The sequence below is a fragment of the Cheilinus undulatus genome, linkage group 8, assembly GCF_018320785.1.
Source record: "Cheilinus undulatus linkage group 8, ASM1832078v1, whole genome shotgun sequence".
NCBI classification, from domain to species: Eukaryota; Metazoa; Chordata; class Actinopteri; order Labriformes; family Labridae; genus Cheilinus; species Cheilinus undulatus.
The window spans coordinates 37,118,625-37,262,803 of NC_054872.1; the positions used below are offsets into that span (position 1 = coordinate 37,118,625).

Consider the following 144,179-nt stretch of genomic DNA (forward strand, 5'->3'; position numbering starts at 1 on the left):
TCCCTTGGACCTAAAACTTATAAATAATATGTGCAACTGTAGTCACAGGAACATCAAGCTGCTTGGAGATGGTCTTACAGCCTTAACGTTTAACATGCTTGTCTATAAGTTTCTTTCTAATCTCCTGGCACAACTGTCTCCTTAGCTCTCCATGGTCCATGGTCAGTGTGGTGCACACCGTGATACCAAACAGCACAGTGACTACTTTTCACTCTTTAAACAGGCAGACTGACTGATTGCAAGTTTACACACACGTGGTGTTGATTACGTACACACCTTAGTTTAACTTGTTTCTGTGGTAAAATTATTTTACATCTTTTCTAGGGGAACCATCATTTTTCTCCCAGGCCAGTTTTACTAGTTCAATTTTTAAAATTATTCTGTTGAACCGCTATTCAAAAGCAATGTCTGATTTTCATTTGTTAATTTCCAGTAAATTTTTATACATTATTACTTCTGTCAGTTTCAAGTTATTTAATTGGGTTTTTCTTTCTTTAAAGGAAGGGTATCAACAATTTCGTCCACATGTAACCTATGTTTTGTGTAAAAGCAACAGATTTAAATTTTGTGCCAGTTAATTTGAGTTAACTGACATCACTAATAGAACAAGTGAAATATTTTTTGAAATTGGTTAAATATAAATAAGAATGTATAATTAGATAAATTTAATAAGGAAAACAATATTTAAATGTGTAATATCTGCAATGGGCCTGAATCAGTCTTTGAGTAACTAAAATGAAAATTTCCCTGGCTTTAAAAATAGTTGGAAATATTTGAGCTCATGTAAATAGTCAACAAAAATTCTGTAGCATGAAAAGAGCCATTTTTTAATGAATGCAGACATTTCTAAAGATTCCTCCTAATGCATTTATCTTTCTGTTTACCAAAGCTGTCTTTTTGGCCTTTGTCACCATACGTCTACCAGCCATTAGGGAATCAAATCTTCCTCCTCCTAAATTTGTAAGGCCATGCCTCACACATTCTTTTGACCTTTGACCTTAAGCTTTATCCAGAGAATATCTATGAGTTCCTCAGCAGGAAGCTTCTACAAAGGAGGGGGTGGATGTGAACTCTGCTGCGCTGCATGTCAGAGACAGCTGAGTCAAATGTATAATCTGTGACTAACATATGGTCCATTCTATCTCATAGCATCTTCCTCTTCTGTGGCTTTTTGACCTGATCAAAGTGACCCAGATGCTCTCATCGGCCCATGCCATGTATCTATTTAGACACATGCACCTTATGAATAACGAGTGTTATCATAGCGAGTAGCAGATACACATTTCTCTGGTTGTACTCAGTGTAATTTGTCCTGTTATTGTTTTTTAGAACATGAGTCCATCAGGCCAACTTTAATTGCATCTCTGACATTTCCTGTACGCTCAGATGACATGCAGCTTCATGAAGCTGTGCGGTTGTTCTTGGAGGAGATTTTCGCTGTATTTGCATTACTGTCTACTTTCACTGCAAGCATGCTGACCAATTAAAAGCTCCAAATCTGTGTTATTCAGCAAAACCAAATGACTGTTTACCGCTGTGCAGAAGCTCACAGCGTAGAGGACTAAACTTCCTCTGAAAAGTTTAGGGGTGAGCCTCCAGATGGTCGACAGAACTGTTTACTGCACCATAGGGGAGGATGTGACTTCTGCTGCAGTACAATTAAGCTAGTAGCATATGACACTTGAAAAAGCATTACTATGCAGATACTTGTCTGGAAAACTTAACTAGTTCATATTGTCCACTAAAACATCCTTCAGAGATGGTCCATGTTTTCCTCTTCTTTTTTTATTTACTTAAACTGCCCTTGTTTTTTACAACAAAAGTTTTAACTGTGTCTTGAAAAAAGTAAAGGGATGTAAAGAATTTAAAACTTGTAAATAAAGCTAGTTAAAGTAAAAAAAAAAAAAACATTTTGCACATTTACAAGTCAGGTGATGCTCTAGTGGATGTTTTTAAAGCAGTAAAGAACACTTTTTATAACCGAACAACAACATGATGTCTTGATAGATTGTCTCAAATGATGGCCCATGGGGCAGCTTTGGTTAGATTACAAATTTCCTCGTGCTGCACTTAAATCATTCTCTTTTAGTGCAGTGCATGCCTACATACAGATGTAAAATAGCAGTTTTGCTAACTCTGACATGTTACATTTGTCTTTTATACCTGCATTTAGTTTATTAAAATTCATATAACCAGGAGGCCTTCATGCAGTGTAGGCAGGCCTTATACCAGAGACTTAGGGCCTAAGACACTTCGGCCAGGTGGCCCTGCAGGAGAAGATTAAAGTCCCTCTAAACTGATGAAAACAAAAAATCTTAATATAAGGTCTGTTGTATGACAGGCTGTGTTATGAACTACCAGGCCAAATTTAAGTCATGAAAAACATCTCTAAGTTTATAAAATGAAGCTCTACATCATGACAAATTAGGATGGTGTGGGCGTGTCTTTTGAATGAGCCGAAGCCACACCCACTCACGAGAAATACAGAGCAGAGAGACAGAAGTTGGCATTAAAACTTACTGTTTTCTGGTACAAATCTCTCTGTCACGATGCCTTTAATGACCTGTAGGCCACCGTGGCTGAGAGATTTTGGAAACTTACCTCACAATGAAGAAAAACACAGCATGCATCTGGCTTCAGCTTTCATTGAAGGAAGTGACATCAGCTAACAACAGACTCTACTGCCATGAACTGCTAAGTGATTTTAAATCGTTGTAGCATTAGGGGGCGGGGTAATTCCCCATCAAGACAAGTGATGTTATGAGTTTATATATTTGCCCTGCCCAAATTAAACCAAGCCAGGAAAGATGTGAACAGCTTTACAATGGTCTACATCTAAAATTCTGTCACACATAGTGATTTCTTTTCACATGTTTATAGTAACCTTATTTCAACATATCTGGTGTGTTAAGACACAAAGTTTGGATTTAACTTTACAGGGGCTTTAAGTATATCTTTGTAAATATGGATATGCCAATGATTTTGTGTACGTGTGGTCAATGAAGGCTATCTAACTCAATCATACAGAGTGCAATGATGAGTTAAGGAGTAAGATTGGTAATGACCCTCAGTGCTCCACTGTATACAGTATCCAAAGATTTGAAAGATTTGAAAATACTTCATGTGCTCTGACCTTTTGAAATGTATACATTCATAAACCTTTACAGCCTCAGTAAGAACAAAAAAGGAAGATTACCCGACCAATTTCATCTGCTCCTCGTCTCTGCTTTTGACCAGCAGCATTAGCCACTACCATAGGGTGACCATATTTGAGGGTGGGCCAAATGGACAAGTAGGTGCGCCGAGGCCCAAAAGGCCCACCCATAATGCCATGACTGTGTCCAGCTAGAACCCACCCTTTGTGTTTGCTATTGCTTCATATGTTGGTATTCTCACCACGGGAAACTGAAAGTGTAAAATGCAATGTGTTTAATACCTGGTACTTTTCATGGAAGCTGCACCACTTCTGGAGCCCTTTATTAACACTGATGTCCTTTTGAGCGTGACAGCTGGCCTAATCGACTTTACATGGAGTGCCCTGTTAGCATTAGGAGCTGGACGAGCAAAGCAACCACCGTTTACTGGAAAATCAGTACCAAACTTTGACTTGTGGCAAACAGGGGCTGGTTATCTGCTAGGTAAAACAGCAACAGCACTGACTTGATTGTATAATACTGATTTTTGTTGAGACTGAGGACTTTAAGACAAAAATAAGTGACAATTTAGACACTTTTTTCAGTTCTTAAGTTGATCTTTGTTGTGACAAAAATGCCTATTCTCCCTCAAAATGAAATACTATATCTAAAGTTAACAAAAGGTCACATTCTCAATTTCGACATGATGTGAAACTGAAACAGTATCACATCCCTTTTTTTTTTTTTTCACATTTCTGTTTTTCATCTTCATTTCCCCTTCATCGTGCAGTAGCAGTAAAACAAGGAGCTGCTGCCAGGTCTGGAGGCAGAAGGGCAGGTGGGTAATGACAGAGACGGCTGCAAAGACACCATGAACAGAGGGATGGAGCCAAGACCTGCCAAGTATACACAGACACCAGCGAGCCCCCAAATGACACAACATATGGAGTACAGCTGAGAAATCCCTCCGCCTTCCTCCAACACCACCATCGTCTTTTCCTGCCACACAGCAGCTCTGTGAAAAACAGCCACTAAAGCTGTGATAGCGAGTGGAGAATTTGAATATCTATTTCTGTAACAAAGGAAAGCGTGTTAGGCATTCTCAGAAGACATGCTAAACCGTATCCTGATTCATGCTGAGAGTCCCTCTGTTGAAAACATCTAATTCTGTATAATAAGTGAATCAGTGAAGCTCGTTGGGAAATAACATTTTCCATGCAGTATCAAAGACGGTGAGGTGAAACCTGAATAATGCCGGAAGACACAGGATGTATGAAAATCAAATATGAGAGTTTTTATCATGCACATTTCCCTCTATGTGATCAATACGGTGCATGTATTTCCCTTTAAACTGCCGAACACCTCTTATTAATGAGGGACGGGCCAATTAAAGCACCTTCCTCTCTTTTCATTAAAAGCATTCTTCTGTCTGCGGGCCAGAAAAGAATCAATGGAAGGATGGTTTGACCTTGACTTTACAATACACTGCAAAATTGAAATTATAGCAACTATATATATCTAATTTTCTGTAAAAGATATTTTATTACAAATGATATAAGTAGGGGTGGGCACGGTTAATCCAAAATTTAACCTTGTCAATACTTTAACAAAGACATTTACCTTAATATCAGTTAACCAATTAATCAAGTAAAACCTGTCAAAGTTTCGACAGTCAGGCTGGGTTTGCGATGCTAAGGCCCAAGGAATCATGTTTTCAGGTTGTCCATCCATCTGTTCACCAATATATCAAGAATACACAGAGGGATTTTCTCCAAACTTTGCATAAATATCCTCTCTGACTCAAGCAATAACTGGTAAATTTTGGAGCTCAATAGTCAAACGTCAAGGCCATTTAGCTTTGTGTTCTTTGTTTGCTTGTTAACCCAGTATATCAAGAATGCCTTGGGGCATTTTCTCAACTCTTAATCAAGAATGAACTAATTAGATTTTGGAGGTTCAAGGTCTAGGTCTTTGGCAAAACTGTTCCAGAAAGTACCAGAAGGTGATTGGACAGATGTTCGGCCTATCACTTTTATTATGGGCCAATCACAGACTCAAAACACATGACGATTTATTGCCCTTGCTTTAATATAGAAATGATGTCCAGCTGATCTCGTCGCCCCCTGCCATTGTTTACAAACTTGCACTTCAACCAAACTCCACCCTTAGCTACTGCCTCTTTCTCCTGAAATGATGCTGATTGGTCCAGTCATTCGTTGACCAAGGCAAAGCATTTTAGCTTAAAGCTTTACAAGATGGATGGGCCGGATGGCAGACATGGAATATCGCCAAAATATCAGCTTTGCAACATAAAAAAATCACCCCATGTTTTCTTATTAGCTAACAGTCGTACTTTCACTGTTTCACAAATGCAGACTTCATGGAAGCTTACTACACCATGCAGTTGTAGAATTAAGTTTTTATTTGAGAATTTGGTTTAAATTCCTAACATTTATGAATCAGAAACATACAATGTATTTCACACCATTTAATGTATTCTTTCTATGTTTAGTCATCTTCACATGAAAATGTGTCATTACAGCGGTGGAAAGTAATTTAATTACATTTACTCAAATTACTCTAACTTCTACTTTCTGAAATACATTTTGAAATCAGTGCTTGTATCTCTGCTTAAGCAAGTTTGATCCAGAGTATCTTTACTTATACTCGAGTACAATACTCTTGTACTTTTTCCACATTTGTCGACTATACAATATCACACAGCAAGAGAATGATTCTACATTAAACCCCAACACAGCTGCTGGACACAACAAAACTGAAGTGTTGATATCTCAGGGTTAAACACTTCAGGGTTGATTTTAACTCCATTTTGAGTGTCTGCAGTGCTGAAGTTATTTGACAGTGCTGATCCACCAGTGTTAGTTCAACTCTGTAGAGTCCACTGATATAAACTTTGCCCACTGTGATTTGAAATCTGGGGGGGTTGTGAGGACAGAGTTTCCCACCATGCACTAGGGCAGAGTGTTTACATGAGTTTTATATGTGTCTAAATGTGTTTGGATGTCGTGGATTGTTGTGTTTTTTTTATATGAGACACCACCATGCACCATGAGTGAAGTTATCCACTGAGGTAGAGGTTTCTGCCTGTAACTTTAGATCCTCCTAAAAAGATGCATAGAGCTCATTCTACATCAGTTTGTCTTGCCTTGCTATGAGTTTGCTTTGTTTTTGCCAAAGATGAACCAACTTGCCACATATTTTCAAGAGTTACTGCTCTGTCATTGTAAAATATTTAACGTTTTCATGAGTTTAATTTACCTATACAAAGTTTTGACAAATATAGACATTTTCAAGTGTTAAATTTAAGTCTAAATGAGTTTAATTAACACTGGAAAGTGTACTTTACTTCATTATAGAGGTCTGACTTTAGTTGGACAACCTGGTTGGAGATCGATTCTCTTGTTGGTCTTGCCAGTAAGTAAAGATCCTCCTCAGTAGCTACTTTAATAAATACTTTTCACTTTTACTAAAGTAAATTTATAGATCAGATTTATAGATGATAAATTATATATAAAATGAACAGATTTATTAAATTGTGCTCAGGATGGGAACCTCAATCTTAAATTTCCACCAAAGTAGATAAAAGATATCAGGGGAGTTGAGCATAACTTTGTAACTCTATTTTTCAGGAGTTTGATGGGTTTTTTTCCTAATCAGTCACTCTTGGCATCTTTCAGTGGGTTTTAAACCATTTTAAAGCAATGAAGACTCAAAAAGATGCCGACAATGACCATTTAGTGTTAAACTAATTGAAAAATACTGCATTTTCTTGTCATTTCCTGAAAATTGGTGGTTTTGCAGATACAAGGTTTTGGCCTGACGCTAGTGGTATACTCGCAGTTGATGTACACCTGGGCAAGACCCTTAAAGCCCCTAAATCCCAGTCTTGGCAGAGCCCCTTGACTCGCCCATCTGTCCTTAAATGGTCTTTAGGTCCTGTTTGTGGATTTTGAGCTTATGTATTTGTATCATATCTGACAGTGACAGAGAATGTCTTCAGGGATTAATAACGTGAGAAATAACAAGAAAATAAAAGTAAGAATTAAAAATATATAGGAAAATGATAATACATTTAATGATGCAACACCTGTTCATAAAAACAGACTCAATTTAAGAACAAAACTAAATCCTGATCCTTAAATAGTATTAAAAGTAAAACTAATATAAGAAAAGGGAAGTGAAAAGACCTTGCTGCCTCTCCGTCTGCTGTCTTATTTGTTCTAATTGTCCTTATCATCATTAATATTGTTGTGAAAATAATGAGGGAGCTACTATATTTATGAAACAACACAAGGCTCAGACAGCAGCTGGCTTAGCTGAATTCTGCCTTCAAGGGAAAGCAATTAGAGCCTGGTGATGAAAACAGTGCAGAATGTGTGGTGGGAAGAGAAAGAGAAAAACAAGCAGTTTGTACAGGTAATAAGCCATGGAAAAGTAAACTAACGATTACACTAAAGAAAGTATGCAGGGGAGACTTTGTTCAACTAATCGACTTGAAGAATTAGTGATAGTGCGGCGTGTTTTGATTTGCTGCTGCTGTCAGCTTGGAAGATTGTGCATCATGGGAGGTGGCTCTAGCTAGCAGAAGATAACATATTTGATTCATGCTTATCCTGACTAGCTTGCTTGGGTTTCTTGGCTTCTGTAGTCCCTAATTAATCTGCGACACAGTGACAAGCATGTGGAGACAGTTTGGGGCAGCATCATGCTGAAAAAAAATAGAGCACACTCTATCCAAATGAAGCCCGACAGGTGACTGTGCCCCCTATGCAAGCCCCTGTATGCTTTCTGCAGCCACCCACATGGGGTATTTGTTTGGGAAATAAAAGCCATATTTGCTGACTGCTACTTTTCCTAATTGGTGTGGAATTTAAAGGAACCATCCCGGCGGTGTCATTGCTAATTATACTTTAGGCCTTCCAGCAGCTTGTAGTCACTTTCCTTGTTATGAAAAGCCTGGAGAGAGGGCCAGATCTGAAGCTACAGTCAGTTGCAAACATGTGAAGGTGGGCTCAGAAAATGCCAAAATTAATTGTCTTAAATTGCAGGCTCAGCATGCGTTTGTGAAGGCAAGACTCTATAATAAAAGTTTTATTATGAAGAGATGAAGCGAAGGGCTTTCTAATTTGATAACACGTAAATAAGTGGTTTGCTACCTCTTGTGCAAAATAATTCTCTGTCATTTTATTGTAGGGCTCTCACTCGATGTGTATTTTAGTCATTTATTTCTCACAGAAACTGTTGCTCTTTGTGTGTATGTGTGAGTCTGTGTTCCTCCTCTCCTCTCCCTTGCTCCCTCTGCTGATTGCTATTCGTGCTTTGGAAGCAGCCCAAGCCCTAGAGCTCAAAGAGTTCAGTATCTGTTGTCTACAGTGGTGAGGGGAAGAGAGAGGAAGCAGCAGCAGCAGCAGTAGAAATGTGAAGGAAGAGAAGCCTGAAATTCACGACAGCTGCTCCCTAATACCAGTGTATTCATCTAAATATCCTTCATTTCAATGGGAGAGAAGAACGGTGGGATCCCGTGGCCTTTTCACCCAAAACATGAGGCTGCTGGTGGAATAGGATGAGACAGGAGGTTATAGAACCAGATCTGTGTCACATTACCTAACTAGAGCTTCATTATTGTGCTTCAGCTCATAATTGAATAAAGTTCAGGTCATTTATTGGTCAACTGGAAGGCTTTCACAAGATTTTGGAGTATTTTTGTGGGAATTTGTGCCCCTTCATTCTGTAGAACATTTATGAGGTCGGGCACTGTTAACGGACAAAAAGGCCTTGCTTGCAATCTCCATTTCAGTTTATCCAAAAGGGGCTCGATGGGGTTGAGGTCAGGGCTCTAGTTCTTCCACACCAACCACATCAAACCACACCTTTATAGTCCTTGTTTGTGCACTGGTGCACAGTCATGTTTGAATAGAAAAGAGCCGTCCCCAAACTGTTGCCACAAAGTTAGAAGCATAGCATTATCAAAAACATCTTGATATGCTGAAGCATTAGGATTGCCTTCACTGGTGTTAAAGGGCCTAGTCCAAACCCTGAAAACAACCCTGTGCCGTTATCCCGCCAAACCCAGGCTCACCCATCTGACTGGCAAACACAGGAGCGTGATTCGTCATTCAAAGAACACATTCCAGTGCTCTGCAGTCCAGTTTCGGTGTGCTTTACACCACTCCATCCGACACTCGGCGCTGGATTTGTTGATGTGAGGCTTCCTAGAAGTTCAGAACTCTTCAGCTATAGAGTCAGCAGAGCATTGGCAACTTTTACACCCTAGCAGTCGCTGAATCAGTTCTGTGGTTTACATGGTCTTCAGCTTTGAGTTGCTGCTGTTCCTAAATGCCTCCACTTTCTTTTTTGCTTTTTTCTCATATATGCAGTATATAGTCCATGACATGATCCTGTAGCCAGTCCGTTGAGGACTACAGCCTCTGCTCATAGGCGCCCGCTCCCCCCACCAAGGGAAACTGGTGCCCTAGATTTTTAATCTTAATAGTATGTTGTTAAAGACCCATTCAGTGTAGATGTTATGTAAGATGGTGAATGTGTGACAAGAAATTTAAGGATAAAAAGGAACAGGGGATCTTTTTTTTTTTTTTTTTTTTTGAGAAATTACAAGCTGCAGAGTTGTTTTATAGAAAAAAAATGCCACACACACAAAATACTAAATACACAGTTTTATTTCATTGTAGTGGTTTTGGGGGTCTTTCAGGTGATTTTTTTTTTTTTTTACAATCTTGGTTGTTCAAAAGAGTAGCAAAAAAACTATTTTGATGCATTATTGGTTAATGTGTGGCGTCAGATTAAATATTAGTGACTCCTAAAGGCCATTGAAGAACAAAGATATCCAATTCCAAAAACTGCCATAGAATAATCAAAATGTGTTGTTTTAATTTGTATTTATATTTCTTTATATTTTCCATTTTTTATTTTAAACTATTTTATAGTTTCCAATTTTTATTATCTTTTTTGTTGTTGTTGTTGGGGTGGATTTCAGTCACCATTATTCAGTTAGAAAGCTAATAACTGAATTAAATTACCTGTTGTTGTTCTTTTTAAAAGCAAAATAGTGATACAGGAATAAATACAACACCAAAAAGAAAGTCTATCATAATCCAAGACTGCCAGACAGTTGATGGTTAACAATATAGTTATCTATTTAAAGTAACATCATGAAATGAAACTAGCATTAAAATGGGCTTCGATTCCTTTTGTTTTTTTACTCAGTAGTTTTTATCAGAAATGACATTTATTAAACTAAAGGATTGGAGAACTTATTTTATTCTTTATTTGTTTATTTTTCTTTTATAAGGGGGGATGTTAGAACATTTTTTAGTCAGTAAAGGGATACTTGAATAAAATGCCCAGATTTTTTTTTCAATCATGTTTTAAAAAAGTGATACGAAAAATAATTCAACACAAAACAAATATATTAAAGGTAATACTTTTTTCCAATAAGTAATTTCATGTAAACAAACTGGTATTTAAATGGGTTTCAATTCCATTAAAAAAAAAAAAAAAAAAAAAAAAAAAAAAACTTGATCATTTTGATCAGAACTGATGGAGTAATTTGGGAAAATTATTTAGGATAATTATTATTATCTTTGTTTAATAGCTTAAAAATCCTGCAAAACTGACTGAAATTAATTCATTATCACAAAGCAAGCATTGTTATTGCAGGATACAGACAAGATAAATGAGTCCAAGTTTTGTGAAAACAACCAAAATTTAGTCATTACCATTGAAAAATGAGTTTAAATTAGATGTATTGATGCATGTCCCTTTCAGGCTTCCATAATATTGCAGATATCTTTCTAACTACAGGGGAAAACAAGGTCAGAGCTTATAGAGACTGTTACTGGATTTAGATTTGCCCTTTTTTAATTCTGAGATTACATAAAATAATTAATGTATGCACTTTGCCTTCAGCTGTTATTCTCTACACCAGCATTTCTATGAAGAAGTTTAGAAAGGGATATAAAATGTCTATCATTCTAATTCTCCTCTCGTCTGCAGCATTATTAGGGATGGAGTGCTGGAGATAAAGTTTTGTATGAAACAAATGCATAAAAAAATATGAAAGATTGCAAAGCTGCATGTGCACTCTTTTTCTGTCTGTGGACTCACAAATGAGAACACATGCACAAACACACACACGCCCACACACAAGCAGAGGGAAAGACACTCCGGCAAACAGTGTTTACTGATATGCGGATTGGGTTTAAGAGCGGAACGCTGAGCATTTCAATCTAAACAGTAAACACTCTTAATTGGATTGTGTGCTTATGTGCTTTGATGTGAATCCTCGAAGGACTGTATATTATTAGGCTAATTGATTCTGATACATATTTACACGAGTTGGGGAAATCAGTCCAAAAACAAATTTCGTTGTGGATCTAATGACGCTGCATTACAAGCCGCCTCCTGGTTGCAGCAGCCATTACTGGAACATTGTGTCGCTGCTGTGTCAGAGTTCACTGGTCATTTGGCAGCCCGGTGAGGCCGCTCCGTCTGTGTCAACATCTTGTGGAAATGACACAGTAGACCCCCCGCTCATCACAAATGAGGCCCAGAGGGGGCTGATGGGAGCTGAGCGAGTGGGCTCGTCGCCACACTGAGGTTGAGAGGTGGAGCGCTGATCCTCTGTAGCTGACCTCGTATACCATAACCTGCCTCCAGAGGTGTGTGTGCATGTGCCTGTGTGTCAAACGATTCAACCTCGTCCACATGGGATGCAGGTCTGCTTCAGAGTCCCTGGAAATGTCAACCAGCACAAAGCAGAGTACAGATGCTTTGCTGACAGACATGCCACCGTCACCAGTGGGTATTGAACGGTTTGAATGTCTCGCTTTGTGTGTGAATATGAGGTGTGCAGTGGATAGAAACCAACAACTCAAATATCAAGGTTCAACACGGTCTACTCCAATGTTTCCAAATTTAAAAATCCTGCGGCCAAATCCAGTCTTCTAAATAAAGGTACAGTACACAAGAAATTAAAGTGGTATACATAACATATTTATTTAGAATCATGCCACAAAATATGTGCAAATAAAATTCAGAAAATACATCTTAATATAAATGCCTGTTCAGCCCTTTTGCAGTGCATAAAAGATTCAGAGGTTAAAAAGTAGAATATTAGGGTTTAACAGCATCTCCTTATCATTTGTCTCAGCTCAGAGCTGGTTGTTTGGCTCCCAAAAGGCTCTTAATTTGTCACCAGTTTGGCTTTTTAAATGTGGATTAAATACCGACAAAGGATGGAGGAAAAGAAACTGGCACTCAAACAGGAGCCAGCTACAGTGGTTCACATTAAGTGGCCATTTCGCAGGAAAGGCCGGTTCATAAACAGCACATCATCACTCGATCATACACCCTAAGGTTTATTTGGTTGGTAGTGCATCACCTTTTCAATCAAAAGCCCATTTGTGCCAAAATTAGAGTTTTTTTAAATGTTAAAGGGGTAAAGCTAACCTCTAACCTTCTTAGCTCAATACAGACAGCTCAAGACTCTTGTCTACCTTCAACTGGCTGGATGACAATAAATCAGGTTTGAGTAATTTGTGATATTTATCACCACTGCCAAGTAAATCTGTCAAAGTGTAGTAAAAATCACTTTTTTGTAAAGTGTAGGGATTGCATTAACTGTATGTACCGTTGTTATGTTGATGATTGCAGTATACAGGTCCATTGAGAGTTTTAAGCACTATCTTCCCTCCCTTGCTGCTCATCCTAATGGCCATCTCCCTCTTTCTGACCTCCAACAGACATTCCCATTAAGTGATTGCAAATAATCTACTGCAATTAATTTCCTTTTTGTTGCATTTTAAAAGTCCACTATGTCGAATTTGAATTGTTTTTGTTTGCTTTTGGATTTTTGTACTGCCTGAAACTAAAGGTAACTGACTTCCTGTTTGGATAAGGGTCTGCTTTTAATATGAAAGAAAATAAGAAAAATCAACTTGTTATGGATTGAAAGGGAAATAAGGGGACAGTAAAAAAGTTCAGTTTTATATGACAATGTACAGAAGACTTTTGACATGGATTAATCAGAGTGTGCAGAAAGGGACAGTTAAGCATACATTAATGAGATTTTTTTTAATCAATTCACTGATTATGGACTTTAGGATTGATGCATTAATGCTAACAGTTCTGTATTCATTTGTTATAAATAACCCATTATTTGCCATCTGCAGAACTTGAAGGATCCACCAGGTGGCAGTGGCTCACATTTTCCACTTGTCTAGTCCAGTAAATGTACATAAAGTTGGATGATACATCTCTATTCCCTCTCTTTTTACTGAAATGAAGCCAAAATATTCTCTCTTTATCTCGCATTGATCTCACTTTGAGTCTGACTCTGAGTGGAAGGTATATGGCTGCTGCAGCATACCATTCCTACAATCCTCATCTGTTATTCAAACCATGCATTCGACAAGAAGAAATTTGTCACAATCCTCCTTGAGCAGATACTATAATAGAAAGTTAAACTGATGTTTACTGCATCTGCAGTATACAGTGTAAATGTCATATCTTGCTGTTCTACTACTCTGCTATTCAGTCAGGAACACTCTTGTCACATATTTTACCTTTTTGTTGCAAAATGGATAGACCATTTTACTTGGCGGAGAAGGCTATGCTCTAAAGATGCTCCCTGTGTTAGTCAAGCAGCATACTTGACTTTCCAGGGAGCGCATAGCTAAAAATCAAACACATGGATGGATGCATTAATGGCAGTGCTTACTGAATACAATAGCATAAGTTCAAAGGCAATAATTCATAGAAGCATGAATCTAAGGATGCAACAAGCTTTTTGCTATAAAGGAGGAGGCTAGGGTGGAGCTTAAGCTTTGCCAACAACAGCAGCAGCAGTATAGTGCATCAGAATTAATGCAAGCAGGAATTAGGGAGGAGTATGTCATGTTTAAATACACCACTGAGTTGGGAGAAGAGCTGTGCCATCAGCTGACTATGACTACCATGTCCTGCATGATCTAACACTGAAAATTATATTATTAAAGCTAAACTTTTCAATGAAATCAAAACATGGACATAAATGAACATGATAATGACTAAACATAGTGGTAGAAACCATGTTTGGGTTTGAAAAAGGAAGATCTGGCATGTATTTTGGTGTCATGTTCCATCTGTTTACATGGAGGAGATGGGCTTTATGACCTGTACTAAAGCCAGTCAGAGGTGGGGATCAAGATGCTTTTGCTTCCCTTTCTGGAGCTGGATTTCCATCCTTTATTCAGTCCATGATCTTCTCCATAACAGGTGGATGGTTCTCAGAGTGCAGAGGCAGAGGATTAGGTCTGTAGGTTGATGCCACTTTTTGGCTCCAGGTTTCCCCCGGGCGACACCGTGGCAGGAAATAACACGAGCTCCTCGGCCAAGCAGACATTCACATCTTTGGTTTCACATCACCTGCAATTTAAATTCCATTACTTGACATGCCACACTTCAAATAAAGCTGGGCCTATTAATTACCAAAGTGTGGGTTCAGGGTAAAAGGTGACCGTGCAATTACAGAATTAAATCAAGCCCCCATTTTAGCTTGTCAGTCCTGACAGAAATAATTTGAGTGAATTATTAAATGCTTCCTATGCTCTCAGCTTCTGTATTGTTGGCTCAGACATACCCAGCTGCATACCCAGAATCAAGCCCTGCTCCTTCTGCTTTTAAAGTGATTTATCGTCTTGTTTTTATTTCAGCCTTGAACTGTGCCCATGAGTTTAAAAATGACACACTGTCAAATATGCTTTGAATGCTCTCTGTTTTCTCTAAATGGTTTAAGAAAAAAGGCCAAGGCAGAAGACATTATTTTAAACCTGTGATTGTATAACATTACCACAGTTATGTGTCTGGCAAAAACAGCCTGTCGAAGCCTTTAATACCTAAAACCACTGCCATGGTGTCAGCACCAGACAAAGCAATTGCTATATGTAGTCTTCAACACAACAGATTTACAGGCAGTATGATCATATGATTAATTGCATTATTTGACTGAAACATTCCTTTTAAAATGCATGTAAACATTTAGTCTGACTGAAATGGTACCAAATCAAATTTCATTAAGTCAGAAAAATACATTTAGTACGGTTTGAGATCAATTTACTCTTACAATTATACATTTCAACTAAACCAGAAGAAGAAAGTGTTCTGTGCATGCTCAACAATCTCTGCCTCGGCTTTGGCCAAGAAGTTTAACATGATTCAAAGTTGCAAAGGTTTCTCAAAAACCATCTCGTTAAAGGAGCACAATCCGCAGTGGCTGGAAGGACGTCATTGCTCATTTTTTCTTCTTGGGGGATTTGCCATTCAGCTATGTGCACTGACCTTGCAAATCCGATGGATTGGCCAGATTCCATGTCTGTGATCAGGTTGATCCAGCTTGCAAATATTCCAACCTAAAACGAGAGTGTCCAGTCCGAGAAGACTTATCATTGCATTTTAGGACAACAAGGCAGTAGCTACAGGTGGGGTTCAGCTGTAGTAGAAGCCTGTAGCAATGACTGCCACCAGTGTAGCGTTTAGCTCAGATGTAGCAATGGTATAGCAGCAGATTTATCAGAAATGGATGGATTTCTTTTCTACAAGACAAGCCAAGAACCACACTGAAGAGGATGTTTTTGCTCTTCTCTCTTCCTGCTTCAACATGAGTTTGATTCACCTACTAGCTCCAGTAATAGCTGGCAACTGTAGCAGCTACTATGGCTTGTTCACTCCGGAGCTGTGCATGCCCCCTTCATCATATGCTTCATTGCTCTGATTGGCCCATAATGAATCCGACAGACAGAACGTTTGTCCAATCACCCTCTGAGACACTTACAATGAACCAGTTGCCAGGATGGATGTGAAACGGCCCAAATGGCGTGTCAGGGACGTTCTGTCTACAGGCCAATCAGAGTGACAAGACAGAGGCCCCGTCCACATAGAGATGAATTCAGGAGTATACGCAAAAGGACAGAAAAATCTGTAAATGCTTACCATTTCGTCTCCGTGTGGACAGCCTACCGCATCTTTCTTGAAACGATTAGGTTAGACATAGCGTAGCCCACTTAAGCCGCATGCGCTGTCGAACCAAAACAAAAATGGCTGATTACAGGTTATGTTCATGCTGCAGAAGCTATTGTGCTCATTATGGCTTTTACAGCTAAATCTGATGCTGCTTTACCACCACAGCGAACAGCATACACCAGACGTTCTTAAATCCAACACGGAGAACAGCCAGAAGGGCAACTAGGAGAAAGTTTGTGGCAGTTTTCTGTCATCTTCTTCTCTCTTTTGGTGCATTTCTGTCGTAGCGTTACAGCGCCACTTAAAGGCTTGGCATATAAACTACAGCGTTTTCAGTCGTTTTCAGTGGTTCCGTGCTTACGCTAACATGTCCTGAAAAGATCCTGCGTTTACGGAAAACTTTTCCTAAATGAAAATGAAATATATCATTTTCGTCTCTGTGTGGACAATGCAAGAATGAGGTCAGGCATGCGCAGCTTCAGTTGGAACCTGAGCTCCACAGCTGCCATAATACAGGAAAGGCAGAGTTTCTTGCCAAAGCTCAGCGGGAGATGTGCAAAAACATCAAGCTTTTAATGTAACTCTTCACTCTTGTTTTAATAAAAAAAAACTGTTCAGTTCTTTTTAATCTTCCATTATGCTACAGCTACATCTGTGCTAGTAGCAGACATTTTAAGAATAGAGAAAATCTAAGCACAAGGAAGCAGTTTTGAGCATAGAGGCAGGTTTGAAGAAAAATCTGAGCCCAAAATCAGTAAATTATGCTTTCACAATGTTAAAATGCACTCTTGAGTTTTGCAGCAATAATGACTCCACACTGTTAAGTCTTAAACTGGCCTTCTACTAACATTAAATACTATATCACATACGTATTTGCTTTACTTTACTAATTACAAGCATTACAGGTCTTATTTTTTGCAGTGTGGTATCTTGAAATAAGAATTTTGCCTGAAGTCTTCAGGTAAGAGTTGCCTACAATAATTACAATACGAAATTTTGACTTTTTGATCCAAGTGACAAATATGCCTGCTCAGCTTTGAGTTTTTGCAGTATATCCTAATATCCATGCCAAACATGGATGCATAAAACTTTCTTCTGCTGTGTGAATGAATCTAAATTGAATTAAAACAGAATTAAATGTCACGCTTTTTATCCCTACTGAGTAAACTGCCAGTTTCTGAATATGTGTTTCATTTCACTGGAATTAAAAATAATAAAAAAAATATCCTGTTTTGTGGAGTGTTTGAACTAATTGCCTGTAATGAAGCAATTTGCCGATGGCTGACTGGATTCAGTGGTTGGGTTTCGGTCTCCATGACAGCCAGCTGTCTGTAATTAGTGAATCAGAGCCAGGGTGAGGGTTTGGGGCGGTCACAGACGCTGCAGGAGAAGTCAAGAGTGGCAACTGTTTTCTGTTATTGTGTTGCTATGTAGTTTGTGCTGACATGGCTGCAGGGATGTGTGTACCGCTGCTGGTTTATCTCAGGTATTTCACATGTGGCTCTGCCCTTTGGTTCAGAACAATCATGGCTGCTGAGTGCTGAGGCTTACGGTGTTTGTTGTCTTCTGCAGCATTGTTCTGCTTCAGCGTGTGTCAGCTGGAGGTGCTTATTGTGCAAGAACAGCAAGAGGTATGTAGTGCACTTTGATTGATGTCAGTGCTTTCAATTAATCACCAATTAATATTTCATTTGACATCCAGAGTCATGAATGGCATACAGAATACAGATTTTTATGACTTGTGCTTTTTCCTGCTGTAGCTCGTGCAGCTGCCTTGGGTTTGGATTATCCTGGAGTCAACGGAGCCCCTGATCTCTCCAGACCCCCTAACAATGAGATGCACCCTCGCTCAATTTCTCAAACATACTATTACAATGAGCAGGCTGAAATTGGGCCTAATTTGGCCTCCTATGGACAAAATCACCCAGGATTAAGACCCCTGGATGACAGCATTCATAAAAAGGCTCACCCTATGAGTTTTACATCACTACCAAGAAGTTATAATCCAGGACACACTACTCACCAAGGGCTTAGCTTCCCCAGAGGACGGTCAGCCATTAACCACAGGTCCAATTTTGAGCAGGTCAACCATGTTGCCCCTGAAGCCTCAAGCCAGCATAACCTTGTTCATTTGAATCCTCAAGGTCACAGCAAGCCCCCCTCATTTGTCAACAATGGGCATGACCTTGTTGTTGATGAGTCTGTCCCAAATAGTCGTGGCGTGTATGTGAGTGGCCCCCCCCTGCCTCATGGCAGGGGTCGTGCCCCTTACCAGAGGGTTGACAGCCCAGGCAGAGCAGTCCCCGTCCTTGGGTCAGCCAGATTTGCCAACAAAGAGCACATCCGAGGACCTGCTGTGGATAAACTGAGCAGGAAGAGATCTCCTGCCCGTTTTGCTCACAGAAGCATCAATGTGAGACGGTTAAATCAAGAAAAACCTTTTCGTAGAAATCTTTTCAAACCAATGTGAGATCCAGCTTAAAACAGTCGCTCATCTAAGAGGTCTAACAGAGCTTGGCTGCTTTTTCATATCTTTTCCATTTGAGGAGTTCCCTTGGGTAACAGGCAAGCAAAAAAACAATGGTTTCATCATATTTCTGTCTGGCTTTCTTTTGCCTTTAAGCAAAAAAAATGTCCAATTGCTCCTTGTAAAAAAAAAAAAGCCTCTGTATTCCTCACCTTTATGCCTAAACAAGCCAAATCATAGAATAAACCTGAAGCTGAAGTTATGGTAAATCTCTCTGTCTGCTTCTCTTACTTTATTCCCCTCCTCTTGAGTCTCACTGAGGTCTAGATGTTACCAGAGTGCCATCTGTTGGTACATCTGGGTAGATCTCCTTTTGGCTCCCAGTGCTGTACACAGGTGCTGCTTAACAGAAGGTCAGCCTTTAACAAATCCTATAATCTGTTTACAATCTGTTGTGTGTGAGTACTACCAGTGTTTATGCTAAATTCTCCACACAACCTTGGTGTTTTGGTAACTGCATGTTTCAATGGAGGTCTGGCGTTTCTGAAAGAGAAAATGAGGTGTTAAAATGCAGCCTTGGATGTACATTTCTGGCTACTGTGAGTGAATATTTAATATTTACCCTGACATTTGATTTTTCTTTTTCCACTTAGAGCACAAGTGGGCCTTGTAGAGAAGATGGATTTTAAAAAGTTAAAATATATGTGCGCTCTGCTTTATTTGCCCACTGAAAGATATTAAAATGTGTGAAATCTGTCAGCATGTAAGGTGATGCAGAGATTGACCCAATAATCAATCAATCAGTGAGGAGAAAGAGAGTCAGTTAGGAGCACTAGGAGCACCTATTGAAATTGCCCTTATTCTTAATTTTTCTTCTTCTTCCAGCAAATAAATCACTGACCTGCTCAAAAACTCGAATTTTCCCAAAAATTGTCCTTTAAGGAAATTTTTGTATTTTGATAAGGGGGACTGGGTAAGACCTACAAGCATGAAAAATGGTACACATGTATCAAGTCTAGCCAAAAACAATCTCTGAAATGTACAGGAAATGCACCATAAAGAGCTAATGGTCAAATTTTTGTCATTCTGCTGGAGGACACTTTGCACATTTCAACAAACAAGTTCAACAGACTTTATGCGATTGACTCCAGAATATTTTTGCTCATCCTAGACAACCTGGAGATCTAAAGTTGTGCAAACTGTGAGTTTTAACCAAAGGGTGGGGCCACAATACAGGCCCAGACTTACACTACTTTTCATATGTTATTTTAAAGAGGAAATTCACCCAAAATGCCATATCACTTTTTAGTGTTTATTTCAATCATCACCAAACTTCACAAGGATGATCACACATTGATCCTGAAAACATCCATGCATCAGTATCATTATTTTGTCAAAGTGACATTTCCTCCACTGATTTTTTTCTTTTTTACCCCCAAACTATTTCGCCCCTGCACACCATTCAACCTAGACTCATGATTTTTGGTGTGCGTATGGATCCTCATCAGACCTATTAAAAACCCTCTTGGACCCATACCAAAATCCCAACAGGAAGTCCACCAGCTTCATCTCAATTTCAAAATAAGGCGTCTTTTTATGGTGTCAAATGACTTAACCTGTTGTAACTTTTTATGCAATATTCAATGTTCTTCAAGATTCTCTGGCAAGACAAGAGTATCACAATAAACATGGCTGCATAGAAAGATCTCATCATAGCGCCACCTTCTGTCAGGAGTTGGGCCATATCTTTATTACTAAGCTGAGCCTTTCAAGCTCAGATTCTGATGGAAATGCCTCAATATTTGTCCACAACAATGACTAGTCTTGTTATAGGACACCTTACTGCAGATGACAAGCATTTTGATTTCTCATCATTTGAGACAGGAATTTGGCTCAACTCTGATTCGTGACATATGATTTCAAATTTCACATGAATGATAAAGTTCGGACGCTCGTTTAAATGTGAATTTCATAGTTTTGCTGGGGAGCGGGGATGGGATGGGGGAGGGCACAGGCTAGATTCCAAAAGAACAATGTGCAGCAGAAGGACCAGGTTTGAAGCCCACATAGAGACCATGGAATTGGTCACAGAAGGCTAAAATCCAAAACCTAGAAGCACAGACAATTCAGGAACAAGAGTATATTGCACAAAAACGAAAAGACAAGAGACTGGGGAAGAGAGGGTGCATGGAGTATGTGTAAGGCAAGTAAGATTTTAAGGAATGTCATTTTTATATTCTTGAACTAAAAATAAATCAAAGATTAAAACCCTTTTATTGTGCTCTGTTTTGCTTGTAGGGATGATTCTTCATTTGTTTTTTTCTTTTTTGCCTTACTTGCATTGTTTTGCTACATGATACTGATCCTTTTGATTAACAAACTAATTTACAGGTGTAGTCATAGTAAGTATGTTTTGTTAAAAACTCAATATAAAGGTGAAAATAAATAAATGAATAAATACAACTTGAACAGAAATGTCAAAAATAATGCCTGCTATTCAGCTTGAAATAAAAAAAAACATTTTGGACAAGGTGCAATCGGTACCTACTGTCTAACTTGAGATCCTTTGCAAAAATGTTCTCCTGAACAGCCCATCATTAGTGTTTGCCTCACTGAACTAGGTCCTAGTGCTACTTCCAGGCTGTTCCCACTATTTGTATATGCTAGTTTGAATTTGAGTTGTGTGCCAGCATTTCCACCATGGGCAGCTGAAAAATAGAGACTTACAGTGTGTACAAAATGCAGCATATTCATTACCTGGCACTTTTTGAAGAAAGTTTTAACTGTCCTGGAGCTATAAGGAAAACACTGACTCCCTTTTCACAGATAGCCTTCCTGATGTGACCCAAAAGGTCCTATATGACAAACCAGCAGTGAGCTTTTAAGTGATGTTTTGGTGGATTTGGTAACAACAAATAACAAATAGAGCTGCAGACATGGTGAATTGTTTTGGAATTTTAATTGGCTAAATCAGGATAGGGGCTGTTCAAAACGGGAACATGCAGTATTAGTGTTTTATAGAATTCTGTCAGGACACAGAGCCTGGTCAGTCCTGGTCAAATCTGAACATATGGTCCAGCGAGCCAAAGACCCGAATCCTGCTGATAATCTGTGACCTGAAAAGGGCTGTACACAGGAAATGCTGATCTGACAGACACTGAGTGCTTTTGCAAGGGAATGTAGGAAAATATTGCCACACTGATCGAAGCTGACACAAAAACAACTTGCTGAAATGAAGTCAAAGCTGCTTCAATGAAGTTTAGGTCTAGGGGTTAGATTTAAGCAAGCAGGTTTTTGTTTTCTTGTATTTTTGCTACTGAAAGATTTTGTTTCCAGTTCCACTTTACCTGCATCAAATAAACAAGTTAGATCCTATGTGCTGTCACAGTGTTTGGCATGAAACATTGGTTCACTGAGACTTTGCACCATTTTTTGCCTCCTTAGCCCCAATCAATAACTTAACAACCCCATGTACAGTTTGAGAGAGGAGGGTAAAGATCAGCAGGTCACAGAGGCAGCAGTCTGAACTACATGTAAGCTGAAGCCACCATAAATGTTCTGGATTATCTGTCTCAAGAAAACAGTGAAGTAACACACAAAAGAGAGACTGACAGCTTCTGATATCATTGGCTCTAGTTTAAGAAAACAAAAAGTAAGGACACTGATTTCCTGCAGTGGTTTGGTAGCACAAATTAAAAACAATAACCAAACAAGGTTTTATGCACTCCAAACTAAAGTGATGCTATAATGTTAATGAGAAGGATCTTTGCTTTATATAAGTACTTAATGTCTTTTTCTAGGCTGCTCTGTTTGGCGTTGAACTTTTTTTTTTTGTTTTGTTTTTTTCTGTTACTTCTGGTAATATCACCAAAACCTTTTGGTCACCTCTGCGACAAAAACAAGACTGAAGGACAAGATGTAATTGGGTGCACAGGCTCTTATGGCCCAGTTTTCACTGCCAGTTGAGGCTGTTTATGACCCAATGTTTGAGCAAACTACTGATTTAGAAGTCACACCTACTTTCAGTTCCTTTTTGCCATTCTGCTCACAGGAGGATCAGTTTCTCCCAGCCGGTCAGATGAATTTCTGGCAGCATACTGTTGCACAGTGAAAGCACAGCCACAACCTAACCTTAGAGCAGCAGAAAGTACCTATTGGCTTGATCAGTGAAATATGTTCTAATTTGGACCCTAAATGGAACAAAACATAACAGAAAAAAGGGAAAAGACAACACACGTTTAAAAAGCAAATCACTGCAGAATGCATGCAGAAACATGGAAATAGGCAAATCCATCTGCTTTGCAAGGTTACTGCATGCATACATCTCATTTAACCCCGTTTTCCCAAGACATTTGATTGAATTGTGTTCATTTCTTTCCTCTTATCTTGGGAAAACTAGCTTTTTTAGCCAAAGTAAAGGAGATACATAAGTAGAAATCTTGAGTAAATACTGACATTTGCTGGTCTACAAAGGAAAAACAACAAAAAAGATGTATTTATTGACTGTGTATCGACTTTAATCTTTAGTACACAGACTTTTTTGCTGATGTTTTTTGGCACACATGGACACAGCTTTGGGATCCACTTTTGGGTCTCAAGCCACCAGCTGAGAACCACTGGTCACGGTCAAATGTGCATCATGTTTTGAAAGCGAACTTTGAGTCTAGTTTGGCACATCATTGTAAACCTGGTTGTTGATAATGTTTCAAACTCCGAACATTTTGTGTTTTGTACAGTGTGAAAAAGGCAAAAAACACTGAGTCAGTGCAGCTTCGGAAAACAACAGTACACCATCCAAACAAAGAGCACAACAACAGTCTTAACCCTCTGGTCTCAACAAAATTTAACAAAGGGTCAAGGCAGTATTTATTTTTTCATGTCCATTAGATCACTGTCCACAGACCAGCACAAAGTTAAAGTTTATAGAGCTTAGAGACAAAGTCGTGCTCTCGACTTAGCAGTCAGTGGAGCTTCTGCTGTTGATGCTGGCGGCTTTAGGGCTGCACACTGCTGACTCAGAAGATGACATGGTGTCTTTAAAAAGTAACATTTGGTTATGATGATAATAAAGGTCCTTCTTTAGTACATCCATGCATACTTGATGAAGGTAGGTTTTGTACAAATATTGTTTTCATTATCTCTGTATCTGTATTGTGCTTCCAGATATTTGCTAAGAGTTGTTGCTCATCATGACACTGTGGGTAGGAAGACTACAAATGTACTGTTTTTACATCAGGGAACAAATTAACACAAAACAAGTCAGGAAGATGAACACCTGTACAAAAGAGCATTACATGAACATCATTTTAATTTTGTATGATAAAAGATATATATAAATGACAGTATTTAGGTTTGACAAAAATGTGTTAGACACATAAATTATTTGGACAAAAGTATTTGGCCGCCTGACCGATACATCAACAGGGACTGTAATGGCATTGTACTCAAATACTTGTGCTTTAATATGGAGTTGGCCCCTCATTTGCTGCTATAAAAGCCTCCAGTCATCTTGGAAGGCTTTCCACAAGATTTTGAAGTGTTTCTGTGGGAATTCTGTGTTGCTGTTGTTTACACCACTCCATCTGATGTTTGGCCTTGCTGATCTGAGGCTAGCATGCAGCTGTTTGACCATGGAAACCCATTCCATTAAGCTCCTGCTCCACAGTTTTTGTGCTTACATTAATGCCAGTGGAAGTTTGGAACTTTTTTTGCAAAGCCTTGCAACTTTCACGCACTACGCGTCTTAGCAGACAGCGACCCTGCTCTGTGATTTTACGTGGTCTTCCACCTCATGGCTGAGTTGCTGTTGTTCCTAAACGCTTCCACTTTCTAACAGCATCATTTACAGCCGATCATGGGATATTCAGCTGGGATTAAATTTCATGAACTATCTTGTTGCAAAGGTGGCTTCCATCACAATACCACACTTGAAGTCACCGAGCTCTTCAGAATGACCTATTTTGTATCACAAATGTTTGCATGACTAGGTGCTTGATTTTAAACACCATTGGCAACAGATCTGATTGAAACACCTGAATTCAATTATTTACAGGTGTGGCCAAATACTTTTGTCCATATAGTATATGTTAACTTTATAGTTTGATGCATGTCCTATCTGTTAACATTGAGTAGGTAGTTTCTATGACCTATGCAGCCAATTAGCGAAGGGAGCTCTAAATATTTTTTGCTTTGTAGGTAGTCTTTGCTATGTCCATTTTTTTAATACAGTGGAAACATACAACAATGGCCTTGGAGACCCTCACAATCCCCCCAAAAGCTTCTAATATTACATTAAGTCTTACAGTATTTAGGAAGAGGCTAACATGCAAGCAAGACCAAAGGATGGCAGGTTTGCCAATGCTAGCCCTGCAAACCTATTTGACATTATTTAGAGACTGTGACTCTGTGTTTAGCCATGTTCTTTGAAAATAACCAGTTAGATTCTACTCACTGCTTTTTTGGACCTCCTCCCTTGTTTGGTCCCTGTTTTGGCTCAGACTGCATTCTCATCCATGAACTCCAGTGCACTTGGAAGCAAACAGAGACCCCAGCAGACCAGATTTGGATCTTCACACCACCTCAAACAAACCAAACCAAAAAGGTGCACTGAAGTTTATTTCAAATCAGTAAAAAAACCTCAGGAGTTAAAGCACCCTAAGACATTGTACAATTCAAATTCCAAAAGAGTTGGTACGTTGTGTAAAATGTAAATAAAAACAGAATGCACTGATTGTCAAATCTCATAAACTCATATTAGATGTTGAAACTGAGACATTTTCCTATTTCAGGAAAAATATGAGCTAATTTAGTATGTGATGCTAGTAGCATATCTAAAAAAAAAAGGGACAGGGCCAGGTTTACCGTTGTGTGTCGTCTCCTCTTCTTTTAACAACAGTCTGTAAATGTCTGGAGAGCGAGGAGACCAGATGTTGGAGTTTTGGGAGAGAAATGTTGTCCTATTCTTGTCTGATGTATAAATCCAGCTGCTCAACAGTCCAAATTTTGATTCACCTGACCACAGAACAGTTTTCCATTTTATCTCAGTCCATTTTAAATGAGCTTGGGCCCAGAGAAGATGGCGGTGTAGCTGGATCATGTTCACATATGGCTTCTTCTTTGTGCGATACAGCTTTAACTTGCATTTGTGGATGGCACAGCAAAGTGTGTTGACAGATAATGATTTCTGGAAATGTCCCTGAGCCCATGCTTTGATCTCCAGTACAGAGTACTTCAGCTTTGTCAACTTTGAGATTTCTTCTGATCCTCTGAAGCTTTTGATCTTATAATATTACGTACAGTTGATGGGATGGTGTTCAAAGTCTTCACAATTTACATTGGGGAACTTTTTTTTGAAAATTGTTCCAAATTTTTTAGATGCAGTTTTTCACAAAAGGGCAAAATTCTACCCACCTTTACTTCTTAGGGACTCTGCCTCTCTAAATTGTTCATTTAATACCCATTTCAGTCAGGATATACAGTTTTACTTGATGGAGAAGGCTCTGCTGGTTCCGTCAGGCAGCATGCTTTGATTTTCTATGGAGCGCAAGCCTATTACCCCCTATATGGCCAGATACATTTATGACAATGTGTATTGAATACAATAAAATTAGTTCAAAAGCTATTACCTCATAGTAGCATAAATCTGAATATGGGTGCAACAAGCTTTATGTTATAAAGGAGGATGCTGGGGTGGAGGAGGTTAAGCGTTGCCAGCAGCAGCGTGGTGCATCTGTCAGGATTAGAATTTTTGTATTGATTTTGTGATTCATTGTTTCCTAATGATAGTTTTGGGTTTGTCATGCTTTGGGATTTGTTGACGTTTCATAGGCTGGTTGTGTTTTTGTTCACTTTTACCTCCCTTTGTTGCAGGCTGGTGGGAGTGGCTTAGAGGCACTGAGCCTCCCCATTACTCACCTGTATCTCATTGGGAGTGGTCAGCACCTGCTTATATATACCTGGTTGAAGCTCAGAAGGTGCCACAGTATGCCAACAATCTAGAGTGTGCCTCTGTCCAGACTCCCAGTGCCTCTGCCACTTTGCTAGCCTTTTTAGTTTTATTAATAAACCCTCTTCTACCTACCACCCTTGTCTGTGTGCCGTTCCTGGGTTCAGTCCAAAGTTAATGCCACAGCATCAACATTAATGAAAGCAGGGATTAGTGAGAAGTACGTCATATTTAAATACATCGCTATGTTGAGAGAAAGAGCTGTGACTGGCTGTAGGAGCTGGGAGGTGATAATTAGAATCAGCTGGCCTTCATGACTGGGCGTATGACTACCGTGTCCTGCATGAACTAATGCCGTTACTTTTACTTTTCCAGCCTTTTGTTGCCTAATTCCTACTTTTTTAAAGATATGATGTGCAATTAGATTCAAAATGCTCTAATATTTTGCATGGATTTATGGAATTTTCAAATCATAACATTCTGTTGTGTTTGTGTTGTGCCCAGATTTTTTTTTTAATTAGGGATGTACTACCAGGAATCTAACCACAGAAAAAACTATGTGAAAATATCACTCTATCATTTCAAGCATCTTAAATATTTTACATAGTAGAAGTTATAGAAATTGTAACCAAGCTTTTGATTTATCACAATTCCCGGCATGGCATTAGCAACCATAACAGGTTATTATGTTTGCTTTATCAGCATGCAAAAGTCAGCAATAGATGCTTGAATTTAGTCATTCCCTCAAAACACAGGTGGTCCTTTATGATGTGAAAATTGTGAACTACTGAATCTGTAGCTGACCGTGTCTGTCTTCAAGGAAAACCACCTGAACCTTTGAAATAGCTGTTTGCCAGCTTGTTCCCCTGGGTCCAAGCCCCCAGCAAGCTTTTCTAACTTGTTCTAAGAGGTAGTAAAGTGCTTTTGTCACTTAGAAAAATCTATAGACTACACACTTTGTCAAATACCAGGAGGGATTTTCACAGACTGTGGATGTCAGAGTTTATTAGTGTCTTTGTTAGAAGTAAACTAAACTCCCACAGAGTGGTTTCTTTCTGTTTTATGATTAAAATAACATCCTCACAATCAGCAACAAAGCAGAGACTTAATAAAAACCTGTTTAACAAAACTGCTTATTTTGTTCTCTTCTATTTCTGTGGCTCCCAGCCTGGAGGGTTGGTGCCCTCCAAGGGGTCCAGAAATAAATCTAATTAAAATATCTCCACTCTCTACACAACTTGGCTCAGTGGTGTGACATTTTTGTTATCTAATTTTGTTTTTTCTTTATGAATGCAGCATTTTCTCATCTTCAGGGTGATAAAAATAATCAGAAGAATCACCCTCAGAAAGTGAAATGGTACAGAACTACCCTTAGAGGGTTGTTTAAATAGAAATGGCTCTCTTCTTAAAGGTCACACATCCAAACAAAACCTGAATCACTGCTCTGCTTCAGTGCAGAAAAGTCTACTCTTGGACAGCTTTGATACCTTACAACATTTCACATGCTTTTTCAACTTTTTCTGCCTCACAAAACAAATCCCATCCAAGTTTTATCAGAGCTCTCTCAGGCTGAGAGGGTGTTACACTGCACATGTTGCAACACACACCTTTTCTTGAGCAACCTTTATCATCTTCTTTTACACACTCCCAGAGAACGGTGGTTAATAGGAATGTGTATCTGTGCTGCTGTGTGTCCGCGTGTTTTTTTTCTAATGTGTGTGTTTCCTCGTCGTGTTCCTCTCTCCTCTTGTTGTCCCACACGAGGCTCTCAGTGAACCCACTCTCTCGCCTGCCAGCACAGCTGACCTGTGGTAAGGGGGAAATCAATAGTCAATTCCATTTTGCAGCCAGCGTGTGACAGGTACTAGATAGGAGTGGATTGGGTCCATGTAAGGAGCAGGAGCGTGAGTCGGAGCCTCTCTCTCTCTCTTCCTCTGTCTCACTCGACCAAGCCTCATGTTGCAAACAGCGGGGAAGTTCAGGAAGCTGAGCTCCTTGGATTACCAACAAGTCAGATATGTGTGATCACATTAAGCATTAGGGTTGTCATTATACTAGAATTTCTTTGCACATAAAACTTTGAAGGTTCATTCCTCTCCCAAGCGCCCGGTCCAACGAAATAATGCTAATAATTTCCTTACAGCTTATTTTAAAAACCAAGGCTGCATTGATTTAACACTAGAAAGACTGTGACGTTTATAGTGACACTGTCACTAATCATTTCAGCACGCTATGGGAAACCATATTCAACTCATAATTTACAAGTTGAAGCTCATTTTTTTTAGTACAGAGTGGTTCAAAAGGCCTCTCACAGTCTTTCTAGAAGTAGGGCTGTCAATAGATTAAAATTTTTAATCGCGATTAATCTCACAAATTCCATAGGTAACTCACGATTAATCGCAAATTAATCGCATTTTTTTGTCTATTGTAAATGTACCTTACAGTACTATTTCTCAAGATTTAAATACCCTTATCAACACAAGTGGACAAAAATGCTTTCTTTATGCAAATGTTTGTTCATGTCAATAAACCAAAACAACAAATAACGTCCAGAAAATTCTCTAGTCTGAGCTCAAAGATACTGAACGCTGCAAAAATATGCTGAGAGCATAACATGGTAAACTCAAGCCACAACAGATGGAGATACTGACCTTAATGTAACATTACTGAATAATACCACAGTGTAGAGTCAAACTTTAGACTTCCAGAAGTTAACTCCTCTGCTCTCAGCAGCTGAACACAAACAACAGATCTCATCATCACACATGGACATAAAGAAGTCGAGTCTCTGCTGAGAGCTCAGCAGTAAGGCACAGACACAACTAATGGTGTTTCACTGTTCTGATGTGAGTAAGGTGGACACATCTGCCCTGCTCAAGAGAAAAAGCAAGTAATTACTTAAAAAATGTCTGCTATTATTCATCATATTTTTACTTTCAAACTAAAAAATGTAGTCCAAATGTAAAATAAATGCTGACAGTAAGAAATGACTGAGAACTTTTAAGGTGTACTAAGAGGACTTAACCATCTCTTCATTCTTCAAATCATAGAAGAGCTACGGATTTAATCTAAAACCATTTTTTTCTTCCTAAATAAAGGAGACCCACAGTCTAATAATGCTTTCAGCTTATATTATGATGCTCTAAAGAGCTCATTCACTTACCTCTGCTCTCCTGTCACACACCAGCCTGTGCTGCTCTGTCTCCCCCTCCTCCTCATGATGCAGCTGTACATTCACCATGCATCAGACAATCTCCTATAGGGACTGCAGAGTCTTTGACAGTTTTGCAGCATCTTGACTGTTATCTAAATTTGGCGTTTATTTACAGTTCCAGTCAATCGTTTTAGTAAGTTTCATTTTTTTTCCGAATACTTTCACTTTCAAGCAGGAGCTGAGTGAGGATGGGAGTGGAGCTTTAGGAGACGTGATCGGACCAGTCAACAGTCAATAGCGCAGCTGTGGTGCCGGTTCATGGCAGATATAATAGCCTAAATAAATGAATAAATCATACTTGCCCGAAAGTGCATCGGCACACTGGGAAATGCTCGGTATGCCAGATTGCGAGTCCATCCCTGTAGAGTTGTCTGAGCGTCTCCATTGTAAACAAATCCAGCATGGCGAGGGGGGCGGCTCTCTGCATTAGCGGTGTGCATGGCTAGCAAGTGGTGCGGGCTATATAAGACTCTACGAACTTCCTGTAACTCAGTTCATGTCAACAGTAGGAGGAAATAACTTCAGTCTTATCTGACATGATCTGAAAGCCTGTCATTCAAAAGTCTCTGTCCTTTATCCATTTCTGCTCGCTTGTACTGCATCACGACAGCGCCACTTCCTGGTCTGGCAAACTACGGGATGGGTCGAGGGTCAAAAGCGGCGTTAAAAGTAATTTGAGTTAACGTGATATTAACGCGTTAACTTTGACAGCCCTATCTAGAAGAAATGGAATTATGTCCCCTTCTAGTGTTAAAACATGCAGTATGAAACTATTTGACAACTGCATTAAGCGTCATTTAATTCTGATCAAAAGGAAAATTTTGCTTAAAGTGTAATTGGATCCACTCAGTTCAGTTGCTTACTTCTATTTTTGATTGAGGACTGTTCAGTGCAAAACTGCACATTAAACCACTGTTTAATTAATCCATTTCATGCCATGAGAGAGCAAAGCTGTTAAAAGTGGCCTTCCAGGTTTGCACTTTGAGGTCCTTGCATTCCTAGCATTCTGGGATCACCCTCAGCACAAACTAGGAAGGCCACCTTTAACAGCTTCAGAAAACTGGGGACCCCATGCTAGCTCACCACCCTCCATGCCAACATGGAAATGTTCTTTATCTTACTACATGTACCATATGGTCATCACTGCACTGCCACCTGGTAGTGACAATGCTGATCCTACCTACCCTGACTCATAGTTGCAAACACTAAAAAACAACTACTCCTGGTGGCAACATCACAGAACACAAGAGAAAATAAAGAGACAATTCTTAGGAGAGGGCGAGAGAGCTGAACAAGAGGGGACTATGAAGACAATAGAAAACAGACAATACATTTTCTAACAACATACACACGTAGCATGAATACACATGCAATGATTACAGCAGTGATGATAGAAAGAGAAAGAAAAGCACATGCACCTTCTACATAGTGACTTTTGAGGACATATGGTCCCTCCATCTGGGAGTTTTGATGATGTGGGCAGTTCAAACAGCACATATCCAAACTGGCTCTGCAGATTCAGCTCCAGTTTGAACAGAGATTCTGTCAGCAAGTTTGTCAACCACTCTAATCTCGACAGAAAATACCTCAACAAATATTGAATAGATACTCATGTTGATGCACTGCATTCCCTCTAGTGCCATAATGGCTATTTCCAAAAGGCATTGTTAGTTGGTGCAGACTGAAACTGCCTCTGGACACAAATGAAAATCAAGATCCGTTCTCCTATAGGATCACAAGTACCTGAAGGGCCTCGTGATTCAAAATGTGATCCATCTGTTTTGCATATTTTGACAACTGCCCATGAAACTGTCTAAAAATCAGTTAATACTTGCTAACATAACCCCTGGTCCAATGGCTCATGTTTGCACATGTACACTATATGGACAAAAGTATTTGGCCACACCTATTAGTTACTGAATTTAAGTGTTTCAATCAGACTTGTTGCCACAGGTGCATAAAATCAATAACTTAGTGATGCAGTCTCCATTTGCAAACATTTGTGATACAAAATGGGTCGTTCTGAAGAGCTCAGTGACTTCAAGAGCTGTACTGTGATGGATGTTACCTTTGCAATGAGACAGTTTGTAAAATATCATCCCTACTGGATATTCCACAATCTGTGAGTGATTTTATTAAAAAGTGGAATCGTTTATGAATAACAGCAACTCAGCCACAAAACTGAAGACCACATAAAATCACAGAGTGGGGTCAACGGCTGTTAAGGCTCAAAGTGTGTAAAAGTTGCCAGCACTGCTGAAGGGTTCCAAACTTCTACTGACATTAATGTAAGCTCAAAAACTGTGTGGCAGGAGCTTCATGAATGGGTCTCCATGGCTGAGCAGCTGCATCTAAGCCTCACATCACCAAGTCCAATGCCAGGTATCAGATGGAGTAGTGTAAAGCACATCAACACTGGACTGTCAATGGACAAATCTGATTTTAGTGGATGCCAGGAGAATGTAACCTGTCTGATTGCATTGTCGCAGCTGTGAAGTTTGATGGAGGAGGGATAATGGTATATTGCTGTTTTTCAAAGTTTGGGCTAGGGTCCTGATCTCCAGTGAAGGCCAACATTAATGCTTCAGCACACCAAGACATTTTGGACAATGCTATGCTCCCAACAGTGTGGCAACAGTTTGGGGAAGGCGCTTTTCTATTCCAGCATGACTGTGGCCCAGTGCACAAAGCAAGAACTATAAAGACATGGTTTGATGAGTCCAGTATAGAAGAACTTGACCGGCCTGCACAGAGCTGCTCTCTACAGAATAAATGGGTGCAAATTCCCACAGAAAACACTCCAAAATCTTGTGGAAAGCTCTCCAAGAAGAGTGGAGGCTGTTAAAGCTGCAGAAGGGGACCAGTTCTAATGCTACGGTCAGGTGGCCAAATAATTTTGTCCATGTTGTGTATTTCAGCCCAGTGGGTAGCCTGTTTAACAACCTTATCCTCCATGTGTGGACTACACAAAACACATAAGAGTTTTTGCCATTCTTAGGATGGTGATCTTTCTTTTTCTTTCTCTTTAACCTCGTGTAAGCATGTTAATTTGGACTTGCACAACTGAGTGAGCTGTTTGTTAGTTGAAATTCTACCATGAAAGTGCACTGGGCCTTAACTATGTTAGATTATAATTAGTTAAAGCTGTGATTACAGCACTTTTGGCTGCAGTGAAGAGCAGTAACTGTGTTTTGTATTAGAAAGATAGGAGAGGATACTTCCAACAGTGACTAATTTGTGGTTAGCCACATCTCTAATGTGAATAAGGGTCTAAATAGGAGACAGTGTTCTATTAAGTACAGTACAGGAAGCGTAATCAAACCTAGCAAAGCTCCATCAGTTCAACCTAGCTTCAGGGCCCTCAGCTAATTTTACTGCTCACTGGAACGTAGCATGTAATACCCAGTGGATGGAGAACGCTTGGTTCATTACTGCTGATTAGGAAAAAAAGAATCAAGCTAAATATGTCAACACATGATAACCAGTTAATGTGTTTTTAATTAGCGCCTGCTTCTCTTTTCTCCTGTTGATTCCTATTCAGAATCCCAGCTCTGCATGCGTTTAATTCCTCCTCCAGCGGCCTCTTGATTAGCCGTTAGCTTCCATTATGTTTTTGAGGGCGGCGGAGTGACCGAGCAGGGATACAGCTGTTAGATTAAAAGTTGAGTGGGTGAGCTCACTGGCTCGCCTCGTGCATGATTCGAAATGAGGCCCGAGCCAGAGAATCATTTTACAATTTAATAAGCTAATAAACCTGATATGGCAAGTAGTTTCAAGTGCCCTTGGGGGGTCAAGGCACAGTTTACAATCCCATTTAAACGCTTGTTCTATTACCGTGCTGACAAAGGCTTGAACGGGCTCAGAGAAGGAGATGACTGCTTTTTTTTTTGAGGCAGGAACGGTGATACAGCAGATCTGCTACTGCAAAGGTCATATTCAACACAGGAGGTCAGTCTGATCCAGATTTATTGCATTTTTACCCCTGGAGTCATGCTGTTTCATATTCGACAACCATAATATTAGCATTTTAGTGTAAAAATGCTATCAAATAAAGGTGAAATATTTCATGTTGTCTCAGTTAAGACACCTCAGCCGTTTAGACTTGAGATTTGTATTCCAGTCATGTCTGTTGTTTCCCAGCAAGTCAAGAATAATTAAGTTTATGTTTTTATATGATTTTGAAGGTGATAAATAGGGAAAAACACAAATGGTAATGGAGAAGGTGAGTTTGTATTTCAGCAGTTCATCGGCATCAATACATGGCTTTAGGTTAAAGGGATCGCATACAAACATGGAAGCTTAGGTAGAAGCTGGAAAGCAGGTGTTACGTGCAACTCAACTGCCAGACAATGAAAGAAAAGTGGGTCAAGCTACAATATGATTCTAGGCCCTTTAGTGTCCAAAATCCAATCAGTTCACCCTCAAGTGTGGGTGAAGGTTTGTGCCAAATTTGGCCAAAAACCTTTAATACATTCCTGAAATATTGATCACAGTGACCTTGGCCTGTTACCTCCAGAATCTATTTGAATCCTAGAGTCACAGTAGACATTTGTGTAAAGTTTGAAGAAAATCCCTCAAAGCATTCTTGAGATATTGAATTCACAAGCAAGTGAATTGACCTTTACCCTGACCTTTGAGGCCAAAAATCTAATTCTGATAGGTTCGTCTTTCAGGCTGAGTGAATATTCTTGCGAGGTTTGAAGAAAGTCTTCTGAAGTGGTTTTGAGATATGTTCACAAGAAGAAGATAAAAATCTGTCCCAATGAATTTGATTTTCCAAGATCTCATCAGCTCATCCCTGAGTGGGGTGGACATTTGTGCGAAGAATAAAAGCTCTCAAAGAAATGTTGAATATTCCATTCACAAGCAAGGCATGAGCACAAGGTCCAATGATTTTGACTTTGTTCTTACAGTGTACAAAATTCCATCAATTCATCCGTGAGTCAGAGTGGACATTTGTTCTAAGTGTAAAGGAAATTCCCAAAAGTGTCCTTAAAACACTGAGTTTGCAAGTAAGTGAAGAACCTAAGGCACTATGGCCTTGACCTTTGACCATGACCTCAAAATTCTAGTCAGTTCATCCTTGGGTAAGAGTGAACATTTGTGCAAATTTTCAAGAAAATTCCTCAAAGCATTTGTTAAATATCCCATTCACAAGCAAAGGTTGAGAATGAGACCCAGTGACCTCGACCCGACTTATAAATCACATATTCTTATCAGTTCATCCTTGAGTCAGAGTAGACCTCTAAGCTAATTTCAAAGATAATCCTAACCACTTTTTTGTTCTTTACCATCTTAAGCTGGGCTTACACCAAAAGATTTTCACAGTCACAGACTAAAAACTGAAAGTCTTTAGTAAATTTTAGGAGTAATACTGGAGTTACGGCGCACTCCCGTCATCTCTATCGTTAAGTTTAAGGTGGTAATCTGCGCTGTTTTTTATCAGTCTCTTCCTAGTCTTGGACTTGCAATCATATCAAACCGTTTGATATTATCGCAGTGACGTAACACTATCAACAACCAATAGATGAGCTCTGACAACATCGGAAACAGGAAACCTGCCAGTCAAACAACCACAAAAGTGCCAGAGCGGCATGGACGAACAAGAAACACCGGCAGTGAAACGTCGAAGGCCCCGACCAATATGGACCGTCCAGGAAAAGGAGCGACTGGTGGAGCTGTGGGCAGATCAGCCCAGCCTGTTCGATGTGAGTTGTCCAACATATCACAACAGAGTGGCGAAGGAAAAGAGATGGACTGACATTGCAGAAGCCCTGCAAATAAAAAATTGCTAAAAGAATCTAGTCTTGTAAATAGTGACCCTGCAAGATTCACAGTCTTTGTAAAATCTCAGTCTGAGACTAGGCTGTGACTAAAAACTCTAAAAACTTGTCTTTAGATGTGAGCAGATGTGAGCTGATAGTTTTCCAAGAGTCTTTTCCAAATCTTTTCAAAGTCTTCTGATGTATGGGTAGCATTAGTCAATTTAAAAGACACCTTGAGTTCAGTGTAGTTCCACTAAATCTGATCTACTTAAGTTTATTCCCATTGAGATCAAAGATATCAACTTGACCAAGAATGGCACCAGTAATCAGTTTCAAGACAAAAAGAGAATACATTTAAACTCACACAGGTAACAATAAACAGTAAGTGCATTACAGTGCAGATCAGTACAGTACAGTTATACAACATCAGCTCAGAGTGGCACAGAAAGTTTTCATTCAAGAGTTTAACTCATTGAGTGCCATTGACGTATATATACGTCAAAGTGTTTTTTCGGCGTCTGGCACAAGGGGGCACTCTCAAGCTCCCTGTGAGTAGTTTTGGGGCTTCTGGGATACGTAGTCGGAACACTACAGTCGGAAGTGACGGTAGATCAAACATCAGAGGTGGAGACCCTGGGGTCAAAGAGCTGAGCAATCGTTACGGAGGTAATCTAAGCTAAAAGTTCTAACTTAGACGCTGGAAGAAACTTTAAACTTTTGCCTGAGAAATCGCTTACTCACTGAAAGCGACACTGAACTTAACAACAGTGAATCCAGGAATTAGTGCTTTTATTGATCTGCGTCAGCTGGCAAAGAGGCTAAAGAATGCTGCAAGCCCCCCCCCCCCATCCAGTGTGTCGGAGAAATAAGGCAGCCTCTCGCCAGCTGGATGCATACAGCAACAAGCAGGAGAGGACGTAGAGGCGGTCCAGTTCCAGTGTGAATGGCATGACAGTGACTGGAAGCATTATTTATTTTACAATAAAATTACATTTGTAATACAATTTTCAGATGTCTTTTTTGTTATTGATGGCAAAACTGTAACATTCAAATCACTGTTCTGCTTGACAAACTATCTTTCACAAAAATGAATTTTTCTCAGCTTTCTAGAAAAAAAGTGGTCTTTTTGGTGAAACTAGCCTCTATTCCACTTCAGATAAATCAAGAACGGAACAAGCTACAAAAAAACTTTTTTTCCATGATAAAAAAAGAGAGTTTCTTCTTTCATTTGAGCTATTTGGTGTTTTCAGACTTTAATATAATATATTTATAAAAAGGCTGGCACTCAATGAGTTAAGTAGGGATTAGCCTTGGGATATCTGTCTGCCAACAGGATGACCACACAAGGCCACTACTGCTACTCCCTCCACAATGATACTTCCTAATTCTTGACTTACAGGTGTCTTATCTGAAATATTTTATCTGGTATCTTTTCACTCCCATGTGCTCAAGTTTATGAATTCCCATTTTGTACTTCAGACTCTGTATGACACTGACCCATTCTGAAACTTATATCAAAAACATGAAGACAAGCTTGTTTTTTGCAAGATTTTCCTTTTTCAGACTTCCCACCACATGTTCTAGAGATAATGCATTAATGAGAATGGCCACAAATGCACAGACGACACAAAAACATACATAATAATAACTTTATTAACTTTATACATAATGCCTCTTTGACTATAATAGCTAAAACTGCTGTTAGGGCTTAAAAGCAGTCATTATCAGTTTAAAGGTGCAGGCATCTTTCAGATTCATTCACTACCTACAATAAATCAGCTGATGGTCCCAGGATAAACTGACCACCTCACACTATTTAAACATCAACTGCTAACATTTTTGAAGACGTTGGGTGCTTGTGTATTTCAAATCTCGAGGGTGCTCACAAACAGAGAAACACATGGAGACCATATTGTCTTTACACGGGCAATTGTCTTAAAAGTAAACTCAACAGATTCAACTTCCAGTTAGGTTTGAAAATCTTCAGGAAATAGGAACACATTTTAAACTGTAAAACTGCTGTTTGCTAGCATCAGAGTTAGCTCATTCAGTGCTTCTGTTGCAAATGCGCCTCAGCTTTGACATACTCCATTTGTGCCACGATCCGCACATGAAGTACACTCTGGAGCGAAATGCTCCCCTTCTAGCCAGTCTTTTCAGTTCCACTCTGCAAGCTCCACTCCGTCCCTGGTGCGTGCCAGAGGCAGCACTCCATGCAGCTCTGCTCAAGATACACTTTGGGTCTATTTTCCAAGTCAGAGCCACACTGACACTGGACTATGGAGCAGTGGAAACATGCTCAGTGGAGTGACGAATCACACTTCTCTGGAAGTCAGATGGACGAGTCTGGGTTTGGTGGATGGGTACGGGCTAGGCCACTTATCTCCAGTGAAGGGTAACCTTAATGCTTCAGCATACCAAGACACATGGGACAATGCTATGCTTCCAACTTTGTGACAACAGCTTGGGGAAGGTCCTTTTCTATTCCAACATGACTGTGCCCCAGTGCACAAAGAAAGGACTATAAAGACATGGTTTGATGAGTCCAGTGTGGATGACCTCTACCCCCGTTGAGCACCTTTGGGATGAACTACAACGGAGATTGCAAGCCAGGCCTTCTTGTTCAACATCAGCGCCTGACCTCATAAATGCTCTATAGGATTGAATGGGCACAAAATCCTACAATAACACTCCAAAACCCTGTGGAAAGCCTACCAAGAAGAGAGGAGGCTGTTACTGACATTGCATGTTATTTAGTGTCCCTTTGCCTGCTTGGCTGGGCTGGGACTAACATTATCTTAACTTTGCAACTATCTTTGCTCTTCAGTACACTTGTATTGGAGAAATATTTCACCAGGAGTTTCTACAACAACATCGCATAATGTGAACAGTTTCAGCTGTGATTGCATTTCCCTATCAGCCTCATGATGACATTACATACAGAGGGTTTAAAGACAGCAAAATTCATAATAAAGAACAAGAGTTTTTCCAAAGTGTTTCAAATATTTTGCTAAATTCTTCAACTGTTTTTCTTCTGAGATCAGCCTTGGATTTGAACACCCCTCTTTTCCTCCCATCAGGGGCCCCATCAGTCATGTGTTTCTTCCTGGAAATTAGTGAAGTTGCAGTGCTTCAAAACAAGGACATTGCTGCTGCTGCTGCTTGGTTAACACACAGACACATATGTCCTCTAATCTGAGCCGCTTTGAGACACGCTGTTTCATCTCGGTGTTATCAGGGCTGATGAGACCGTCTCGTCTTTCTGGGTCCACAGCAGCTTCTGTGCGGTGAGTGAAAAGCCTCTCTGATGGCTCTCCTTTATCTTCACATCAAGCGATTTGCTGCTCCTTTCATTTTGATACTTGTGCCAGATTGTAAAGGGAAACTTCACGAAACTTGCGTCTGGATGACACAGGTTCAGGCTGGAGATTTGCATCCGATCCAAACCACAGACAGCTCTGCTACATTTCTTTTCATGCTCTTCTGTATTGTATGTGTGCCATTTATCATCCTTTGTAGTCCTTTGTCAAGTAAGGCCAATACATTTCTTTTTTTACCAACTTTAAAAAACTCCAGATGCAAGATTGTTGGTGTTGGATCGTCTAATATTTAAGGATTTAAAGAGTTATTCAAAGATAAGATAATCCTTTAAAGTAAAAAATATCTCAGGTTTGACACTAAAAATGTGTAAAATCGTATACGAGTTCTAATAAATGTTGAGATAGAGAGCATGTAGTTTTACCTTTGTTTTGGGGATTTTTACGTGACCATGACTTCATTCCAAAAGGCAATGGCACCATTATGGAACTAGCTTGAGCAAGCATGTTTATGTTTTTTCATCCTTGACAAAAAAAAGGATGTGAAACAGATTTCTTTTCTGCTTTTTAGTTTTTTGGAGTTTTACAACTGCTGACACAAAGGTCGCTGTGTCAGAGCTCGCAGACGACTCAGCTCGGAGGGAAGAGTCCACAGGCACGACACGTAAGTTTCCTCAAAACTTTTTAAACCTACTTATTCCACTGCTCTGCTTTGTATGAGAAATAAGACAAAAAAAGGGGAAACAGTGGCAGGTTTGTCATTGCATTCTGTGTCAAGGATATTGCCAAATCCTGAGAGTGGGCGTTTTGTAACCCCCCAACAGCAACGGGAAAGGAAACACACGGCAGCTGTGGCAAAATGTACCTCTGCACTGAAACATGACTCACTGAGGCACCAGACTCCATCCAGATAGCAAATTTGCATCAATCCATTAAGAACAAAATTGTCTGGAACGCTTAAAATAGCCATTTTTATTTTACTTAAGCGTATCAAATTGTTTGTTGTCAAAATACACTCCAGATTTCCTCTCTCCCTGTCCGTCTCTCCCGGCTGCCTTTTGTCTGAGCCGCAGGCAATTACGTTTTAGTAGTAAGCAGGAATTGTAAAAAAAAAGGAAAGAGAGGGAAAATGAAGGCCTTTATGCATGCAGCTGATAAGAAACAGGGAGGAATTCTATTTCCCCCTTTGTCGCTTTAACGCAGACTTCACCAAACAGTTGGTTATTGTGGTCCAAGGGCAGCGAGCTGAAGTTACAAATTCTCAAAGTAGTAACTCCTCCATGTATGAGACACTAGTTCCACTGAAACTTGGAAGCAGGGAGATGTAAATCTTAAAAAAAATGGTATTCAAATTTGTTTTTTTGGCTTTAAAAAGTCAGTCTTTTCACAAGAAACAAGTAGACGTCTCCAACAATGTGGCGAGAATTTTTCAATTTCTCACCAGAATCAGTCACAGAGACGAGCACTGAGAGTTACAAGACCACAGGAAGTTTCTCAGTGCTGAGGCCTCACTTACTGACTCTGGGTACAAGCTGCATTAAGACTTGCTAATGTTTTCAACATTCATACTGAGAAAATGTAGATTTAACTACTTAGAAAATATAGGCACCTTATCTAAGACATGAATAGACACCAAACAGTGTTCAGCTGCACCATTTCATAGCAAAAGCCTAAAACACACAGTATGTACATTTCACCACCAGGGATCTTTTGATCAAAACAATAACAAAAGAGATATTCTGCTCAAGTTTTTCTAATCCTGTTGCATCAGCTATACCTACGCTCTGGTTTAAGTTATGGTGTTAAGTCCATACTAAACTCTAGATTGAAACTGTCTAGGTTGTAACTTATGTTTCCTCATTGTTTGGTTGCACCACAGAGACGTAAGGTTGATCTTACCTGGCAGAGCTTTGTCGCAGATATGACGTTTTCACTTAATTTCACCAATGAAAAGCATTCTTTCAAGCCAGTGTTTATAGATTGCTATTTCTTGTGTCTAATTGTCTCTAAACAGGCTGACAGCTGAAAATAGATTCTGTGAACTGCCATTAAAGGGATATTTTGGGATTTTTGAAGTTGGGTCTTATGAGGTGCTTGGCTATAGTAGTGGCATTAGCCTCCAGTGATTTCTGTGAAAGTTGATCATGTGGTTATCATGAGCTCAGAGAGATCCGTGGCATAATGGCAGTAGATGAGAACGTTTCATTCGCCTAGTTTAACAAGTTTTACGTAAAAATGTTGGGAAACATACAAAGCACTTCATTTCTCCCCAGAAAAAAACCCTCTGTGTTAGGCACAAATTTACAATGCAGCTTTCGGCATTTTGTCTCCTTCCACAGCGCACTGATATCCTCTGATCATCTATGTGGGTTAAGATAATATGAAATCCCGAGTAACCTGGTGGTGTAGGTGTGGAAAATGCGAACCCATTCTCGGGAACTCTCCTGCTCAAAACTTTCAAATGAAGTTTCTCTGCTCTCTCTTTCAGCCCGCTAACTCTTCATTCTTCCTCGGTGTACTCCGGTTCATAAAAATATACTCTCGTATCCACAATAAATCTAACCTTGCAAAGCAGATAGATACGCCCATTTCCTTGTTTTTCACTGGTAAATTCATCTTGTTAAGCTCCCATCTGAACCGTTTGGGCCCGGTTAGAAAGCGACAGGACCAATTAGCGACAAGGGGCAATACTTTCAGGCACAGCAGAGTCGTGGCGTAAACAAGCAGCAGCAAGAGGCCAGTGCAGTTATGGCAGAAGAGATTAGCGTGTTATCGCTGTTATTAGCTTTTTATCAGAACTTGACGACATTTCTTCATTAAAAGAAGAACAAAGAACAGCAGTAAGTTGTTTCCTTTTGAAAAACGACAAAAGTCGAGTACTTACATGTCTACAGTCGCCATGTTTCGCGTTATTCACCGTAGCTGCTCACACACAGCTCGACAGCAGCTACATCACATGTTTTGTTACTCTGACTGGCCCGTAGAGATGTGACAGACAGAACGTTCATCCAATCACACTCCGAGATTTTTTTTCAAAGCCTCTGCCTTTTCTCAAACATTTCCTATTGAAGCTGTCCCAGATGGATGTTTGAAACATCCATCTGGCATGTCAGGTTACTGTAAATCATCATCATCATCACTCTAGTCCAAAGCACTCATATTATTTTTGTTGGGATGGGGAGGGGTCCACATCAGCACCATTGAGAGGTGCTAGAATAATACGTGCTTTCCACATCAGCCTCCAAAAGTCCCCAGAACACCAGAAAAAGTCGCTAGATTTATCGGCAGTCACTTTTTAAAAAATAGTCCCTAGAGGGCTGAAAAAAGAAGTGAAAAGTGAGGTTGCAATTTTTAACCTTGATCCAAACCATTAACTTTTCAAAAATCTCATGCCATTAGCATTTATACAGGCCAAAATATTGACTATTAAAACTTACAAAGTGGTTAAAAGGACCCAAATGGGTCCCTGGGATGCCCAGAGGGTTAATGTTATACCATCAACCGCAAGTCCCAAATGCTTGGTGTTCCTGTGGTAGATGGGTGTGGAAAGAAGATCATCCCTATTAATCAGTCAATCAAATAAACACGAAACAAAAAAAAAAGAAAACGGCTCCCAAAAGGGAGTCAGATCTTATCGTTGACATAAAAGATCCAGCTCTTTGAACCAGCCTGTTAATGAACGACACATCAGTAGAGCCACTGTGGCTCGGTAGGTAGAGTTGGTGGGCGATTAATCAGAAGATCGGGGATCAAATTGTTGATGTTTCCTTGTGCAAGACACTCAACTCCAAACTGCTGTCACTGCTGTGCCACAAAGTGCCATGTGAATCTTAATTGATGCATATAAAAGGGCTTTGTTTAAACTAGGGCTGTCAAATAATTAAACATTTCAATCATGACTAATCTCAGGATTTCTCTAGCTAAACATCATTAACCTCCTTTGTCATTTTTTGATCTCCCACTATTTGTTAGTTTTTATTAGTTTTTGTTTCTGTCTTAAACTAAGGGGAATGAACTTCCTTTTTAATACAGACCTGTTTCAAAGAAAGTAGGGTACTTTGGGTCGTCCAAGGTTATGATATGAAATTAACTAGAGATAAAGAAACTTGCTTTGTATTTGAAAAGAAATAAGGGAACAGCTGTTTCTATTGAGGTTAACATTTGTGTTCATCATGGCAGCTGTCATCACGAGACGGACCGTTAGTTCTGAATATTAAGAATACCTCAAGCTTTGGTGGCTGTTTGAAATATTTGAGCTAATGTAACTACCATCTGAAAATAAATATATAACTTGAGGTAGTTTTTGAATTGATGTTGAAATTTTAAGTTTGAAAACTCTACATATTGTACCTTTAACTGACATTGTAGAGGAAAATATTGACTCAGTTAAAACTGTAACGTGTTCAACTGAGATATTAACAAAGAAAACCCACACTATTTAGAAGCCAAAACAACAAAAAATCAGCAGTTTCTTTGTGGATCCCCTCATAAACCATTGGAATGATAGTTCTTACAATAATCGTGTTTTCATATGTGACTTTTACTGTGTAACATATTGTGAAATCCCTAAAAACCGCAAATGCGCATGTGTGGTTCTTCACTTGAAATACTGTTTCATAAGCATAAAATCATGTATGCACTTGTGATTATATGAACTTCACATGAAATCCATTGTCTTTTTTTGATATCACATTTGGGATTATTTACACGTGTAACGTGAAAATTAACTGTACCTTTCACACGTGGAGTCTTCTACTTGAGAAGTCCTTCACTGGGGAAAACTTTTATTCGTTTTCTGTTTTTTTTTTTTAATCTCATCAGTAATTGCTCTGTGTGTTCACTTTACAGCTGAGAGAAGAATAGAAATGCAGTGAAGGCATGTCTGTGGCTTGTTGGAGTTTCATTGTGACTTGATAATCACAGTCCATGGTTGTGTAATGGTGAGTATATTTCACAAAACACTCATTTTATAACATCTGTGCTTGTTGTGAAGAGCTAAACAATGAATGCTTAAGACTGGTTTAACACTAGATCATTTTTAAATCCTAATTTTTTTTTTTTTTTAAAGTGGGAGACAACACACATGCAGACAGTTTCAACTAAATTCTGACATTAAAATCCTCTGGATGCACACACTTCAAATTGGCTAGACCACTAGACCTGCTGTTTGTAGTGATGATTCCGCAGACATGAGATCTCACAGAAATGTGCGTGATCAAACATGACTTCAAAAGTAAGATCGATGTCCTTAGCTGGCTCTCCTGGTGTGTGTTCTGTTTGGCAGTGTACAAAAAAACGAGGAAAAGATGGTGGTTGAAAGCCTGCTGAGAATCATGCCGCTTTTTAACGACCTTTCACCACTTTTTCCTTCCACTTTTGCATCTTTTAACACATTTCACAGCACTTTAACATATTTTTAACTTTTTGCAAATTTTTTGCCAATTTTAATGTAATCTTACCCCCTTTTTGACTCTTGAACCCATTTTTGCCAAAACCCCTTTTTAACATTTTTTTTCTCACTTATTGACTCCTTTAACCCATCTTAGCCACTTTTTTTTACACTTTTAGCCCCTTTTCCCCTTAAACCTGCTTTTGACCATTCCAGCCAATTCTACCTAATTTTTCCACTTCTTTGCCACTTTTTCACACTTTAAGCATATTCTATCCCTTTTTAACCCATTTTTTCCAATTTTAATAAAATTTCACCAATTTGTTTACCACTCTTTACACCTTTTTGGCACTTTGAACCCAATTGTTGCCCCTTTTCATCAATTTTAGCCAATTTTAACCTAATTTTCCAACTCTTTTACCATTTTTGGCACATTTTGGCCACCTCTATATTTAACTTTATTGCCACTTTTTTACCCATTTTTGCTCCTTATTGCCTGTGTGGCCACTTTTTTAAACACTCTTGGACAATTTTGCAGCTTTAAACATCTTTTAGCCACTTTTTTATACCACTGTCAACCCATTTTCACCCTTTTTTGACACAACCCATTTTAGCCAACTTTTTTTTTTCATTTTTAACTTGTTATTGCCATTTTTCACTTTTTAAGCTTTTTTAAGCCACTTGTTGCCCTGTTTTGTCGATTCCCAATTATTTTATCATTCATCCACTAAAGTTGTCACAGTTTTTTTTTACTTTATTTTTTGGCATCCTGACATCTGACATTACTTTCCAAATGATTAAGTTCAATGTGCCCATCCACATTGTTGTCATAACCTAAAAAAGGGTTTTATGGACTCATAATACTACAGCATTAATAAATGAAATTTGTTTTTGTTGCTCTGATAAGGGCGATTATTATTCAGGTTAAAATTAAATATTGGTATCACAGCTTAGATTACAAAAGATCATGATTTTACTGACCTACATGGGCCCCTAATTTGGCAGGGCCCCAGAAAGCTGTCCCCTTACTGGTTAGGGAGGCCCTTGATGGGCAGCCCGACCACAACTATACAACAACCAATGATACTACATGTGTTAAAGATGTTTTCTGCATGCCTATGAATATTGTATGCACTGAGATTTAGGCTTAATTTTAGGTCCGCCTTGGAAAAATACAGAAAACTTCAGATCTAATTTGTAGCCAGTCGAATAAGACTAGCTACCTTCCAGGAACAATAACATTTTTGCATCCTAAGTGAGAAATGACATCCTGGTAATAGATAACTGTAAGAGGAAAAACACAGTCTACACTGTCAGCATGCTTTTGTTATTTCTATCATCTACAGAACAAATTCAATTTAGGAACTACGTGCAGAGCAATAAATGTCACATCCTTTGTGTAATCCTGTTGCGTAAATGTGGAGCCAAGCTGTCAGCAATGTTGAGTTTTCATATTTACGTGCGTGTCGTGTGTCTGTGTTTGGGTTTGTTCTAAAAACGCTCTGCAAACACCTTACACACACTACAGATTGCTCTGCTGTATTGTGAACAGCGGGTGCATTCCCTAGCTGTCTGCTTATATTGAAACATTATGCATTATGGAGATCACATCCATGCTCACATCAGACACTCGGAAACACGCCACTGATGATGTCTTTTGAAGCGACACACAATATCACTTTCAATACCTCACCTCACACATCACGCCGTGTCTCTCGGATGGGGTAGCAATTCAAGTATATAGTTTTGATAGGGCATGAAAGTTTGTAATTTAAGGATATTGCATTTCATTTTGGCTGCCTAACAGGTTTTATCATCATGATTTCCACATGGGAGTCAGTGATTGTCGTGCTGTTGGCTTTGGTGAATGGAGCGAGAAATGGTGAGTGTTGCTCTTAGAATGAAATAGCAAATCTAAATGGAAATACCTAACCATAAGTTGCAAAGGCGACTGTTATGAGACCTTTCTTCTCTTTGCCTTGGAGGTTCTGTCCAATTTAAATATGAGGCTTTGCTTTTTTTTACAATTTATTTTTTCTATTCCATCTTCTTTTTCAATAAGTAGCATGTTCTCAAACAATAACTTTTGATATAATAAGTTAACATTTATTTCCCTTTCTTAGAGGGTGGCATCCAGCCATGCGCAAAGATTCAAATGTCCAGCTCTGTGGTGCCTTTGGGGTCACCTGTCACGGCCACCTGCATCATCAGAGAGGACTGCCGTCTAGCCACGGGACAAGCTGTTCACATAGAGTGGCAGCTCGCTGATCGCTTTATACCCAGCAGCCCCGGGGCTAATGAGAGCAGCAGGGTGTCCCAGGTTGTTATACCGAGCTTCAATCACACCAGAGCATTCCTCACGTGCTGTGTCCAAGGATCACCTTCTCAAGTGGTGGGAGGAGTGGAGATCAGAGCTGGATGTGAGGGGGATTTTACTCTCTTTTCATGTTTCTGCATTAATGATCAAATTAGCTTGTCTGTCCTACTTGTAAAATATAATGCCTGAACCCTGAACCTTTAACTTGAGAAGTGTAAGAGAAGTTTAGGAGAGCTAGCAATTTGAAATATCACTAGACTCTTACATATTAAGCAGCTTAAAATCATATCCAGTGACTAATGTCTCATTTCAAAATGTGCTGCAATTTGTGGATTGGGTAATGTGTTGTTTGCTCAGAATACTGTACAGAAAAAATTTTCAGCAAAACAGTCAAAATGGATGAGTTACATGACAGAAAGTACTCAAAATCCCAGGCATTTTAATTAAAGCTCCTTTGGGGAGTTTTTCACTAGTAGTAAAACAGACTGCAATTTATACTGATGACTGACTTTATATGGCCTACAATTGCAAACATACCCACCAAGGAGAGGTATGATTGTGTATTTGCAGTTATGTTATGCCTGTCAAAGCTGATACAGGGTAGGTGTCAGATAAGGTGATTAACAACTATCTTTTTTAATGCAAAATCTTAATAGTGAGTTTCACACTGGATGTTTAAGACAAAGAAGGATTATCTTTTTTTTTTTTCAGAGAACCCAACTTGCACATGTAAAGGAAAATTTCAGCAAAAAGATCAAATGTGTCACTTGGTCTGCGGAGGGTGCCAAACTCAACACATCCTGAAAGTTATTCAAAAGAGCTTCAAGTTTTTCACACAAGCGACAACTTCCAGTGTTGAAAATTGAATCCAATGCAGAAATGCAAAATATGGCTGTTCCTAGAGTGTCCACTTGAGGCTGACTGCAAAAGCACTGAAGGACCTCTACATAGCTATATGAAAATGCCAATACAGAGAACTACACTCAGTTAGGGGTGTGGCTTGTTTGACTTACAGGTGGGTGCGCTGGAGCTGCTTGTTTGGAGATTAGGCTAGTTCTTTAGTTTTACAGCTTTTCCAACATGCAGACTGCTGTTGTCGGGCCTTAAAATAACACTTCATAAAACCAGAGTTGTCATCACTAAGACTATGTCCGTATTTTATTATTGTGTATGGTTTAAATATATTCATTTTCAACTGATTGACAAATGCATTAATAAAGAGATGCATTTCAACAGATTTAGCCAAAACAATATGATCCAAGCAAATAAGGGCTGTCAAATTGATGCATTCATCACAGTGGAGTCAAGGTCTGAAATCAACACATTCAGGATTTTTGCCTTTATTCAGATAGGACAGCTAAAGAGGGGCAGGAAATACGGGGGAATGCATGCACCAAACAGCTCTGCGATCAGAAATGACAGCCAGTATGTTGAGGACTGTGGTCTTTGTTGTTGGCTGCCTGCTCCAACCACTGACCTAAACGATGCCTTTGCCTTTATTTAGATAGGATAGCTGAAGAGAGACAGGAATTATGGGGAGAAAGAGTGGAATCAATCCCATGACCAGTGTGCTACTTAATACTTTTCAGAGCACTGTTGTTAAGCTATCATTGGAAGAATAAGGGTGCTGCTGTGCTTTTGAACATCTCATTTTCATTTAATGCAAACCCCCAAGTACCACTGGTTTTAGACAGCACAAATTACAAAGTAAAAGTATAATAGTTTGAGAGAATCTCAAGGACCATGAACGATTAACCTGAACTTAGAAAAAGCAACTTAATAGAACTCCTGAAAAGTTTAATTGCTGTAGGCTTTACTAGGGATCAATGGATTTCAGTGAGTCATTTTGTACATGCACTCCTGCATACAGTTGAAACCAGAAGTTTACATACACTATATAAAAAGGCACATAAACATTTTTTTCTCACCGTCTAACGTTAAATCAGATTAAACTTTTCCTGTTTTTGGTCAATTAGGATTACCAAAATTATTTCTATTTGTTAAATGCCAGGATAATGAGAGAGATCATTTTTTAGACAATTTTTTATTATTTTCTTGAGAGTCAGAAGTTTACATACATTCCATTAGTATTTGGTAGCATTGCCTTTAAACTGTATGACTTGGGTCAAATGTTTTGGATATGCTTCCACAAGCTTCTCACAATAGTTTGCAGGAATTTTGGCCCATTTTTCCTGGCAGAACTGGTGTAACTGACCCAAGTTTGTAGGCCACCTTGCTCGCACATGCCTTTTCAGCTCTGCCCATAAATTTTCAACGGGATTGAGATCAGGGCTTTGTGATGGCCACTCCAAAACATTGACTTTGTTATCCTTAGGCCACTTTGTAACCAGTCTGGCAGTAGGCTTAGGGTCATTGTCCATTCGGAAAACCCATTTGCGCCCAAGCTTTAACTTCCTGGCTGATGTCTTGAGATGTTGCTTCAGTATTTCCACATAATGTTCTTTCCTCATGATGCCATCTATTTGGTGAAGTGCACCAGTCCCTCCTGCAGCAAAACAACCCCACAACATGATGCTGCCACCCCCATGTTTCACAGTTGGGATGGTGTTGTCAGGCTTGCAAGCTTCCCCCTTTTTTCTCCAAATGTAACGATGGTCATTATGGCCAAAAAGTTCAATTTTAGTTTCGTCAGACCACAGAACATGTCTCCAAAAATTAAGGTCTTTGTCCCTGTGTGCATTTGCAAACTGTAATCTGGCTTTTTTATGTTTCTTTTGGAGTAATGGCTTCTTCCTGGGAGAGTGGCCTTTCAGCCCATGTCGGTAAGGGACTCATTTGACTGTTGATAATGACACACTCTTACCAGCTTCAGCCAGCATCTTCACAAGGTCTTTTGCTTTTATTCTTGGATTGAGATGCACTTTTCGGACCAAAGCATGTTCATCTCTGGGACACAGAACCCGTCTCCTTCCTGAGCAGTATGATGGCTGGACATTCCCATGGTGTTTATACTTGCATATAATTGTTTGAACAGATGAACGTGTTACCTTCAGGCATCTGGAAATTGCACCCAAGGATGAACCAGACTTGTGCAAGTCCACAATTCTCTTCCTGATATCTTGGCTGATTTCTTTTGATTTTTCCCATGATGTTACACAAAGAAGCAGTGTGTTTCAGGTGTGCCTAAAATACATCCACAGGTGTGCCTCTAATTAACTCAAATGTTGTCAATAAACCTATCAGAGGCTTCCAAAGACATGACATCATCATCTGGGCTTTCCCAGATTGTTTAAAGGCATAGTAATCTTAGTGTATGTAAACTTCTGACTGTCAAGAAAATAATAAAAAATTGCATTTAGCAATTGACATTTAGCAAATAGAAATAATTTTGGTAATCCTAATTGACCAAAAACAGGAAATGTTTCATCTGATTTAATGTTAGACGGTGAGAAAAAAAAGTTTATGTGCCTTTTTATATAGTGTATGTAAACTTCTGGTTTCAACTGCATTTCTTTATGTATAATCGTGTTAAATACTCAGTTTCACAGAAAAAGCACTTTGAAGCAGTCTCCTACCTCTAAGCCATGGTTTCAGACCACTAAGGTGTAGCAGTGCAGCACTGATTCAAATAGCAAACCTAAAAGTTAAGGTCATAAAGTACATCTCTTTATTCATTCATTTAATTTCCAAAACAAGACTCTAGAAAAAATGTTTCACACTGTCAATGTGGATTTACTAAATTGTGTTTGAAATTCAAAATAACTCCATTTTAGATTGGCATTTTTTAAAAACTATAATTGATATAAACTGACCATCAAATTCCAGTGATTCATCGTGATTAAAGAAACTGATTGATTGACACCCCTAATGAAAGCACAATGATTGTTAAGAAAAATTAAATCCACGTGCTTGCTTATAAAATGTGCACACAGTGTTAAAAAACAGCACAAAACTCCGCTAATCTTGTTTTTTTTTTTTTTTTTGTTATTGATAGATCCACCAGAAGCTCCACAAAACCTCAGATGTCAGACAAACCTGACCACCCCCAACACCCTGACCTGTTCCTGGGACCCAGGGCAGAAGGAGACCCATCTCCTTACAAAGTACACCCTCCACACAGAGATATGGTACGATTCTGTAATAGTTATGTACCAGAAATACTGGGACACAGTTACCAGAAAGAAAACCCCATGTTGGTGTCAGGAATCTCTTTTACAAAATCTGTCTGAGAGGTTGCTCAATGTGTTTCTCACAGAACAATTTCCTCTTTTCAGGGATTCAAATGTGCACAACATATATGAGTTACCAGTAGGAGTCCATCAACACATCATCCCTCGCACTGGTTTTGTCTTGTTCTCAGACATGACGGTATATGTGAAGGCAGTTAATGAACTAGGGGAAGCAACCTCAGCACCTTTGATTTTAGAGCCTGTCAGTTCAGGTGAGAAATTAAAGATACAAGCATCTATTGAATAATTTCTTTGTACTGTGGACATAAATAAGGATTTACCAGGGAATTGCTTTGATAGAATTATTGTCTTTCTTTAAATAGTCCTAAGCTATTCTAATTATGTACATGAAAGTCAGTTTTAAGGCAATTGCCACTCTAAAGCCAGCTTTAGAAAGTAGTTAAAGCCTTGTGTTGCTCCGTAAGGAAGTGAAAAAAAGAAGTTGTTATTACATTATTTGAGGTGGATTCCATTGAATTTGAAGAGTCCACATTTAAAGCGAAAAAAAAAAAATCCTGCAAATGTGAAGTTAAAAACAGTTGGCTACATTGGCTTAAGGCTACAATAGCTGTGACTAGTATGCCAGAACCATTTGAAGTGTCCATATGCGTGTAATAGAGGCCTGAATTTGATGGAGAAATACATGCAATCAGTGGTGGCTGGTGCACTGCTCTCCAGGGGTGGGGCACAATATCTCACAGATGGCCAGGATGCACATTTTGGTTTGTGGACTTGATGCCAGAAATAAGGAAAAATGCTAAAAATGTTAGGTCATTTACTGAGAATCAGTGGTTCCCAGCCTTTTTCCTTACCACCCCTGCCATAAGCTAAGCACTTACCCTCTGCCCCCAGGCCCCACACAGAAAATTTAACATAGTTTAAATTTTCAAATCAATAAAATCCCAAAGATCTTGTTCTTGCAAAACAATCTGTGTATAAACTATCCATTTACTGTTCTAGAGAGGCCCTGCAAATGTAATTAACCACAAACATAATACTAATTTGCAGCATTTACTATAAAATTCCCCCCAAAAACTTGGTACATACTGCTAATGTAATAACTATTATATTTGTGTGGATTTATTATGTTTGTAGGAAGGTTAATATCACTCTTTTTTAAAACTGTATTAACTTCATGGTAATATTATGCAAACACTAAAAAGAAAGTTGTGGTCATTGTTTGTTGAAGCTTTTTAACAACTCCCAGTGTGTTCAAGTCAGCTTAAGCTCTTATCAGAATGTACTCATGGTGAATTTTTGTTCACCATGAAACAGGAAGATTTTTCAGAATCAAAACACTCATAGAGAAATGAATCTCAGCACAACATTTTTGGATGAGAAAGGCAAGGGACTGATGTCAGTTTGGGAAAATTCTGCAAAATCCAAAGGGCTCTTCTTGAATTAAGTTTTTCTGATCTCAATATAAGTAGTTTCAGAGTTCACAGAGAGCTGACAGAAAACAAGTTTTTCCACACTTGAACAAAACTCAAAGGACAAGGCTTTGCAGGCTTGTCAAAGTTTGATGCCTCTCCCTTTTAAGACAAGTACTGTGTCTTAAACATAAGGATACAAACTTCATGAGACTAACAACAAATTTTGAATGGACAGGGATTTTAAGTTATTGAAAAAGAGTAAAAATGGCTAGAGGAACAAAGTTCCTGTATACCTTTTTAGCTATAATTACCTCAGAGCGCTGTTTCTGCGCATTTTAATCCACTCTGCTGAGATTCACGTCCTATTAGTGATTCAGGACTCCAAAAAAACTACTTCCTGTTTCATAGCAAACAAAAATTGTCATGACTGCTATTCTTATGAAATAATTACAGTTTTAAAAGCTGGAGATTTTTACCTTCCCACAAACTTAATAAATCCATAAAAATGTAATAGCGTGGCGGTTATTGCTTAGCTCTGGCTCTAATGTCTAATGTGATCTTTTTCTGAAAACATGAAAACAAAGAAATTAATTTTACATCTTGGCTCGTAACAGCTAAATTTGACACACCAATGATCCAGTTCATCCAAACGGCGCCTCAAAGATTTGGCTGCTTGAAGCTGAGCTGGAGTTTATCCCCACACCAAACCTGGATGTCGGACTACCGCCTGAGCGTGGAAGTCCGAATTAAAACTGCCGACAGCAGCCAATGGAGAGAAGAACCAGTGAGTATAGTTAATCCCTTTGACTGATGCCGGTCATTTTACTTCAGACAGCAGATGCAAGCAACCCCATGGTCCTACGATGTGCTTGAGAGTTCAGTTCATGTGCCTTGAGAGATCTGTTGTGTATTTTTGTCATCCTGACTACATGAAAGATCCAGGTGCCTAAGGCCAAAATGACCAGACCTGTGGACCTGTGCCGTCTCCTCCATGGGACGCGATATGTCGCCCAGATTCGCATCCGATATAAGCAGAGCCCGTGGAGTGAATGGAGCAGTAGTGAGTCTGGAGTCACCTTGGAGAGCGGTGAGACTCGGATCAATTCAGAGTGAAACAATCAGTCACTCTTATGTTTCCAATCTATCCCCTTTCTTCCGTTTCCTGCTCTTTTCAATATATGCTAATGTCATGTTCTACATCTCCCATTGCTTTGCTCTGAAGCACCAGCACCATTGATGTATTGAACTCTGCCATTCTAGTGGTGAATCCATACATGTCTTGTAAAGAAAAGTTTTATTTTTTAAAGACAGAGAAGAGAAGGGCAGGCTTCTGACATGGCACTAAGATGACAGCTGTCTTTTTCTTTTCAGCTCCCACCGGACTCTTAGATTCATGGACGAAGGTATCGAGGGATGACAGGCACGAAAGCCTCAACATACAGCTGTTCTGGAAGGTATGCACATCTCACATTGGCGCTTGTCACAAAGAAGATGTACTCTCTGGTATACGTGTGAGGTCTGGCTTTAAAATAACTTCTCACCTTTTTTCCAGCCATCAAAACAATTCCACGCCAACAGCCAGAATGTGTCATACAGCGTCTCAGTGTCAAAGCTGCCGAGTGAAAAGGGAAAGGTGTGCTCTACAACAGGGAATTACTGTAGTTTCCAGATTTCCAGGAAAGAAAGGAAGGTGTACCTGAGTGCTGTTAATGCAGCAGGAAGATCTCCACCTACTGAAGTTCGGATTTACTCACCTAAAGGTAAAACTGAGATCTTTTTCTATGCTTAAACCGTGAATTAATAGCTCTGAGGGATTTTTCAGATCGTTACAAAACAGACTAAAACTAGTTGTGATTCCCCTTTATGGCCCACAAAAGCAGTCATGGCAACAGGAAGAAGATTGATTATTAATATATGCCTTATACCAGCGGAGTAGGCATCAGATGAAGAGAGTCACTACCAAAAAAGTCTGTGTCTACATTTCCCACTATAAATAGTCAAATTAGCTGATACATCACATTGTGAAAGGATTACATTTTTTATAAATCTCAAAACAGGTTGTTTTTTTGATGTGACAGCTGCAATAACTCTTGAAAATCTGTGGCATTGTGGATCTCTGCTGGCAAAAACAAAGCAAAGAGTCAACCTCATAGCAAAGCAATACATACTGATGAAGAATAAACCATATGCATCCATTTGGAACACCTAAAGTCACAGGTTGCAGATGTGAGATTTTCACTAAAAACCACGTCTGACTAAATTGTTTTTGTGACTGAAAATTGTTTAACGTATTTAATATAACAGCAAGCAGAATATATTCTTGGCTTGTTTATCACAGTCTTTGACCTCATTCACCATTATCTTCCAAAGATAGATAATAAATTCATTCTGAGGAAGAAGAGGCTATGGTCTATTTTCATTGCAAGCCTCTTTGAAACTGCATCAGTCTACGCAGTGTAGATCAATCCAAACAGCAGGGAAATTATGTAAAGCATACAGTCAACTTCAATTTGCTTGGGGCCAAAAGAGATGAAAAATTGCATCTTTTGAGTCCTAGGGGAAACAGGAAGTTTGAGATGCTATGGGCCATTGCTGACTGGTCAGATGCTGTGATGCTACTTTCCATAATAGTGACTGATCTCCACTGGTTGGATATATAGGAAAAATCATTCTGGTTCTATTGTATCACAGAGACTTGGAAGGAGGCCAAGTCGACCTTGTCCCATAATGGGTTAAACTAATGAATGCTACTGTATATCCTCTTGACCTGGAAGCTCAAGCATATTTTCTGTAACTAACATAGAAAACGTCCCTTTAATGCCCATAGAAGGGCATGAGACTTTACAGCAGTGTGCAAACACAGAAGACATACATGACTAAAAACAGAAGCAGAGTGACATTGGCAATACTCAAATCAAAATCTAAAAACAGCTGCATGCTGGATTCCAAGTTTAACAAATAATTAAATAATCAGCAAGTGCTGCTCAAAATGAAACCCAGACTGATTTAATTATAAGATATTTTGTGCCAGTAGTGAATATAGAATATAAACTACAAACAGATATACTGGATGATAACACTGGTTCAGACAGCGCTGTCATCAAAAACAGCATACATCAGACTGTAATTAGAGAGGAAGCATAGCACATAATGTGAAACGGCAAAAGCTATAGAGAAAATAATCATTGAAACGAGAATACAGATCACTAATTATATTTTTTTGACAATAATTCTTCATTTATTCTGAAAAATAGTGCTCTAAAATACTGGACCATATGACCAACTTGTTGTGAATAAGTGTTTTAACATCATTCTCTCTTTAAATATAGTGCCTACAAAAAGTATTCACCCCCTTGAATGTTTTACCATTTTATTGATTTTATAGATAAAACATAGTCAATAAAAATGGACATTTTTTTCAGAAAATTTTACATTAAAAAAAAAACCTATTTAATGTCCAAGTGAAAACAGATTTCTACAAAGTAAAATCTATCAGATAAAAATGTGAGTTATAAAATGAGTGACTGCATAAATACTCCCCCCTAAGTCTTTGGCTGCGATCACAGCACTGAGTCTGTGCGATTTTACTCCATTCTTCTTTGCAAAACAGCTCTGTAAATTTGCTCAGGGATCGGGCGTGAACAACCCTTTTCAAGTCCAGCCACAAACTCTCTTATGGATTAAGGTCTGGGCTTTGACTCAGCCACTCCAGAACATTTACCTTGTTGTCTCTAAATCATTTCATTTGCGCTGTCATTTTACCCCCTACCTTTCCAGGGCCAGCTGCCAAGAAGCATCCCCACAGCATGATGCTGCCACCCCTGTGCTTCACAGTGGGGATGGTGTGTTTATGGTCCAAACATAGTGTCTTGTCTGATGGCATAAAACCACCATTTTGGTCTCATCAGACCAAAAAACTTTCTTCTACTTGACTATAGAGTCTCCCACATGCCTTTTGACGAACTCTAGTTGAGATTTTAGGAGTTTTCTTCAACAGTGGCTTTCTTTTTGTCACTCTCCCATAAGGCTTTAACTCATGAAGAATCTGGGCAACAGTTGTAGTATTCAGAGTCTCTCCCATCTTAGCGGCTGAAGCTTGTAACTCTTTCAGAGTAGTCATAGGTGTCTTGGTGGCCTCTCTCACTAGTCTCCTTCTTGCATGGTCACTCAGTTTGTGAGGGCGGCCTGATCGAGGCAGATTTACACATGTGCCATAATTTTTCTCTATCTCTCCCCTGACATACTTTTCTCTCAGTTGCTTGGAGTGTTCTTTTGTCTTCATGGTGTAATGCTAGCTAGGAATACTGATCAACCAGACACAGGTGTCCTTATACTACAATCACCTGAAAACGCCATCAAATATTTAACCCTGCCACCCTCACCTTCCTAAACTCCCCACCCTTAAAGCAGTAAAGTGCTACTTAGGAGCAACAAAAGGCTAAACAGGAATTACTACATTTAAATTATCTGTTTATTAATGTTATTTAATCATTTAAATGTGCTGAATTAAGAAAAATATTACAACATAATTTTGCTCTGGCATATGTCAGAGACATATTTGCTTAAGTGTGTTTAAAGAACAAATTTCTTCCCAAGAACAGTTTCTCAGAGGCTCATGTATGGTTATCCCCATAATCTGTATAATGTGTCCTGTGTCTGTAGATGTTTCAGTGATATCAGATGTCTTAGTGGATCCTCAAGACGACAGATCTTTCCTGGTCCAGTGGAAAAGCCCTCTTTCTGCCGGCCTCACTGGATTCGTGGTGGAATTGAGGCCTTTGTTAAAACCTGAGCTCTCCTTCACTCAGTTTGAAATAGCTGACAGAAACCACACAAGCCTTGTTATAACAGGTATATTGTTTGTATTTCAGGCTTTATGATCCATGTCCTCTTCTTTTTACTCACTTTTTATTTGTTTTTCTAAGCTGTATTTCAACCTTTATCACAAGAATCCACTCCTGTGCCCAGTCTTCTTTCTCTTGTGCATTTCCTGCCTGCAAACCCACTTCCAAGCTTACGGGATACTTATTCACTCTAACCTCTTCACTCTCATCAATAGGCAGCTTTGAGCCCTACAAGCCCTATGGGATCTCTGTGTATCCGAGGTTTAAGGACGGGATAGGCCTTCCTCGGACTGTTAATGCCTACTCGAGACAAAAGGGTAAGTCACCGAAGACACAAAGAGGATCACACAAAGAGCAGGCGGAGGTGTGAGAGTCGGGTTTCTTTAACTTTGAAGAAGTGAGAGACGAGTTTGCCAAGCAAGTTTAAAAAGAGATGTGCAATCTTTCAGGAACAGTTGATACATGATGGAATGATGCCCTCTTGTGGATTAAAATGAAGGCTTATTTCTTTATAGCTTTAAGGTTTCAGATCAGTCGAGAAAATCTCATATCACAGAGTTTTTAAAATCAGTGCAGCATGGAAAACCCCTCTGTCTATTGGTAATCACTTTGGATTTGCAATATTAACTTATGATGCTTTCTGTTTAAAGCTCCATCCATCGTTCCAAAAATAACAATCAAAAATAAATGGCAGTCACAAATTGAGCTGAGCTGGGATGAAATACCGTTATTCCAAAGGAATGGAATAATCAAAGACTACAAAGTCATCTACTGGAAGGAGAAAGGCTCCATTAATGGTAGGTTAAAGACCTTCATTTGACTTTTCTATGATAGCTCTTCATGTAATTGATGCTTTCTGATGTCTGCCTTTTCTTTCAGTTGCAACTGCTGACCCAAAAGAAAGGAGGGTGGTTCTAACAGACCTCGATTCTCTGTCTCTGTATCAAGCTTTCATGAGGGTTAGCACATCCGGTGGAACCCTGAACGGGTCGATAATTACATTTGAAATGGAGCCCTTCGGTTGGTGTCATCTTTTGGCAGTGTTTCCTTGAGACAACACAGAGCAATGAAGGGGGTTTGTTTTCCCAACAGCAGATATGACATGCAGTTTTTCTGTGTTTCTCCTCCTATGTGCAGATACCGTTCTGATCATTGTTCTTGCATCTGGTGTTGGACTGTTGTGCTTTATCTTCTTCATTGTCATGACTTGTTTTTCCAACCACAAAAGGTGAGATCATTGCTTCTCCTTCTTAAGCTGTTGAGTTATTATATTGTTTATTCTCATGGCATTCTACTTTCTATTGCAGGCTGAAGGGGCGTTTCTGGCCAGTTGTTCCTGATCCGGCAAACAGCAGCATCAAGAGATGGACATCAGAATCAACACAGGTGCGAAAAAACAGCCTTCTCAAGATCAGATAGTTTATATAAAAATCCACTTCACAGGAACCTCCAATATGTGTGGGGGTGCTTTGTAGCTGAGTGCGAAACGATTGGGATGAGGGTCAGCACCTCCAAGTCTGACACCATGGTTCTGTTCAGGGAAACAGTGAATTGCTCCCTATGGATGGGGAGGGTATCTTTGTTTCTTTTATTGCCCCAAGTGAAGGGGTTCTAGTATCTCAGGGTCTTGTCCACGAGTGAGGGTAGAATAGACCGCAAGGTCGACAGGCGGACTGGTGAAGCATCAGCAACATAGTACCGTAACATTGTGGTGAAGAGTGAGCTATGCCGGGAGGCAAAGCTCTCAATTTACCAGTCGATCTTTATTCTAAAGGCTCATTTATGCACGTACGAAAATAGATCTGTGAGTTTTAAACTTTGCAACTATGAGTGCCCTAATACTGATGTGCGTCCGTCATGTTGGAGTGGACACTGAAAAATTCATCCACTAGAGGTCCTCAGCTCTCATGGAGCTACTTTGACTGAAGAAAGAATGGCCCATGCTCTGCTCAGCTGTGCTCTTGTAGTTGTCTAGCTGTTTTTTAATTGGCCTACTGCATACTCCTGCCAAACTCAGTATGCAGTATGTATTGCGCCCTGCGTACTGCGTTCGACAGTAGTATGCAGTATGACTGCCAGTCAGACATTATTGTGTAGTATGCTTGGCCCGGTTTAGCTGGTTTCCAGTATACAGAAGTACGTCAAACCCTGGTCAATTGCAAACAACGCTACATTGCTTTCTATCCATTTACGTACAGAAAAAAATCTAGGACGTTTTTTATTTGATTTTTTGGGATTTTTCTAGCCATTCTTTTTAGCTTAGCATGTATAGTGCAGTGAAAGGACACACTTGACAGCACCTTTCTGGCCGTTACGAACAACACTGACCTTATTACAACTTATTTTGCTATAGTACATGTTATAAAGGTAAAGATAAAAAGTAATGGCACTTCCATTTGTCAGCCACTCTGGTGAATGTTTCACTGCTCTCCACCATTACCAACTCTGACCTGGCGCTTTGCATTGCGGGTAACAGTGGACGAAGCAGACTGGTCCGATGCATACTGTGACGTTTTCCCAAATCAGTATGTCATCCGGACATTTTTGGCATACTGCAGCTTTAGCATTTGTTGGCATACTGATTACTACATTTTGGGCAAATCAGAATGCACTGTTACTATAGTAGGCGAATTCGAAAACGGCCTCTGTCTTTGTGCCTTCTTTCGAACGATTCTTCTTCGTTGTGTTTTGCTACTCGGGGTTCACCTGTTGACTGCATTTCTAAACACTGCCCCATGATTGCCAGTGTGGTGTTGCAAAGTTGACCTAAGTCCATAGGCTTAGAGAGCACCAATGAAAAACGGAAGAAACTGTAAGCTTTACAGTGAAGTGAATCCATGTATTTGATTTAATTTATGTTATGAGTTTAAGTAAAGAAGAATAATAAGTCAACATCTACACAATGAACTATCTACATATTTTGTTTTAGAAAACTATTTTCTCAACAGCATCTATTAAGAATTACTCAGATATGTTGAATCTGCCTCTGTGGTTTTCATCATGTTTTTCAGAGTTTAGTCCTCCTTTGCTCTGATTTGTGACTGCATGATATATGGTAGCTAGTAAAAACTAATGCTCAGATAGTTATCTGACTCCATCCTGCTGTTTTTCAAACTTAAAGTGATCGATCCACCATGTACCGAACCCCCACATTACAAAACTAATGCAGAGTAGAGACAGAAAGGTCTGTCTGTATCTATATTTCAAACATAGAGCATATATGAGTCTTAACTCTCACCTTTGGTTATGTGCTTTGGGTAATGACTAACCTCAACTTGTGCTTTTTTCTTTTTCAATACGTACAAATCTAATTTTGACATCTTCAGAGCAGATAAAGCCTCACTCTCCCTCTGAGATTTTTGGAAAATGATGACTAGTTTATTCTCTTTTTGCAGGATAGCTATCTTTCCTCTGACGAGGAGCCGAATCCAGTGTACCTGTCCCACCTCAGCTTCCTGGACCTCCCTGCCAAACTGTCCAAAGAAGACCACGATGACCTGTGGTTGAACAGCTCAGAGGACACCAGTGACCTGGGAGAGTCCATTTGTGGTTCACCATTCATCCCTGGCTACTCTGGGTCAAACAGTGACTCTGTCCCTTATGCTACAGTGGTCTTCTCTGGTCCCTGCAGCAGCCCCACACCTACAGGGCCTCCTGTTTACCTGCGTTCTGAATCCACACAGCCTCTGTTGGAGAGTGAAGAATCCTTCAGTCCAAAGTGCTACCAGAATATGGCGACTGATCAGAGGCCAACAGAGCAATGTTTCTTTGGACCGGATCATGATTGCATTACAAAGGAGAGGAAAGACCTAGAAACTTTGTGGGATGACTTTCCTTTTCTACGAGCATTAGCCATGAATGATGCAGAAAATGACTAAAATTATGCTTTGTAAGACGCTCACAGAGATGTGAGTTTGTGTCTAAAGCTAAGATGATTCAAATGGTAAACGACTGTAGGAATATGCTTGATTTAATCCTAAAAATCACTTTGATTTTAAATGATTACACGTCTGTTAATGTCAGTGCTTTTTCTGCAGACTTAATACATGTAGGACTTTTCTACTTATACTTTAGTATAATACTAATGAAAAACATTAAAACAAAGCGCTGATGAAAAAAATAGATTTCCGAGACAATATAAATATAGTTTAAATTTAGTGTTCTCCTTGATTGATTAATTACAACTCTACCTGTACATGTGGTACATGTGTATTTTATGTTGGTAATGATAGCTAGTAGATTACATAAAAAGAGGAAGTTGAGTTTTTTATCATTTATATTGTGAGCGACTCATTAAAGTCATAGCTGAACTAAACATCAGGTAAAAGAGAGATTTTGGGAGCTGTTTTCCTACTATTGCAACAATACAAGACACCTAATTTAGCTAGGAAAATAAATCTAAACATAAAAGTCTTTGTGCTTGAATTTTGTTGCATAAATTCCCCTGTTATGTATGAAATGAATTATGTTTTATTGATTAAAACAGTTTTTAAAAAATATTTTCCTTTTTATCTTTATTTTATGGTCATTTCAGTCTGAGTTAAAGTCATTCTGTCTTTTTACTCACCATTTGATCATAGGCTAATTATTGTAACTAGCTCTTCTGCTGCTCTTCATTTAAATACATGTACTAACCGACCACTTTATTAGGTATACCTATCAATTATTAATTAACACAAATGCCTAATCAGCCAATCACATGGCAGCATTTGTTTATTAGCCCTTTAAATCCCCTATACCCCAGCATGGTCTTTCAGGTCCTCTGAGCTGTCCCGCCAAGCCATCCCAAGGGTCCAACAAGAACAGCACTTTTCAGTTGTGGGCCCTCATCTGTGGAACAATCTGTCTCTCCACATTAGAGGTGCAAACATTTTACATTCCTTCACCTCTTTTTCCTGGCCTTTAAAGCTATTTTAAAAATATCTCTAATTTGCACAACATTTTCTTCAGTTCTGTGTATTTGTATTCTTTGTAACATTATTAAGTCTTGTCTCCAGTTTTTATTTTGCCTTCCCTGAGAAGCACTTTGGTCAGCTAAACTCTGTTTTAAATGTGCTGTACAAATAAACTTTATTTACTTACAACTTGAACATTTCATGAATTGTCTTGAAAACAGAATTTCTGCACTTCTTGACTCCTTTAAAATAAGAATAACCTATGTTAGATTTCATCAGTTTCTAGTTTTATTAGTCTACCAAACACATCTAGGCAGTTTCCTTATCACAGAGTCTCCCAAACTTTTCAGCCCACGACCCCCAAAATAAAGGTGCCAGAGACCGGAGACCCCCCACTATACCTGAGGGTGGTTAAAGCATAGTTGAACACAGTCATGGACATTCAAGAATCGGCATGTGCAAATTTACATTTCCAAGATTTTTTACAATATTACTTTGATTTTGGTTTAAATCTACGGAAGCCCTAAAGGGCCATGCATTCACATATATTATTTACTCTGTTTTCCCGTGATAACGGGATAAATCAACTCATTATCATTGGGAAACAAACATTATCCTGTGATAACACCAAAACTAAATCATTATCACAAGAAAACCAGCGTTATCTCGAGATAACAACAAAAATAAGTTAAGATCACGAGAAAACCAGCAGTGTTATCTCAAAAAATGACAAAATTATGTCGAGATCATGAGAAAACTGAGAAATTATTTGTTATCACGAGAAAACAAAAATTATATATTTAAATATATAGCCTTTTAGGGCTTCTGTATAAGTTACCATCTTTCTATTTTACATGTAACTAATTTTCTGCATATTTTCTAAAAAAAAAAAAAAAAAAAAATTGGTTAGAATGGAATTTGAAATAATTCCAAAATATTTTTTGTTTATTAGAAGGCATCTGGCGACCCCCTCTCAGTGTCTGGCAACTCTCTGGGGGGTCACAACCCCCCAGTTGAGATCCACTGCCTTAACACAAGTTTCCCTTTGAAGCTAATCAAGTAGGCTATGACAAGTGACCCCATTTAGTAGGCTAACAAACTACTGCTGAAAAAATCTCTCAGTTACTCGTTTTAAGTTTTGATGTTTATTTTTTTAGTAGCCTCGGAGTTAATTCTTTTTATAGTTAGTGATTTTCACAGAAATCAATTGTTTCACCATATTTTCACTTGCCTCATCGATGTGTTCCGGGATTGATAACGAAGCCTGAGAAAATTATCGCTCCGTCGTCACTCTGTTAGTTTGGTCTAAAGAAAATGGCGGACCTCATGTAGGGGTCGAGTGCGATTATCTGACAGATACATACAATATTGGGGAGTTAATTTTGTAATTTGTGAGCTATCCTTACAGCCATGTGGGCTAACATTGCTCTGCGGAGTGTTTTGAAGTCGTCGGCTGGTGTGGTGAGGGAGAGCGGCTCTCTCTGCTCTTCTGTGAAAACCTGGACTGGCAGCTCCGCGCTACTGTCAGGACCAAGAGTCAGCTGTGGTGAGTGGAAACGACAGGAAATACAAAAGATAGATGCCCATCCGTGTTTGAATGAAGCTGGATACCGCGTTTTTATTTAACAGGGGTCTTTATAATGTCATGACTGCCTCTCTGTAAGCGTGAGGACCCATGTTCATGTCATGAGCTAACGCAGACAGCAGGGGGCAGTGTTGATAGAGGGCTGACTGGAGCGTTAGAGAGCAACTATCACTGTATAATAAATTAATTCAGATAAAGTAAAGCATACTACGTATTTGCTCTTGCAGTTAAAAACAAAGATATTAAAAAAGTCAGAAATTTGCTTTTTGCTTTTTGCATTTCTGGTTAACTATGAGGACAAATATGAACACTGTAGATTAAATAAAGTACATTTGAAGAATTGATTTGTTTTCTAGTGGTATTTGAAAGTTGCCTACTTGGAATTTACCAACCATTTCCGTTTGTATAATTTTAAATGATAGATGTTGGTGTGAAAGTTATCATGAAAGCTTTTATGTTCTATCTTCATTAGTGTATATCTAGCATTTAGCGTATTTCTTAAATTACTAAGATGGATGAGTGTCCGTCATATGTTTGTTACCACTGATGTCTCCTCATTTCACACTGAAATGTGCAATAGGAATTTATGTGTCAATTACTTGACTCAGAAAATCAGCCAACAATCAGTGATATGAAGTTTTCATCTTGTTACAAACATTGCTACAAATGTCTTTGTTTTAATTACTGAAAATCATTAACTGAGAATTATTTTTTTTTTTGTAGTTATATTTACTATTTTTATTTCTGCTGATACGGACCCATTGGTCTGACATAATATATTAAGTAGATGGGATATTCATTGCTACAAAACAGGGGTATTTGGGGAGAAGAGAGGAAACAGATGCTACTCATATGTATGCCAACATTTATGACATAGTTTCAAAGTTACATGTTTATCTTTGATGCCCTATCTCACTTGATCATTACCATCATCATCATCTTCATCATCATATCAAGTGCATCTGTTGCAACTATGCTTTCATTTCCTCCACAAGCTTACAAGCATGTGTGATAACGGGTTTTCACACTGACTATTGCATCCTATTTTCAGCTCACTGACATTCACAGATAAACAAGTCTGCTTTAAGATTAACAAGCAAGTCTAGTGTTGGGATGGCTTCCTCTTGCAGATCACAGTTGAAATTTTGAAAAATGCAGGGAAATCATGAGTGTGAGGAAACCAAGTAAATAAGCAGTAATGTTTTTCTAAAATAAGAGAACTGTTCGTGATTAAGAGGAAAAGGTGGCCTGACATGTAAATGAGATTCTGTGGTTCTTTCGCGTGATAATAAATACTGAGAAAAGCTTACTCATGTCTTTGAGAGCAGCAGATGCTACAGATGGCCGCTTTAGGCGTTTGGAAATGACTGCACTTTACTATTTTGTCCATATTATGCATTAATGAGATATCTTTAGTGTTATTCAAATCTTCGTCATTGAACAGCCGGACTCAGCTGAGGCTCTTGAAGATGTTTTGCCTCTCCTCCAAAAGGCTTCTTTAGTTTTGAACCTAGAACCTCAATCAAGTCCGGTTGCCGTCTTGACAAAGGTTTGGATAACCATGGCCTGGATGAACGAGAAACTAAACAAACATCTACATCTGATGAATGATCTGATTTTGTGATTCATGCGCCCTCCTGTTATAAAAACAATAGCCCATACATCATTTCAGTGTATTAGTTAGCCATGAGCACAGAGGCTCCCTCATTTTGTTTAAACTGACTTTTAAAAGGCATGGTGGTAAACTATTTAGCAAATAAATCTCGTTGTGTGTAGGTTAAATTGAAAATACTACTCAATTCAAGACAAGTACCATGGGAGTTGTCATGTGTCATCCAAGTACAAGTGAGTTCTAAGAGTTGGATCTATTTGGGAATGACATGAGCCATTTTTGTTGTTTTAAATATATTTTTAAAACTGTGAATGGTACAGACAGTCACTTACTACTGAGTTAATAGTTGGGATTTCCAAAAAGAGTCACCGTTTCCATCCCTCTGAGTGAGACTGGACAGATAAAAACCAGTTTGATCCGATAAAGACATCCTAGACCACTTCTGTATGCAGTTTTAGGGACTGGACATCAAACCGTTTTCAGCATGCATAGAGGTACAGTGCTTAGCAAATTTATTAGACCACCCTAACAAAGTAAGGTTTATGCCACAGCTGCCCTAAATGAACAGCATTGGTATTTACAAAATCATTTTTTATGTTTCTGCAATGGTTAATACACCAATATGTAGAAGCTCTTTAACCCAAATGATATTTTTAATGCTAAAATATAATTATTATTGTTATCCATGAATTTTCAAATTTACTGATTTACAAAAAAACTGAAAAATAGTAAAGCACACTATTATTTTTTTATTAATATGTCAAATTATAGTTATTTACTTTCATTCCTGAACAGAAAAATTAGTTTTAGTGGTTGAATGTTATGCTTGATTCATTTCTGACTTCTCAGAGAAGCCCAGTGAGCCGGCTCAAATTTGGGTGAATTCAGTTTGAAATTCCTCATTCCTGTTCGAAATGGTAAAACGTGGAGAGCTGACTTAAAATGAAAGAGTCCGCATTAAAGCACTTCATGATGCTGGATGGTCTCTGAGACAAATATGACAGGTGGTCTAATAAATTTGTTAAGTATGTCCACACAAAGCATTAAGGACTGCCACTTGGTATTTGAATGCTATAAAAAAATATAAATCCCTGTAAATGCACCGTATAAAACAAGTTAATGAGATACCTGACATGTAAACAAATGTCTTTATTCCAGATGGAAGTATCAAGCAGCTGGAAATTAAATGACATGACTTAAGGATACTGATAAAAGAAACCACTATCATTTCACCATCTTCTAATGTGCGTGGTTGGGTTTAATTGAGGTTGACAAACATGTTATGGAAATTGTCTTGCTGAGGCTGTTTCAATAAGCAGCTTGAAGCTGTGAGTCAGTTTTCTCATCATCCTGTAACTTTGCTTTTCATTAAGAGAATAGAAAAGTTGTGCATGCAGCATTGAAGACAGAATCCCTTTCAAGTAAAGGTCGTGTTGTAAATAACAATTTTAGCCAAGTTCAGCTGCTAACTCAAAGTTTTCTAAATATGCAGGAGTAACCAATTAAAGACTAAGCGAAAAATGGCCTTGGCAAGATCACAATTTTGACATCCTTGGCCTCTACTTTAAAGTAACCTCTCACTTAAAGGACTAATGCACATGTTTTTTTATGCAGATTATTAACATTTTTCTCTCTCCTCTCAGTCGCAGGAAGTTTTGCAGTTCCACCTCCAGTAAGACACTACACTCAGGGTCCCAAGAGGAAGACCAGTACGTTATGAAGCTTTATTAACTTCAAATTAAGTTCTGCCTCTTTTTCTTTCTAAATAAAGTTGCCTTTTTCATTTTAAACACTCTGCTTTATTCAGCCCTTGAGAGCCAACTCATTGATCTTCCTCCAACAATGCTGAAGATGGATTATGCAGCCGTACCCGTTGCTCAAATGTAAATACTAAATTACACAATATCTTACCTAGAACATGTTAAATCAATATTCATATTTACAGCCAATAACACTGTTGTATTTGGAACTCACAGGACTGATGATGTTGTCAAAAAAATACTTTCGTTGGAGTTAGCAAGTCATGTAAGTCTACACATTCCCCCTCAGATCTCCTTTTATTTTCACTTCAACTCTTTATTAATTTGAATGATTGTGGTTAAATTTCTGACCGTCACTGATTTTTTGTCCTTTCAGGGTGAAAAGCTAAAGATGAAAATGGAACAAATGATTGCAAAAGTCCAGAGGGATGAGAATGACCGCAACTCGCTGGAAGTTCGGGGTGAGTTCCCTTTCTTCAGTATTGAAATACTATAATCACATAAATACAATTTAATACCTACATTCTACATTGATTTTTTTTGTCTTTTTCTTTTAGTGGCTATTTTGACTGCAAAAATCAGAAATTTTCAAGAGCACCTGCAAAAGCATCATAAAGTAAGTAAAAGAGTAGAATCTGTGGTGTTGTAGCATACTCTTTCTCAGAGGTGGAAAAAGTACACAGCTAATGTACTCAAGCAAAAGCTCAGTTGCTCTGGTTAAAATTTACTCAAGAACAAGTAAAGGTACTGGCCTATAAATCTACTAAAGTAAAAGTAAAAAGTGTTTAACCTAAAGTTTACTTTAAGTACTGAGTAGCTACTTAAGAGTTATACAGTAAAATAGGATCTTTCATTAGCGGCGATAAAAACAAGAATAGATTTCAAACCAGGCTGTTCAGCTAAAGTCACACCTCTATGATAAAGCAAAATACACAGCAAAACTGACAGTCTTAATCAAACTCTTATAGAATTAATTAAAAATGTAAGAACCCACACTACATATAGTTTAACTACATGGTATAAAGTGTTATTTATTTTATAATTTGACAGTGCTGCAGTTACTCTTGGAAATCTGTGGCCTCCTCTGGCATGAAAAAAAGCAGAGAGTCAATCTCATAGCAAGGCAATGCATACTAATGAAGATGCACTATGTATTCTAAGGAGCACCTAAAGGCACAGATGGCAGCTCTAACCCTAACTCAGTGGATAACTTCACTCATGGTGCAAAGCAAAAACAACAACAGTCCACCAAAATGTGCCTAAAACAACCCCAGCAGTGGCTACTTCACAACAGGCTACATCTAAACACAGATAAAACACATATAAACTCTGCCCAAGGGCATGATGGGAACCTCTACCCACACATCCCCCCAGATTTGAAATGGCAGTGGGAGCGGCCTAGATAAATTGACTCTACAGAGTCTGGTGGATCAGCACTGTCAAATAAGTTTAACACCAAAAACTGTTTCACTCGGAACAGAGTTAAAATTACACTTTGGGAGTTAAATTCAACTTCAAAATGTCTAACTCTAAGATTTCAACACTCAGTATTTTGCTGTATACAACAGCAATTTTGGGATGTGATGCAGAATCACTCTTTGATTATGTGCTACTGTGTAGTTAACCAAGGTTGAAAAAGTACAGGAGTTTTGTGCTCAAGTAAAAGTTCAGTTACTCTGGTCAAAATTTATTGAAGTAGAAGTAAAAGTACTGATTTCAGAATGTAGTCAAAAAAGTACAACTACCCAAAAAATACGACTCAATTAACAGCAATGTGAGTAAATGTAATTAGTTACTTTCTACCCCTGCTCTTTGTCTCTTGAATTGCAGGGGAAATTGTCTTCTTTGGACAGAGCTAATAAAAATAACCCGGGGTGGTTTTTCAAAGGGATGCTGACTTGCACCACTACTACTCTCATGTATGATTTCGTGTCTTCACATTTCCTCTGGTTTGAGGCATACGTGTGCTACAGGATATCCTGTGCAGACCTCCTCGTCATTAAACAAGAACATACGTAGCAGCGTCATAGTTGGAAATTTCCACCTTACATCATACATAGAACATTGTGGTCAAAATTGACACAGATGAGGAGCAGAGTGTTTAACTGTTTCCCTCTTGTATAAGTTAATTCGCCTAAAACCTGTGTTCTGTGGTGTCCTTGTTTCACATTTATAGTCCACCTTCTTTCTTTTATGTCTATTGCAGGATAAATCAAACAAGAGGCGGATGCTAATGGCTATTGACAGGAGGAAAAAGCTCTTGAAAAACCTTAGATTAGTTCGTTATGATGCCTTTGAAAATGTGTGTGAGCAGCTGGGCATCACTTACACATTTCCTCCAGAGTACTACAGACGGGCGACTCGCCGCTGGGTAGCAAAGAAGGCCTTCTGCATCAAGGTAGCAACAATTTACTCCTTTATTCTGTTTAAAACATCTACACTTTTACCTTTGTTTCTGCTTTTTTTTATTCACTGTGCATTAAAATGCTTTTAATCTGAGATAACTATCTAAAGACCTTTATAGACTTGTGAAAATGCATTTTTGATCGTTACTCAAGCTTTCTCTATGTGGGTTACACAACCATCTTTAACAGTTTCTATACATTTTGTATTGCCAATAGATAAACATTTGTTTTAGCATTAAGAATTAAAGATAAGACACAAAACATCAGGAAGAAGGCTGAAGCCCTGGCTTTAAACATCTACCCTTTCACATGAGTTTTTTCATCATCTCCCCTTATATTTAGACAGAGCAGTAAAATAAAGTCACAGAAAAAAGTATAAATGCATTATATTGCCTTTTTCGTTTACCCACAGTCTCTGAAAAATAACTAAATACCACATCGAAGGTGTGATTGAAGGTGTTATTTTCCACTCCCCTCACTCCATCCTGTGTCTCTTCTCAGGTCTTTAAAGAGGTGCAGAAGCAGAAGGCACAGCAGAAGCTGAAGATGAAGCGAAGTTTAGCCTCCACAGACATGGCTGCAACAAACACAAGAGCTTCTGAATCCACATAGAAGACAATAAACTGTATAAAGCAGCAGTTGATCTCCACTTTCACACACCCATGCAGTTATGTGACATGAAAAATAGCTACCTTTTAGAGCATTGTTTTGCTTTCACTTTAAGGTTGTTATCAGAAGTGAATGGAAATAAAGTCACAGGAAGTTCTTTATGATAGTCTTGTTCTGGTTGCTCTGCACTCATTGAAGTGTCTGTGACCTCTCTTCTTCCTGACAGATGTATCAAAAGGTACTCTTCAAATGTATCCAACTGGTCTGCATAGTAGATTTGAAGCAATCACAAGATAAGCTCTCAGCAAAGAAGTCCCTAAACCCACTTAAATCCTTACTATTCACCTCCATGAGTCAACTGTGCCAACAGATGAGCAGCAAGAAACCAACACTTCGCCAAGGTTGTCAAGTGGGACCCCCCCCCACCCCACTGGTGTTTTGTTCAGTTTGTCCCACAACACATCCAGAGGGCTGAACAGTGATCTCCAGCATCCCGGAGCCATCCCCCATCATGCTAGCTCTCACTGCCCACCATGCCAACACAAAGATACTCTCTTTCCTACTTACCCTACAACATGGCCATCACAGCACTAACAGAATCGCCACCTTCAAGACCCAGACCCAGGCTTAGCAAGAGGTTGGGAGTGACGTGAGTTGACTGGGACTGACACCCCTACTACCTACCCCAGCACAACTAGAGCAAGACCACTATTAACCAACATAACCTAGAACCAACGTGACACATAAAACTGCAAAAAGCACACAAGAGAAAAAGGGGAAAGTGAGCTTAGCAAGAGGGTTGGGGAGGCAGAGCTAGGGTGAGGTGCCCTGACTGGGGCTAGCACTCCTCAGTGCAGAACATGTGAAAGCCTGCTTGGTTTTTATGTGGAGTTTATAACAACCTCAAAGTGTTAATTTGTGTGTTTTGCACTGAAGAGAGGCTTCTACCACTCTGCCATAAAGCCCAGATGTGTTGAGGGTCGCAGTGATGGTTGTCCTTCTGGAACGTCGTCCCATCTCCACACAGGATCTCTGGAGCTCAGTAAGCGTGACCATCAGGATCTTGGTCACCTCCTTACAAAGGCCCTTCTGCCCCTACTGCCCAGTATAGCTCTAGGAAGAGTGCTGGTTGTGCCAGACTTATTCAATTTGAGAATTATGGAAGCCACTGAGCTCTTGGGAATCTTCAGTGCAGCAGAAATTTTTTGTGACCTTCCCCAGATCTAAGGGCTGGTCGCCTGGCCAAACTGAACAATTGTAGGAGAAAGACTTTTGTAAGAGATGTGACCAAGAACCTGATGGTCACTCTGAGTTACCCAGATCCCATGTGGAGATGAGACAAAGTACCTAAAGGACAATCATCAGTGCAGCCCTTCAGTCTAGGAGCTAGACCGAAGCATCTCCTCAGGCAGTTCCTTTGACCTTAATGTTGTTTTTTTTTGCTGATATGCATTGCCATCTGAGAAGCCTTCTTTGGAGAGGTGTGTACCTTTCTAAATTATGTCCAGCCAAGTTAGTTTACCACAGGTGAACCCCAATCAAGGTGTAGAAACATTTCAGCAAAGACTGGGAGAAATGGGAAGTACGAGAGCTAAATTTCAAGTGTTGTTGCAAAGGGTCTAATACCTATGAAGAAGAAAGAATCTTTATTGTCATTACTGAAAGAAATTTCAAGGCGCAGCGCACACAGGTTAAAAACACAGATTTAAACGGATTAAAAGTATTGCAAGTATTGAAACAGTGCAAAATAAAATCCCCAAAATCAAAGCAGCAGTATTAGCAGCAGTGGTAGTGTGGTGTAAATTTTTTCATCACATAATAAATAAATAAATGCATTTTGAAATGGCCTTATTGTGATACTCTGTTTAGTAGCCTGATGGCTGTTGGGTTAAAGGATTTACTGAGCCTTGCTGAGCTGCAGTGCAGGCTCCTGAGCCGTCGCCCTGATGGCATAAGAAAACAGTCTCTAAAAGGGGTGGGTGATGTCACAGAGGATGAAGGTCGCCCTCCTAAGTGTTGTTATGGCAATGTGAAATTTCAATTTTTCAGGTTTCAAAAATGTCTAAAATTCTGTTTTGGCTTTGTCATGAAGGGGTACTGAGTGTCAATTAATACGAGAAAAAATGAGTATTGAATGACTGTAGCATCAGGCTGCAACATAAAATTGAAAAAGTGAAAGGGGTCTGAATACTTTCTGAATGTGTTGTATTTGTTCCTTTATTCTTATCAAAAAAGAATGATTTCCCTTGTTAAGGGAACTAACACAACCTCATCTCTTAGCAGCCACAGTAACCACATGATCATTGCTTAACTTCAGATCTTTTCCCACTAAGTGTGTAGGTTCACTATAATGGAAAATTCTGTTAATCTAGGACACTCACAAATAAAGCCTGTGTGCGAATATCAGGAGACTTTTTTACCTCTTGGTTTTGTATAAAACATAGAAAAAAACCCTCAAATGTGTATTTGTTTATTTGTTGAGCTTCATCATTTCTTGAGTAGAGCCATCCTGTTAATGCTAACTGCAGACCCCATGTGGTATATAATCAATTACAACCTCAAGATTTATCATGAAGAGACATACTGTGATGACTATTACATGAATTCTCTGAACTGATCTGATTTGAGATTGTAAAGGAGTTTTGAATAGAAACCTTGACCTCTTAAAAAATAACAGGTCGGTGATTTGCAGCATTGTAAGATTTTACCCATCATCGGTCTCACAGCGTGGGATCAGTTCTTGTTATTCGTCTTGAGTTAGTCAGTGAATTCACCCACAGATCTTTGTCACCCTCAGAAACAGCAGTTTGATGCTAAACCAGCGTTTCACAGCTCAAACTCGTCACAACTTCCTGTGTGGTGTGCACTTTGTCAGTTAGATCTGGAGGAGCACACACTGACAAGACTCTTCTGGTAAGTGACACCTTTTCTTCCTCTTGCAGTGCATTAACTCTAGAATTCAACTTTTTATCCGTTAAAATAGTGTGTTTTGCACATTTAAAGCTGTACATTTACAAAGGTTAAACAGTAACTGGTAAATTATGGTTTACATGCTTGACACAGATGATTATTATTCCTACTTTTCTTCTTGACACTTTCACAGCACTGTCTTAGAATACTTTACTTTTACATACCATATTGATGTCAAGTGCTGTACTTCATTCTTTGGGGAATGATTCACAAACGATGGTCTTTAAAAATAAAAAAAGTTCATGTCATGTCTTTCAAGTATGATGTACTAATACCTTAACAACTAATTTTCTCTGCCACTTTGACAGAGGTAGAGGTAACCAGTAAACACAGTGAGAAGGATCTTCATTTTTGATAACCACTAGAAACAGTTACCTAATCAGTATGCTAATAAAGTATAAAACTAGCTTGTCATCTGTTGAGCAACAAGCTGTAGAATTGATGCATGCTTTTGCAGGAAGCTTTTGCTTTTCATTTTTGCTTTCTGAAATGTGTGACTAAAGCTTATTTTTAAAATGAGAGATCTAGGATATCTTTCCTAAAACCTCTGAAGTATTCAGGAAAAAAACATTTTTATGAAAGTTTATGCTCATAATTGGGGCTAACAAGGTGTAAAAACAGTTGCAGCTTATGTCAAAGTCGATTTAAAGGATGTCTCCTTAAGCTTTTCCCTTACAGCTTTTACAATCAACAGCTGACTTTCTTTTTTTAAACCAGGAAGCTAAATCAGAACCAGCTCTAATCAGATCCAGTCTTCAAATATGTCAAACCCAGTAGTCACCCACCAACCAGGCGCAGGCGGCTATGGAACAAACGTCCAAACAGGAGAGTGGAGCACCGGCCTTTGCTCCTGCTGCAGTGACATACTAGTCTGTGAGTATAACTCATGGTGCCTGAACATTTTCCAATGTTTGTGCATACATCAAACCCACATATTTTCTTTATTAAAGTATTCACAGTGAAATATGTCTCCATTATGTAGGTGCTCTTGGTTGCATTTGTCCTATTGCACTGCACTGCTATGCAGTAAATAAGTATGGGGAAAACTGCTGCTTGGCCCTTGTGCCAGGAGGCCTCACTGCCATGAGGACACACATGAGACTGACATATGGCATTCAGGTATGTCCTTCTAGCTCTAAATTCTTACTCTTGCAAAAACACCCTTGTCCATCTTATGGGTGTTGCTGCATCTCACACAGGAAGACAGACTTGTTTTCAACAGCTTGCCTCTTATGAAAGACAGAGATTTCAGTAACATGTGAAATGTTGGGTGTCTCCATGTGATTAAGAAAGTTGAACTGTAGTACATTTCCTCCCCAAGAATGTGTTTTCCATGCTGTGATTGTGTTGCAATCTTTAAACCACAGGGAACCATACTGAATGACGCCCTGATGACCTTTTTCTGCGGATGGTGTGAGACATGCAGGATGGCGAGAGAAATCCGTATCAGGAATGGAGATGTTACACTGTAAAGACATTAATTAATTAAGGATTCTGACTCCCTGTTAACCACGTTTTCTGTTTGTCCATGATTTGTGGAAGTGTTTCTTTAGTCCTGTCACAATAAGAAAGAGCAGCTGGCAGTAACGCTATTCAATGTTCCAAATATGGTTTCACCCGTAGCCTTAAGTGTGCGACTGTGTAACAAATCGCTGATCTGCATTATTAAATAGACTGCACCTTTATAGCAACATGACTGATAACATTTAATCAGAAATCATTTTGTACAACATTGTCAATAAATATATATTTACAAAGGCCTGTGTTTGATGTTTTTATGCACCTTTCTGTGTATGAATAAAGAAACAACATAAGATATGTGGTCCACTTAGTGTATCTTATTTAATCCTATTTCTGCTGTTGTGCTTAAATGTGCCTGACCCTGGGGTTATCATCTGTATCAGAGGTGCCACACAAAGGGGTCAGTGTGCCAGTAAGCATCTCTGTTAATGTACTAATTATGTATTGTTGTCTCTGATATTTCCTGTTAGCTGTTGTTTATGCGTCTATGTATGGTCTGGGTAGACTGCAAAAAACAAATTAACCTTTAAAGTTATCTGAATCTGAATTTCAAGCATAGTTGCAAAGGGTCTGAAAACTTGAGCCAGTGTGTTATTTCAGTGGTTTATTTTTCACAAATTTGAGAAAGGTTCTTAAATTCTGTTTTCAGTTTGGTATTATGGGGCACTGAGTGTAGATTAATAACAATAAATATGAATTTAATAAACCGTAGTACCAGGTTGCAGCATAAAAAATTAAAAATAGTGAAGGGGGTCTGAACTTTTTCTGAATGCCTTCTCTTGAACCAGTGGTTTAGACCCATTTGAACTTGTGATTCCTGTCAAAATGTGCCCTAAAACTGGGCATCACATGTTGAGTTTTTACACCTTTTTATCAATTAGGCTGTACTTCGGTCCCCTGTCACCTTAACATGCAAGTTAAGCCAACACATTGTAGAAAAAATCACAACAAACCCAACTTATAAACCATGAAGATATTTTTTGTTTCTTTGCAGTTTAACTTTTTTGTAACTAGTACGGAAGCCTTGAGTGGACACAGAATATCCATACGGGTTCATTGAGCTTTATTTTCTGTTAATAAGCAAATTTAGCATGCTTTCTTAAGATATCTCCTTGTTTGTCTTGTTAAGCTCCAATAATACTTGGCTTGTTATACACCTATGACTTTATCTTGTCATTCAGTAAAATATTCTCATTGCCTTTTCCAGCTGTGATCTTAGTAACTTTTACTGTTTTTCCATTATCTTGATTCCTGTTAACCCAGCCAATTAAAATTCACACAGTTGTTAAACTTTTAATGAACACTTTCTTTGTAACAAGCTTTATTTTGGACACTATGTGCAATACAATATAGTATATCAGTACAGTAAAATAAAAATCAAACAAATAAAGTGCTATGTATTAGACATCATAGAGAATACTATATATATATATATATATATATATATATATATATATATATATATATATATAAAAGAAAGCTGATGAGGCAGTAAATGAAAAAAAAATAGTCAAAGGTTAACTGGGTTAGGGTGGGCAAAATACTATTCTTTAAATAAATCTTTAATCAAGTTTAAAGTGTTAATAGATTTCTTATTATTGCTTATTAGGGCCTGAGCACTGACCTCAGTTGGCGAGGACCCTACTGGAATGCAAGGAATTGTTCGTTATTATTATTTTACTCTCACCACTTTTGCATTTTTGGGGGCCTTAACATGCTCCAAAACTCACGAATTTTGGTGACTTGTTACATCCTGGTGAAAAATTTCATATTCCGGTGGTTCCATTCATCTCACTTAAAAGAATGTCCCCCAGGTCGCGCCAGTCAAGTGGTTAAGACGCGCACCATGTACGCAGGCAACCCGGGTTTGAGTCCGGCCCGTGGCACTATTTCCTGCATGTCTCTCCTCGCTCTCTTCCCTGTTTCCGACTCTATCCACTGTCCTCTCTCTAATAAAGGCAAGAAAAAGCGCAAAAATAAATATTCGAAAAAAAAAAGAAAGAAAAGAAAAGATGGCCCCCCAGGGGCCCCAAAACCTGGTTTTCGCTATTATTCAGGGGCCACGCCCACAGGCTTGAGCGACATGCATGAAAGTTGGTATGTATCATGACTAGACAAAGAAAAAATTACATTATGACCATCCTCTAAAATGCACAGGAAGTGACATCATCAAGGGAAAGTGTCCAATTTTGGACGTTTTTCGGTCAATTTACAGTCCCCACATTTGAACGAACTAGTCTGAGGGGACTTATCTGATTGACTCCAGACTGGTATTTCCTAAAACTAGACAAGATGGAGATCTTAAGTTGTGCTCTTGGTGAGTTTTCACCAGGGGGTGTGGCCGTTATAAGCCGCCAAACATTGACGAGCACTTTTTTCACCATTTTTCTCCCAATCATCACCAAACTTCTCACAGATGACCACCCATGGAACCTCTATCAAATCATGCAACAACACCAGAAATCAATAACTCCGCCTCCTTCTGACAAAACAAAATTGATTTTGCCACTTTTACCACTTTTATCACTTTAAAAATTCAGGCCCCAAACACCGTAGAACTTAGGAAGATAATCTTCAGCCATGACATGCACCATGACCACACCTACAAAAAGCCTCTTGGACCCATGCTAAAATCCCAACAGGAAGTCCACCTGCTCCACCCCATTTTTGGATATTTATTCACTGAAAACTCATTTAATTTTAGGGGACATCATTTTATGGCCTTCAGTGTGTTATTGTAACATATCAGTGTCATACTGAACACGCCCACATGAAAACGGCTCATCATTTCACCCTCCTCTGCCAACAGGAAGTGATGCAAATGGGTCATTTCTGCATTTTTCTTAATGTGTTGAGCCAATCATGCTCTGATTTTGATCTGAGGTCCTCAATATCTGTCCCTACATTGACATGTTTCATTAACAGACACCCCCGTGGCCATGTCGGCCATTTTGATCCTTTGCCATTAGACAGGAAGTGGGTCATTTCTGTGTTATTCTTACTGTTTTTAAACTATAATGCTCTGATTTTCACTTGAACTCATCAATATCTGTCCTAATATTGACATGACTCATTAACAGATGCCCCAGTGGCCATGGCAGCCATTTTGATCCTTCGCCATCTGACAGGAAGTGAGTGTAACTCTCATTTGAAACACCAAATTGCCTTCAAATTTCACATGTATGATCGGGGTCTTCCTCTCTACTTATTCCAATGTTAATTTCATGGATTTACTATAGCGCCCCTTATTGTAAGATGTCATTTGCACCTCCATTAGTTTTCTGAGGGGACTTATCTCCAGGACTCCAGAGTGGTATTTCTTGAAACTAGACAAGATGAAGATCTCAGCTTGTGCTCTGCAGGAGACACCGCAGTGGCCATGTCGGCCATTTTGATCTTTTGGCATTTGACAGGAAGTGGGTGTAACTCTCATATGAAACACACGATTGCCTTCAAATTTCACATGTATGATCAGGGTCTGCTTCTCTACAAATTGCAGCCTTCATTTAATAGATTTGCTGAAGCGCCCCCTACTGTAAGATGCAATTACACTTCACATATAAAATTTCAATCTTTTTTTCAATTTTACAAGATAAATAGTCCGTCCCTCATGACTTCTACATATAAACATTAGAAATCTAAGTTGCCATGTTGGCCATTTTGATCATTTGCCACCTGACAGAAGTGGATGTAACTCCCACATGAAACATCAGATTGCCTTCAAATTTCACATGTATGTTCAGGGTCTGTCTCTCTATAAATTTCAGTGTTAACTTCATGGTTTTTCTCTAGCGCCCCCTACTGTAAGATACAATTACACTTCAAAAATAACAATTCCAATCTTTTTATGATTTTACATGATAAACAGTCCTTCCCTCATCCCTTCTAAATATGAACATCCACCTCTGACATACTGCTACCTACTGTTGAGGGGCAGTACTGTCTCATAAACAAAGTGCACAGTGCTGATTTTTTTTTTTTTCATAATGATGCTTAAAGGAGGATTGCCCTGGTCTCCTTGCCGTGCAGCAGCACACTGCAGGGGTTTACATACCCCCTACTGTTGCCACACACTGGCAGTTGTGTGAGACACCCCGACATGCGTCAGGGTGCGAGGGCCCTTCAGTGCTGCTTGCAGCCCTAGTTATTATTATTATTATTATTATTATTATTATTAACTACTTTAATTATCTCATATTTTTAAGTGAATTAAAAATGGTTCAAATTGCTATTATTATCTTTAAGTATTTTTTATGTCCTTCTCTTCACAACCATTATTTTTGTGAATACTACTATTACTGAATCATTGCTTCATCTTTTAGCATCATTTTTTACCTCTATATTCATTACTAGAATAGTTTCATTGAATCCAAGAGTAATACTACTTCATGCTGGTCTTTATTTGGTCTTTATATAATAATATTAATGATTACCATTGGTCTATAATAATAGGCAACAACAGAGGGTAGACAGTCTAGACCAGGGGTCAGGAACCTTTTTGGTTCAAAGAGCCATTTTTGGTCACACCCCCTTACAGAAAATCTTTGAAGAGCCGCAAAACACATTTGAACCTTCCAAGGAAGGTGACGTAGTCAGTTAGCTTAAGTCTTTGTCTATCGACATAACTGATTGATCAAAGGTATGTGGCCATCCACTGATATGTTTGATCTCACTGATAACTTTCCACTTAGTTGTTATTTTATTCTTACTTTCCATTTTAATCATAATTTTCATTTTGATGGATTTATGGCTTTAGAAATAAAATAGAAACAACTGTGTACACATTTTTATTTTTATCTCTAAGTGCTATTTATCAGCAAGAGATTATTTATTTTCGTCCTTAATGATACTGATATAATCATCATTACTTCTTTATTCATCAAAATGCACTCCTTACATCTGCTGTCAGACAGAGTTAATGCAGGATATTGTAGTAGCCTACTGCTCACCTACAGATGAAACCTGCACTTCATCTCCTCTCTCTGCTGCTGTCTGTCTGTCTAGGTTACATACAGAAACGCAGTAGGAAATACCGTTTTGGTCAGATCCATGGACAGCGCCACATTGACGCACGTGACATTTTCAGCACAAACATCAACAATCTTATCTTTTATAACACAAATGCACACTCGTTCACTGAACCTTACATTCATTAGACGCCATTTTATTTAGATAATCATCAGATGTATCAGTCTTCTGAATGATAATATGGACTTCACAGCAGCAGAGTAGACAGAGTCGGCGCCAGACTAAATTCAATGGGGGGGGGATTAAGTGTGTGTGTGTGTGTGTGGGGCACAAATTCTTGTTCATAACTACTTCTTTTCTATCTAAACCTATGTTTGTCAGTTAATAATTGAGAAAGTTTCACTCCAAAACATTGCTGAAATAATACTTCACGCACACAAGGCACTGTGCCACAGCTGATATGGAAGCCATGTCTCTCTCTCTCTCTCTCTCTCTCTCTTTTCCCTTCCCTCCCTCTCGTGCGCACACAGCTATGCGCGCTTTGGCGCGTCAACATTTAAAGTTAACATCAAACATCATTCAACATGTAAATAACCGTGAAACCCATGTTGCATGGACTGCAGGTCTGAATGCAGTCAGCACACTGGGCATCGCGTCCAGATGTTGGTGATATTTTAATAGAACTCACTGTATTGTCCACTTTTCTTCGCAAGCGCATCCTTAACACTACAGGTATTAAGGATGCGCTCGCGCTGGCAGCGAAGGCTGTGTCCCACACCTTGCTGACCTCCGCACCACAGGCCTGTACAGTGGGTGCAGTGGTGTGGGGGGGCACAGTGGGTCATCGGGGGGGGGCATGGCCCGCGAATGCCCCCCATGACGCCGACACCAGAGTAGAGAATGACAATAAAACGTGAGCTTACCTGTTTGTTTTGCTCAAACAGCCCTTGGCCTCCTTTATCTCTTTCTTCACCTTACTGACGATGTTAAGTGTGGACTTGTCTTAGCTTTTCATGCTACTTTTGATGTGATTACCGTTCATATTCTTCGCTGACACTACGTTAGTCCGACGGACGCACCAGCTTAGTATGAAAGGTATCGTCGTTTCCACATCCCGACCTTCCCCAGCTGCTAAACCAGATTTCAGAAATTCAAAAGTTAACTCGTATGATGAGCACAAAACTCCTGCTTCAGGTGTCATTTGTGACAAGACCGCGTCCATACCTTTGTTCCCAAGACAGGAAAGCGCCAGTATGCGCTGCGCCATAGGGGCATAATATGACGCATATTTAAGTTAACAAAATAGGCCTATTTGTGAAAATGAAGTTAAAATAAAACAGATACACGTTTAATGGATAAAATATACAAAACTATCTGAATATAGCATTACAAAACATATTTAACGTTTAAAAAAAAAGTTTCCTTTATTTTAAATTTGGCACAGCTGCCGAGAGCCAGTTGGGAGGGGCTAAAGAGGGGAGCCTGATGCTACCGCCATTTAAATGTATTTTTCTCTCATTGATCTTCACTCAGTGCCCCATAATGACTCAGTGAAAACAGAATTTTGCAAATTTATGAAAAAAACCCTGAAATATCACAATGACAAAACTATTCAGACCCTTTACTCAGTACTTAGTTGAAGTACCTTAGGCAGCAGCTAAAGCCTAGAGTCTTTTTAAATATGGCACAACAAGCTTTGCAGACCTGGATTGGGGATTTGCTGCCATCCTTTGCAAATCCTTTCAAGCTTCCTTTTAAGGCTGGATGGGGACCGTAGGCGTACAGCCATTTTCAAGTCCCTCCAGAGATGTTCAGTTGAGTTTAAGTCAGGGGTCTGGTTGGGCCACTCTAGGACATTCACAGAGTTGTCCCTGAGCCAGTGTTGTCTTAGCTGTGTGCTTAGGGTCATTGTCATGTTGGAAGGTGAATGTTCAGCCCAGCTGTGGGGCAGGTTTTCTCTGAGGATGTCTCTGTACTTTGCTCCATTCAGCTTTCCCTCAACCCTGACCGGTCTCCCGATCCCTGACACCCCCACAGCATGATGCTGCCACCAACATGCTTCACTGTTGGGATGGTATTAAGAAGGTGATGAGCAGTGCCTGCGTGGTTTTCTCCCGTCATAACTGAGGTCAAACAGTTTAATCTTGGTTTCATCAAACCAGAGAATCTTGTTTCTCACAGTCTTAGAGCCATTCAGATGCTTTTTTGCAAACTCCAAGTGGACTTCAATGTGTTCTACTCCAAGGATGCCATTAAGCCCAGATCAGTAGAGCGCTGCAGTGATGGTTGACCCATCTCCACACAAGATCTGTGGAGCTCAGTCCGAGTGACCATTGGGTTTTTGGTCTCCTCTCTTACTAAGGCCCTTCTGTTTTTGCTTTGTCATTATTGGGTACTGAGTGTAGATTAATGGGAGAAAAAAAAATTGAATGACTGAAGCATCTGGCTGAAAAATAACAAAACTGAAAAAAAAGGGAAGGGGGTCTGAATATGTTCTGAATGCCCCGTATGTATTCATGTGGGTTTTAACAGACTTAGAGGGTTTGGCACAGTTGTAGATGTGTTAACATGTGGGATTTTTGGCTTACACAGAAATGGTATTACACCATTTTATATTTTAAAATGATCCCAAAACGTCAAGCCTCAAGTTTAAAGTTAAAGTTTAAAAAAAAATCCCCTTACTGTTGATGTTAAGTGGAAGCACTGTTTGACCTCAGAATGACTTCGGCCAGGACCAGATGGCCTGGTAAATTAATAAATAAAAAAGCAAAGCTATGTGAATCAAAGCATATGGACTGGGAACAGAAAACTCCGGGGGATTCCCTCACCTTTCACTGAGACAAGTGTGCAGCCACAGCGCCTAACTGAAACAAAATGTGAGCAAATATCTGACCATAAATGTGAAATTACTTTTGCTAATTTTGAATTCCCCTGTCTCCTTGATGGTGCCGAACAAGTCTTTGAGGCTACGTCTAGTCATGTACTGAAGAAACACAGCGATGTATACAGCTGGAAGAGGAGGAAGGGATGAAAAAGAAATCAAAGAAAATATCTAGCAAGGAGATTTACAGCTCTGGTGAAACATTTCCACTGCTGCTCGAGCAGAAGCTGCAGCAGTGAGTGTTTTAAACCTCACGTCTGACAAAAAAAAGACAAAAAAATCAATAGTCTAAAATGTAAAAGGCTGAAAAAAATTTGTATAGCCTATAATCATTTAGCTGATATTCTTGCAGTAGCAGAAAGACTGTCTTTAATTTGACTGGATTTTGATCAGAACCATAAATCCATATTTTATATTTTCCTTGTCCATATTTTCCGACAGCTGTGAATTATTTTAGTGATCTGTATTATAAGATTGTTCACAGACAATCATTATTTTAAAACAACGTTTATGATAAAGAAAATTTAATGAGAAACTGCAATGACAAATTTAGAAAGGCCTTTTGAACCAGGGAATTCACACATGCGCAGTGGTTCAGCACGAGCACGCGCGTGCGCATCCTCTCCCTCACTGGACCTTAGCTCTTGGCGCGCAATTTTGAAAACGGAGACTTTTCTGGAGGAGTCTGGAATAAACGTGATGGAGGAAGACACCAAGATTCAGAGGTAATGTCAGTTTAAACTTAAAGTTACGAATTTCATTCTTTAAACGTTCCCTGCAGCCTTTTTTGTCTGAACTGAATAGCTTAAACCGAGTGACTGAAGAGCTTGCTAGCATTGTCTAGATATTAGCTTAGGTCAGCCGTTAGGCTTCAGGCAGTGAAAAGGAATAAGTTATGACCATGGCAGCAGGTGTGACTTTTGTGACAATTACCAGTAGATTTTAAGTTTTTTTCTACAGGTTTTCAGGTTTTTGTGTAGCTTTGTGGAATAGTAACTAGCTAGCAAGCTTTAAAAAATGCCAACTCATAGCCTGGCTAACTGAAACGCTACCCTAGGGTACATTTCTGTACCTTTGTGTCTGTGTGACAGAAAATGTCCTCTCAGGGTACTCTTCTGTACCTCTAAAGTCCCGACAGTTTATAAAGACCGTTGGTTAGTTGAGCTCTAACTTATTGTTATAAAGGGGTTCACGTGTTATTTAGAATATACCCTTTCATGCTGTTACAGTTTTAAGTCGGTTTTTAAACGTTTCTTACGTCTAAAAAGTAATAAAGTTGTAGTGAATCTGTTATTTGTTTACAGAGGTGTATGGGACAAGCGAGCTGCCTATACCCTTTGCTAAAAACCACACCAGTGTGGTCAAAGGCTGATAAAATGTAGCGCTTCTCTTGCTGCGTTAATGGTTCAATATGTGGGTCTTATCGGAGTGTTGTCGACCATCGGACCGTTAGCAGGCTATCAGTTGGCTTGTTTGTTTACTTGTAGGCTAACGTGACTTAAATGAGTGAAGCTCCCGTGTGTTTCACTCTCCGCCTCCCACGGGAGACTGTGTCAAAAGAAAAGGACCCGTTGCCTTTTGTCTTTTAATTTACTGCCATTCCGTGCTCGTGCATTGTTAATTGGTCGCAGATTCTTTATAAGTTTATTAAACGTAGCATTTGCACGGACTGATGTTACGTTGTAAATAGCGACCGTGTTAATCAGTGACTTTCAGCCCACGGATGTTAATAATGGAAACTTTCCACACGAATTCGCTCTGTCTACCCTCTCTCGCCCAGTTCATGTCAGAGGAGTGTTTTCTTGGTGTACTTTAGGCTAAACTATACCTGTTGGGGCAGTCATTGACACCAGCTGAAAGTCCGTGATGGATTTATGTAAAGCAAGTATGTCACTGGTTAACACGGTCACCAGTTACACCACTACAGCAGCTACAAATGCAAGCTTCCATATCCAATATTTTGGATTTACTGGACAGATCAACAATGTTCCTATCAGTAAAGTCTGTTAGGTGTTTAGTTAAGCAAGAAAAAATATTACTCATACTAGTACACGGCAGTTTAACCCTGCGTTTCCGAAAGAAGTAATAAATTAACCTTTAATGAGTGTGATGTTGTAAAAAATGGCAGTTCTCTCTTCCTCTCTGTGTGATCATTCTTGTAGGTCATGAAGAAGATGGCAAACAACAGTCTGGCATCACAGAACACTTGGTGTCACAACTCTTTGACTGGTTCATTCAAGAAGCAAGCCAATTTCAGGCCAACAGTATTTGTAGGACAGTATGACCAGATCCTGGGGAATTCTTCATGAAGCCATTGGCTTGAGAAGGGTTTTGTAATGCAAAAAAATTCTTATGTGTCTGGAAAGATATTAATATATTAATTTTATATATATTGAAAGATATCGTCTCATCCCTCTATCATTTCTTTTAGCTGTAAGGAGAGGTTGATGTGATCCATCCATTGAACCTGTGTCAGTGCCAGTAAGAGGGCTGTAACCACAAACATCTGAACGTGATCAAGCTGAGACCAGAGGTGTTGAATAGTCTGAATGTCCCAAAGGACCTTTTTTTTGTTGTTTCTTACAGATATTAACCTCTGTGCTGTCTTAGTCCTGCTGCCCCACATCTGGAGAGACTGAAGACCATTTCATTACAGTGGAGCTGGTATGGAGTTAGTTTTTAATGAAAAGGAAGATGTTTATATGTGTCTCTAACTTGGAAATTATTAAAATATATATACACTAATAATAAATCTGGGTCTGTGCTATTTACATTTGCTACTTTTGCTTCTACATCATTTCAACTTTTTTTTTTCCTAAACAGTGTGAACTGGAACTTCCTACTCAGTTTTTACCGTCAATCAACAGTGTCCAGAAGATGGCCATACCAGGAATGTTACGGTTTCAGTCAAGGTGGACTGTATGGATCTGTGCTGAGGAGCAGGAGTTGAAGATTGGGTAACTGCAGCCCTCTGCACCTTCATTTTTTTTTATCTAGGTTTACACACCTTACATGAAGATAACACACCTTCTTTAAAGGACTTCACTGACCATTACTGTGATTTTATCTGCTGTACTGAAGCGTACATATAACACAGTAGGAGAGTATAGACCCACTTCCATCTTTATTTAAACTCAATGGACTATTTATATGCTATATATATATATGTACTATTTACATATATTCTTAAAAATTGTTTTTGAAATGCTACTTTAAATACGAATTATGGTGAAGTTATACAGTATGTGTAAATATTGCTGTTTTCTGTTAAAGTGTGTAATGTAATAATTTTTAAGTCAATAAATAATAGGAAACTTTTTTTTACTGTTTGTTGTAATGGGTTAAAATTTGCCACATTAAAGGTACAAATACCTTGTCACTGTGTGGTACCTTTTTAAGAACAAATTTGTACCTTTTCTTAAAGGTACATTTTTGTACCTAGATTATGGGTACAGTATATGTACCTTTGGGTACAAAATGTAAAAGTACAAATTTGTACCCCCTAAAATTGTACCCAATACTAGTACCTTTAGGGTGCTGCCACACTGACAAGCTGTTGTACCTTTAAAGGTACTGAGCACCATTTTTCTGAGTGTGTACCACATTTAAATGAAAATTTATTTTTGAAGCGTATGCCCTCGTTTTAACAGTTTCCTCCAGTCACTGTCTGCTGATGCTCTCTCACACTCATATTTTCTGATGATTATGCCAATATGTGTCGTCATCCATGAGCCCAACACACACGGATCACATGTAACATCTAGTGAAACTTGTTCAAAAGTGGGTGTTTTATTTGATCTCTGTCTCTCAAAAGAGCAGAAATATAAAATTAAAGCTACAGAATGAGGCAGGGCAGAACGATGTGTCTGGGAGAGCTGAAGGTGTGAGGCAGGGCCGGTCTTAGTCTTAGGGCAAGATAGTGATGGAACCCCTCAGCCAAGGCCTCAAGGGCTTTTTTAATCTTCCTCTTGATTTGGACTGACTTCATAGCTTTGATCACCATTTTACTGGAAGTCAGGGTGAGGACATCAGCTGTTGACTTGTCCGCTTAGCTAGCAGGCTGAAATAAGTTGAATAAGCTTGTTACATTATTTACACTTTAGTACTAGGCAGAGCTACCACTGGTGTTGCGGTACTTGAGAACAGTCTTGGTTTAAATTTTTTGGTGTTGTCTCAGACTCGAGTGCATTGTTACTCAGTCTTGTCTCAGTCTCAGACAGGCCGGTCTCAGGATTTTCCATGAAGACCAGTCAAGATCAGCACTGTTCTGCTATTCTTCAATTTCATTAATGTGATAGGAAGGAGCAGCACTTGCCAAAACAACAAAGAGCTACACCTGCAAAAACTCCAACATCAGTCCATCTTATTTCTAGTTAGAAATACCTCTGAACACTTACTTTAGGCCTCATTCACCTGACAAATCAAGATAAACATCTCATTTTCAGATATTTAGTAATTATTCCAGACTTGTCAGTGGCCTTTTAATAGAAGTTAGTTGAATAGATTTGTTTAGATTTGAGATTTTGTGTGTTGTGCTTTGACAGGGTTGCAGACACCTTGTTTTTTTTTGTCAAATTTATTTTTAAAAATCCTAAAATTAAAAAGAGAATGATCTTTAACTGTTCAACCTTGTAATTGTGTTTAAAAATGGATTTTTATGGTCTTGGCGAGGGCTGGGTATTGCCACTGGTTTCCTGAATCAATTCGATTCCGATTCTCAAGGCCCCGATTCCATTCAATTCCTGATTCGATTTGATTCAGTATCAATTCATGTAGCGATATTTTGTAATAATAGTAATTACATCACTGTTTTACCTTCATTTGGCCAATCCTGGATATGGTCTTTTTTTGTTCAGTTTACCTCTGTCTTAGTAGTGTTTAAATCCAAAATGAGACCCACAGCGCTTGTAAAAAGAAATATGCATCATGTTATCTAGCATATTATGTACATTGTATGTACCCCGCATACGGGGGTTTCACAAATCAGTCTGGGTTTGCTCCTGTTAAACGTAACATCTCAGATGATCACTGTGGTGTGTGTGAGTGGACCAGGTCTGTAGCAGCAGCAGCTTAAGCGCTCTCCACCTGTAGAGCTCCGCTGCTCACGCTGGTCTCGACCCCCAGAAGTCTTGGTCTTATCTGGTCTCAGATAGTGTGGTCTTGAGTACAACACTAGTTACCACTCTGTTTTTCATAACAGGCATCTTTGCCATATTTAAGTTTATGTCATAATCGTCAATCTATCCCCAGTTCCTTAATTTCTTTCAGAATTAAAGCAGGTTTTTTTTAATCAACTGAAGGGAATTTTTCTCCTGGAACCACACATTTGAGCTCTAGCCAAGGCAGATATTTGTTTGGGACCCCTAGCTGGCAAGTAAGGGACAACTGAGTGCTGACAAACTTTAAACAACAGCAGTGAATTAAAATGTGCAACTATTGCAATGACAGTAGAAGACCGCCCTATGGGGGCCCCTTCTGACAGCACAGTTGTTTGTAATATGGACATCATGGGCCACTGTCCTCATCCAAGTAATATGTAAAAACCTTTTGTATGGTGTAAGGTGGACATTGCATTGATGAAAATCAAAGTATATATGGACACTTTACACTGTACAGTTGTCAGTACAGTACAGAAAGTCTATTCTAAGAATTTATTCACTTTAGGTAAACACTTTTATTCAAACTGCAACAAATGTTTTTTTTTTATTATTTTATTTTTTTTATTTTATTTTTTTTATTTTTATGGGGTAACAGGATCTCCTGGAGAAAACCTTTCACAGACACAGTGGACCATGTGCCGCCCTGACAGACAGAAAGCTACCTCCTATCGACCAGGACCATGTGCCGCCCTGACAGACAGAAAGCTACCTCCTATCCAGCAGGATTTTCCATGACCCACTGTGCTGCCCAGGCCTGTTACAGCGTCTCTGAATCTGGAGGAGGGGGAGGGCAGAGTGTGGCCAGTCTCCGGAGGTCTTCCATTATCTTGTCCATCTTGTACTGGCGCCAGCATGATGGAGTGAGGGTCTTTTTGAACTCCCTCCATAATGACACGTTTTCCCCCACCTCTCTTAGTAGCCCGGGCACCTCTCTCAGCAGGGCGACGCAGTAGTACGTCTTCTCCTCCAGCTCGTCCTCCAGGCTCTCCAGCCGCTCGTTGACCGTTTCTCTGCTGGAGGCCTCCTCGTTTATTTTCTGTTCCAGCACCTGGATCCTGTCCTCCGCCTCTGATAGCTGAAGCCTGACACCCTGTAGTTGGTTTTTCAGAGTGTCAGCCCTCAACGTTTCAGCCTGCAGTTGACTGGTCTTAGATGCTGTGAGGTCTCTCCCGTACTCAATGTCTCTCTGCAGGACCTGGATGTTGCCTTGCTCAGTCTGCAGTTTGAATTCCAGGTCACGGACGTAGCTGGTCTGTACCTGCAGCTGATTGGTCAAGGACTCTATCTGCAGGGAGGTATCAGTGTCCTTTCTAGAGGCTTCTCTCTGGAGGTCCCATATATCCTTCTTGAGAGAGTCTATCTCTGCCGACAGCCTCTGTTGGACCTCCTGAGCCTCTCTCTGCAGGGAGCCAGACCTCGACACTTCATCCTTCAATCGATCATTCTGAGAAGACACAAGATCCAAGAGCTCTTGTATTTTCCCAGGATCAACTGATTCCTGCTCTGGTGCTCTGGAGGCTGGACATGAATTCTGCAGCTGCATTCTGAGGTCTTCTATCTGCCTCTCCTTGTCCTGTTGGGCCTTTTGCTGAGTCTTTATTTGATCACGCTGTAACTCCAGCTGATCCTTTAAAGCTTTTAGCTGCATGTTGCCTTGCTCAGTCTGCAGTCTGCATTCCAGGTCACGGACGTAGCTGGTCTGTACCTGCAGCTGATTGGTCAAGGACTCTATCTGCAGGGAGGTATCAGTGTCCTTTTTAGAGGCTTCTCTCTGGAGGACACGTATTTCCTTCTTGAGAGAGTCTATCTCGGCCGACAGCCTCTGTTGGACCTCCTGAGCCTCTCTCTGCAGGGAGCCAGACCTCGACACTTCATCCTTCAATCGATCACTCTTTAAAGCTTTTGGCTGCATGGCTTCTTTTTTGGAGGCCTTTTCTGGCATGGTCCTGTTCTTCTGCTTCAGGACCTGGTTCTGAGCTCTCAGGGTCCTGGTCTCCTGTTCCAAGACTTCTATCTGAGCTCTCAGGGCTTTCTCTTTGTGTGAAACCCCTGAGGCTTTGTCCTGGAGCTTTGTATTCTGAGCTTCAATGACCCCGATGAGCTCCTCTTTGGTCTTATATGGATAAAGGCCAAAGTTCACTTCAGTGAAGGATGGATTCAGGTGCTTCAGCTGTTCCTTCAGCATCCTGATCTGTTTTTCACTCTCCATCCTCCTGTTATTCTCCGCCTTCACCGCCTCGAGGAGATCATTAATCTTTTTGTCTTTTTTGTTATTCTCGCTCTCTAATTTGGCTTTTGATTCTTTCGCCTCTTCCAGCTTGGAGGACACGTCTTTTAGCTCAAGGGACACCTCTTTGAGTTTGCCGGTCCGGTCTCTGAGCTTACTCTTTAGACTCTCAATGTCCCGCATCCAAGGAGGGCGATCATGGCCCTGGAATGGTGGGCGAGGGGGTCCGTATTGTTGATGAGGGGGTCCATGGTGTGGTGGACCAGGGGGACCTCTGTACGGCCGATTAGAGGGTCTGTTATTCGGTGGGGGAGGGGGTCCACGGTTGGGATATGGTGGTCGTGGGGGTCCGTGATAAGGGTAGCGTGGAGGAGGGGGTCCCCGGTAGTGATTTTGGTACTGCCTGGGACCTCCTTCCTCACTTTGTTGGGGAGCATTTTTTTGCCCCTCAGTTCTGACTTCCTCAGCCTGGATCCGATCGCTGCTTGTCTCAGGCATTGTATCGACCATTTTTTCATCCTCCATAGACTCGGTGTTTTCACATGCCATGTCCATTAAATCCCCCCAGCTAATTAAACTAGTCTCGGTGTTTTCAAATTCCTTGTCCATTATATCCCCCCAGCTAATTGAACCAGTCGCGGTTTTTTCAGACATTTCTGTTTGAAGAGTATCCTAGAAATCAAAAAGTTTGAAGACTTCTCGCTGATCGATGATCGCTGATCTGCTCTGTAAGTCTGCAGTGTTTGAGGTTTGCCTAGTATTTATAACCTTCTAAGAGTGACACATCCAAGCCATTTGCTTTGATGATGTCACAATACGTCTAATTCCAACATTCCGGAATTCCACCATTTCCTTGGTTACCAATTTGAAATCAAATGTAAACAAACATGGCCGCCCCAGCATTAAATGCAAGGTGCAACACTAATCAACAGATCTATCGGGACAAATAAAATGACTAGTGCTGTTTTGAAATGTCAGTAAATTGTCTTTTATTCAGTTGTAACTCAGTAGTGTTTTAAAGGTGCAGTGTATAATATTTAGCCTAGTAGCATTTAGCAAAACAAGCTTGGTTAAAATGAAACAACCTTTTTAAGTAGATTGATCTAAATTAGTGTTGACATCTGATAACACATTTTTTAAATTTATGTTTTAAATTAACTCAGAGTAAGCCTTTTATTCATACATAGGGAGGGTCCCCTCCAAGGACGCTGCCATCTTGGATTTTTGCATTTTGCCTGTTTCTATGGCACCATAGAAGGAGCCAAATAACAGTTAAGCATGTATTGATTTTTAAACTACACTGGTTCTCACAGTTATCACCAGAGAAATGAGCATCACACTCCAGAAGTGACTGTTAGATGTTGATAGTCCCAATTTTACACACTGCTCCTGTGAGCCGTTGACAGTTCGGCAGGCAGATTCACTACATTCAGGAAATTGTATCCTGTGTAAACGGTCAAGAAGTATCTGAAATCCCTATGACAACTGAAACTTGACAACTTGAAAAAAATACAACCCCATTTCCAAAAAGGTTGGGGCACTGGGTGTAAAAGGAGCATTCTAGAGAGGCAGAGTCTCTCAGAAGTAATGATGGGCAACAATGACAGTGTTCAAAATTATGAACCATGTTATACCAAGAGCTGTGAGTGCGGCAACAAAGGGTCTTTTCACACCTGAAAGCCAAGATCAAGGTTCACATTTTTGGTGCATTATATATAAACTTGGCACAAAAAGTAAGAAACTCTCTCTTACGTTGATTATTTCTTGTTACATTTGTAAGGAACATGCATTTGTGGGATGAGCAGCAGAGCTGAGTATGTGGGTGAGAAGCTCAAAACAAGAGTCGGTAGCAACAGCAGAATAAGCTGTTTGGCACTGGTAGAAAAGATTTGGCAAATTTTTGGGCTCAACCCACATATAGGTCATTTCGCCAGTGAGGACATCGGCTGTTGACTTGTTAGCTTGGCTAGCAGGCTGCAAAAATGTGAAAGAGCTTGTTATATAATTAACACTTTACAGCCTAGAACTTGGCGGTGTGACTACTTTGATTTTTATTTGTTAGTGTTGGATTATTTATGATGTTACGGGGAGGAATGCTGGTAGGAGGGGGCCTGTGGAAAGTTTTGCCTAGGGCCCAGACAGACTCTAGAATCACCCCTGGCTACATGTGACAGGTCTTGTTTGTTTTTGATTCATTAAACTGCAGATTTCTTCAAGTATAAAAAGGTGAACTTATCCTTGATGATTTAAGATATCCTTGTTAAGTCACAAAATCTGAAAAAGTAAGGACTAAAAATATCTAGATAAAAAGTCAGGAATGTTGGAAAAGAAATTAATTTGTGTTTTCATTTCACATTTTCATTTAAGCATCTCACATTTAGGACTCAAACTTAGGATTCTGACTTTTAATTTCATACTTTGAGCATTTCAACTCAGAATTTTAACTTCTCATATAATATATTGAGCTTTAAGATTCATAATTCAAGTTTTTAATTGATATTTTGACCTTTTTAACCAACGATTTTTATTTTATCCTATATTTTCAACTCCAAACTTTGACTTCATAATCCCATAGTATGACCTTTTACACTCACAATTTAAAAGTTTGAATCATATTTAGAATTTTAATTTCATGATTACAAATTTTTATTTCATATTTTGACCTTCTAAACTCGTGATTTTGACTTTCTTTCTAATATATTTGTCTTTTTAAAAAAAAAATTTTTTTTTTCAATTTCATGTTTTGACCTTTTTGAACTAATAAATTTACTTTTCTCAGATTGTGAGCCTTTTTAATTTACTTTTGTAACTTTTAAATGTGAAAATCGTTCATCATCAGTCCTAAGTTTTTTTTCCATATTCTATTACCGGTGAAGCAAGTTTGACAGTTTTTGGTTACAAAGGTGACTCTGTTAGGCCCTCGGGTTAGTCCTGCATCCAGAATCTGGCCTCTGCTGTGATTAAGTTTGACACCCCTGCTTTAAGGGATTTTCCTTTCAATGAAGTTGTATATGTTTTTGCACCTGCTTTTAATGTCCCAGTGTTAGTCCTTGATATTTGTTCCATCTCATGGCTTTAGAGCCTGAAGCCTCTTTGAGAAAATAGATAATAGACAAAAAAAAAAAAAAATTGGATAACAATTGCAAAAATGGGTTAAAAGTGGCAAAAATCTGCATTTAAAGCAGTAAAGGGGTCAAAAAGTAGCACACATTGCTTATAAGTGACAAAAATCTACATTAAAGCAGTACAGGGGTCAAAAAGTAGCACACATTGCTTATAAGTGACAAAAATCTACATTAAAGCAGTACAGGGGTCAAAAAGTAGCACACATTGCTTATAAGTGACAAAAATCTACATTTAAAGCTGTACAGGAGTCAAAAAGTAGCAAAAATGGGTTAAAAGTGGCAAAAATCTGCATTTAAAGCAGTGAAAAGGGGTCAACAAGTAGCAAAAATTAGGTAAAAGTGGCAACATTTAGTTGCAAGAGGTAAAAATGGGTTAAATACATACCCCATGGGTTTTTTTTTTGTTTTTGTTTTCTTACACAAATAATATATCTTTGGTGTAGATTTAATGTGCAGTCAAAAAAATAAATCAAAAGCATACAGAATGATTTGATTACTGGACATTCATAGAAGAAGTTCAATATATTGTCCTCTTTCGTCCTGCAGAAAACACGAATGTTACTAACCTCAGCAAATCTTGAAATGCGTGAGTTTGTGGCGTAGACATTATTTATTATTAAACATTGTATTCCTGTAATCTCGTTTGGACTGGATAATTTGTGGTCTTAATTAATCTGAGAAATAAGCATTCCAGAAGAATTTTCCTCTTGGAGTTATTTTACGTTTACTTTAAGAGTAACTTCTTGTTTCGATCCCGATTTTAAGTGTCACGTCCGCCTAAAACCTTCACTTCCCTTTACGTCACAAAGCACTGCGCTCTCATTGGCTGTTGGCTTCGTGGCCTGGCAACCAGAAGAGGCTTTACCAAACATACAGACCCTGTATCAGCATTTAGCATTAAAGCTAGCTAAAATCGCTTACGTTTTTTTGGAGATAATCAGCTGCACAGACACCAGCATGTCGTCAAGAACTCTGCCTCTTCTATTCATCAACCTCGGCGGAGAAATGCTATACATCCTGGACCAGCGGCTTCGAGCTCAGAATATCCCTGCTGACAAGGCTAAAAAAGGTAGCTAGCTAGTTAGCTTAGCAGCTATCCAGATAACAACACAAATGTCACCCCGCAGAAACACGTTCCTGCAGCACTGCGAGAAATACACAATTACTTTGGTCAGTTTGTTCCGTACATGAGTTTCTGGTTTCAGTAGACGTTTAAAGTCACTCACGTTGTGGAAGCATATCTGAATCAACTGGTTGTATATCTCAAATCCACATATTTTTTGCCATATTGTAATGAGTGGGGCCATTGATAATAGTGAATTCAGTGCAAAATTCAATGAATATAAATTCAGTGTACAGTCAACTTTTGCATGCAACACGTGCTATGTCTGGAAATGTCAGTCAGAGCTTTATTTCATTTGTCCCTCTGCTTTTAATTCATAAAGTTTCCACAATATCTGGCTGGATAGAGGAGGACAGAAGGAGAGGTATAATCACAGAGATACATTGCATTGGTAGATCTTTGCTGTGCTTGAGCTTAGACTAAAGTTATATGCTGATTTAATTATTTGATAAGATAAACACCAAATGAGATCTCAAATATAAGATGCCACTGCCTTCACACCCAGGTACTTAATGCAAGTGATCCAATAACTTTAAAAGTCCAATCCTGACTATAAAATTATTTATCATTGTCTGCTTGTATGACATTACTACAATACTGCATGATTAAGAATGAGCTAATTCAGTAATTTAACACAGATATGGGTCGGTAGTAGCCATTTTGACAGACATCAGCCCATTGGGAAATGATGTGGCATGAATCAGTGTCAGCAGCCAATGTTCATCTGTTTAGTTGTTTTTGTTTAATCCTGGCATACACCTAAGCACAGATACAGAATAAAGTTTTTTTATTAGACAGAAGAAGTCACTGGAGTAATGATTTCTGATCTGTTTCATGGTAAATAGGGCAGGACAAATGGGAAAATAATGCAACTGTGATTTTTTTCTTATATTGGGATTACAATTTAGTAAGCACTTATTTTTAAATAATTTGTATGTTGTATTTAAAAAACAAACAAACAAAAAGAAAAAAATCAAGAAAATGCAGGCTGTGAAATGTCCCATGTAATAAAGAACACAGTATTAGATAAATGAACATAAACTCTTCTTTCCTGTTAGGCAGACAGGAAGGAAGGATGAAATTTGATGATGCATGAATCAATATGAATCACTTTTTTATTCATCTGCCTTAATCAAAATGTGTAAGTTGACTTATTTGTTTACTTTATAGCCTTTTTAACAACCATCATGGCAACTAAGGTTGAATTATTTTCACAAAATATCTGTGAGTTGTTCTATTGAAGGGAATTATCTTTTTTGTCATTCTCTTTTTATTAAGAATAATACTTACAAAAATGAGGAAAGTAGGATGTTTTGCAAACTATTCTGGAATAAATTGTACCTTGAATGTTTTGCCTAATTTTTAGAACAATCCATCTGCTGCAAAAAACGGTTATAAACTGATATTTTGACAATCTGAGGTTTACAGAAATTTTGCAGCCTCTGGTATTTCAAAATTGCAGTGCGACATATTGCAATGTAATATACATTTTGATTGATTTACCAGCCTTAATGGTAAAACATGAGAGAAAATGTTGGCATTGTTGTAGTCTTCAAAAAAGAGTAAGTAATATGAGGGAAAAACATCTCTATTGGCATCTTTATACATAATCTTTTGTGTCGAAGAATTTCAAGGTATATCAGATAGCTCATCTGGGGTAACCAAACTGTCTGCCTCTGCTCCAAAAGTGGTGTTACTTTTTCACAGCTCATTTATTTTCTATTTTTTGTAGTTGAATTTATGCTTTCTTACACATTGACTTTTAGCAACGTTGATCGTCTCACAGATGAGCCAATAGCAGCTTGAGCTTGAGCAAGTTTTGCAGCAGCAATTGATAGAGGTTTTCTTATTAAATCAAAAATCCCGTCTGGAGTTAAAAAGCAAATTTTTACATACCTGGCTATTGCCATGCTGTGGGGTAGGGCATATGCTGGTGCCTTTGATTGCTGCTGCTGCTGCTGCTTTGTTAGAGCTGTTGGGATGGGCTTCAAAGATCAAGTTTGGGCCAAAATGTAGATGCTTATCATCTTCTTTCTGAGCCTTTTACTTTGTAAAGTACAGTTTTATTACCTTGGTTAACTTTCTTCTGTTTCCTGACTAGTCATGAATGACATCATCACCACCATGTTCAACAAAAAGTTCCTAGAAGAGCTCTTCAAACCACAGGAGCTTTACTCGAAAAAGGCCCTGCGGACTGTGTTTGACAGGCTGGCCCACGCCTCCATAATGAGACTCAATCAAGCTAGCATGGACAAGGTATGTCTTCAGGTTTCTCTCCTGTACATCTGTGTACTGTTTTATGTCTGAAAACTAAAAAAATCCAGTTGAAAAGTGTATCCACTTGTCTGTGCACAGTAATACCAGTTTGTCTGACATCATATGTAGGGGTTAAGTATTTAAGATTTAAGAATGCTTCACATCTACATTAGATGAATGTTGACATCAGTAAATTTTTAATTCCTCATGAAAACAACATTATTGTGTGTGGCTCCCTCTGCTGTTTATGAAACAACAGTAGCAATAATTTTAAACTGATGACTATCCACTAAAATTGTGCACGTGCCCTTCTTTGCAGCTTTATGACTTGATGACCATGGCTTTCAAGTATCAAGTGCTTCTCTGTCCCCGACCAAAGGACATCCTCCTTGTCTCCTTTAACCACATGGATGCAATCAAAGACTTTGTGAAAGATACTCCCAGCATTCTTAGCCAGGTTGATGAGACATACCAACAGCTCATAGAGGTGGGACATGTGTTCAATCTTCTTACAGTTGAGCAGTGTTAATCTAAATCACGTTTGGATGATAAGGGTTTCTTGCAGTGGCCTGAAAGATGTCACAGGGATGAGTATCGAAATCCAGTACCAATATGGTATTGATACTGAGACATCTGACAGATTTCGATGCTTCATTTCAGTACCAGATCACTTTCTCTTTTAATTGTTTTTCTTTCTGAAGCAATGTCTGTGCCTGAATTTTCCAATCAAGTCAGAGTCACACTGACTGACACTTGTACACATTGTTTGTCCCTGACTGACTGCTTGAGCCTCTCTTATAGAGGAGTTATACCTTATTCCTTTTCTTATCCTGTTTTTCAACTGGCATCTTTTTAAGGTATTTCCCTGAATTGTTTATGACACCAATACAGCTATTATTCACCCACCAACTTTTAATATGCCTTTTTTCTCTTTAAAATATCCATCCAGACACTGTTAAGACACCCACACCATTTAAAAAGTATCAGTTTAGCACCAGTATTGGAAAAGCCCAAACAAGACCCAACCTGAAGCTTTGTGGTTTGTGAATTAAGGCTAAATTGATATAGGTAGAAAAAAAGGCATCTTTATTTGGTTAGAAAGTAAAAATCAAAAGAAACAGAAACCCAGTGAGCTTTGTATGCAGGATTGAGTTCTTTTTAACAAAGCTTTAATGTAGCACCACAGTGCCAAGCAGTCAGAAGCAACACAGTCTTAATCCAAAAATGTTATTTCTGTTCATGTATCAGACCCTCAGCAAAGAAAAGCTATGGGCTCCTAATATAAGCAATTTTAAGTGGCCGTGCCACTAATGTCAGGGCTGATGATAAGCAGCATTAATTGTATCGGTGTAACACAACTCTCAAACAGCAGGTTACAATCCTTTCAACAAACATGGCAAAAATATTTTTAAAAACATGATAACACTTGTATTTAGATTAAGATTGTGTTACCTTTTGATATCTTCTGTAAGGTAAATGTACTATTTCATCTAACATTTTTTCTCTTAGATGTATACGCCCTTATCTAATGGAGAATTCCAGCTGATCAGACAAACTCTCCTTATCTTCTTCCAAGATATGCATATAAGAGTAAGTCCATTATTTTGGAAATTTGAATCTTATGAATGCATATAAATGTTTGACATGATAATGTCTTTTGCATATTGTGTTTCATTTTCCTCACAAGCCTCTCTTCACTTTGTCTCTCTCCACTTTTCTGCCAGGTTTCTATTTTCCTCAAGGACAAAGTGCAAAACTCCAACGGACGCTTTGTGCTTCCCATCAGCGGTCCTGTGCCATATGGAACACAAGTACCTGGTTTGATAAGGTACCACTGCTTTTAATCCACACTAAATGATCAGTGGAATTTGCTGAGGCTGATGTTAAATAAGTGGCTTGAACAACAAAATATTTCTTTGTTTCTTTTGATGCTTTTTAAGGTTTATCTTTGTGTCTCACATTTGTTGGTTGATCTCACCCAGACACTTTAATCTTAAGTTAAGTAGGCCTTTTAAAAGCTAATTGCATTACAGAGGTTACTTGGCACAAGTATTTACATTCTAATTTTAGATAGGTGGTATTTGGGTCTGATTCAATTACCTAGGGACTGTTCGTGTTCACTGAAACATTTAATATGTCAAAAGCACGTTTATAGAAAAACTCAACACTTTTAAAGTACCATAGACAAAAAATGCTTTCCTTTGGAGGAGTTAATTCAGTGCAAAGGGAAGAAAATAGAAGAGAACTGCTGTGCAATGAAAATGTATTAAAAGCATGTGTAACTCATATATTGCTTATTATACTACATGTTTTATATATAATTTTACAATGTTACTATAATATATATTTGTGTATGTGATTATTTTAGGATGTTTAGCTGTTCTGGCGAAGAGATGGGCAGGCTGCAGTTCACCAATGGAGGAAGTTACATGGCTGCTCTTCGGGAGGGTTCTTTTGAGCTCTTTGGAGACAGAGTCACAAAACTTGGCACAAACATGTAAGACACTGAAAAGTACAACATCTGAACTTAAATATTACTTTGTTACAAACACCAGGGTGTTTTAGCACTTACATTGGCATTGAAAGGGTTTAAGTTCTAAAAAAATATCATTATTTGATATTTATGACCAGGTCGGATCTGGATTGAATATTTATGTTCAGTATTTTTATTGCCATTTAAGTGTGGTATCCAGTTTTTGGTCATTAACACCCAATTTATTGAAATCTTAAAATTCAAGTTATTAGAAGCTTAAAGTTGAAGATATAATTTTGTGTAAAATCAAAGTTGTTGCTCATTATTTAACATATACATATAACATACAATATCATATTCAAGGCTGTGTCAATCCAATTTGCCTGTTGCATATGAAAATTATTTTGTGTGTATTTTTGCAGCAATAACTCATTCTGTCTTATTTATTCAGGTACAGCGTTAGCCGGCCTGTGGAAACCCACATGTCAGGAACATCTAAAAATTCTGCTCAGCACACAAAGGTAAAGCAGCTTCACAATCATAGCATTTTGATGACTGGTTCTGACACACTTTGACTCTTCCCTAGCAACAACAAGTAAAGAATCATATCTGCAACTACGTAGAACATCATATCCGTAGTAGCAACTTTTGAACAAAGGTGGCAAAAATAAAACACTATGTGTCAACAGGTCAACACTGCCCCCAACCCTCTGGCCAAAGAGGAACTGAATTTATTGGCCAGGTTAATGGGAGGATTAGAAGTTCAGAAAGCAGGAAATTCAGACAGCGGCTTCAGAGTAAACCTCTTTGCCACGGATGAAGAAGAACAGTAAGTCTGATCAATCTTATGTGCACTGTCAAACTGCTACTTTATCCTGTGTAAATAAAAATCAAACAGGTCTATCACGTGATTTCTTATGTTGTGATTCTTTTTAATCACAGGGAGGCATTAATGTCAAGACCAGATGAGCTTTCATATGGAGTCATAAACATCCAAGCCACAAAGGTAAAGGCAAAGTTAACTGTCTTAAAAATGTCTTTCAGCAGAGCAGGGGGGTAAAATAGTTACACAGAAATGATATTTTATGGTTTAATACAGGACATCACAGCACTCAGGACTCAAAAAACACTTTTAATTGAAGCAGGATGTTCTGAATTTGTGTGATGAAACCATATTATTTTCATCTAAGGGTATAGCAGACTACAGAGGAAGTGTACTGATAATGAATTGATTTCTCTAGATGAGTGATGTTATTATTTAAAAAGCAGATTCTATCATGAGAAATGGTGTTTATGGTTTAGTTTCATTTGCTTTATGCTTTAAGCTTGTTTTCAAATATGTCCTCTAAAACTACAGGACACTAGTTCCCAGCAACATTGATTTTTATTTTGAACTTGCTCTTAACTATTGTTCACACTACAAGGAAATATGTTCATGGCTATAAGGATAAAATATTTATTTCTGAGCTTTTGTGGCATGTGGTACAAGTAACACAACATCAGTACCTATCTCAGAGCCAGCTGAGCTTAGGAGCCATCATTATGGACAACCATGCAGATTTTTGTGCAGCTGGAAGATTTTTATCTTTATCTACAAACCCCAGTTCAAAAAAGTGTAAGTGAGTGTAAATGTGAATGAAAACAAGGCACTGGGGTTTGCAAACCTTTTTGCAACTTATATTCAATTGAATAGAGCACAAAGACCATATTTAATGTTCAAACTGTTAAATGTTCTGGAAATGATGCCTGCACAATGTTCCAAAAAACTAGGGACAGGAGCATGATTACTGCTTTGTTACAACATCTTTTCTTGAAACAGCACTGCCTGTTCCTTCCTTCCTTACTTATTGTTAGATGTATATCTTAAATTAAAATATTTCAAGTTTCTATTGTCATATTTTGCCCTTCAAAAAGGCGCCTTACGTTTTCAAAGGGAGACAGGTCTGGACTGCGTGCAGGTCAATCTAGAACCCCCACTCTTTTACTGTGAAGCCATACTATTGTAACTCGTGCAATAATTGGGGACGTGGAAGCATATGTTGCTCCAAAACCTGTATGTACCATGGGCACTAGTACACCCCCACACAATCACAGATGCTGGCTTTTTAAATTTTGCATTGACAACAGTCAGCACGAAGGATGTGTCTTTTGCTTTACATGTTAAGAGTATTACCTTCAATTTGTTGATGCCAAAACTAAATGGCAGTGGTTTCCCAAAGTGTTCCCAAGCCCACGCTGTAATATCATCACAAATTGATGCCAGTTTTTAAAGCAGTGCCACCTGAGGGGTTGAAGGCCACGGGCTTTCATTGGGGAATTTTGGCTTTGCCCCTTGTGCAGAGATTTATCCAGATTATGTGAATTTTTTGATGACATTATGAACTGTAGATGGTGAAATCTCTAAATTCCTTGCAATTGCATGTTGAGGAATATTGTCGTTGTTGGGCTATTTGCCCATGTAGTTTCTCACAAAGCTGAAAACCTTGCACCGTCATTGATTGTGAACGACTGCGCCTTAGGAGTGCTTCTTTCATGCCTAATCATGGTACTATCACCTGTTGCCAATTAGCCTGCGTACCTGTGTCAGAAAATTGTGGAATGATCCAGGTGTTTATTTTTTAGCATTCCACGGCTGTCCATCTTTTCTTGCCCAGTGCCAACTAGAACATATTGCAGGCATCAAATGCATAGTATGTGTATCTTTTAAAACATGATGATGCTTATCTGTTTGGACATTCAGTATCTTGTCTGTTTGCTGTTTTCTGAATATTATACATATACAAATGTAAATTCTCAACTGAATATATTTTAATTTTTGGGAAAATCACTGTTTGTTTTTTTATAAGTATTTTACACAGTGTCCCAGCATTTTTTGGAATTGGTGTTCGTAAGTAAAGGTCAAAGAAGTTCTTGCAGTCTGCACTGTCACAGTCTGTTAGCCTCATTACTAGTAGGTTTCCTTTACCCTTGAAAAGTACCCCCATGATTGGACTTAAGGCCAAATATCCTCCATCTCAGTGAAGGACTTAAGGTTTCAGTCAATGATCTGACATGTGAGGCTTTGACAGTCTAATAGGATTTACTGAAATGAGGTGTCAGTCCTTGTTGATAACCACTCACTGCCACTGACAATTGGTGGATAACATTTTCTTTCAGGACCAGCAGGCCAATGCAGAGCTGGTCAAGATCATGGGAGAGTTCACCGAGTCTGGAGATCAATCTCCCTGTTCTAGCAGCAAAGGAGATGACCTTCTTGCCATGATGGATGGCCTGTGACACCATCAACCTGACAGAGACGTCCAGAGGGGATAGGGCACAATACATCGTCATCAGTCTGTTCTGCTGTAGACCAGTCTGCTGTCTGTACCTGCAAATACACTGCAGCAACCACACATGCAGAGAAAACTCTGTTTAGGGTTTTTTAAAAATGCAGATGTGAGCAGGTGTTTTCACTGGTTGTCAAACAACCAACTACAAACTGCTAGTTTTCATAGTCAGCTATAAGAATGTTGTGAGCCAGCTTTAACCTCAATACACTGTAATGTTATGTAAGCTGTAAACTTAATTTCAGAGCATCAGAACACACTGTAGACCTTTATTACTTTGTTAAACATGGAAAAGAGGTAATAGCAAAACATCAGTTTAGACCAGTGGCTTTCAAACTTTGTACCAGATTTACCAACTAATTTCTATCTGTAGTCCCAGGGCAGGTAAATAACAAATACAAATGTAAAATACAAAACCAAACAATCATCTACACACCTCATGTAGGCCAATATTTACTGCCATTATAGTGCAATATTAACAGCCGCTATAGGCCAATATTTACAGCAGATATAGGCCAGTGTTTTTAGAAGATATGGCCAATATTTACAGCCAATATAGGCATATATTTAGAGCTGATGTCAACCAATATTTACTGCAATTATAGGACAATATTTACAACTGATAGGCCAATGTTTACAGCAGATATGGCTGATATTTACAGCTGATATAGGCCAATATTTACTGCCATTATAGGGCAATATTTACACTTGATATAGGCTGATGTTTCCAGCAGATATGGCTGATATTTCCGTACAATATAAGCCAATATTTACGACTGGTACAGGCCAAAGTTTACTGCCAGCTGATGAAGGACTATATTTACAGCCAATAATGGCAGCTGAGGCCACTACACAGAGCCGATATAGGCCAATATTGACAGCAAATACTGGCTGATATTTATTGAAGATATATTGGATGTAAATATCAGTAGATATTTTCATATCTGTTTTAACTGATTATTAACTATTTAAGCTAATATCTGCTGGTACTGATAATGTGCAGATTATTTTGGACGTTCCTAATCTCTAGTTGTAAAGCTGTTGTGCTGATGTTTTACAATTTCCCACTGCGTACCTAATCTTGCCTCAAGGCACACCAGTGTGCCTCGCCACACCATTTGAAAACCACTGGTTTAGACAGTGTATAAATATTCCATCTTTTAAATCCAAGTCCGACTCCATTTTGTTATTTCACGTCATTTCTTAGATTTTACAGCACAACATGGGTTTTTTGTTCCTTATTTTTTTAATCAAACCGTATGAAAAGGTAAGTTTGTTGCTTCCTATTTCTTCTAATAAACTGGTAGATAAAGGATTATATGAAGGAGTCAGAGAAAACCAAGTGCTCTTTAAAATGTGATTCAGATTTCCTCAAATCTCTATTTTGGTAAGAAGCATCCTCGTCTTGCATCACTACCTTGTAGCAGTATGACTAACAAGGTGTGAGACATTTTCACTACCTTGAAATGTGTCTGAGTGATGGTCCAGAAATGTTCTCATTGATGAGTTTATTGTTGAAAATAGTTTAGCAATATAAAGAATATCTAATATGTAAATATGTTTATTGCACACTTTATTTGAATGCATCTGTGTTTACCTCTATCTTTTTTGTGTAGATACATGCATATTTCTTCAGTTGTTACATTGTTGAATGTGCAAAAGAGAATTTTTAATAAATAGCCCCGGGAGGAAACATATTTTTGTGGATTATTGTTTGAAAAGATTCATTGGCTTGTGTACTGATGCAATCATGTGTTAATGATGGCATGAGCTCTGAAACAGTGTTGTTGTAGTTCAGAGTATGTAACAGCAGGGGGAGCTGTCAGTCCTTTGTAAACATGATCTGTATGGGGTCAAACCAAGCTGACAACCACATGTTATAATACATTCATTCTATCTTGCAGAGGAAATGCACATGCAGCTTAAAGAGGAAATCGTAACAAATCAGCTTGGCTTGAGTGGGTTCCTTTTGCTGAATCATTGAACAGTTTGTTACTGATTAATTTACCAATATATCTGAACCCAGACCAGAATATTAAGACCATTTTCTTTCATTGAATCCACACGTATTTGAACAAAATCTTGCAATAATGATTGCTATAGCAACACCTCTCTACATTGAACACATTTGTATGCAGTGTGCCAGCAAAACCAGTTACAGTAAAATACCCTGCAGTCTGAGCCACACTTTCTCCCTTACACACACACACACACACAGGTGCATACCATACACGCAAAACATGCTGAGACAATTATCTGGGGGAGGAGGATTCTGGTGAGGTCTTCTGAATAATCTTGGCAAAGGAGGGACGATGAGCACTGAGGATACTGCCTACTGCAAAGCAAATAGAAACTAAAGCTTATGAATGAGTGCTCAATCAACCAGCCTCTTTTAAAAAAAACACTATCTCACCATATTAATTGAGACTGTTGTCTATATACTTCATCATAAGGATATTTCAGTGTCAGCAGTATATTCCATATATGGCATTTAAGAAAAAGAAGATGCATGCACAAATGTAAAAATCCTGTAAAGGGCAGACTCCAATGCATGTTTAGTTAGTACAAGTAATGCACAAATAAAATTAAAATTCTCATCAAAAAGGCTAGACTATGTTTCCCTTACAATACAAAGAGCCCCTAAACATATTCTTCTCACAGCCCTCTGCATCAAGTTATGATTCAGTTTCCTCTTTAAAGGCTGTGGGCAGAGACTGTAAAGCCGCAAGCTGACAAATGTTTCATGTGGCCGGGGGCATATGCTCTGCTGAGTCAAGGCAGGAAGACTGCTGCAACTCATATAAGACACTGCCATTTAGGTTGGCCTCTCTGTGTCTGTCACACCTGCCCACTGGTTTGAAACTGGTAGCTGTGGGTGGAATTCGAGGGTAATCGGGGAGTCTAAATTGGGAACACAAGTGGGTTTGCTGAGTAAAATGACTAAGGGTTTGACTTTTAAGTAAGCTAAATTGGAGGTTGCATGTCATGAAACCCTTACCTAATGCCATTTCACCTCACTGGCCCAGAAATGTGAATGGACACTCAGTCTCTTCAAAAAGTGTTGTGAAGATGATTACAGTGTTGATCCCCAGTTCAAGATAACCTTTCTGTTCTTTCATTCATGATGTTTTATGGCTCTGAATATTTTGCCTATTTTATGTATTGTAGAAATGAAGACCTCTGTGGTTTGTTGAGAGTCCAACTGTGTAGTGATTGTGGCTGAAAAAAAACAAAGTTGCCAATCAGATATTTGATCTAGGAATTCATGCCCTTTGTGACAGACATTTCATCACAACAATGGTATTTTCAATGTCAATGTGGTTTGTTATATAAGACCATGATAAAAAAAAAAACTCACCATGGTATTGTGAGACACTTGCACGTCGTTGCAGCACACTGCCTGAACGGTCAGTGTCTCATTTACTGGTAACTATGACGTAATGCGTTTCATTTGGCAACTTTTATCATACAAAGAATTTCATCATCACTGAGAAACCATTTACAAGGAGAAAACCAGGCTGATTGCCTCATTGGTTGTTCTCGTCTGTCAATCAAATAACTATGTGCGTCATTTCCGTTGTCAGGTGGCGCTGTCGCTGTGGAAAGATGCGATCAGCGAAGAGCGGAGGCTTTTCCTTAATTGCTCATTTCGGTAACAGAGGCTAAACAACCCGAAACCAGCCCTCCGTGGACTCTCCTGTTTCTGCGACAAGCTCCGCGCATCCAGCACAGCGTTCACACCGAGAAATGTCCATGTTGTAAGCGGACAGCGCGGACTTTAACCGGCGGTTGTGGCTCGAGGTAAGCGAGTGGCGACTACATTGCTATCCAGGCTAGCCAGCTGTAATGTTACCTAACGTTACTTTGTTTAAATGGCCTCCCGGCTGCTCTGTAGCCTCCGGCTTAGCGAAAGCTAACGCCACTCGCCAGTGCAGGCATTAGAAACTCCCTTGCAGACAAGAATAACTGCTGAAGCACTCGCGGCTTATGGTAGCTAACTGCTGCTTTGTATAGTTTGCACCGTAAGCCCAACTCCTTGTTGTGTTTTGTCCCCTTTGTGTGGCCGGTGTGCCTGTAACTGTGGTAGCGTCTTTAGCCGAGGAATTAAGTCAGTTTTGTTTTCGTATTAAGTTTGTTTGTGTGCTCATATTGGGTCATACGCGTCTCTTTTTGAACACACACCAAGCAGACATAAAAACGTAGCGCAAATTTAACCAGCCTCCACAGTCAGACGTGGTCTACAATAACGTGCGCCTTGTACTGCGGTTTAAACGTCTTAAGGTGAAGAAATTACTAATGCTTGTAAGCGAGGCACATATGAAATTCGTAGAAGTTGATGGAGTGGTTTTGCACAAGTTGTAAAACATAACGTCAGCTTTTTACTCTACGACTCGTGTCGTTTACACTGTACGCTGCCAGAGTGTTGTGTCCAGACCCTATGGTCGCAAAATGGCACCAAACAACGTGTGACAGACTGTGTGCATGTTAAATTATTTTCGTCTTGTGATTGGTAATGCGACCTTGTGTACGCATAGCTGTTGTTGGTGTTGCTTCTGCAGCAATGTAATCAACTACTGTAAGTTTCATAGCAGCGCTGTGCGTCTGAGCGAACATGATTGATTGGCATTTCATTCAGCCAGCGGGATTGACGTGTCTGTGACCTTCCAGCTGCTTCACCTCTTTGTTATGGCTTTTGTGTTTTTATCTATGCGTGGATTCGTTTATATAACCAGGATCATACTCTCCCTGTCTCTCTGGCTTAATCATCCCTTCAGTATTTTCTTACCCACAAATATGTTTACTACCTGCTCTACTATCCTTATGTTTTCTTTGTCCATTCTGATACTTGATAATGCAATCAAGCTGTTCTTGCAGAGCCAGACAAGTGGCATGGAGTCTGGGTGGGTGGATCTTGAGACACCTACGTGGTTGTTTTGTTCTGATTCTATTTCAGGAACCCACATTTCTCGTGGGCAACCGGCAGCGTGTCTCTCCTCCTTTTGTGTGATATGATTCAGAGGCTGTATCTGTTCTTGTCCTCCCTCTGGTACAGTCAGAGGCTGAAGCAGCCCTGCTTGCCAGATCGCTGGCTGTGCAGAGAGGCACAGCCGTGTCAGAAAAGGATAGCTGTGTGCTGTCATCGCGCTGATGTCATTTAGGTCAGTGTGCATTAGTTGGTTGCATTGACCTTTGCTTTCTAGATGTGTCAGGGGTTGGCTCAACAGCACTACGGTTTGTGTTTAGAAGGTAGACAAATAGCCTTTGGTGCATTTGCACTATGTCTGTTTGAATGAGTCAGTTAAGTGTTACAAGTCCAAAGTGCTTCAATTTGTATGTTTTTTCTTTATATCATGTCTGAATATGCAGCTGCAGAGCATTGAGAGTCACAGGAGGTACAATCACAGCCATACTACTGATGAAATATCTTATGTTGGCTGCTTATATTTCATAATCAAACAGCTTTTCTTGTACTCAAACAATTTGAAATTCGTCTGGCAGCATTTGAAGCGATACATATATCATCAGTTCTGCCAACCACTTTGGCCACTGGATTATCCATTGCTTTGCCTTGCATGCTCTAGAGTAAGATGTTCTCTTACTATTGGCAGCGTGACTTCGTGTCACTCAGTCTTGTGCCATAAATGCTGTCAGAAAACCTCAGCTCATCAGTCTCAGTGGGTGATGACTAGTGGAGATAGAGACAGATGGGCGAGAGACATGATGATGACACTGTCTGCTGTCTGGGATCACAAAAAGCCTCATGGAAGTGAGAATTCATACCAGCCCATACTGACTGCCAACTGTCCTGCCTCCTCGCTGCCCAAAAACGCCAACTGGCGAGAGGCTCACCATTAGTTTTAGAAATGGAAGAGCCTAATTCATTAAAAATCTGAAGTCTCTCTGATTTTTTTTCTCTCCTCTTGCAAGACTTATTGAATATTCCAAAGTTTCATGTTTTTCAGCTCTCAACTCAAAGTCTAGTGAATGCTTTGGATTTTTTAAAACTGAGTCATCACTCTTGTGTTGTTGAGTAAAATATGGATGCTGCTCTGCAAGTCTTTTTAACCATAGATAAGCATGTTCAAACTCTTTGTGTGTTTGACTTTTATGCTGTGATTCTTTTTCCACTTGTGATGGTGCACAGACTTAAGAAAGCCATTTCGGCCGCTTAAAGAAAGAAAAGACTTGCAATTTAGATAAATTGCAGTATGTTCGTCTGCAATTTTCAAATCCAATTTATATAATATTTCTTTAATCTGTAATGTGTGTCAAAATACCATTTTAATACATTTTTTTGTTATTTTTGTATGTTTTTCATAACCAAAATAAGTGACAAAAATGATCATTCTGTTCAGTACAACTATTTTAATCCAAGTCAAAATAATTGCTACGTGATAATTTTTTCAAAACCATTCATTTTTAGAGAAAAAAACCTGGTTTAATCTGTCTAAGTATTGTGTTATTTATAATAAAGATTGACTTATTCATTGTGTTTGTTAAAAAATACATAAGATGAGAAATTTAAGAAATAATCTAAATATTTGAGAAAAAAAAATCACAATTAGATAATTTTCCCATATCATTTAGCCCTACTCTTGAATTAGAATTTTGAGATTGAAAGTCATAATTATGTGATAAAAAGTTAGAATGATTACACAGAAAGATGAAATATTAGATGAAAAGTAAAAATGTTAGATTTAAAAAGTCAAATTGTGACATAAAAGGTCAAATTATACACTAAAACATCTGAATTTAAGATTTAAAAGTCAATTATGATAGGGAGTCAAAATTATGTCACAAAAATTTAAATTATACTCTTAAACATCAGAATATAAGGTCATCGTCAAAATTGACGGGAATTTGAAATTATAAATTGAAAAACATAAAAATCAGAATTATGAGATAAAGAACCAAAATGATGAGATAAAAAGTAAAAATAATGGCACAAGTTGAAATTATGAGATATTAAGTCAAAATAATTAGTTAAAAGTCATAATGAGTTTGAATGTCAAAATTATGAGATAAAAGTCAGAATTACAAGATACTAGTTCAAAAATTTGAGATATAGCTAAAGTCAAATAATGAGTTTAAATTGATATTATGAGATAGAAAGTTTAAACTAAGAAATATAAGAAGAATTAATGAGTTATATTTATCTGATTAATAAAATATTAGATTAAAAAAGGTTTACCTTTTGACTTGTTTCATAATTATGACTACTATCTTGTAATTTTGGTTTAAGGTATTTTTTATAAAGAATAACCCGACTAAATATATTTATATATATATTTTTTATTTTTTAAGTGGTGAGGAAGGGCCTCCATGCAAACTCGATGCTTCGTGTAGATTATACAGTCTTGTTGGTGTCATCACCTAGACATTTATTTCAAGCATTTCTATCCAATGGAATCTGGGGACGACAGCAGGGTGAATCATTCCTTTCAGTTCAAGGCACTACTTCCCTGTTACAGGAAACAGATGGGGTTTCATCACATTGGAACTTAGTATCGGTAAACAAAGCATACCTCCTACTCTCTGTATTCTGGGAGGTAGATCTGCTGCGGCAGTTAAAGCAGTTTGTATAATGACGATGTGTCATGCTGTGTCACTTGTTCGTTGACATGTGAATCTAGTTCCTTATCGTAGTGTAAGGGCTTGGCATTTTTTTGTTTGTTTCAGCTTTGTTCGAACATGCATGTCTTCTCTGCAGATAAGCCAGCTGTACAGATTTTGAGATAAAACACGCAGATTAAGAGCGGAAGGATTTTCTAAGTCCACGTCCGCCGCAGCAGGAAGAGCTAAAGATGGATGTAAGGTTCAGTCAAGGCTGAGATACAAGTTAAAGAAAGGCTTCTTCTGTTTAAAGAATGGTGTGCCAGTACAATACATTTACATGAGAGCATTTGCCATTTGAATTGCAGATTGTGGCGCATTGCCTGTTGGGGAGATTGAATCTGAGGTGTCACCCTTGGCGCCAGCAGCCATCATTCTGAATGGACCAGTAATGGCCTCACATTCACACTGAGGTGTTGGTAAATGTGTGGGAGGGATATTTAAAATAGGCTGGGAGGAGCTGCCCTGTAGTTTACCTCTTTTCACTTCTGTTCACTAATCCCTGCACTGCAGAGGGCTGTAGGACCACCACGCAAGCTCTTGGTATAGCCTTGATGTCCATGTATTTTATACAAGCAATTTTCCTCATAAAGACAGTGTTTGCCTTGATGATTCTGGGTGGTTTTTACCAGTGTTCATTGCATTTTAATCTTGCAGTCATGTGTATGCACGTATGCTTTAACTTGTCTATCTTTATCCCATGCTCTAATCTGATAAATTCTCTTGCAGAGCTCCACTATGTCCAAGCGGCGCTCGTCGGAGAGGGGGGCTGGAGAGACATCAGGCAGGGCCAGCAAGCTGCAGTGTCCAGGGATATCTGGCAATAATGCAAAGAGAGCTGGGCCCTTCATCCTTGGTAAGGACACTGCTAGTGGTTGCACAAGCTCCACAAATTATAGTTTCAAAAACATCTCGTTGTGTGACTCCCATTGCATCAAATGCACTGTTTTTCCGCTCATGTGTAGCGCAGGAAATTGGGCTAGGAATGTGTGTTTGTGTGTAAATGTGCGAGTTACGGGGTGTCTCTGTGTGTACGCACGCCTGAGACAAGAATGTGAAGAATTTTGCTGATCCCCATGACATCGGCCAGAGAGGTCTTTGCTTGTGTTGTAGCAAGGTTATTTCCTCCCTCTGGAAAATGGGATTCTCTCCTCTAGAATTTCAAACTTGTATGTTTCCTACAGCACAACTCCTTCACTATTTGCTATTCAGAGTGCCAAAGAAAACATTACACTTTGGGTGTTAATGGGTGCATACACATGCAGACCTTAATGAGTTGCAGTGTGAGCACACACTCCGGCATGTAGTGCGCCTTTTGGTCATGCAGCTGTTCTGTTTTCTTCTTCTTGCAGGGCCTCGCCTGGGCAACTCACCAGTGCCCAGTATAGTGCAGTGTCTGGCCAGAAAGGACGGCACTGATGACTTTTATCAGCTCAAAGTAAGTTTGTTGGGATTGCTGAATTTTTTGTTTATCTTTCACACATTTCTATGTAGTTCAGTAAAGTATTGAAGATTCCACTGAATGCAAAGCTATGATGTCCCAGTAGACAGCTGAACCTTTGACCCTGCTTTGTTGTTGCTCGTTTTATTGCCCCTTGTTTAAGTCTGGTACAAACAACAAAACCTCAGCAAGGCAGTCTGTTTATTGGGGCTATCCAGTGTCTGTTACACAAGAGGTGGGACTACAGAAGAGAGTAAGGCAGTGCCCCACCTGGAATGTCGACTTTTAACCCTCACGGCCATGTAGTGTGAGTCAGCGCAGGACCCCCGCCCCCCCCATGCCAATGACTAGAGCGCCTCAGTGTCTGCTGCACAGCGTGTTTACTTCACATTAGGCTGAGCTTTAGCCCTCTTACCACCTCCAGATTGCATTTTAGCTTCTTATTTTAATGCCAAGCAGTTGGAAGTGAATGTTGTGTCTTCTTCTTCACTGTCAGAACTGAAGATTAGCTTCGTACTAAACAGATAAAGCTCTCCTTCCGCTGTCTGATCCTGTATGAGATCTTGTCTTGTGACCTCTAATGTTTGCTCTGCTCTCATGTGTGGTTGCAGATCCTGACGCTGGAGGAACGAGTAGACTCTGCAGGTGAGACTCAGGAGGAGAGGCAGGGGAAGATGCTGCTACACACAGAGTATTCCCTCCTTTCTCTGCTGCACAACCAGGATGGCGTGGTCCACCATCATGGCCTGTTTCAGGTACTCTGACACCTGCATGGGCGTGGCATTAAAGTGCATTCCTCTCCACAGGAACATGGCATGTAATCGGTTAAAAAATTAATATCATGAGAAGTGGAGTCTCTTGTAGTTTTCATGTATTATATAACTTTGCACTGAGTGGGCGAGTAATTCAACATGATAAATGCACTATCATTACCATGGAGAAGTTTCTCTTGCTTTCTATTCAACGAAAATTATAGCATCACCACACAAGTACATGTAACAGCATGCTCTGATATCAGCTCAGTAATAGCAGCAGTAAGCTTAGCATTAGTCCAGCTAGCTGCTTGCATTTTCATTATGCGGCTTGTTTAGAAAGGGAAGGGAGAGTACCATTAAAAGCCATATTTATCTGCAGCCCATCTCTATTCACAGCACCATCCATTCACAATCAGCAACCCCCACCCCTCTCCCCTCACCTGTCTTCCCGTCTGCCTCCCCCTCTAACTTTGTTATTGTTCCATCTGCCTTCCCTCTCTCTGCCTTTTCTCCTTTGTCTCTCTTTCACATCCTGTCTCTTCCCCTCTGCCGGTGTTCTCAGAATAGAAGCATTGAGCAATGCACTCTGATTCATTTAAGCTTGCTATATTGATTGTATTATTATAGTGCATCTCCACTGTGAGAGAACCAGTTAATAATGTACGCTTTCAGAGGTGCTGACTGCATCTAAAAAAAACCTGACAACCTGATACAGAAATCAATAAGAAGCGGTGACTCTGCTTCGACTGGAGTCCCTTGAAGAAGAATGACCTTTGTTATTTGTCCTCCGCCACCTGGTGTGGAGGGGTGGATGCTTCTTATTCATGACAAACTGCAGGATTGATGGCTTCTTCCCTGTTTGAATCTGTCTTTTTTAGGTGAATGAGTCAACTTGTTCAGCAGAGACATTCATTCAGTTTGATGCATTTATAGATCCCTCATGTTATATCGATTGGGTACAGTTGGAAAGTGGCCTAAAATACATCAACAACTCTATCGACTCACACTTTTTTTGTTATTGTTCCCAGGATCGAGCCTATGAAATAATCGAGGACATGGAGGCCAATAAAATACGCAAGATGAAGAAGCGGATCTGCCTTGTGCTTGACTGCCTGTGTGCTCACGACTTCAGCGACAAGACGGCAGATCTAATAAACCTTCAGCATTACGTCATAAAGGAGAAGAGACTGAGTGAGCGGGAGGCTATTGTCATCTTCTATGATGTGGTGCGTGTGGTTGAGGCCCTTCACAAGGTGAGTCTGAGTTGAAACTGGTTGGATGTATGATCATCTTGATCTACATTTCCAAGGTTTAAAGTGCCCCTGCATGTTACAAATTTTGAGAACGGCAAGGGAATTTGCCATGACAAATCAGCTGTATAATGCAGTCTATTGTGGAATTTGGTAAAGTCAGCATGACATCCTTTTATAAAAGGGACAGCTTTTTTCTCTGAAATTATAAATGTTTTCTGACACCATCAAATCATACTCAGAGAAACATCTATCTTTTTTGCCATTTACGGGCATGCTTATTCTGTGTTCTGCTGTGTTTGTGCAGTGGGGCCAAGTTCCTCCTAAATGTACACACACAGTCATGTTGAATTTAACACTCACTGCTACAATTAGAGCAGAGCAATATCCAGTTGACTACTATGCGTCAGGAAAACAGAGCCTGGAATGTTACAATTTATTCCTGTTGAAGCACTTTATCTGATTTTGAAGATCAAACAATGTTGTCTTTAATCACCATCATTGACTCAGGATTTCTGAAGGTTTTTCATCCAGTAGAATGCATGAATAGCAGGAATGTAACAACAGAAGTCATGGTTCGGTTCATACCTTGGTTTTTGGGGTCATGGCTCGGTACAAGTTCAGTTTATCGATTAAAAACTGACCAAAAAGTCCCACATTTTTTAAACTAAAGTTAGTGCAGCTTATACTTCGTTCCATCTACTATTATTTAGAACTATCAGCAATACAGTTGTTGGTACACCCTGCGGTGTATTGAATGAGACACAAGACAGAAACCCAAAAATATGCAAAATGAAAAGCAGACAAAAACAGCCTTTTATCTCCTGATTTGAAAGAATAAAAATAAGTACAAAGTGAACTGGAAATTAAAATGCATGCATTTTGATGCAACGCATCATACTTCTGATTTATGAGGAGTGCTGTGACACTAGGGATGAACGATATTATTGGCCTGATATCAGTATTGGCAGATATTAGCAAAAGAAGCCAAATATTGGTATCGGCAGTTATCAAAATTTTTGCAGATATTTACACCCAGTATTTTGGACATGCATATCAGTTAGGGGTGTGACAAGATCTTGTGCCACGAGATCTTGCGAGATCCAAACGTCACGAGATTTCTCATGGAGGAAAAATCCGTCTCCCAAGATCAGTATTGCACAGACACTACGAGCAAATCTTGTCTCGTCTCGTGAGATTAGAGTCTCGTCACACCCCTAATATCAGCATATATAAACTGTAAAATTTGGCCATATATACTACTAAATTAGTGGAGTTTTAGGCTAAACCAACAGACCTATGTAAGTTGAGATCTTTCTCTTTAGTCATTCTAATTCTTTAAACTTTAAAGTGTGTTTTAAGAAAAAGGTTTGTTTCTTTTTTCATCCTCAAACCTAAAATTGCGTTCAAAGGACTGAATTTTTAGTTACGCAAAACGTATTCAAATATCTTTATCGATATCGGTATCAGCTAAAATGAATTGATAAATATTGGCATATCGGATATCGGCAAAAATCTAATAAATGTGACACCATGGTTGGTATAAAGCCAGTGCAGTGGTTACTCATGCAATGTGCTGACTTCTGTACATCAGTGAAGGACCCCAGACTGGCTCATGTAAAGACAGAACAGGACATTGCAATAGAGTCTGAGCAGTGCACTTACACGCTTGTAGCCGGTGTTCTCCACTTCTACAGGTCAGTGCATAGTCTTCAAAATGTATTATCATTGCTAACATCTGCAACCCTCTCCGCTTTCACATTTGGAGGCTTTTTAAACACGCTGCAGAGATGAGAAGGAGAAGCTGAAGGGTCTTGCTGCTCTGCTACTCTTGCAGGGGGAGCTGACTTTTCTTCCTCTTGTATTTTATTTTGATGGCTTCTACCTCTTCTTTGATGAATGTTAAATCACAATGAGAAAACAATTCCAAAAATTACTGCCCCCTATATTGGTGGGTACAACACTTGTCCTTTTTTTTTTGTTTTTTTGCTTTTTTTGAATGCAAATGGCACACATTTTTGTCCTCTCTGTCTCAGCCTGTGTCACTGGGTTCCTGCATTGCCTGGGTTCTAACTTGGTTCTATTGTTTTTATGGTACTTGATGTCTGTGTCCTGCCTGCGTCCTGATGAGGTCTGCAATGTCTTAGTTGTGTAGTATCGCCTGATGTCTGAACTCTGATTGATGTCTGACATGCTTTAGTTTGCATGGCATCACATCTGGGTTTGATGTATTTTGATGTTGATGAATTATTATCTTGATCATATTTTTGGTTAGATTCTTTAACTATTTTGGATTTTGCTGATGTTGCCAGGTGTCATTTGTTCTGTCTTCTTTGCCTTGTATTTGGGTTTATTGCCTTGTTCTTCTGTTTGCTTCTACACATCTCAAAGCACTTTGTAAACCCATGTTTTTAAAAGTGCTATACAAATAGTTATTATTAGTATCTACACACATAATCACAAAAATAACAGTTACCTAACTCATTTCAGAGAAAAGAAGCCCTGTGCACACACATCCTTAAAAAGACTAACCCCCAATTTCCGTATACAGCGTGCGCGCCACGGAACGCCGGCAAAACGTACTGTGGAGCACTTCGCTCCCTCTCTAGTCTATCAGAGCATTTCCATAGCTGGCGCTCTAGACCTGCAGCGGCGCGTGCCTGGAGCGGCACTTCGCTCCGCTTTGTTTCAGATACGTTGCAGGTCTATTTCAGCGCCAGCCACTGCCAAACCTCGTAAATTCACTGTCATTCAGAAAGCACTGACCATGGAAGTCACAAGTGTAGAACATCCGGTTCTTTCAAAATAAAACACACTGCACGGACTCCGATCGTAAATCATCACTTTATCAACATTACGTCTCATCCTGCAGCGAGAGCAAAGGTTCACTGAGAGGTCAGTGGGTCACAGAGCTAGTTAACTTTTCGGGATATTTATCAAAAGAATTTTGCATAAAACCACAGATCCTTTAAGCAAATATGAACCTTTTAACTTCCTAATGTACTCACTCAATGGAGGAAGCAATAATATCATGGACTTATACTGGAAAGGATGATAAATTAACCCTGAAAGGTAAAATAGTCCACTGTTGACATGCTATTCCTGTGTGAACTCACAGTTCCCTGTGATCTCTTCCTGCTGATCAGGGATTGCGCACCGTGGCGCAGCGCTCTAGACTCACTTCCAGTGGGCGAGGTCGCTCGCCTTCAGTCGGAGCAAACCCGTGGCGCTTCAGTGCACGGCGCACACGCTGTATATGGAGATTCAGGGTTAGTTTTGCTCAGCTGGTAGAGCATGTGTCCGTAAAAAGAGGCCATAGTCCTTGGCGCACTGGTCGCATGATCAAATCCTGATTCCAGCCCTGTTTGATTCATGTCTTCCCTGACTCTCCCTCTCATATTTCTTGTCTCTCTTCAGCGGTCCTATCAAATTGAAGCCAAAAAATATTCTTAGGAACAAACATAGACATATAGAATTTTCCTTCTACACAGCAGCAAAGTGCAAACATGCAAAAATGGCAAATGCAAAAATGTTTGTGTGGAAAGCTCATTAGGTTGGGTTGCTCCTCCAAGGGACCCTAAGCTAGAAAAAGAAAGAACTTTTCAAGCATATGTCGACTGGGAATGAGCAGAACAAACATGTCTTGGGAGTCTATCTTTGTTGCTGTGTTTCACCTACTGTGCATGTGCATCTAGAACCATGTGCAAAACGTCTCAGTTTTTAGGGGGATTCGTTTTGCTTGTTTACATAACAATGGAGATAGTGCCATTTTTGAGGGTTGCACTCTGCAGTATTTTCAAAACTGTCCATTTTCAGGTGTCCAAACACCCTGCTGTTTTGAGCCACCATAATGCAACACTTGGTCATGCTTTTAGCTGAAATCGTTGTGTAAACGCACCCCAAATGTGCTCAAATAGTACTACACTAAAACAAAATGAACTGCAATCAAGAAAAAAATCCCAGATTTCATCAGACACTAAACAGGTCCCTCTCTTCAACATTGAAGGTTTTCATATACTACTGTGTTTTTGTCAACTGTAGGGAAAATAGCTTTGTTATTGTTATCCTGTTGCACATCCTTTCTGGTTACTCATCTTCCATCCTTGTGTGCCATTCTCAAAAACAAATGGATTGTTTTGATACCAGTGATTCACAAAGTACAAGTTAACCAAACATTTTTTCCTCTCTCATGTTTCTTTCCTGTGTGCAGAAAAACATCGTACACAGAGACCTCAAGCTGGGAAACATGGTGCTGAACAAACGGTAAGAACAGCTTCCACTCATTCAGACTGGTCAATCAGTTTAGCCTGCCAATAACCTCTCCCATTATGCTGGGGTCAGTCATTTTAGCCTTCCAGTAAGTCATTCTGTCCCTGCTCACGTGTGTGAGAGGCCTCATCCAGCCCCACCAGCCTGTATCCCATGTTCATTTGGCTTTAAACCCGAGCAGGGGTCACATTCTCAGACGAAGAGAGAGATCAGTTGTAAGGACGTAAAGCCCTCCTCCCTTGTGCCTGACTCTGAGTCCGTGTCTGAGCGTTGAGTAAAAGCTGATGATTCAGTCCCCATGGTTGGATTTTTTTTGGAAGCGGAGGGTAAAATGGACTCTGGTGCAACAACATGCTACTGCTTTGTTCTTGGTGTGAGACTTTTCAGGGTGGTTTGGAGTAACTCTGGGCTTTGGTAACTTCAGGTCATAGTGGAACTGCTCTTCTGATAGGCACTTAAGGATGGAAGAATACTTACTTACTCCTCTTTATCCCCTTTGGGATATAAGATTTCAATGAGCTTCCTCCACTTCTGTCTTTGTTTGACAGCATGTTATGCATCCCACCATGACAGGTTCATCTTTTCAAGCCCCTCCCAGTTTTACACCAGGTGGTTTTGGGCCTCTCAGGCTTTGTTTTCCCTGGTTTTGTCCATCTTAAGGCAACTCTTGTGATCTTGTCCATTCCCATTTGACCTTGTTATCTCAAATTTCTGGGTGATATTCTTGATTATGCTCTTATAATGGAAGCATACCCTCTGTAAAGCAGACTCCCTAAGATGCTTCTTTCTTTCACTCAATTTAAAGAGATTTATTTCTGAAGTTACAGTTCAATAACTTACTATACAAGAGGAACAGTATTGGACATAAACTGTTTTTAATGCATCTTTATCATCTTGATAATTCAGGCTGTATAATTCCTGCTAAGGGCTAACTCAGTGATGTCCTAAAATGCTCTTGTCATGTTGCTAATCTTTGGTCTGAACCTGGCTTAACACTGACTGTATATAGAGCTTATAAGAGGAATTATATTGCTGTATCAAACAGGTGAAAGCCGCTCTTTAAAAGTATGACCACTGCTTTATATGTGAATATATTAAGAAGTTTTCTAAGTTCAGATGAGTCAACTAGGTCTTGCATTTAACCTCTATAAGGTTGCCTCTGCACTCACATTCTTGGAAAGTGGGATAATCATCCCACATAGCCGGTCTTCTCATTTAGAATTGCATGACTAACACACACACGCACACGCATTCAGTTCCTACACTTGCTTACACACACCCTCGTATCGAAACATCAAGTTTACATCACGCATATCTGAGTGTAATCACAGACTTATCTCACATTTTCGTGGTCAATTTCCATGCATGAGATGCATGTCTGAGTATGAGCGCTGAGATGTCACGAGTTAGGCTCATTTCTTCTGCGCGTCTCAGACATCAGAGGCTGCTGCCCGCACCAGCAGCAGTAGCAGCAGCAGCAGTGTTGATGATGAAACAGGAGAGTGTTTTGGCCAAAGGAGGGTAGCGGGGCGAGGAGCAGACGAGTGGAACACTCAGTCCCAGCTGGAGACAAAGGAGAGGCCTGCCAAGGGCCCCATAGCTCAGAGCTGACTCACACCGCAATGCACGTCACACACACATACACAGGCACTCATATAGTCATCATTTTTTCACCCTCTACTCTGCTTCTTTTACATCCCAATCCCTTTCCTGCTTTAATTGTCTCATTATTGTTATATCCTCTTTGTCATATCCTTTCTCTTATTTTCACTTTTCCTGTGCACTTTATGCATCATACCTTTGCTTGCTTGCATATTTCCTCCATCGCTCCACCCTGGATGTGACTGACTACACTGCCAGTATAGGAAGATACGAACAATTCAGATGCAGAACAGTCCCAAAATCCCCTCTCCTCCCTTGCTCCTTGGCGTCACTGTGGGAAATGCACTGAAGCCATCACAAAGCTCAGCAGTTTATGCAAGAATGATGCGATTTCCTCTCACAGAGCCAGCTGTTATGAAAGCAGGATGTTGTAAATCAATCTGCAGGGTCGCTGACTTCCGAAATTTCAGCTGCACTTACTTTAATGCGACATTAATAGACACAGACACACCACAGTAAGGTGTTAGGTCTATTTTTGTCTTACTACCACATCACTGTTGGAGTGCACATTCTGATTGACTGAAAAGGGGTTGTTTTTTTCTATTGTTGGACATAAAAATTCACACTGGAATCTTCCTTAAAATTTGGAAAGATTGCACTGTTGTTTTCTAAAACTGGCAACATTATTAAACAAACCGAAGTCATAATTCAATCACTAAAAATAAGCACAAAAACAGACTACAGGAAAGGATAGCTTTTGGTAAAGTGCTCTAAATCACTGATTCTGAATTCTGAGAAGTTAAAGTTGCTTGTCTCTGCAGAAGTTGCCCTGTGTTTAACCTCCGTTCTCATCAGCTTGGTGTATTTTCAGCTAACGATGCAGGGAAGGCGGAGAAGTCATGGGGGCTGTTTGGGCTTCTGGTTTCCTGATTTACCCCAGGGTCATGTGACCAGGAAGCAGAGACGGTGCGGTCTCTCTTCAGTCCTCAGGGACCCTTGCCTCATGAGGCAAACATGCAATTTCATTTACCCAATCTCCGGTGCAAGAATAGAAGCCTGGGTCGTGATGCTTTCAGACAAAAGAACAGACTCCTTTATAAAGGAAGCTTTTATGTGGAGGGTCCTTGAAGCATTGCAGTCTGTTCCCGTAGCCCATCCTTGTACAGATCACAAGGCCACTGTACGCTCTCAGAGGCTTGGATCACAAAAGAGGATGAAGGGTTAGATCACATAAGAAGCAGGAAATTGTGTGAACTCGGTGTTCTTAGGGAACACTGAGACCGGAGTGTTTGGATGAAAATTGAGTGTTTGACAGGAATTGGCTCCAGACGCTGTAATGGGAGCACCGAGTGTTTGTGTGAGTGTGTGATGGAGCAGGGTGTGAAAGTGAGACAGAAAAGGGGAAGCTGTTGACCTCAGGCTTTTCAGAAAGCGGATGTGGGTGAGAAGCGTGATCCGGAGCAGACCCAGGCTCTAGACCATGGTCATGTGCTTCTGTGTGCATTTTCGTGTGTGCGCTCCCCATGGGACCAATCGTGTGGGTGCAATCGAAGTTGCGTGTTTGTGTACATATTTGAAATCTTCATGAGCTCCATATAATTGTTTGCCAGCCAATCACCATGCAGGCTGAGTCATCGAGACAATTATCCCAAACCACAGGTTGACTCATCTGTTTGTCAAAGTGCAGTGTTTTTTTTATTTCTCTATGAGAAGGCAGAGATGTAGAACAGTTCATAGTCCTCTCAGCTGTAATACTCTAGGGTTTCACTCCACCACAAGCAAACTAAGTTTACCTTAATGACTCAGAGAAAAACTAAATAGTGCCACATTGTTACCAAGGAACCAAATTAGCCAAATATCTCTGCTAGAGATGGTACGATAATGGTGGCATCATCAGTATTGGAAGATAGCATAAAAAGTCAATTATTGGTATCTGCAGACTGGAAAACTTCTGGTGATATATATAGAGTTGCTATACTGGCCAGCATACTGCCATATTGGCACTAAGGGATGCAATTAGTCTATTTTACTTTAAAAGACTGATATAAGAGGATGATTTGACTGAGCATTTACATACAGTTAAATAGACCATATTTTATATTAAGAGAAGTGAAGTTAGTCTCTTAGCACCTTTTTGTGTCACCAGACAGTGCTGTTTTCTTCTTCTACTGTCTTTAATGGCAGTAAGAGCACTGCTTTCAGATAGACTTTAGCCACCATCTGGTGGTGGTATGGCATTAAAATCATGCACAGGTAAAATAATGGGTAAAAAAGATTTTAGATTTTAGAAATAATGGTTAGACATGGGGCTTAACAACTTTGGAAAATAAACTAATTGCTATGTTTTTTTTCTAATATTGCAGTTGAGAATCAATGTGCAATTATTTTTAAGTGTCTCATCTTCTGTATTTTCAATAGAGTTTGACCAATATTGTTTTTCAGGAAGATACCGATACTGATTATTGGTAGTAGTGAGACCAATAACTCATTCCCAGAACCGATGTGCATTTATAATGACATGCAAAATGTACATAATGTGGCAAAAGTAAATTTGTATGATAAAAAAATGAAGGAGATCAGAGATTTTAGCCCTAGCTCTATCAACGTGAGAAACGGCACAGAGCAACACAGTAGAACCAGGAAAGCAGGAGATGATCCCATACACTCACTGTGTCAGTGGCACCTAGGCTTAAACACTGATTGGCTGGTACTTTTGTGACATCTAGCTAGTCAGAATTTGTTATATAAAAGAGATTTGTTGAGACCATGAAAAGTGAAAATAAAGCCAGACTTTGCACTGGCACCAAAGCAGTGTACAGTTTGATTAATTAACTTCCTTGCTTCACCTTTCAAATCAAGCATTAAGTCTATGGGCCTGTAGAACCATGTTTACCTCACTATCGAAAATGGTCAAAAAGAAACATCTACATTTCAAATATCAGCAAATATGCATTCCTGAAGCTAACTTTGAAGCCAAAATTTTCACAAAATGTTCTGAGCCTGATGTATTACGACAGCCATCAGCTTAGAAAAATGTTGATGATGAAAATGCATATACTTTAGTCCACTTTGCTTTTTCTGGAAGACAGTGAAGGCATTTTGTGAGGAGAAAATGAGTTGTTAAAAGAATGATCTAAATAAACCCCAATGTAGGCTTCCAGTGAGCTGATCTGAGACTTCTTTAGTTGCAACTAATGGATGGTTAAAGGAGCTCTGCTTGAATACTCAGCAGCACAACTATAGCATGCTGAAATTGTGTTATTTTAAAAATGCAAATGTCCCAAATGTTGCAGTGTATAGCAGAGAAACATAAGACAACTTTGTCAAACATGAAGTCATATGGACATGCACAGCACTTGGGCTGCTGCAGAGGGAGAGTATCAGTGAATATGAGATGAAACATTTTGGTAAGAATGTGATGAGGAATCACCTGGGTTTAGTTCATGTTTTATTTAAGTGCATGGGAGACTTTCCTCCTCTAACACAGGGTGTGCTAACTCTGTTTTTCATCAGGCAGTCCTGTGATACCAATGTCTTTTTAAGGCCCAGTGAACCGGGAGATTATTAAAACAAGGCATGCTAGCTAGTTCTCCGTGTCTCTGTCAGCTTCTGTTTACTTCATGATTTGAGCTGTTAGTGTGCAGTTTTTCCAATTCTAAGCTTACATTTGTTATGATGACAGTTACCACTATGTGTTATCAAGTAAGAATGCAAAATATGCACTCACTGCTGAAGTATAAAAGGCATTTATTAGATGTGTTGGCATGCTTGCAGAACCCACCGAATCACCATCACCAACTTCTGCCTGGGGAAACACCTGGTGAGTGAGGATGACCTACTCAAAGACCAGAGAGGAAGTCCCGCCTACATCAGCCCAGATGTATTAAGTGGTGAGTACATATTTTACCTGCATTTTCTAATTTTTTCTAAATGCCATACTTGTATCAAACAAGCTACTTTTCAGATGGACAGAAAAGCCCTGATTAACTCCTTTTTGACATGCAGTCACAGAGGGTCAGCATCATGCAGCTTTTTTCGCTTTCAAAAACTGTTAATCCAGTGGTCACACCTGCTTTTTTCTGTGACTGATGGTGCATCGACAGGTGTGAAAACCTTCCTTCCCGCCCCAGATATGCCACCGTCTTTTACAAGATGTGAAAAGGTGTTTCAAAGTGGGTTACCTATAAATTAAATACAAATCTCTGGCTTTCTGGTGTTTTAGACAAGAGTTCCACTAAAATAGGGGTTTGGGTCTATTGGATTTTCTGTGATTCTTTTAAAAAGCATTGCTTAAGAGTAATCACTAAGTCATGTGTTTTATTTTCCGTTTATTTGGCAAAAGGAAAGAAGTTATGTTGCAATCTTGGACTGCAGAACACTAGGAATAGTTTCTTTTTTCTGTTTTTGTTTGTGTAATCATGGTGATGTTGCCATTTCTCAGGGTATGGACTGAGAGGAAGCTACTTTTGGCTTTGCGTGAAACTTTTCTTTGACTGAGAGCACATTGAAGCAAGCAGTAAAAATGGGATTTCTGTCTTCTTATGAAAGTAGATTTGAACCACACACAAATCAGCTTTATGCTTTGGCATGCATCCATAAGCTCTTTTATTTAAAGATTCAAATTATATGGATAAAAGTACAGGACAATGAAGCATTTTCAACAGGAGTTGTTCATTATTAAACTCTGGTGCTGTAAATAAAACCAGGCGTGTATATCAGCATAACGTGACAGGCACACAGTTAAACAGAGCTTCAGTGACTCACACTGATGACTCACTGTAGGGAAACTACTCCCATCAACCCCCATCCCCTCCCATCCCCATCCCCCGCCTCTGTGTGTGTCACAAGCTTTAGCATAATTGCCTGCTGCTGTTACTACCGCCTGCCTGGCTGTAATAACACTGCCTATGGTCATACACAGCCATGATGCTCCACCCTGGCTTTATTCATCAAAGATCCGCGGCTGCATTAATGGCTCAGGGATCTTTTCAGCGTCTGCATTGTGCTGGAAGTTTCTAGGAAATATTATGGATATGGAGTCATCGCTTGTTTGTTTTTGCTCATTGTTAATCATTAGACCTTGTAAAGTGACACTAATTGAACTTGCTTTGGGGTTGATCACTCATGAGTCATACAGAAAAAAAGAAAAAACACTTCTGCTGGAAAATGTCGAATGCAAACTCAGGCTGACCTGATTTTGGAGATTATTTTATAGCAAGGTATTTTTGCAGACTCCTTGTTTATTAATATCAAACACTGCTTCCTATCCCCTCTTCTTCCCGTCTCCAGGTCGGCCGTATCGTGGTAAACCCAGTGATATGTGGGCTCTTGGCGTGGTCCTGTTCACCATGCTCTACGGCCAGTTCCCCTTTTATGACAGCATACCTCAAGAGCTCTTCCGGAAGATAAAGGCTGCAGAGTACTCCATCCCAGAGTGAGTACCTGCACTGTTCATGTGACATTTTGTGCTGATGTATAACAAAGGATGGAATCCAACTGCCCTGACAACTGTGATATTATATAAGACCACAGTTTGCTCTGTTTATGCTCTAGTCATTGTTTCGTAACTCTGCAATGTATAATTAAATTAAATACTGCAAATATACTGTTGGGTTTGAGCTAGATTTCCCCTCTTACAAAGGGAATTATTCTTTAGATGCATTTTAAATTGTCATTAGAGCATTTTTATCAAAAAATACCTGCAGAATTGCACAAAATTAACCCAATTCAGTTTGGATCAAAAGCAGTGAAATCTTTTAAAAGCTCCGCTGACTTTGCAACTCAAGTTTCCTGCTCTCTTCCACTTCCTCACAGGGACGGTCGGGTGTCTGAGAACACGGTGTGCCTGATCAGAAAGCTGCTGGTTTTGGACCCTCAGCAGAGACTCACTGCAGGAGAGGTGCTGGAGTCCCTCAGTGCCATCATTGCCTCATGGTAAGTGCTCCTCCTGCTGGTTGATTGAAGAATTACATCTGCTTTTTGACTCTTGGTCAAGTTTAAGTTTGCAAAAATGGAGAAATAACTTTAAACAAAGGGGTTAGATCAGTGATGGCAACTGGTAACCCAGGGGCCACATGCGGCCCGCCTCTTTACTCAGTATGGCCTGCAAGTCAATATCAAGAAGCTGTAAACATGACAAAAGTGTGGTAAAATCTGCAATAAAAACAACAAACATAGAAACACATCTGCAATTAATTACTGGCATATGCTAGCAAAAAATTAGAGATTTAATTTGCTGTGATTATTGCTGTAGAAATATTTTATGTGCATTATGCATTTGTACATTTTTTAAAAATAGATATGTAAGTAAAATATGCTAAAATAACAAGTAAGTACAATATTCATTGCATTGAAAAAGCTTTTTGAATTGGCTTAACATTGTTTTTACTTGATTAAAATTAAGCTGTACTTATAGTATTAGCATGATGAAAGCTATTCATTTCTTCCATTTGTTAAATTCTCATGATTTTTAACTCTTTAATTGAACATATCCCACATGTTATAATAATTTGTCCCTCTGGAAGTGAGGGTTAAATTTATGCCGCCCTTCATTTACCAGAGTTGCCCATCCCAGGGCTTGATGATTGATACTGACTGCCATGAGATTTAACTGGCTGACTTCAACTTGAATGTTTGATTTTGTTGAAAGCTGCTCTCAGCTAATGCCTTTGCCACCCACACAGGTCATCCTAACTGCAAAGTTTACAGCTGTTAAGTGTGACCTTTGTTGTTTTCCTTATCCCAGGCAGTCTGTGTCATCATTGAGTGGTCCTCTGCAGGTGGTGCCGGATATTGATGATCAGGTCAATCACCCAGAACATCTGCAAGAGGTAAAATATTACATCAAATTAACTCCAAATGATCCATATTAGTCTAGATGCTGTCATGTGAAACAGGGGACATTCTTAGCACTTCTTACGTGACATCTCACTGGACATTCATATTTCTTAGTAGTTACAGCTCATGTAACAGAATATATTTTCCACCCCTCAGGCCAAGGTGATAGAAGAGTCTTCGCAGTACGAGTTTGAGAACTACATGCGCCAGCAGCTGCTGTTGGCTGAAGAGAAGAACACTATCCATGAGGCCAAGAGCTTTCTCACCAAGCGCCAGTTTGGCAGCATCCCCCCTGTAAGACGTCTGGGTCACGACGCCCAGCCTGTCAGCCCGCTAGATGCTGCTATCCTGGCACAACGATTCCTGCGGAAGTAGTCTACAACCTCCCATCTCAGCTTCTCTGACCTCCCCAGGGAGTCACTGTGGAGCCCAGAGAGGACTGAGGAGGATGAGCCCCAAAACTGAACTCGGATGCCGGAGGCTCAGCCTAAAACCAGGGTACAGATGGCCCCATTTGTTGGCGGGGCTTTGGGAAAGCTAGGTGGAGCCTGCATGAGGAGAGCACAGGAAGAAACTGCAGATTTAGAACTTCTCTCCTCATGTGTTGATCCTCCTGCGAAACATGGAAAGTTCTGGAAGAAGAAGATCTGAACCAAAGGTTCCTCACCATCAGTCAGATCTCACTGTGCAACCAATTTGGCGTCACAGTCCACCATGGAGTTAACACGAGGCCATGCCCGGATTGTTGAAGAGATGATTAACCCCATACTCCTCCTCATTTGGGATCTCCTTCTTGTAACACTTCCCCTCAAACTCTGGAACCCCTGAGCAATACAGGACCAGAATCATGTAGCAACCCCTTCTCTTCCTAGTGGTTAATGGTATTGCCTCAAGTCAGATCACCTGATCACAGATGTCACTTCTCTTTACCTCCACATCCGCCCTCCTCTCTACTGTTCTCCTGTATCAACAATGATCCAGACTGGTCCTGTCTGTAACTCTGACTTCAAATCAATCTACCTCTCTGTCTCTCTTCTCTGTTGGTAAACCATGCTCACTGTTCTGAGACAAGGGATTGTAACAATGGAGTCTTGATGCCACCAGTGACATAAAGCATTAATGTTTTCTGTCAGAGTGATAATGCTTTGAAACCTTTTTAAGAGGTTTCAAAAAATCTGAATAAGCTTTTTATCATATTTACCTTAATGAGTAGCATTTTATCCCTACCCTTGGATTGAAGATTCTGAATATCAAGGTGTGTACAAGCATCCTTTGATATTTGCAGAATGCATCGTCTCCTGCTTTCGCTCATCCCTGTGGAAACTATTTTTAGCATTTAGGCAGCTAGTGTGAGGTACCTGGAAGTCAAAACGCCAAGAACTGAATGGGAGACACTGCTGGACCCTCCCTGCCAAGGCATATTGATGGTAACGCTTCCTCAGTGCCATTATAGTGAAGATCAGGCACTGTCATGTTTCTATTGCCAAAAATCATGTCTTAAATTAACTCTTAGCCAAGGAAACTGGTACCCACAGCCTCATTCAGAATCAAACGGCTTCCAGGTATTCCAACTTCTCCGTTTCTCTTTATCAACACAGATCATGGGACAAAGTGTTTTTCAGTATGAATGTGAACTGTCACTCGACGCTTCGATCTGCAGTATCCACGAGTGAGTAAGTGTGTGTGTTTCTGGGCCAGGCAGCACTAAGATTCTGCAGAGCTGTCAAAGCTGTTCACCTCTGACAGCCGCAGATGCTTTAAGCTATCCTCCAATCATTGTGTTCTGTTATGTGGCCCGCCTAAGTGCAGACACTGTGAAAACCTGATCAGGCTTTGCTAAGACGGGGCTTGACTGAATGTTTTAGCCATTTTCACTTTTTAAGATAAGAGAATATGACATATCTATTGCCATTCTCAAGCCCATCTCTGGCTCAGCTTGTACATGCTTATCTCACCATGAAGGCTCTGCACAGAGAGCCTCACTGGTGGCTGATAATCTATACTGTAAAATTACACAGAGACATGAAAACACACTCAAAGGTTTTCATTTTAGTTGCTTGGTCATTATTTTTCATCAAAACCACAGCAAAGCTACTAACCAGTGACTGTTAGGCATCTGCCTCTGCGAATTGGTACCTGCTTTAGGCTATCACTTCTTCCTATTTATATTCAAACTGATCGCATGAACATAGGCTCTGGACTTTTGTTTCACACGTCTTCTTTCTCGTAATTTCATGTTGATTTATTTATTTACTTGTGTAGCTCCCCCACCACCCCAACCCCCCAAACCACTGGGGCTTACACGACAAACACCAAGGGCAAAAAAATTGCCCTTAGAGTGCTAAATGTTTGCCATGTAAGCCAGGGACACAGGCCCCAAACCTCTGCTCTCTCTCAGCTTTAAGAAGTGTTTTCACCTCCCAACAGTGGTTTTCATTTTGATCCTCTTATTCCACATCATTGAAAGAGTAGCACCTCTTTTCATGCGTTTTCTTTTTTCATTTCATTTCTTGCCATTTTTTTCCACAAACTCTGTGGTCAACTTAAGCTACACTAATATACAAGACTGACTTTTGCATAGTTATATATTTTTTACACAAAACAAAACTATACGCATACATTATCTCGATTTCCAGAAGGTTTTTTTTTTGTTGTTGTGTTTTGTTTTTCTATCATTAAACCCCATAAAATCTCCACACAAGGCTGCACTCTCTGGTCAGTATGTAAATATGTACCATCATGACTGCGCCAGTTGTATTGTATTTAGTTCCACCCGGTTAGACACCAACTGTGTTTCAACACATGCTGATTAATCTTTATTCAAGGCCACCACACCATCCAGAGGAGAAAATCATACGCAAAGAGAGCAGTCTGCTTTCTCCCACCTTAAATGTGAAACCCATGGATAAACAGCAGTATTGTAGTAGTCTAGATTGCTCAACTTAAGAGGGTGAACACCGTAGCTATCACTGAGTGCTTACAGTTAGTGATCGTCTGTGGAAAGTATCCTAGGCCATCCATCATGACAGATCAGTACCTACAGGTTCAATGAAATCTTAATGTAAATGTTATTTTTTTTGTCCCCGTTTAACAGAAAGTGTTTCACCTTCTAGCTAGTGGATTGTACCACATTCAATGTTTGTTGTATTAATAGACTGCGATGTGGACTGAAAAGCATGGAAGTAGTGTGAGTAGAACATGTGACTGTTGCATGATTTTAAACTTGCAAGGTGTGCCAACTGATGGAGAGTTTGAACATGATTACGTCTTTTGGGTCCCACAGGAAACGAAACAAGCAGAATGTGGCATACACTGTTATTGGATGAGTTTAATTTTATTAATTTTCAGTTTAATAATTACCCCCATCTTCTGAAGTCTTCAGTATAAACCTGATTTATTGCAGACTGTTTCAACTGGAAACTTGGTGTAGGATATGAAATGTGGTGTACTTTAAACCCAATGGGATATTGTGTTGTAAGCTGCTTGGTCGACATGGGCGTCTAGATACAGAAAACTGCGTAATTGTACAGATGAGAAACACGTTTGTATAAAAATCATATTTTTCTACTTCATCAGATCTCTACATGCATGTCAGCAATAAACTTTGATATGGAAACATTCAGCTTTGTCATGTTTTTTGCCAGCAGGGGGAGCACTTACTTTAAAATTGAAACTAAAGCCCTCAGTGGGAGCATTGTGTTAACTTCAGCTTCTGTAAAACATCTTACTGAATGTTCTTTGTTTTCACATATTTCTCCGCCAGATGTTGATCACAGAAAATACTCGGCAGTACAGTACCAGCTTTTAAAGGATGTGGTCTCAGGTTCTGTGGGCGAGACACGTATGAAGAATGAAAAGAATATAGAATAATTGAGTCTCTGTGTGTCCGTGCCGCCTCAGTTTTGTGGTGAGTCTAGTTTGGGTCCAGACTGAGGTAGACATGCTCCAACAGTAAGCCTCCCGCTGACTCTGACAGCACCGCGGCACCTTGTGGGCTGCTCTTCTGATCCCCAGACTCACCTCAAGTCTTTGAACGTGCACACATCCTCCTGAGTGGGGCTTTAATTTCATTATAAAACATGTCACAGCTGCCAGAAAATCCACACAGATGCACATGGAAACCTCATCATACTCAGGCCTGACAGACATATCGGATTAAATCTTTCATAATCGCATCAGAAAAAACAAAACATGCAGATCTACGTAATACACTGCTGTATGCCCCCGTCCTGATTTCTCTATTCTTTTTCCTTATTTGTCACAATTGAGATATTTTTTAGATCACTGAACAAATTTTGACATTAGACAAAGATAACCTGAGTTCAAAAATATCCAAAACTACCTGGTCCTATGTGGAGAAGTTGTTAGATCATGAATCAACTGTGATAAACTATATTTTTTGGAAAGCCGAGTTAATTCCTCTAGCTATGCTCAGCCCTGATTACTACCACACCTGTTGAATCAAGAAGATCCAAGAACAGATAAGAAACAACATCATTGGCATCTAACAGTCTGGAGAGGGAAAAAAAACTATTTCTAAGGCTTTGGGACTCCAGTGACCAATGGTGAGAGCCGTCATCCACAAATGGAGAAAACCTGGAACAGTAGTGTACCTTCCAAAAAGTGGCCAGCCTACCAAAAATTACTCCAAGAGCGTACTGGTGTCTCATCCAGGAGGCCACAAAATGTAAGGTGAGCATTTATGTTCTTTTGGTCAGCAGGTCTTTTGGCCTTGGAACTACAGATCTTTAGATGTTCTGGGTTCTTTTGTGACCTCCTTGATGAGTAGTTACTGGCTTTAGAAGTCATTTTGGTAGGCCATTCACTCCTCGGAAGGTTTCACCACTGCTCCAAGTTTGCTCCATTTGTGGATAATGGCTCTCATTGTGGTTCACTGAAATCCTAAATCGTAGAGATGACCCTTTCCAGACTGATAGATTTCAATCACTTTGTTTCTCATCTGTTCTTGATTTTTTATTTTTTGTTAGATTGCAGCACAATGCGCTGCTTGTTGAGATCTTGTAGCCTACATCACTTTGTCAACAGGTTCCACTTAGGGGATTTCTTGATTTAACAGATCTGGCAGTAAGGGAGGTCTGGGTGTGGCTAGTGAAATTGAACTTAGCCATGAATTATCTGTGATTAACAACATTTTTTTGGAAAGCCGAGTTCAATTTCACTAGCCACACCCAGGCCTGATTACTGCCAGACCTGTTGAATTAAGAAATAACTTAAATAAAACCCGTCTGACAGAGTGAAGTAGGCTAAAATATCCCAAAAAGCAGCACAACATGCCACAATCTAAAGAAATTCAAGAACAGATGAGAAACAAAGTCACTGATATCTATCATTCTGGAAAGGGTCACAAAGCCATTTCAATTAGGAGAGACTTACTATGAATTAAAATTTTTTTTCAATCCTGTTTTTAAACCAAATTTAATGAAAGGGAAATATGCAATGTCTTTTGTGTTTAGACTCCATCACTCCATCGGGAGCTTTGCAAGATGGATTCGCCAGTGAGAAACACAGAAACGGGCGTATCCATCTGCTTTGCAAGGTTAACCAAAGAGAGTAGACGCCCATAATCAGCTAATCGCCAGAGCAGGAGGAAAAAAATAATGATAGCAGGGAGAGATAGAACACGTGGTGACCGATGAATAAGTTGTAACAGTCCTTCTGCTTGAACTTTGCTGAGCTCCATTTCTAAGGTTTTGGGACTCCAGCCATATATGGTGAGAGCCATTACCCACAAATGGTGAAAACTTGGAACAGTGGTGAAACCTTCCCAGGAGTGACTGGCCTACCAAAATTACTCCAAGAGTGTATTGATGACTTACCAAGAAGGTCACAAAAGAACCCAGAACATCTAAAGATCTGCAGGACTTACTTGACTCAGTTATGGTCAGTGTTCATGATTCAAAAATAAAAAAGAGACTGAACAAAAAGGGAGGTTTGGATGGCTTTTTTCCTTTAATAGCTGAAACCTTCATTTAAAAACTGCATTTTGCATTTATTTGTGTTATCTTTAATTAGACTTAAAAATTCCTTTGATGATCTGAAACATTTAAGTGCGACAAATTGCAAAAATAAGACATCAGGAAGAGGGCAAACACTTTTTCAAAGCACTGTATTATATCCCTCTGAAACAAGACAAGATAACAGGGCTTACAGATTTTACAATTACAGCACAAAAACAGGTCCCATTGAATAAAAATGGGCTGTGAAGTCCAAATCACAGTAGCCTAAAAGGACAAATTGGGGGGGGGGGGCTGAGACCTGTGACCCTCTCATTGTGGATCAGTTTAAGTCATTAAGTAGCTACTGAAGGCAGAAATGCTGTGCTTACTCACTTAAAGAAGGATAACAAAGTTCTAGGTAACCTCTTCCAACCTTTGAAGACCCCCTCAACAAGACTTTATCTCAGAAAGGGGTCCCACTCATTATTGATCCCTACTCCCAACATGTCAAGCTGGGCGGGCAAGTTTCAGAGGTCAAAGTTGCTCCATCCCCTTAAACCACAAACATCTGGACTTGAGGAGGTCCATCCTAGATTCTTGAGTCCAAAACGGGGAAAAAAAAAAGATTATTTACCACATCAGACACAAGCAATGCTCTTGCATAATTACCTTAGAGAGCATTACGCAGTCGGTTTCACCGGTATAAAGTGGGCTAAATCCAGCTGGACATGGTTGAGAAAGAATAAACAGGGATCCACATTTCCAGATGTGTGTATGCAGCAGTATTGTCACTAGTAGCTGTGTATTTAATGGTTAAAAAAATGTATTAGAAATAACTGATTCATATGCACAGCTGTGTCTGCTTTGTGGTTATTACTGTGTGTATTTACATCTGTCAGAGCGTGTGAATGTATCTCCAGCTGTGACCACCATGTTCAGGCTTTATGGCCTCCCCTGACAAGACATGCCAGCGAACATATAAAACCAAATGTATACTCAATTTGAGCAAAAAAAGCGACTGTTTACAACATTGAGCAACAGATGTAAAGTTCTCACAGCTGCTCGATGAGGCTTCATGAAATCGGATGAGCTCATTTCAAAGAAAGGGTTAAACATCAGATTTCACACGATCGTGAGCTTAGTGGCCGCTGGAGATTTCCCCTCCTGGCATGTGAAGTGAATCCACAGTATCTGGTCTTTCCCAATCTTTACTCTTAATGCTGCTTCAATCAAGAAAACAAGCAAGAGGGATCCGAGCAAAATGGGGAAAGATGTGAAGACCTTTAGGGATGCAGCAACCATATAACACAACAAACACAAGACAAGGGAAGGATTAACACAAACCCAGAATAAACTTGATCAACACGCCGCTTTGACAAAAATATACATTTTATTGATAGTATGTAAAGAGAGATTATTTCTTTGACAAGAATGCATCTTCACATTAATCTTTTACCATTGGAAACCCTGTTTATTTCCCTTTTAAATGACACCACATTTGTAAGGAACATGCATTTGCGGGATGAGCAGCAGAGCTGAGTATGTGGGTTGCGCACATGAAAAATCTGCCAAATTTTTTCCAAAGTCAAACAGCTTATTCTGCCATTGACTCTTGTTTGGTGTTTGACCAATTAAATAATTAAAGTCTGAAGAAACAAGAGGTATTGGCAATTTAAAAAATGTATTCATTTAACAAACAGGAAGCTTAGGAAGAACCAAATTGCTCCCACTGCTGCATCAGTGATGTGTGAATGTGGAGGAATGGGATTAGTAGATACTAGTGGGTGCATAAAACTACGGGTTTTTGTCTACATACTAAGGGAGATCACCACGTTTGATCTTTGACCGATTATTTGCAAAGCTGACTTTGATGTGAAAGAGTGCCTTGGTGGAGAAACTAGTGTTCCTAGAAAGTAGGAAAGGGTTAAAACTGTTTGATAGTAAAAACACCGACCTGATGAGGATAAAACAGCTGCAGAGGGCCGTCAGTGTGTAAAGATTTTTCCATTTCCAGACAAGAAATTCAGTGCCAAACTGCTTTATAGTTGTCAAGATGTGCTGCTCTGGATATTGCCAAAATAAATAAAATATCTTCCCTCTCAATCTCAACTGATATCTGAAGTTTTCTTTTCTAGAAGGCAGACTCCTAAACAAGTAACTCCATTTGTTTCTAGTTGATACCCTCGGACTCATAAAAGAGAGGAGAAGATGAGATTAACAGCATCATGATATGTGTTGTGCTGGCAAGCTCTCATGGCCACTAAACAGAGTTCAGAGCATACGGACCCCATATGAGCAACAAGGAGGAAAACATCTGCTAAAGTTCTTTATTACTTTATCTTCAGTTAATTTGTTTGAAATTGAGCTCCTCGTACGTGTGTGCTGTTTACGGATTAAGAGAAAAAGGTTTAAAAGTGTCTGAAGAGTCCTGATATTCTCCTTTTGTGTTTTTTATTTACTTTGCACTCCGGTTCATTACAGTCTGTTAACACGATACTTACATTTAAGACAATAAAAACCATAAGTTAACAAACCACCAGGCTTCATACTCTGTCCACATTAAAGAGGAAAGCTGAGTTCAGTAACAGACAGTGACTTTAAATGTGGTTGTAAAACTGGTGCCAGCAGAAACTAAGACTTTGTTGTGGCACTTTTACATGTGGCATTCCCTACAGTGATGGGATCAGAGACATGGTAGACAGTATAAGCAGCACAGATAAAGGTCGTTTCCTGTGATAAACAGACATACCTAGAGGCAATAGCTGCACAAAACATCTTTACTGATTTATTTAAAGGCAGCATTGATCCTGTTTTACTGGCAATTCTCCAAACATATTCAAGGCTAGTAAAGGGCGAAAAACGGACATTTTTTCTCTTCCCCTGGCTGCAGGTCGTGTTTATCAGGTTTCTATCCATCTGTTAAAAAAGTGTACTTCCTTGTGTTGAACACTAAGAGGAATCGTCTGCATATATACAGACATCAGTCACATCCATTTGTGGAAATGAGACGTGATGGTGCTAGGGGCACCAGCAAGGAAGCTAGGCTGCAAATCAATATTGCCTCATGTCAACTGTGTTGAAAAATGTTGAAGCATTTTATATTTCACCCAGAAAGCCTCTGTGTTTGGCACTATTTTGCAAAGCAACCCTTGGCTACCAGCTTTGTGCCCTTCGACCCTCAGCATATCTGATCTGATCAGAAGTTTGGGTGTGGGCTTCATCAAAGAAAATAACATTAAACAAAACTTAAAATAGTTATTTCAGCACAGTTTTTCACCACAACAGCTGACACATCTCTCTAAGAAGGTACACATATCTTGCTGACAGCAGCTTGTCTAATTATCAGCTATGAAAGGAAAAAAGCACTAGCTATAAACTTATTTGGATGACAAATTTCCATTAAGCTCTTCAGTGCAGGGTCTTATTTTTTTCAAATTTATCTTCAGAAAGTTCAATAAGGTCCTTAAAACACCAGCGTTTAATAAGGCAGGGAACTCTGGGTGGGGAGTGATGCAGGCTGTAAGCATCTGTGAGCTGCTATTCTTTGAAATGTCCTGATTAAGTGTCTTAACCAAGTCGCCTCATGACCAAGACAGTCTGACTGCCTACCGCAGATCTCAGAACCTTGCAGAGCCCTGTTTTGAGCACAGAAATGAAACTTTCAAATTAAAATCGGATTAAATCTCCAGTCAGGGCAACAGTAAGGGTCAAGGTAAGGGTTAAGCTGCCAAAAGTTAAACGTCAAAACAACCTCCAAACAAAACAACTAATCACAAAACATTTGATAAAGCCGAGTCAACAGTCTGCTTACAGGAACAAAGCTGGTCCTCCATGAAAACACTCAAAAGCCGCGAACATAGCTAAGGCTAACGTAGCTAAGTTATCTACATAAGCTATGTAGATAGTGTAGCTTATACAAGTAATAAAGCTAATGTAACTGAAGCTAAGGAAGCTACGTTAGCTTTGCTATATTCGCTAAAGCTCACATGGCTATGTAAACTACATAGCTAATGTAGCTATATTAACTTAAGCTATGTTTGTAGAAGCTCACATTGCTAAAGCTAAAGCTAATACAGCTACATTTGCTTACAACATTAACTATGTAGCTGACATGAGCTACAGCAAGCCACTGTTCACATAACTACTTATATAACAGGTGTATACATATTTTGATCCCAGGTTAGCCTGCGGACCATTTTTTCTGTTTTATTTATGAGATGTGTGAGGGTTCTCACTCTTACTGCTCACAGAGGCAGGGGAGGGAATCAACTCAGTGCAGGAGTCAGGTGTGTGGCTGACTGGCCTTGATTAGGACCAGGTGTAGGAAGATTATTTCTACTCTTCAGCCCCATTGCTCTGTGCTGACTCATTATCTCACCATCAGAGGTAGTGAGGGCATCTCTCTACGTTTTCTCATTGTTTCCATTAATGTTTGTGAACCAAAGCACTTCTTGAGACTTCTTGTTTTCCTTGATCCAAATATTTAGAGATTGATACTGGATTTCCTTGTCCAGTCTTTTAGTTTTCTTTAAGAAAACTTTAAGAAACCTGGGTCTGCTATCGCATCCCACCTTACCCTTCCCTAACAGAAATGTGGTTCAGTCTGTGTGTGGTTGTAATGTGGTTATTTCATGAATCTAACTGCCAGACTTTGTCTTAAAGGTCATAAAACTATCCCCTTGTATTTACAGTAAATGGCACTCCATCTTTACTTGAGTTAAAATGATTTATTTTAGTATAGTTTGTGGTTGTCGCCTCTGTCCAAGCCTGTAGACTCAAACAGCTGATCTTGAGATGATCGCATGCTGAGGTGGAAGAACAAAGCCAAAAGTTGCATCACAAAATAGTGCCAAACACAAGGCTTTCTGGGTGAATAATAATACACTTCATTATTTTTCCACATAGCATACATTTGAGCCTGGGTTGTTGGGGATGTGTTTGTACCATTTTGACTGGAATTAGCTAAATTACATGGAGAAACTGTACCTGTCTGAATCACTGTATAGCCTTATTTCCTTGCTGGTGCCGTTAGCTCACTTCCTTAAAAGGGACAACATACATTGAAATCTCTGGAGGCTAATGCCACAGGTATTGTCAAGTGCTTTATACAACCAACTTCAAGAAAACCAAAATATCCCTTTAATCTATAATGCCAACTCCCACTTGTCTTGATGCTAGATCTACATGTCTGACATCACTGTCACACTATCATGGCTGCCTGAAGCTACGGTCTCAATGGCATATATACATGCAGCTTTAGCTAAGCTAACCCTCCCCCCTAGTCACACTAAATGCATGTAGAGGAGGTGATATTGATTGTTCTATCTCAATCTTAGGGGGAAAAACATTTTGGTGTATTTCCCAAAAGTGTATCCTACTTTGTCATTAACTTTGTCATCAAATGTCTGATTAAACGTTGGTATGAATCACCCAAAAGGCTTCATGCAAACCTGGGGAATGACCCTCTAACTCAATCATCTGAAAGTCATCAGGGAGCAGCAGCAGATTGTTTACAGCTGCTCTGTGTCTCCCTGTGACCTTGTCCTGTTTCTGTCAGAGAATGAAACACCTCTGTTTCTTCTCTGCTACATGACATCCTGGGAGTTTCATACTCTGGATCAGCCTTGTGTGACACTTTCTGATGTGTTGCAGAATTAGTACATCCATTTTACCAACACATGGCTTTATTTGGTGTTGAAATGGTTCGTTCTTGCATAAATCATAAGAACACAACACTGAGTAGACCCAAGCAGCTTATGGTGGACGATAATGTAGCAGCCATGCTGATTTTAAACAGTTTCTCCTTTTACTACAGAACTTTTTTTTTGTCGTTACATATTCACATCTGATTCTCTTTCCCGTCTCCCCCCTTGAGCATCCTCTCTTCATTTGGTCCGTCAGGGGCGCAGTGGGAAATCTGAAATGGCGCAAGACTGAGTGTGTCATTTTCAAACTGCCCGCTAACTCTGAACATCTGGTCGTGCAGGGAGGAGGGTGACTGTGTCAATGGGAGCCCTTGTCCCTGCTGGCAGCACAAGGAGAGCAGCCCGCCACAAGGTGAACAAGGAGGCATGTGTATGTTTGAAACCTGTGTGTGGACTGAATGTGTTCATACTGGAAAATTTTAACAGACATCGCTTAGATGAATACATTTGTGGAGAGAGCTACTGTAACCAATGTTTTTTAATTAAAATACTATTGAAGGCGTTAATTTTGTTGGACACTGATCCCATCGTTAAAAAGAATAACTTCTGCTTACATAGATTACATTTATCATGATATATTTCAAAAAGAAATTAAGTATAAGACAGAAATAGACTGACTAATTCTGCATTTCCATATGTGTCAACTTGACTCCACTAGGCCCAACTCGGCTATGGTACCAGACATTTTATTTTCTATAAAAGGTGGGGTTGTCATAGTGTGGCTGTGTGAAACTGCTGTGATTTCCAACACAACAACAGTAATGTACCTGATTTTCAGTCTGCAGCTTTTTGTCACGGCAAGGAGACAAGTTTTGTGTCATGTGGTTGCAAACAGGGAGACAAAATTCTATTGAAGAGTTCATCAGAATATAGGAAGTCATGACAGGAGGAGCTTGATTCCCGTTTGGGACATCCCTCTGGGGATGCTCTTAGAGATGCAACTCTGAATACTCAGTGGTCGGTAGTGTCTTGTGGTAATGGAACTTCCTAATTTCTCTTTTACATCGCCATTTGGTTTGTCTACATTTGTGACTTTGGCATGTGTAGAGCACCCTGTGTTCTCACTGGTGGATGGAACAATAATAGAGAGAAAATTAAACATGCAAGACTTTCAGTTTTGAGATTGTGGGGCACCGTAGACATGGCCTTGATTAGCGAGTATGACAAATTACACAGGATGAAACAACTATTTTTATGGCTGATGGTCCCAAAACCCTAGGACTGTCAGATCAGAGTATAATTGTGCTTAAAATGTGCACTGTAACCTCAGATTTGGTTTTGCTGAAAGGATGTAAAGGTTTTGATGTGTAAGTTATGTCTCCTATATTTCAGTTGCAGCATGCTCTTTATAATTTATTCCTGTGTTGTTTTTATTGTACACCTGCTGCATTTTGTTAACTAATAAATTCAGAGCCCATTTATTGCTGCCACCTGTGAGGGTGAAAACTGCTCTGTAGTATAACTGAGTGATAAAAAAGCTCCCTAATGACAGCCCTGGGCTGAAACAGGATTTTTTGAAAAGCAGACTCTCATCCTCTGTTGATGACGTTACCCTTTTCTCATTTTAACATTTGATTCTTTGCTTTGTAAACCATCACATATGCTTAAATATCTTTATGTAGGTTACACTGCTACTTTTTACAGTCCCCAAAAGTTTTTGTTCAATTTTTTGCCTTGTCACCCAAAATACTGTCCAGGATTTTTTTTAATAAACTGAGTGCATCACATTTAATTTCCTCTTCTGATATCTGAAGATGTGAAGGTTGCAAAGATAATATTTTCTTTGGCCGTTTGCTGCTTTGACAATGATTAAAAGCCTTGAATACATCACTCCCTGAGCTGCTGCACAGTTTCCTGCCATAGAGCAAAATGTGATTGTGTGATTAGAAAAACCTTCCCCTGTCACCTATGTGAAATGGGACTCTGTGCTGATGACATTATGATCTTTATCATTATAATAACATGGGTCCATCAGTGTAAATGCATCCAGTTTTATGATGTTTACCCAACCTTCAAATGTGGCACTTGTGAAATCAGTGAAAATTTTGCTTTACACTCCCTTTAAAATGACTGACCGGATAACAAATATCGCCAAACTAATCACAGCTGACCAGTTATGGATGTGGGGAGTCTCAGCTTGTGGGAAAAAGAGCTGCTGTCCAGTTATGGTGATTAAAACTCCAACAGCTGTCCACTCTCAGTGTAGTCAGCAGAGACCAAACTGCAGAAACTCTCTGCTAATGTACGCCGTGGAAAAACTCAGCTGTCTGTCTTCACCTCTGTGTTTCTAACAGTGTTAGACTCCCATCACTTTCTCTCTCTGACATAGAGACATAAACAGCAGAGACAGAAACATGATTAAATCTGATTCTCCGACTGCAGCTGCTGCAAGTAAGAAGTTTAAGAAATGTATAAAGTGGAGAGGAGTATATTTAGGGGGCGAGGTTCCATCAACAGAAGCACAAAAAATCCATACCTCTATCCAAGACTGAATTTTTTTAAGCAGTGTAATCACTTTTCTCTTGCCTCAAATGTAAACCTGTCAGTTAATAAGTCAGAGATACTGACAGCTTACAGATGCTAAGACAATGTGTTGTCAATGTGTTAACCTTGCTGTTAGAAATATATCAGGTGTAAAGTCCTGCCTTTAAGATTATTCATGTATATAACACTTCCAACATTACAATGCTGGTTTAATGAGGTAGATTTGTGGTTGAATTTGTGGTCTTATCTTCACACTTGTCTGTCTGAACTTTCCCTTTATAGAATTTAAAGATGTTTATAAATTAGGGAGCAGTGACACTGTAGCTTTTTATCAAATTCATTGGGTTTTTGTTGTTTGTAGATGAAGAAAACAGTGTGATATTGTGGCAACAATCTGGCTTTGCAGCCTCAGTGTAATGTGGCTTTTTAAAAAGCAGCTATGTAATATTAGTTGATTTGGTGATTTTTGCAATTTATGGCTAAGGCTAGCCTGTTGTGCCCTTGAGATCTGATTGGCCACGCAGAGGGCCACCCCAGATCCACAGACCATTCATTTGAGCCGCTATATCTCAGAAAGGAAATGTCATAATTTGCTGGTACATCGTATTTCCAGTTTTAGATTTTTAGCAAACATTACAGACAATGCAACATTTCATATATGAAATAGAAAAAAAGGTCAAAGGTCTATTCCAGGAATAAATTATGCATCCACCTGTTCTGGAAGAAGTTATGAACAGTGGCTCATAAAAGCCGTGTTAACTTAAGATAAAGCTAAAATAACTTAGCTTACTATGTAATTAATGTTAATACATGGGCCAATGTAGCTAAATTAGCTTTAGGCAAGGCAAAGCAAGTTTATTTGTATGGCACATTTCAGCAACAAGGCAATTCAAAGTGCTTCACACAGGTCATTAAAATACATTGACAAAGGGAAAAAGAAACACAATGAAAACATTTTAAACAAAGCATGTAAAAGGGGATTAAAAACAGTAAATAAGACCCAGACAAGATAGACACATCCCTAGTGTCATTTTTCTGAACTTTATATGTATAAAATCCAAAAAAGATAAAAACACACCTCAAAAGTTTATTAAAACAGCAAAAGAAAAAAAAAGCTGCAGTGCAGAGTTGGAGCAAAAATGGAAAATTTGAAAGGTAAAAAGTTTTTCAGTCAAAGGCAGCAGTGAACAGGTGTGTCTTCAACCTTGATTTAAAAGAACTCAAACACTCAGCAGACCTGATGTTTTCTGGGAGTTTGTTCCAGATATAAGGAGCATAGTAACCGAATGCTGATTCTCCATGTTTGGTTCTGACTTTAGGGACACAGAGCAGACCTGCACCAGACGACCTGAGCGGTCTGGATGGATCATACTGGACTAGAAGGTCTCTGATGTATTTTGGGCCTAACAGGAGGATCTTAAAGTCTATTCTCTGAGAGACAGGGAGCCAGTGTAGAGACCTCAGAACAGGACTGATATGGTCCACTCTCTTGGTCTTAGTGAGGACTCGAGCAGCAGCGTTCTGGATCAGCTGCAGCTGTCTGATAGACTTTTTAGGCAGACCAGTAAAAATACTGTTACAGTAGTAACCTCGACTAAAGATAAATGCATGGACCAGTTTTTCAAGGTCCTGCTGTGACATTAGTCCTTTAATCCTAGAAATATTCTTGAGGTGATAATAAGCTGACTTTGTAATTGTTTTTATGTGGCTTTTGAAATTTAGGTCTGAATCCATGACAACATCCAGATTTCTGGCCTGGTCTGAGGTTTTTAACTGAAGTGACTGGAGCTGCATGCTGATTTTAAGGGATTCCTCCTTGGGTCCAAAAACAACTACCTCAGTGACGTGATCTGTGTCATGTGTGCAGGTGAGATGGATCGCGTACAAACCAATAGAGTGTCGGAATGGTATTATGTTTATACTTCTCATCCAACCACAATCAAATTTACTCTATCCGGATGGCACAATTTTTCTGGATAGGTTTTTTTGAGATTTTTTGTGTTTGATGACAAGCCAGAATGAAAACAAGCTGAAATGAAATAGGAGTAAAGAGGCTATTTTTAAAATGTAAGGAGTAGAAAGTACAGATAATTGCTTGAAAATGTAAGGAGTAGAAGTAAAAAGTAGGCTGAAAAATAATTACTCCAGTAAAGTACAGATACCCCAAATTTCTACTTAAGTAAGGTAACGAAGTATTTGTACTTTGTTACTTGACACCTCTGACTATTACCTAAAACCCTAACCCTAAACGTTAGTCTAATCTGACTTTATTTGAAAAATTTTAGTGTTAATTTCCATTCTGAGATCAAGGGTGTCTCAGATGAAGGCTTGTAAGAAATGAACAGACTGCAGCCGCTTTTGGATTTTGCAGCTGGCCACAAGTGGGCACTTGTGGAACTGCAGGTTTATGCACCTCTGCATTGGCTTTACATTTTGCTACTTGAGTTTGCCAGAAGTTAAAGTAGATAGGACAAATAAAAGTAGAGAACATAATTATAACATGATTTTCTTGTTTGTGTGTATGCACATGAACTTCATGTCACAGCTGCATACACCTGTGCCCCAGTTGGGCCACTTGAATCCAAAAAAAGCTTACATATGCTACAAACAAGATGGCGAACATTAAAAATCAGCATGTTATCAGTTTGCTTAAAGTACAGCAAAACATCTGCTATCAAGTCAGTAGTAGCCATGATTTTGTACAGCAACGGATGTAATTTTGTGTCTGTGATCCGTGGTTATTTGTTAGGAAAAACTTTTGTTCCTTCACCTGTATTACATCAACAGTTGTGAAATGTCATGTCACATGAGGTCTTTAACAATAAGACTTCTCAGGAGGACATTCCTGCTAACGATAAAACCAATCCAAAAACAGCTGACTGTATTTGTGCCGTATTAAGACTTGGACAGCTGTTGGCCAGAACACAGGAACGCTTTCATTCTTCAAAACAAATTCTAGGTCTGTTTTTGCTTTTGGGTTTAAAGTTGGGCTTTTTTGTTTGAAGCACTCCTAAAATAACAGCATCAAACGGCTCTCTCTCCTCACTTGAACATCACAAGGTTTAGTCAGCTGAATGCATTCAGGGGGCACTGAGTTTTGGGATCAGATGTGTGGGTGTTCAACAAGTGAATCATTTACAGAAATCAAGTGATTCTACCTGACATATGAGAGGAAAACGAAGCCCACCAGCACTGTGCTGAGAAACCACAAGGCTTTGTGCTCATCCTAATGCCAGTAAAGATACAAGATTTACCAAAAAACGATAATTAATTTCTGAATCTCACAGCCTCCTCCACTCCCTCATCCTGTATCTGTTTGTGGCAAACAGCCCACGGATTTCCTCTCGCTGCCCCTTCAAACGGGAGCGCTGCTGTGGGCGGTGGAGACATGTCTCTTTCTGTGTGAGCTGTAAATAATTTCTTCAATCACAGAGTCCGACTTCAGAGCTCAGTTTAATCTCTAAGACTTACATCAAAGTATCAGGATGAGACAGATGGTTTAGAGAGTGAGGGAGTTAGTGGATGCCTCTTCATCTCTTCAACTTAGGCTAGCGTTTGTAGTAAAAAGGACTGCACTAATTATATTTCTGCAATTTACAGCCAGACAAATAGTAGTTAAACCATATCTGCACGAACATAAGGAACAAAAGAGAGTTTCAAGTTCTGAAAAATGAAATTTTAATGTAATAAATCACAACTTACCAGAACTGAAGGCACTTTCATTTTCAGAACCACACCATCACTCCCAACAGGTCATTAGCTGGGTCCCAATTCAGGGGCTGCATCTTTCAAAGGAAGCATTCAAAGACCAATTATATAAAAGCTGAGAGTCGAAGGCAGATCTATTTTGAGAGCTCCTTCTGTTACAACTAAAAAACATGTCCTCTCTTCCCCAGCCAACAAAGGATTAATTTGATGCATCCTTCATGTCCTAACATAATTCAGCCTTCTCTGTGTTCCAGTTCATGCAGCCTGATGGACTCTGGAGCGGACCACTTTAAAATGTAAGTAAGTAACTGGTTTTAAGAAATAGCCACAGATACGACTGAGATGTTGTGTTATCTTTAAAATAATACATTGAAGAGTAACTAAACCCCAACATTGCCCTCTATAGGTTGAAACCCAACCACTGCTATTGATTTTTTCTATTGGCTGATCTAATGGCAGGTGACATATATGACCTCACAGTTCATCAGTGACTGCCCACTTTTTGCGTGCTCATTACCTTCAGTTGTACCAGCTGAAATTCACAGGTAGGAGCAGGCTCCAGCCAATAAGAGACATCGCTGTGACCCTTTAGGATTGAGAATAGTTATTTTACCTGAGGCTGCAAATAAACCAGGTTTTTTAGAAACACTATCACAGTAACGCACTATT

At 39.4% G+C, this 144,179-nt stretch overlaps 5 protein-coding genes across 7 annotated transcripts; all 5 read left to right on the top strand.

Annotated features, from left to right (window-relative positions):
• Positions 1–17,501: 17,501 nt before the first annotated feature.
• Positions 17,502–18,908, top strand: LOC121513230. Its single transcript, XM_041792830.1, has 3 exons — positions 17,502–17,658; positions 17,745–17,803; positions 17,933–18,908. Exons 1-3 carry the CDS (start codon positions 17,618–17,620, stop codon positions 18,640–18,642), a joined length of 810 nt encoding a protein of 269 aa, XP_041648764.1. The 5' UTR covers positions 17,502–17,617; the 3' UTR covers positions 18,643–18,908.
• A 19,780-nt stretch (positions 18,909–38,688) lies between these two features.
• Positions 38,689–61,492, top strand: csf3r (colony stimulating factor 3 receptor (granulocyte)). 2 transcript variants are annotated; one of them, XM_041793388.1, is made up of 18 exons: positions 38,689–38,850; positions 39,452–39,544; positions 43,729–43,820; positions 46,077–46,151; positions 46,393–46,689; positions 50,542–50,674; positions 50,822–50,988; positions 52,764–52,933; positions 53,092–53,236; positions 53,521–53,603; positions 53,702–53,909; positions 56,812–57,000; positions 57,209–57,310; positions 57,644–57,790; positions 57,873–58,013; positions 58,131–58,221; positions 58,301–58,379; positions 60,389–61,492. In XM_041793388.1, exons 4-18 carry the CDS (start codon positions 46,088–46,090, stop codon positions 60,869–60,871), a joined length of 2,499 nt encoding a protein of 832 aa, XP_041649322.1. In that variant the 5' UTR covers positions 38,689–38,850; positions 39,452–39,544; positions 43,729–43,820; positions 46,077–46,087; the 3' UTR covers positions 60,872–61,492. The 2 variants fall into 2 exon arrangements, with proteins under 2 accessions (XP_041649322.1, XP_041649321.1); XM_041793387.1 differs by having other exon boundaries at positions 38,690–38,850; positions 53,086–53,236.
• A 1,690-nt stretch (positions 61,493–63,182) lies between these two features.
• mrps15 (mitochondrial ribosomal protein S15) lies at positions 63,183–70,020 on the top strand. Its single transcript, XM_041794474.1, has 8 exons — positions 63,183–63,434; positions 66,729–66,794; positions 66,893–66,968; positions 67,062–67,110; positions 67,222–67,306; positions 67,403–67,461; positions 69,052–69,243; positions 69,752–70,020. The coding sequence occupies exons 1-8, from the start codon at positions 63,299–63,301 to the stop codon at positions 69,860–69,862; spliced, it is 774 nt and encodes a 257-aa protein (XP_041650408.1). The 5' UTR covers positions 63,183–63,298; the 3' UTR covers positions 69,863–70,020.
• A 14,636-nt stretch (positions 70,021–84,656) lies between these two features.
• On the top strand, positions 84,657–103,571 carry oscp1b (organic solute carrier partner 1b). Of its 2 annotated transcripts, XM_041792652.1 has the most exons (12): positions 84,657–84,680; positions 84,786–84,863; positions 85,023–85,156; positions 95,935–96,089; positions 96,409–96,576; positions 97,599–97,679; positions 97,814–97,917; positions 98,458–98,586; positions 99,014–99,083; positions 99,252–99,391; positions 99,505–99,568; positions 101,719–103,571. In XM_041792652.1, the coding sequence occupies exons 4-12, from the start codon at positions 95,937–95,939 to the stop codon at positions 101,836–101,838; spliced, it is 1,029 nt and encodes a 342-aa protein (XP_041648586.1). In that variant the 5' UTR covers positions 84,657–84,680; positions 84,786–84,863; positions 85,023–85,156; positions 95,935–95,936; the 3' UTR covers positions 101,839–103,571. The 2 variants fall into 2 exon arrangements, with proteins under 2 accessions (XP_041648586.1, XP_041648587.1); XM_041792653.1 differs by lacking the exons at positions 84,657–84,680; positions 84,786–84,863; positions 85,023–85,156 and adding an exon at positions 93,556–93,779.
• Positions 103,572–105,483: 1,912 nt separating this feature from the next.
• Positions 105,484–129,276, top strand: stk40 (serine/threonine kinase 40). The gene is made up of 11 exons (XM_041793041.1): positions 105,484–105,689; positions 110,232–110,358; positions 110,855–110,940; positions 111,555–111,698; positions 112,727–112,951; positions 117,159–117,211; positions 122,594–122,709; positions 124,109–124,253; positions 124,634–124,753; positions 125,565–125,649; positions 125,813–129,276. Exons 2-11 carry the CDS (start codon positions 110,241–110,243, stop codon positions 126,029–126,031), a joined length of 1,311 nt encoding a protein of 436 aa, XP_041648975.1. The 5' UTR covers positions 105,484–105,689; positions 110,232–110,240; the 3' UTR covers positions 126,032–129,276.
• The last annotated feature ends 14,903 nt before the right edge of the window (positions 129,277–144,179 follow it).

Excerpts from the sequence above, each read along its gene's own strand:
- LOC121513230 (XM_041792830.1), top strand. The coding sequence starts at position 17,618 with ATGGCTGCAGGGATGTGTGTACCGCTGCTGGTTTATCTCAG. Across the intron at positions 17,659-17,744 it reads CCGCTGCTGGTTTATCTCAG|CATTGTTCTGCTTCAGCGTG; the intron begins GTATTTCACATG and ends TGTCTTCTGCAG. Across the intron at positions 17,804-17,932 it reads TTGTGCAAGAACAGCAAGAG|CTCGTGCAGCTGCCTTGGGT; the intron begins GTATGTAGTGCA and ends TTCCTGCTGTAG.
- csf3r (XM_041793387.1), top strand. The coding sequence starts at position 46,088 with ATGATTTCCACATGGGAGTCAGTGATTGTCGTGCTGTTGGCTTTGGTG. Across the intron at positions 50,989-52,763 it reads TTTAGAGCCTGTCAGTTCAG|CTAAATTTGACACACCAATG; the intron begins GTGAGAAATTAA and ends GGCTCGTAACAG. Across the intron at positions 57,791-57,872 it reads GGAGAAAGGCTCCATTAATG|TTGCAACTGCTGACCCAAAA; the intron begins GTAGGTTAAAGA and ends CTTTTCTTTCAG.
- mrps15 (XM_041794474.1), top strand. The coding sequence starts at position 63,299 with ATGTGGGCTAACATTGCTCTGCGGAGTGTTTTGAAGTCGTCGGCTGGT. Across the intron at positions 66,795-66,892 it reads GGGTCCCAAGAGGAAGACCA|CCCTTGAGAGCCAACTCATT; the intron begins GTACGTTATGAA and ends TGCTTTATTCAG. Across the intron at positions 66,969-67,061 it reads GCCGTACCCGTTGCTCAAAT|GACTGATGATGTTGTCAAAA; the intron begins GTAAATACTAAA and ends TGGAACTCACAG.
- oscp1b (XM_041792653.1), top strand. The coding sequence starts at position 93,668 with ATGTCGTCAAGAACTCTGCCTCTTCTATTCATCAACCTCGGCGGAGAA. Across the intron at positions 97,680-97,813 it reads TCCAAGATATGCATATAAGA|GTTTCTATTTTCCTCAAGGA; the intron begins GTAAGTCCATTA and ends CTTTTCTGCCAG. Across the intron at positions 98,587-99,013 it reads ACAAAACTTGGCACAAACAT|GTACAGCGTTAGCCGGCCTG; the intron begins GTAAGACACTGA and ends TTATTTATTCAG.
- stk40 (XM_041793041.1), top strand. The coding sequence starts at position 110,241 with ATGTCCAAGCGGCGCTCGTCGGAGAGGGGGGCTGGAGAGACATCAGGC. Across the intron at positions 112,952-117,158 it reads TGGTTGAGGCCCTTCACAAG|AAAAACATCGTACACAGAGA; the intron begins GTGAGTCTGAGT and ends TCCTGTGTGCAG. Across the intron at positions 124,254-124,633 it reads GCAGAGTACTCCATCCCAGA|GGACGGTCGGGTGTCTGAGA; the intron begins GTGAGTACCTGC and ends ACTTCCTCACAG.